This window comes from Podarcis cretensis (assembly GCF_951804945.1).
Source record: "Podarcis cretensis genome assembly, chromosome: 7".
Taxonomy (NCBI): Eukaryota; Metazoa; Chordata; class Lepidosauria; order Squamata; family Lacertidae; genus Podarcis; species Podarcis cretensis.
The window spans coordinates 8419041-8562374 of NC_137176.1; the positions used below are offsets into that span (position 1 = coordinate 8419041).

General features: G+C 45.7%; 3 protein-coding genes and 1 long non-coding RNA gene across 5 annotated transcripts; 1 reads left to right on the forward strand and 3 right to left on the reverse strand.

Moving 5' to 3' along the window:
• Nucleotides 1–20819: 20819 nt before the first annotated feature.
• ICE1 (interactor of little elongation complex ELL subunit 1) lies at nucleotides 20820–64458 on the reverse strand. Of its 2 annotated transcripts, XM_079983433.1 has the most exons (20): nucleotides 64295–64453; nucleotides 53698–53756; nucleotides 52836–52871; nucleotides 51256–51273; nucleotides 50805–50916; nucleotides 49484–49560; nucleotides 47252–47289; nucleotides 45274–45356; nucleotides 44210–44249; nucleotides 44052–44111; nucleotides 39563–39652; nucleotides 38929–38970; nucleotides 37978–38351; nucleotides 31537–36030; nucleotides 27670–27838; nucleotides 26320–26480; nucleotides 25476–25666; nucleotides 25073–25179; nucleotides 23336–23434; nucleotides 20820–22238 (listed from the first exon to the last, which is right to left on the reverse strand). In XM_079983433.1, the coding sequence occupies exons 1-20, from the start codon at nucleotides 64385–64387 to the stop codon at nucleotides 22042–22044; spliced, it is 6540 nt and encodes a 2179-aa protein (XP_079839559.1). In that variant the 5' UTR covers nucleotides 64388–64453; the 3' UTR covers nucleotides 20820–22041. The 2 variants fall into 2 exon arrangements, with proteins under 2 accessions (XP_079839559.1, XP_079839560.1); XM_079983434.1 differs by lacking the exons at nucleotides 20820–22238; nucleotides 23336–23434; nucleotides 25073–25179; nucleotides 25476–25666; nucleotides 26320–26480 and adding an exon at nucleotides 30816–30856 and having other exon boundaries at nucleotides 27714–27838; nucleotides 64295–64458.
• Nucleotides 64459–75621: 11163 nt separating this feature from the next.
• On the reverse strand, nucleotides 75622–119184 carry LOC307219959 (disintegrin and metalloproteinase domain-containing protein 2-like). The gene is made up of 21 exons (XM_079983544.1): nucleotides 119128–119184; nucleotides 113417–113496; nucleotides 111914–111975; nucleotides 109456–109534; nucleotides 106909–106985; nucleotides 104718–104907; nucleotides 103375–103440; nucleotides 101763–101834; nucleotides 99926–100092; nucleotides 96030–96111; nucleotides 95347–95486; nucleotides 93553–93751; nucleotides 91225–91314; nucleotides 90104–90302; nucleotides 88849–88957; nucleotides 86941–87124; nucleotides 84741–84821; nucleotides 81662–81779; nucleotides 79907–80066; nucleotides 78794–78838; nucleotides 75622–75723 (listed from the first exon to the last, which is right to left on the reverse strand). The coding sequence occupies exons 1-21, from the start codon at nucleotides 119180–119182 to the stop codon at nucleotides 75696–75698; spliced, it is 2283 nt and encodes a 760-aa protein (XP_079839670.1). The 5' UTR covers nucleotides 119183–119184; the 3' UTR covers nucleotides 75622–75695.
• A 2923-nt stretch (nucleotides 119185–122107) lies between these two features.
• LOC307220058 lies at nucleotides 122108–130209 on the reverse strand. Its single transcript, XR_013840666.1, has 3 exons — nucleotides 128748–130209; nucleotides 125754–125799; nucleotides 122108–122357 (listed from the first exon to the last, which is right to left on the reverse strand). It is a non-coding gene; the product is annotated as an uncharacterized lncRNA (long non-coding RNA).
• A 14-nt stretch (nucleotides 130210–130223) lies between these two features.
• LOC307220022 (dynein axonemal heavy chain 3-like) lies at nucleotides 130224–133953 on the forward strand. The gene is made up of 4 exons (XM_079983684.1): nucleotides 130224–130275; nucleotides 130534–131280; nucleotides 131857–133317; nucleotides 133504–133953. Exons 2-3 carry the CDS (start codon nucleotides 131124–131126, stop codon nucleotides 132489–132491), a joined length of 792 nt encoding a protein of 263 aa, XP_079839810.1. The 5' UTR covers nucleotides 130224–130275; nucleotides 130534–131123; the 3' UTR covers nucleotides 132492–133317; nucleotides 133504–133953.
• The last annotated feature ends 9381 nt before the right edge of the window (nucleotides 133954–143334 follow it).

Consider the following 143334-nt stretch of genomic DNA (forward strand, 5'->3'; position numbering starts at 1 on the left):
CGGGTTTGCGGCGTTCGGGAGACAAAACATTTGAGAACTAAGCTGTTCGAAAACTAAGGTACGACTGTACTGTAAATATAACTATTTTGCCTGTGATTATTTGACTGCTGTTGCTGGGGAGAACAAGTGCAAGACTATGAATGGGTAAGTAAATCATATTTTAAACTTACTTCTTGGTCTGTTGTCTGTTTCTTTGTTAAGCAGTCAGAAAAGGGGGAACCAGCTTGCTTTGCAGTTGGACATAAAAGAATGCTTCACAGCCTCATTCCTGTGCTTCCAGTTTTTCTGCTTAAGGGCGGTAAACAAATTTAATAAATAAAAATAAAATAATTAGGCCCACGGGCTGCAGAGGTCTTCCAACTGTAGCAGCAGCCTACCCAGCCCATTGTACCCCCACCAAGCATTTATGGTTTCAAAGCAACCACAGCTGCCCTTGTAGCATGCCTTCTGATGAAAATCTCAGCATGGTAATGAATGATCTCGTCCGCTTGTTCCTCATGTTGCAGGGCCAAATCCAGAATAGAAATCTGAGCACTCACGTCATTCAGTCATACTAGTAACACAAAAAATCTTCTACTGTGGTGAACCAGCATAAGGATTGTGAAGGGTGTTAGAAAAGGGTCCCTTCCCACTCTTAAATGCTTCCTGCCAGCTATTGATATAAGCAGCAAACAGGCATGTGTCAAGACACAGGAGGAGTCTTCTAGCAATCCCGTAGGATGCTTCATAAGACAATAAGGGCTAGAACAACTTGGGGCATCTTGGCTGGTCTCTGACACTCCCCTTCTGGATTTAGGCAGAACAACCAAGGGAACATGTGCATGGGGATAGTTTCTAAGCAAGCACCATATGCAACACTGAAGAAGAGAAGAAGAAGAGTTTGGATTTGATATCCCGCTTTATCACTACCCGAAGGAGTCTCAAAGCGGCTAACATTCTCCTTTCCCTTCCTCCCCCACAACAAACACTCTGTGAGGTCAGTGGGGCTGAGAGACTTCAGAGAAGTGTGACTGGCCCAAGGTCACCCAGCAGCTGCATGTGGAGGAGCAGAGACACGAACCCGGTTCCCCAGATTATGAGTCTACCGCTCCTAACCACTACACCACACTGGCTATCTGAGCATCGTTGCTGATCCCTGGACACCAACCTTCACTTCCAATTTCCCAGCTTTGTGGATCTCGAGCCAACATGAGATAATCTCAGCTCTGATCTCAAAATGGAGAGGTTAAAAAACAACCCAACAACTCAATAAATACACAGGAGCAGACAGACACTCCTGCAAAACAGAAAATAACTGAGACAGACTTCCAGGCTGTACCCATTTCAACCAACTACAGCTGAAAACTCTCATCTCAATTTTCATCTCAGAAAATATTGATCTTTCCTATTCTGATTAGTTCAGGACTGTTCTGGAACATGTCTTTCTTTGTGAAAGAAGCAAGCAGAGGGACGTGATGTTTTGGTTATTTCTGCTGGGAAGCTGAGCACAGCTGGTTCTGTTATCTTTCTGTCAAGGTCATGCTGACAATAATAGATCAGGAGGAGTCTGGGTCTCACACCTATTTACTTTCTCTTTCTATCTCCTTTGTTCTGGTGTTCTCTTCTGTATGCTTAGTAAAGGTAAAGGGACCCGTGACCATTAGGTCCAGTCGTGACCGACTCTGGGGTTGCGGTGCTCATCTCGCTTTATTGGCCGAGAGAGCGGGCGTCCAGCTTCCGGGTCATGTGGCCAGCATGACTAAGCCGCTTCTGGAGAACCAGAGCAGCACTCGGAAATGCCGTTTACCTTCCCGCCAGAGCGGTACCTATTTATCTACTTGCACTTTGACGTGCTTTCGAACTGCTAGGTTGGCAGGAGCAGGGACCGAGCAACGGGAGCTCACCCCGTCGCGGGGATTCGAACCGCCGACCTTCTGATCGGCAAGTCCTAGGCTCTGTGGTTTAACCCACAGCTCCACTCGTGTCCCTGGTCTGTATGCTTAGTTTAGTCTTATTATAAGTTCTTGTAAGTTTTATCGTAAGTGCTGCAACTGGATTTTTATGGACTGTGCCAATCCTGAATGTTCTGGATTCATGACCATTATGCTTATTTTGCCTTCAGTATCAGTAAAGCTCTGCTGGATGAAGTACAATTGCCTCCGGTCTTTTATTTTTTAAAGAAACCTCCACCACGTGTTTAAGTTTTTTCCTGCTCCCCCTTCCACGCACGACACAACCTGTCCAGTAGCAGACAGTTTGGTGTGGCTGAGTTTGCCTGACCTCCTTATTGCTAAGTCGCCAGGAGGGAGAGGGGCAAAGTGGGAGGGGGGCTCCGCCATCACAGCTGCATTGTGGTGATCTCACTCACCACCTCACCCCTCTCCCTCCTGGTAAACAGAAGCTACTCAGCCACCTGGAGGTCAGATAAGCACAGTCATTCCCCTGTGCCATTGGCTACTGTCCTTGCCTCCTTGAATTGCAGCCAACTTTCCCCTCGGCCTCTTTGCCCCCTTTCTTCAGCTGGAGGGGTGCCACCTCCTCCAAACCCCGATAGTTATCTTTTAGAGAGGTTCCTAAATGGGGAGGTTCCTGTTTCCTGCCAAGCAATTATCAGCCAGCCATACTGGACGATCAGCTCACAACCCATCTGACAAAAGAATAGTCTGCCAACAGTTGTAACTGATACACGGTGCTTTTCAAGGGAGTCAGTATAAGCACTCAGTTGATAACTACACACTTAATGACTTGCCGCTGAATAGGGCAGCCAATTCTGCACCTTCAGAAGTGTGAGCTCAAGTAGTGGAATGCGAAGGGAGAAAGGTCTGCTCAATGATTCCCCCCTCTGGCTGTTTTTCAGCTAAAAATTGCTTCCCTAGAAGCAATTTTCTCTCACTTTTCTCTCACTTGGAAAAACATGCACCCCTAGTAGTGGGGAGGGAAAGATTCATTCAACCGCGTGTTACATGTGAGGCTAGGAGAAATGTTGCAGTCCTGAAGTAATGAATATGCTAATTATTATTATTATTATTATTATTATTATTATTATTATTATTATTTATACCCTGCCCATCTGGCTGTGTTTCCCCCAGCCACTCTGGGTGGCTTCCAACTGAATATTAAAAACAATACAGCATCAGACATTAAAAACTTCCCTAAACAGGGCTGCCTTCAGTTGTATTTTAAAAGTAAAATAGTTGTTTATTGCATTGACATCTGCTGGGAGGGCGTTCCACAGGGCAGGTGCCACTACCGAGAAGGCCCTCCTTGTAACCTCATTTCATGCAATGAAGGAACCACCAGAAGGCCCTTGGCGCTGGACCTCAGCGTCCGGGCAGAACGATGGGGGTGGAGACGCTCCTTCAGATATACTGGACCAAGGCCGTTTAGGGCTTTAAAGGTCAGCACCAACACTTTGAATTGTGCTCGGAAATGTACTGAGAGCCAGGGAGCCAATGAATATCTTTAGGACCGGTGTTATATGGTCTCGGCGGCCACTCCCAGTCACCAGTCTAGCTGCCGCATTCTGGATTAATTGCAGTTTCCGAGTCACCTTCACTATGTGAACTAGTGCCAAGTATTTCTCACTCGGATATCCAGAGAACAATTACTCAAAGCCTGTTCATTATAAGCAGCCCAAGACATGGTCAGCCTATCTCAGTCGACCATATTCTCCCCCTGCCTCTTTGAAGGATGGAAACACAGGGTTAATTAAACCCTTTGCTTTCAAAACGCTTGTGATCAAAATTATGAGCGCTATGCTTTTCCTACTAGAGTCAATACTATGGAGCACTCCCAGGAAGCAAACTCTGCTGGAGCTTATTTGAATAGATGAAGAACATGAGAGTAACTAGTTGCAGAGAGTAGATTAGAAAGCTGCTGTTGCCATGGATATGCCAGGATTCTCTTTACAAATTCCTTGCAGCTAAGGAGCACTACATTATGCAGATACACCCAGGATCATGGGCTCTGTCCCTCCAGAGACCAGTTGCTGTGGAAGACGAGTGGGAAAAGGCTGCTGCGCTTAGGGCCAGAGTAAGACCTTCAAAGGCCCCGGAGCACTAAAAATATTACAGTGTCCCCTCCATAAAAACAATACTAAACTGTAAAACTTTTTTCAAAATGACACAAAATTTACATACATGTCTGCCATGTGCATCATATGACAGGATTTGATTTCCTTGTGTTATTTTGATCTATATTAGTAGTGTTGTAGGTTTGTGGGAGGCCCAGATTCTCCTAAATTCCTGGGTGCTGGACTCTCCCCTTAATTCCTGGATTTAGTAAAAGGTTTGATTAAACTTTGCCATGGAAACCCCCTGGCAGAGCTGGATGGATGGGCATTGTTGTTGTTGTTGTTTAGTCGTTTAGTCGTGTCCGACTCTTCGTGACCCCATGGACCAGAGCACGCCAGGCACTCCTGTCTTCCACTGCCTCCCGCAGTTTGGTCAAACTCATGCTGGTAGCTTCGAGAACACTGTCCCACCATCTCGTCCTCTGCCGTCCGCTTCTCCTTGTGCCCTCCATCTTTCCCAACATCAGGGTCTTTTCCAGGGAGTCTTCTCTTCTCATGAGGTGGCCAAAGTATTGGAGCCTCAGCTTCAGGATCTGTCCTTCCAGTGAGCACTCAGGGATGATTTCCTTCAGAATGGATAGGTTTGATCTTCTTGCAGTCCACGGGACTCTCAACAGTAGACAAAGGCTGGTGATGGCCCATCCAAGAAGCCATCAGGGATCAAAGGGGAGTTGTGCCCCTTCTTTGATGGGTGCTAGTGGACAGAGGTGAATGCAAGGTCTAGGGCTTCAGCTTTGAACGCCGTAGGCTTGTGGAGATCCTTGGAGTTGGTTGGCAGTGAGAAGGAGAAGAAGGGGCAGAAGTCCAAGTGATCTGGGGAGGACAAGCTGGAACAAAGAGACACAGAGCATGGCTTTTTGCTGTTCTTTTGAATCCAGTGCTGCCCTTAAGGGGGAAGCCAGACCCTCATAGGATGTGAATGCTCTGCAGTACCTCCATCTAGGTTCAGGTTGTGTTTATATGTGCAAATAAACCAGATATCATAAAGACACCACAGTCTCTTCCATGCCTCATTTCCAACAGGAAATACGTACCTGCAGCCTCTGGGAACTCCCACCTTTCAGAGACAGGGGTAGCCTAGGACTTGCCGATTGGAAGGTCGGCGGTTTGAATCCCCGCGACGGGGTGAGCTCCCGTTGCTTGGTCCCTGCTCCTGCCAACCTAGCAATTCGAAAGCACATCAAAGTGCAAGTAGATAAATAGGTATCGCTCCAACGGGAAGGTAAACGGCGTTTCCGTGCGCTGCTCTGGTTCGCCAGAAGTGGCTTAGTCATGCTGGCCACGTGACCTGGAAGCTGTACGCCGGCTCCCTTGGCCAATAAAGCAAGATGAGTGCCGCAGCCCCAGAGTCGGCCACGACTGGACCTAACAGTCAAGGGTCCCTTTACCTTTTACCCAAGTTTTTGGATTGGCTGGAGTCTCTCCTTAAGACAGCACCACTGGCAGAAGTTCACGTGATGAGATGAGATGAGAGCTGCAACCCCAGAGTCGTCTGCAACTGGACCTAGGTGGCTCAAGAGTTTGATAATGATGATGAAAAGGACATATCAGAAAGTCTGAGGGATAAAACATTTCTAAGAGACTGTAGTAAGAATGACCTGTGTGCTTGAAAGGTAATGAAGCAAGAAGATATTTGCTAATCTGTGGTTTAAATGGGGCAAGAGCACAACTTCCATCATCATGCATGGAATACTCTGGGAAATAGAGAACTGAGTGCAACTTGGATAGTTTGACTAATGCACAAAATATTTGTGCTTGGTGTAGCATACATTGTTATCATTAATTTCATTTCTACGCTACTTTATATTTTAAAGGGGAAAAAAATCTCAAAACTTTTTACAACATATTAAGACATCAAAACAATCCAGAATAAAGTCAAATAAAAATATGCATTCAAAGCAACGTAATTAACATGAAACTAAAATATTATCTTAAAGATTTTAAAATAAAACATTACAAAGGAGTCAACGCCGCAAAGTTAACAGAAAAAAACACATTAAACATTTCAAAACGAAACATTACTTAAGGAAGTCAAATCATGAAACGTATCTGCTGCTGTTGCTGCCAGTTCTGCCAATGGTGGTTCATGGCGGATGGCAGTTGTGGAAGCTCAGGCTCAGTGACCTGGGTCTGCGCTAAGAAACAGCCAAGATGGTCTCTGGCCTCTTCAGCAGACTCAACTTTTGTAGCTGGAATCGGTCAGGACCTTGCCTTCCCAGGCCAAGTGGGAAAAGACCTGCAAGCAGTGGCGTAGCGTGGGGGGTGCAGGGGGGCCGGCCGCACCGGGCGCAACATCTGGGGGGGGCGCGCTCGCAGCCTCCGGAGTTGCCGAAGAGCCTTGGGCGCAGGCTGTAGCAGAGCCCCATGTCTCGCGGAACCGACGAGCTGTGCGTGCGTCCGGGCTGAAGGCGTCCGGCAGGCAGCGGCTCTCAGCGCTCGCCATGGTCCCCGCGCATCAGGGCCACGGAGGGCGCGCCAGGCAGCCCCTCCTCACAGCCCCGCCGCCACCGCCGCTGCCGCCGCTGCAGCTGCTGGGCCATGTTGCATTTTCCTCGCCTCTCTGCCCTCCTCCTCCTCCGGGCAAGCGGCATCGTTTGGGCGGCAGCGCCAGCGGCAACTCGCCTCAGATCACCTGACACGGACCCGCCGCTGCTGCCGCCGTGGCTAGGTAAAGGTAAAGGTACCCCTGCCCGTACGGGCCAGTCTTGACAGACTCTGGGGTTGTGCGCCCATCTCACTTAAGAGGCCAGGGGCCAGCGCTGTCCGGAGACACTTCCGGGTCACGTGGCCAGCGTGACATCGCTGCTCTGGCGAGCCAGAGCCGCACACGGAAACGCCGTTTACCTTCCCGCTGGTAAGCGGTCCCTATTTATCTACTTGCACCCGGAGGTGCTTTCGAACTGCTAGGTTGGCAGGCGCTGGGACCGAGCAGCGGGAGCGCACCCCGCCGCAGGGATTCGAACCGCCGACCTTTCGATCGGCAAGCCCTAGGCGCTGAGGCTTTAACCCACAGCGCCACCTGCGTCCCGCCGTGGCTACCTTACCGTAAATACCCCAGCCCAGGCAGCAGCAAGAAGAAGCTGGCAGCGGCGGCAGGTTAGGGGTTAGGGGGCGCAAATTACTTGCCTTGCCCCGGGTTAGGGGGCGCAAATTACTTGCCTTGCCCCGGGTGCTGACAACCCACGCTACGCCGCTGCCTGCAAGGCAGGGAGCAGGTCTCCCAGGACTCATGGCCAGGCTTGCCATGTTGCCTTCCAAATCTATAGACTCCAACTCCCATCATTCCTTTTTTGTATAATTTTTATTTTATTTTAAAAAGTATAAACATACAACAACAAAAAGTTCCAAATCCAAATATCGAGATTACCCTGAATCTCCCGACTTTCCCCCATCCCTTCCACAGGTCCTAGAGATATTATTTACAACTGAATATCAATACTTATCCAAAATTTTAATCCTTCTATATTATCCATATTTTTCATTACTTTACAAGTGTGATTAAAATTCTGTTAATGTTTTAACCTGCTTACAGTAAATAAATTACAAATTTCCCCATTCCTTATTAAAGTTCTTGTCTTCTTGATTTCTGAGCTTCCCAGTTAATTTTGCCATTTCGGCATAGTCCATCAACTTGGTTTGCCAGTCTTCTCTGTTCGGGGTTATTTCTTCCTTCCATTTCTGGGCTAGTAGCATCCGTGTGGCTGTTGTCGCATACATAAACAATCTTTTCTGGTCCTTTGGTATCTTGGTACCTATAATTCTTAGTAAAAAAACCAAACTTTTGGTTTTTTAACAAAAGTTTTTTAAAACATTTTTTTCCATTTCATTATATATCATCTCCTAGAATTTTTTACTTTACACGTCCACCGCGTATGATAAAAGGTACCTTCTTTTTCTTTACATTTCCAGCAGATATTTGAACTGGTTCTGTACATTTTTGCTAATTTGACAGGTGTCAAATACCACCTATACACAATGTCAGATTTATGTATAAGCTAAACAAGCTATTGCTTAGGGCCCCACTCTCTTGGGGACCCCCAAAAAATTTAAAGGAAAAAACAACTGGATGTACATTTCCAAAATATAAGATAAAAAACAAATAAAATAAAACCTACATACAGCAACAGTGTTTTTGTTGTGTAGGCTCCTATGATGTAAGTCATGGGCCCCACCTGCTAGACTGCTCCCGAAAATATCACTGGTTCGCTCATTTATATATATAGGGTGCAAATGGCTTTAGATACCTTTTAGGTCCATAAATTACCATATAGCATACATTCAACACAAAAAACAGTGTCAATTTGTTGTTGACAAAGGACAGCTGATGGATCCAAAAGCTAACAGATTATGCGGAGTTAGATAGTTTATCAGAAAAAATAAAGAACAAACCAAAACAGGAATTTATCTCAAAATGGGAAGTCTTCAAAGTTTATTCGAAAAACAATTACTGTAGTTTAAACTCTGTTGCAGCATTTGAATAACTTTAGTTATTCAACTTTAGTTTAGTTAAATTTAAGATAAATCAATAATTAGTTAATTTGAGATAAAAATGTGTATTGGCAACAAATAATAGATAATTGAAATAAGGAATGGACGGGAGGTCAGGTCTATAAGGACCGCTTTTTGCTTTATTGATTTGTAATTAGTATTGTCTTTATCACTGTTTTGTTTGTATTTTTGTTTTGTTTTTTCCTTTTTGGGTGTATCAATAAAAAAGAAACAAAACTAAAACAAAGCAAAGGACAGCTGGACATATAAAGGGCCCCATGACCTTCAGTAGCTTAGGGCCTCATCAAACCTAAATCCGGCCCTGCCTATACATAATTTTCTAGACAGCATCTTAAAAAGCAGAGACATCACCTTGCCAACAAAGGTCCGTCTAGTTAAAGCTATGGTTTTCCCAGTAGTGATGTATGGAAGTGAGAGCTGGACCATAAAGAAGGCTGATCGCCGAAGAATTGATGCTTTTGAATTATGGTGCTGGACATGGACTGCAAGAAGATCAAACCTATCCATTCTGAAGGAAATCAGCCCTGAGTGCTCACTGGAAGGACAGATCCTGAAGCTGAGGCTCCAATACTTTGGCCACCTCATAAGAAGAGAAGACTCCCTGGAAAAGACCCTGATGTTGGGAAAGATGGAGGGCACAAGGAGAAGTGGACAACAGACGACGAGATGGTTGGACAGTGTTCTCGAAGCTACCAGCATGAGTTTGACCAAACTGCAGGAGGCAGTGGAAGACAGGAGTGCCTGGCATGCTCTGGTCCATGGGGTCATGAAGAGTCAGACACGACTAAATGACTAAACAACAACAACAACATACAGTGGTGCCCCGCAAGACGAATGCCTCGCAAGACGAAAAACCCGCTAGACGAAAGGGTTTTCCGTTTTTCGAGGCACTTCGCAAGACGAATTTCCCTATGGGCTTGCTTCGCAAGACGAAAACGTTTTCGTCTTGCGAGTCTTGCGAGTCTTGCGAGTTTTTTCCCTTCCCCCCCCTTTTCTAAGCCGCTAAGCCGCTAATAGCCGCTTAGCCACTAAGCCGCTAAGCTGCTAATAGGGATGCTTCGCAAGACGGAAAAACCGCTAGACGAAGAGACTCGTGGAACGGATTATTTTCGTCTTGCGAGGCACCACTGTACATAATTTTCATATAATTTTCTTTCAGTGAACAACAGTTCTGTTTTCCACAGCTCCCATCATTTGTGACCATTGACCATGCTGGGAGTTATCGTCTGCAACATCTGGAAAGCAACATTTTGGTTATGCCTGGACAGAGAATGCCAAGAAGGGTTGTGTCAGAAGCAAGCACAATAGCTGATCAGGCACTTTGTTCGTTCCACATGCGAAGGCTGCTGAGTGGGGCAGGAGGGGGGGAACCCAATGATGACACTCTTCAAATACCCAAAGGACAGTCAAAACAGCTTGCTCTCTTCTGCCCAGGTGACTCTTGGACTGGGTCTCAGGGGCTTGGGGTACAAGGGTACATGAGATGAACATGAGAAGTTCTTTAAGAGCATTTTTTGAACCGCTGCAGTTGCATATAAGACTACTTGTGGCCAAGGGATGGAAAGATCACGAGGCTCCAAAAATAACAGATTGGCAAATCAAATGACAGGAATTGGTGGAGACGGCTCAATTGACTAGCAAACTCAGAGGAAACTCAAAGCAAAAATTGGTGGGAAAATGGGATGGTTATAGAAGATACGTTCAAAAATACAATAATAGTTTTGACTCCGTGCTAGCATTTGAATGATAAAGGAACTAAAAGGAGGTGGACAACAATTAAGGATTTATTATGTTTTCAGAACATATTGGAAAATTTATATAGAAAGGTTTATTGTTTTGTGTACATTCGATTGTAAGATAAAATATATGCAAAGGGACTTGCCAGGAAGTCAAAGTTGAAGAAAAGATTTTGTAAGATAAAAGGGGAAAAATATTTACTTTCATTATTATCATTGTGTGTGTGTGTGTCTGTACATATGTGTGTTTTTGTATGGAATCTTTGGGAGGAAATAAGACGGTAAATAACAAATAACAAATTAAATATTGATGCATGTAGTTTTTATTTCTCAATTATATTTAGTGGTAGTATGGTTGCAATGTTTTTTGTAACATAAAATCGTTCAATAAAAGTGTTTTTTTTTTTTAAAGAGCATTTTTTGACAATCAAACCAGTTCCACAGGATGGGCAGGCACTTCCTCACTGGAGGTACCGTATTTTTCGCTCTATAAGACGCACCAGACCACAAGACGCACTTAGTTTTTGTAGGAGGAAAACAAGAAAAAAATATTCTGAATCTCAGAAGCCAGAACAGCAAGAGGGATCGCTGCGCAGTTAAAGCAGCAATCCCTCTTGCTGTTCTGGCTTCTGGGATAGCTGCGCAGCCTGCATTCGCTCCATAAGACGCACACACATTTCCCCTTACTTTTAAGGAGGGAAAAAGTGAGTCTTATAGAGCAAAAATTACGGTATTTAAGCAGAGGCTGGACTGCCAACTCTTGGGGATGCTCTGCCCCAGGAGGTCTTGCATTGAGCCCCAGGGGTTTAAGCTAAGCCCCTGGAGCTGTGCTGGGACTTGCCAGCGTCCAATAAGCCCAAGTTCTGTTTCGCTGGTGTTTTTTCATTTTTAAAAATCTTGTTGTTTGATGTGACATAAAAACGTCTTGCAAACCTGCCATGCATTTTACCTCGAGACTTGATTGATCTGATTCCCTTCCAATAAGCTCCAAAGGGGCAACGGCGACTTGGCGCTGTGCATTATTGTAATGAGCACTTTAAACTAAGCCTTCGCCATCTGCTGCGCTTCTCTGCAAAGAGAGTCTAATTTGCAGTTAAAAGAGGGAAAAGGGGAGAAACAAAGACGTCAACGTGCTCCTCCACAGCGGCATATTCTTCCTTGCATTTGTTGTATTATATCTAAAGTGTGAACAAAGAAAGAGTTGGGCGATTGCAAAAATAGTGTTTCACGCTCCTCACTTCACCAAGGTAGTAGAAAGTTTCAGGGACAGCTTTTGGGTGGTTAAATTCCTTTGTGAGGAGGAAATGCTGGAGAATTGTATATTTTCACATATACAAATTGAGCACTGGAGAACCACCTGTCTGGGAAGCAGCATCCAGTCTGAAAAGCTTGCAGGTGGTGTGAGATTTCTCTTATTCTGATTGTTACTGGCTGAATTGTATTTAATTAAGGTGGTTTCCGGGACGTGGTTGGCACTGTGGGTTAAACCACAGAGCCTAGGACTTGCCGATCAGAAGGTCGGCGGTTCGAATCCCCGAGACGGGGTGAGCTCCCGTTGCTCGGTCCCTGCTCCTGCCAACCTAGCAGTTCGAAAGCATGCCAGTGCAAGTAGATAAATAGGTACCACTCCGGTGGGAAGGTAAACGGCATTTCCGTGCGCTGCTGTGGTTCGCCAGAAGCGGCTTTGTCATGCTGGCCACATGACCCAGAAGCTGTACACCGGCTCTCTCGGCCAGTAAAGCGAGATGAGCGCCGCAACCCCAGAGTCGGTCATGACTGGACCTAATGGTCAGGGGTCCCTTTACCTTTACCTTTAAGGTGGTTTCCATGCAAGCTTTCCACCTCTAGAACTGACAAAAGGTGTTCCTTAGGCATTCAGACCTTCTGCAGCGAGGACCTGTTGATCTCCCCCCCAATCACATTCGTCTTCCCATCTTCATCACTTTCCATGTGCTGCAAAGGGAGCTTGGAGGTGCAAACACAAAGCCTATGATTTTCTGGTTGGAGGCAGGAGGATACTGATTAGAACTCAGGTCAACGGAAAATTGAGGTGATATCACAGCAAGATCATTGAATTCCAGTGCTTTCTAGCTAGAGATGGGGGAGAAGGTTGATTCCATTTGCATTTGTAATTGAACCTTCATAATTCACACCAATGGGGGACGCGGGTGGTGCTGTGGGTTAAACCACAGAGCCTAGGGCTTGCCGATCAGAAGGACGGCGGTTCGAATCCCCGTGACGGGGTGAGCTCCCGTTGCTCGGTCCCAGCTCCAGCCAACCTAGCAGTTCGAAAGCACGTCAAAGTGCAAGTAGATGAATAGGTACCGCTCCGGTGGGAAGGTAAATGGCATTTCCGTGCCCTGCTCTGGTTTGCCAGAAGCGGCTTAGTCATGCTGGCCACATGACCCGGAAGCTGTACGCCGGCTCCCTCAGCCAATAAAGAGAGATGAGCGCCGCAACCCCAGAGTCGGTTACGACTGGATCTAATGGTCAGGGGTCCCCTTTACCCTTTACCTTAATCGACACCAAACCAGTATATGAAATAAAACACAGTCATTCTTTGAAAATTGCACTTCTCTGAATTTTGCAATGCCAAATCCCTCCCTCCGGGGTGGAGGACAGAGTGTGTGTGGGTGCAGTGGGTGCAGTCCGCCCCAGGTGTCACCACTGAGGGGGGTGAAAAAATGCCAGGTGGCACTCAGCGCGGGGCCTGCAGCACGCCTGAGCCACATGTCTCTCCTGGGAGAGACGCCATGGCTCGGGCACGTGCAGGCTCCACGCTACCCAAACAGTCTGCCCACTGCCTCCCCACCAGCTGTAGGGTGGCTGAGTCGGAGGAGGCAGGCAGACTCTGGATAATAATAATAATAATAATAATAATAATAATAATAATAATAATTTATTATTTATACCCTGTCCATCTGGCTGAGCCTCCCCAGCCACTCTGGGCGGCTCCCAATCAAGTGTTAAAAACAGTACAGCGTTACATATTAAAAACTTCCCTGGAACAGGCCTGCCATAAGATGTCTTCTGAATGTCAGGTAGTTGTTTATCTCTTTGACATCTGGTGGGAGGGCGTTCCACAGAGCGGGCGCCACTACTGAGAAGGCCCTCTGCCTGGTTCCCTGTAACATGGCTTCTCGCAGCGAGGGAACCGCCAGAAGGCCCTTGGCGCTGGATCTCAGTGTCCGGGCTGAACGATGGGGGTGGAGACGCTCCTTCAGGTATACTGGACCGAGGCCATTTAGGGCTTTAAAGGTCAGTACCAACACTTTGAATCGTGGTCAGAAATGTACTGGGAGCCAATGCAGATCTCTCAGGACCGGTGTTATGTGGTCCCGGCGGCCACTCCCAGTCACCAGTCTAGCTGCCGCATTCTGGATTAATTGCAGTTTCCGGGTCACCTTCAAAGATAGCCCCACGTAGAGTGCATTGCAGAAGTCCAAGCAGGAGATAACCAGAGCATGCACCACTCTGGCGAGACAGTCTGCAGGGAGGTAGGGTCTTAGCCTGCATACCAGGTGGAGCTGGTAGACAGCTGCCCTGGATACAAAGTTAACCTGTGCCTCCATGGATAGCTGTGAGTCCAAAATAACTCCCAGGCTGCGCACCTGGTCCTTCAGGGGCACAGTCACCGCATTCAGGACCAGGGAATCCCCCACACCCACCCGCTCCGTGTCCCCCCAAAACAGTACTTCTGTCTTGTCAGGATTCAACCTCAATCTGAAGGCTCTGTGGTGTGCCCCACACTTATGGGTGGCTAGCTCTGCTCTCACCCCGCTGCTATGGGCAGCTCGCCCCGCCCCAGGGCACACTGCCCCAGGTGCCCAAGTGCCTTCCTCTGCTGCTGCCTCTCTCCTTCCCTTCCATCTCCTATATTCACTCTCCCTTAATGCCCATGTTCTTTTACACTGTTGACATGGTGCCATCTCTCCCCCCAATTGTAGATTAAGACCCTCGACCTTAATCCAGACCAGAAGGGGTTGCTGAGGCTCAGGAAACTAAATGGTTTGGGTAGAGGGAGCGGCTAGTTGTGGATGGGTTGTACTTCCGGCAGAGAATCAAGCTTGCAGTTTGGGGGTTCTTCTGTTTCCCAGCCACCTGCGTGAAAGCCTTGGTGCCTTTTACCAGCTTCAGATGGTATGCCATCTGCAAACCTACCCAGAGAAAGTGGACCTAGCCTTTGTCCTTCATGCCCTGGCTACTCAAGCCTACATTGTTGTAATGTGCTGTATATGCCTGAGCTGTACGAGGGGTAAGCTGTATGCCTGAGAACTTTCTAATTCCTGTATCCAGCTTGGATTTAATTCAAGAGGGGCTGGGGCAAACCAGTCAGATGGGCAGGGTACAGTAATACAAGACGAATGCCTCGCAAGACGAAAAACGCGCAAGACGAAAGAGTTTTCCGTCTTTTGAGTCGTTCCGCAAGACGAATTTCCCTATGGGCTTGCTTCGCAAGACAAAACATCTTGCGAGTTCTTGCGAGTTTGTTTCCTTTTTCTTAAAGCCACTAAGCTGTTAATAGCCGCTAAGCCGCTAAGCCGTTAATAGCCGCTAAGCCGCTAATAGCCGTGCTTCGCAAGACGAAAAAACCGCAAGATGAAGAGACTCGCGGAACGGATTAATTTCCTCTTGTGAGGCACCACTGTAATAAAAAAATTGTTGTCAAAAGGAAGTGGCTCTGTGCCAAACAGCACTTGGGTAGGCTTCCCTCTCTCAACTCGTTGGTAGTTAGCAAGACAAAGGCCAGAGCTGAGAATTGCATTATGTGAGCTAGAAGCTAGAAGCTGCAGGCTGGACAGCGGTGAGACAGAACCATGCCTGATTTCTGTGGGAATCCAAGGCTAAGAGGCAAGCAAGTACCTCTTGGGTGTTCATGCTTGCAGGGTCAGGTTGTAAAGGTAAAGGTAAAGGTACCCCTGCCCATACGGGCCAGTCTTGACAGACTCTGGGGTTGTGCGCCCATCTCACTTAAGAGGCCAGGGGCCAGCGCTGTCCGGAGACACTTCCGGGTCACGTGGCCAGCGTGACATCGCTGCTCTGGCCAGAGCCAGAGCCGCACACGGAAACACCGTTTACCTTCCCGCTGGTAAGCGGTCCCTATTTATCTACTTGCACCCGGAGGTGCTTTCGAACTGCTAGGTTGGCAGGCGCTGGGACCGAGCAGCGGGAGCGCACCCCGCCGCAGGGATTCGAACCGCCGACCTTTCGATCGGCAAGCCCTAGGCGCTGAGGCTTTAACCCACAGCGCCACCTGCGTCCCATTGGGTCAGGTTGTACATATGTGTAAATAAACCATACAGGTGAAACTCGAAAAAATTAGAATATCGTGAAAAAGTTCATTTATTTCAGTAATTCAACTTAAAAGGTGAAACTAATATATGAGGTAGACTCATGACATGCCAAGCGAGATATGCCAAGCCTTTATTTGTTATAATTGTGATGATCATGGCGTACCGCTGATGAAAACCCCAAATTGTATATACTAAAGAGATCACAGTCTCCGCTGTCCTGCAGGAAACACAATGTAAGAGCCCTGAACCCCCTAGAACCTTGCACTGCTTGGAGGTTAGGGTGATGTGCAACAGGAAGAAGGGTGGTATAGAAATGTAATAAATAAAAAAAACAAAAAAACCCTCAATAATATGAGGCTGCCTTTAAAGGAAACCCAGAAACTTGAGCTGCTGCAGAATACGGCTCGTCGTGTGTTCATTGAAGCCAGATGGCTGGTACATATCACATATCTGTACCAGTTGGGGTGGTTCATTTCCCAGTCCACATTCAAAGTGCTAATTTTGGTCTTTAAAGCCCTAACCGGTTTGGGGTCAGGCTGTGAACTATTGATCCTCTTGGGCTTGCTGATCAGACGGTTGGCGGTTCAAATCCCCACAAAGGGGTGAGCTCCCATTGCTCTGTCCCAATTCCTGCTAACCTAGCAGTTCGAAAGCACACCTGTGCAAGTAGATAAATAGGTACCGCTGTGGCGGGAAGGTAAACAGCGTTTCTGTGTGCTCTGGCTTCCGTCACGGTGTCCCATTGCACCAGAAGTGGTTTAGTCCTGCTGGCCACATGACCTGGGAAAGCTGTCTGTGGACAAACGCCGATTCCCTCAGCCTGAAAGCGAGATGAGCGCCACAACCCCATAGTCGCCTTTGACTGGACTTAACTGTCCAGGGATCCTTTACCTTTTGTTTACCTTTTTTACCTTTACTCATGCTTTAAAATCAGAGAAATTGGCAGACATCAGGGGGAGGACCTTCTCAGCAGTGGGTGGCCAAGAGATGGTCACTTTGCCCCTTCCATTGTAGTATTCAAGGGGGCTTTCTAAAAACCACTTGTTTCAAAAGGCTTTTAATTGATGGGCACACACATTGCTGTTTTATTTTATTGCTGTTACTTTGGAAATGGTACTATAGGGACCAAATTATATTTTAAGGCTTACGGCATATGTTATGATATTGACTGAAACAAAATCCCCATCTTCTACCAACCCTTAACACAGAATAAAAGGTAAAGGTACCCCTGCCCGTACGGGCCAGTCTTGACAGACTCTGGGGTTGTGCGCCCATCTCACTTAAGAGGCCAGGGGCCAGCGCTGTCTGGAGACACTTCCGGGTCACGTGGCCAGCGTGACATCGCTGCTCTGGCGAGCCAGAGCCGCATACGGAAACGCCGTTTACCTTCCCGCTGGTAAGCGGTCCCTATTTATCTACTTGCACCCGGAGGTGCTTTCGAACTGCTAGGTTGGCAGGCGCTGGGACCGAGCAGCGGGAGTGCACCCCGCCGCAGGGATTCGAACCGCCGACCTTTCGATCGGCAAGCCCTAGGCGCTGAGGCTTTAACCCACAGCGCCACCTGCGTCCCTTTAACACAGAATAAGTCCATGCAATTCATCCCTTGAGGTCTTGGGCAGTGTATTTCTTGATTAACGTGTGTGTTTATGAAATTCTAAATGCACTTTGATGTTGCTGTAAAAACAAAGTAGTATGTTAATCCTAAATTAGGCTTTCTGCATAAGCACTCAATAGCCAGTCAAGTGAATTTCACTACTCATGGAAACGATTGTTTTACCAAAGCGCCCTCTATTGGCAAGGGGTAGATACTGCAGAACCTGGTGTTTGTTTTGGCTCTACATGTTAGAAACCCGCTTTAAGGTTTAAGGCAGTCTCTTTTAACTATTCATGAAGGCACTAAGAGATGCCATCGGGGGATTGGGGGTGAGGCGCCATCGACAAATGACACCCAGTTCTCTCTGTTCCATATGAACCAGGAGAGGCAGGTCCGGTGTTGCCTGGAGGTGGCAATGCGCTGAATCTGGAAGACAGAGGTGCTGTGCCCTGTGGGATCTCAGAATAGGAAACTGGAGAAATGACCTGTTTTGGATGAGATTGAACTCTGCTTGAAAGAACAGGTATGTAACTTGAGGGCGTTCAAGAGATCCAGCTTTAGCTCTGGAGGCGCAAGTGGCTTCAGTGGACCTGAGCTCCTCTTTCTAGCTACAGCTGGTTTGTCAGCTATGACCATTGCTGGACAAAAAAATCCTGGCCCCAGCAACTCATGCTCTGGCTAACTTCCAGGCAGGACTGTTGCAATGTACCGGGTTTGTGTGGTGGCCCCAAAACCTGCATTGGTTACTAATTTGCTTTCAACCCTAATTCAAGGGACTTATATTGACAATGGAAACTACTTGGGTCCCAAATATATGGAGTGTCTCCATTTGTATCAACCTACCCAAGTTTTTGGATTGGCAGTGGTGCTGTGGGTTAAACCACAGAGCCTAGGACTTGCCGATCAGAAGGTTGGCTGTTTGAAACCCCACGACGGGGTGAGTTCCTGTTGCTCAGTCCCTGCTCCTGCCAACCTAGAAGTTCGAAAGCATGTCAAAGTGCAAGTAGATAAATAGGTACCACTCCGGCGGGAAGGTAAACGGCATTTCTGTGCGCTGCTCTGGTTCGCCAGAAGCGGCTTAGTCATGCTGGCCATATGACCTGGAAGCTGTACGCCGGCTCCCTCGGCCAGTAAAGCGAGATGAGCGCCGCAACCCCAGAGTCAGCCACGACTGGACCTAACAGTCAGGAGTCCCTTTATCTTTTACCCAAGTTTTTGGATTCTCTCTTTAAGACAGCACCACTGGCAGTAGTTCACGTGGCAGGAAACATGAGAGGGCCATCTCCGGTGCAGCCCCCCCAGGGTCATGGAATGCCCTCCCCTCCAAGGTGTATCTTCCACCAATACGATATGCTTTCTGTTGTCAAGCCAAGTAATACCGCTTTGCTCATCCTTTAGTGTGTGGAGTGGAAGTACTCAAGTTGTTCCTGCAGAATGCTGTTAAATTCTGTATTCATTGCAGGTGTTAACTACAGCGGTACCTCGGTTTTCAAACGCCTCCGTAGTGAAAGGTTTCGGAACTCAAATGCTGAAAACGCTGAATTAAATATCTTGGTTTTCGAATGCGCCTTGGAAGTTGAACAGGAAAGGCAGTTTCCGTTTCGACTTTTCCGAATTGAGGCTTCCATTTCGAGGCTTCCGCTATCAGTTTTGGAACCTGAAAAGGCTTCCAGAACGGATTACGTTCGAAAACCGAGGTACCACTGTATTGCCTTTACGTTTTATATTGTGTATTTTAATTTTATACCCATGTACATCCCTTGCCCTGGGACCATTTGGAGAAATGCGGTCTATAAATGTAATTAAGTAGTTAAGTGCTTTACAGAGCATGCTTCCTTCTTACTCACCACCTAATTTCCACGTCCGTACTGTCCAGCTTCACGATCAAGGCAAGAACTTACTGGGTAATATGTGATGCTGTTTCACGAACTTTAAGCAGGCATGGGAAATCCTTTATCATCTCTGACCCTTGTCAGTGTTGGTGGGGGTAACAGGAACACCTTTATAAAGCCCTTAACAGTTACTCTTTACATGGGGGGAGGGGAGGTCCCATTCACACCCATGGAAGCTTTTACAGTGGTGCCCCACAAGACGAATGCCTCGCAAGACGAAAAACCCGCTAGACGAAAGGGTTTTCCGTTTTGGAGGCGCTTCGCAAAACGAATTTCCTATGGGCTTGCTTCGCAAGACGAAAATGTCTTGCGAGTTCCTGCGGGTTTTTTCCCCTCCCCCCCTTTTTCTAAGCCGCTTATCTGCTTATCTGCTAAGCCGCTAATAGCACTAATCCGCTAAGCCGTCAATGGGCTTGCTTTGCAAGACGAAAAAACTGCTAGACGAAGAGAATCGCGGAACGGATTCTTTTCGTCTTGCGAGGCACCACTGTATTCAAATGCAAACAGCAGGTACAGGGTCTGCAATCCGGATCAGAAGCCCCTTGTAAACACAACTCGAGCCAGGGTCATGGTCTGCATCAGGACCTTCACAGCTGCAATTCATTTTTTACACATCTAGAACATTAAAAGTGCTTTATTTGGGTATACAGTGTTTATTATCTGCACTCCCCCTCCCCACCTGATATGTGGCAAGTGGGCACATCTCAGGAAATGCCCTTTGTGTAGTTGTTAAGTGCTTTTCAGCCTCCCCTTCACTAGCAGCTTTCTGGCACGCTTTTAAGAAGAAGAAGAGGAGTTTGGATTTGATATCCCGCCTTTCACTCCCTTTAAGGAGTCTCAAAGCAGCTAACATTCTCCTTTCCCTTCCTCCCCCACAACAAACACTCCGAGGTGAGTGGGGCTGAGAGACTTCAGAGAAGTGTGACTGGCCCAAGGTCACCCAGCAGCTGCATGTGAAGTGGAGATGCGAACCCGGTTCCCCAGATTACGAGACTTTTCCCAAAGCATTGGGCAGGATGATGAATTGTACCTCCCGATTTGATTTTAATCTGGGTCCTTGCATTTTATTTTGTTGCAATGTTTTACCATTTTTTTTTTTCACCAATTGGGATGCGGGTGGCGCTGTGGTCTAAACCACTGAGCCTCTTCGGCGTGTCGATCAGAACGTGGGTGTTGCTCTGTTCCAGCTCCTGCCAACAGTTTGAAAGCACCACCAGCACGAGTAGATAAATAGGTACAGCTGTGGCGGGAAGGTAAACGGTGTTTCCGTGTGCTCTGGTTTCCGTCATGGTGTCCTGTTATCTGTGGGGCCTGCCTGGTGTTTTTACATGAACAGAATGTGTGTTTTTATTTAAAATGCATCTCTGGGTTATTTGTGGGGCATAGGAATTCATTCATCCCCCCCTCCAAAAAAAAAATAGTCCAGCCCACCACATGGTCTGAGGGACGGTGGACCGGCCCACAGCTGAAAAAGGTCGCTGACCCCTGCTCTGGAGTGTCCTGCTACAAATGGAGCCAGTCCTTTTAACTTCCCTCCATCTGTTTCAGCATCCAGCCAAGCTGTTTCTATTTGCAAAAGTGTTTGCTAATTGCTGATATTTTAACATTGCTGTTAAAATCTGCATTGCAGTGGAGTTAGTGGCTTTAACTTCTAATGATTGATGGCTTGCTTTAAACATTTTAGCTGTTTTACAACTGGGTGAGTTTCAGATGCTCTGAGTAGTTAGAAAAGCAAAGAATGAGTCTTTTTAAAAATAAATTATTGATATCCTTATCACAATCAACCAACATTGAGGCAAAACTTAAAAACAATACATATTTTCAGCATGCATGGGAGTAGCAAATGAAGTTTGATCCCTGCAAAACAAACAATCTAAATAGTCACTTCAATTACATTTTGACAATTCTGCAAATATTCATCTGTTAAATGCACAAATAATATTTATTAGAAAAAATTATACAGACATGTAAAAAATAATCTGAAAACAAGTGAACCTACATTAGATGTTTATACAATTTCAAGGTTTTTAATTATTATTTTAAACTCCAGTTTCTATATATATGTAGTAAAATTCCCAAAGCGGAACAACATGAAATGTGAAACACATTATATGAATATACCATATATACACATTCTCACAGAGAAAGCATCTCATTTTTCTATATACTGTAGATATTGTGTACAGAACTCAAACCATGCTTCAGTTAAATTCATTAAAATTGAAAGGCCTACTAGCATGAATAAAGGACATGATTTGATCGAAAATCTTCTCTTTTCCTTTTGAGGCAAATTGACAAATTTAGGGAGTAGACAAATCAGTTTTGAAAGTGGCCAGAGAGTTACCACTTCTCATTATGTGAATTTATTTGTTTTGCTCCACTGTCATCTCTGGTCAAAAAGACGCACTTGATTTAGAAACAATACCTCAAATCTACAAAACCTGCTTACAGATGCAGGCTTCACTTCATGAGAAGGAATCCTTCTTTAAAAGTGCCTTAAGTTTTGCAGAGACTAGCGAACAAAGAAGCAAAACAAAGGGTTTTTTAAAAGTTCGTTTCATCCACATTTCCAGTGAACGTTGTTTGGAGAACATTTGGCGTAACTAAAAAGAGACTTTGTAGTCTCGGGAATTCACTTCCTGCAAGACCGTTTGCAAGAGAACACTTCTATTTGCATAGATGAACATTCCCCCCCTCCCTGCCCCGATTTAAAGAGCTAGTAAGACAATCTATTGTCTTCTTGTGGCATTTAAGGCAATGCTCAATAGCTTATTGTTTCTACTGTCACACAAAGTACTTCAGGCTACATTGAACAAAGATGTCCTCAAGACATCTCAACAAGAGTTTATGTTTTCTGCCAGCCTCCAAGGAGGGAGGTTCATGACTCTTCTGAAGGAGGTTATTTCAGATGGCATTGCCACATTTTCCTGTATGGTAAAAAAAAAAAAGCCGTCCTCCAGGAACTTTATGAGCAGCCTTCGCTTCTCCCAGCACACTTCAGTAGACTGCGGACTTCTGCTACGCCGCTCGTGACAGCAGGAGGAAGGCTCTTCGCATTGACTGCTTCCCAAGCTTGGATGGCCTCCAAGACTTTAGCTGGGTTGCTAGGACCCAACTCGCAAAGCGCATATGCTGCTGCCAACTGGACGCCCCAGGCCACATCTGCAAAGATGGGAAAGAGGACCATTAATAATAAAGGTAAAGGTAAAGGTACCCCTGCCCATACGGGCCAGTCTTGACAGACTCTGGGGTTGTGCGCCCATCTCACTTAAGAGGCCAGGGGCCAGCGCTGTCCGGAGACACTTCCGGGTCACGTGGCCAGCGTGACATCGCTGCTCTGGCCAGAGCCAGAGCCAGAGCCGCACACGGAAACGCCGTTTACCTTCCCGCTGGTAAGCGGTCCCTATTTATCTACTTGCACCCGGAGGTGCTTTCGAACTGCTAGGTTGGCAGGCGCTGGGACCGAGCAGCGGGAGCGCACCCCGCCGCAGGGATTCGAACCGCCGACCTTTCGATCGGCAAGTCCTAGGCGCTGAGGCTTTAACCCACAGTGCCACCTGCGTCCCTACCATTAATAATGCCCTTGACGAAAAGCCATTCAGGGTTGCGAAAGGAACACAGTCAACTCAGCGGAATATGGCACTTTCTTCTGGCATCCTGGTCTCTTAAGCATTTGCGTTTCCCAGGTCAAACTCGCTTTTCAATTTCTCCTCACACAGAAGCTGGGCTTCTGTGCCTCTAGAGAGATTATTATTTTTATATAGGAAGCAGTATAAAGGTAAAGGTAAAGGGACCCCTGACCATTAGGTCCAGTTGTGACCGACTCTGGGGTTGCGGCGCTCATCTCGCTTTACTGGCCGAGAGATCCGGCGTACAGCTTCTGGGTCATGTGGCCAGCATGACTAAGCCGCTTCTGGCGAACCAGAGCAGCACACGGAAACGCCGTTTACCTTCCCGCCGGAGCGGTACCTATTTATCTACTTGCACTTTGAGGTGCTTTTGAACTGCTAGGTTGGCAGGAGCAGGGACTGAGCAACGGGAGCTCACTCCATCGTGGGGATTCGAACCGCTGACCTTCTGATCGGCAAGTCCTAGGCTCTGTGGTTTAACCCACAGCGCCACCCGCGTCCCTAGGAAGCAGTATAGAAATGGTCTAAATAAGCAGAACGCCCACAAATGTTCCTGGGCGTCTCCTTAGCACAGGGCAATAGCTGTCAGATACTTCACCGCATTACAGTACAGGGCAGAATGGTTGTTACCTTTCTCTTTGGCATGCTGGAGAAAGACCCCAATAACGGAACTGATGTTTTCGACTGCAGAAAAAAATCCTTCTCTCAGTCCTATTTGGCCTAGACGACCTGTGAAGAAGCAACAGAAAGGGGTGATTGTTATGTAAAGTACTTCAGAGTGTGGGGGGCTGGGGGGCACTGATATAACTCCATGCGAAAAAGAATGAGGATGAAGCTAGGCTAGAAAATCTCTTCTGCCCCCCCCCCCCATCGGACATCTAGCTGCTGCATGGAGGAGCTTAAAGTGATCGCCTTTGTCCTGCTGAAGGAAGCGAAGATCTCCTGGCACTTTATAAGCAAGGAACTTGCATAATGTGAGGGAATGGACATATTATTTGGTTCTGATATGGCAGCAAGCGTGAGAGAGTCGTGCAGGGCACAGCTAAGAAGGCAGAAGAGAGACGAAGAAGGAAGAACAAAGACAGCCAAATCCATGTTTATTAATCAGTCCTTCTGCCCTCTGACTCCAAGAGGCATGTTGCCATTCAGCCAGAGATAAAATGGATACAGGATGCTGCAGAGATAATAATAATAATAATAATAATAATAATAATAATAATAATAATAATAATTTATTATTATTTATACCCTGCCCATCTGACTGGGTTTCCCCAGTCACTCTGGGCAGCTCCCAACAGAATGTTAAAAACACGATAAAACATCTAACATTAAAAACTTCCCTAAACAGGGCTGCCTTCAGATGTCTTCTAGAAGTCAGGTAGTTGTTTATTTCCTTGGCATCTGATGGGAGGGCGTTCCACAGGGCAGGCGCCACTACTGAGAAGACCCTCTGCCTGGTTCCCTGTAACCTCACTTCTCACAGAGAGGGAGCTGCCAGAAGGCCCTCGGCACTGGACCTCAGTGTCCGGACTGAGCGATGGGGGTGGAGACCCTCCTTCAGGTATACAGGACCGAGGCTGTTTAGGGCTTTAAAGGTCAGCACCAACACTTTGAATTGTGCTTGGAAACGTACTGGGAGCCAATGTAGGTCTTTCAGGACCGGTGTTATGTGGTCTCAGTGGCTACTCACAGTCACCAGTCTAGCTGCCGCATTTTGGATTAATTGTAGTGTACGGGTTAAGGTACTGTACTTTTTCATGTATAAGACGAGGGTTTTTTTTTTTTTTTTTTGCTAAAGCAATGTCCAAAATTGGGGCTCGTCTTATACACGGTTAGCGCATTGTTGGGATGGGGGATTGGTTGCTGCTGTAAGAATGATCTCGTCAGCGGTGATTGGTGACTGCGGCAAGGGCTGCTGCTAATAGGCTGTGTGTGTGATTGGGGTGGCTGCTGTTGGTGAGCGGAATAGGTTGTCTCGGCGACATTTGCGATAGCCACTGTTGGTCTGGCGGGTGAGTGAATTTTGGCCCCTGAAAAGCTCATCAACTCTGGGCAATCCTCCCCATTTTCTTAATTTTGAGTCCCCCAAGATAGGAGGCGTGTTATACACGGAAAAATACGGTATACAGTAGTCTTCTTTTTTGGGTGGGATGTGGGGAGAGATGCCAACAACCCTCTCCTATTAGTTCTCAAGAGACTGCAGCCAGAACGTAAAAGCCATCACCACCGCAAGTTACCGGCTCCTTTTATTCATGCACACAGATGTGGACTAAGTGGGGGGTATCAATGTCCTGAGCAGACAAATGGAAAGAGTATTCCAACAAGCCTGGTAGCCACAGAGAAAGCGCTGCAGGAGTGCATACTCACCAATCAGTCTGAGCACTGTTGCTACAATTATATCAGAAGGGGAAGAGACGTTGCCGTTGCCCTTTCTGTTCTTTATCCACTTATCCATGATAGGCCAGAGTTCTTTGCTGTGGAACGAAGCGGACAATGAGTACATATGTGCTGACTGCCTCCCTTTTTGCCTTTTGAGACTAGCTCGACCTGCCAGACCTACACCACATTCCTTTGGAATGAAAAACCTCCAAATGCTTTCGATTTGAGAAAACATATTAAGTTGCAGTAACAGCAGAACAACAAAGTTGGCTTAGCAACAGCCGCTCCCCGCAAGCGTATTGGAGGAAACAGCCTATGGTGAATGGATGAGCCAGGCTGCAGACCTTTATTTTAATTATTAAGTACAATAAACAACAAAGACTCGTAATACCTTATGATATGATCGTGGGTCCAGCGCCACTTTTGATGTGAGCACAACAGATCTACAGCAAACACATATTCCCATGTGCTCTCTTTCAGGTCTTCTCCAAATTGCTCACTAAGCTGAAATTCCATCTGTGGACACAACTGTATCGCCAAAAGCAGGCTAGAGACCATCATGCCAACATCTGCTGGTGCATTCTGGAAAAATGAATGAATGCTGATTTTGTTCTCAAACATTCTACCCACAAGACCTTATAGATTAGTGAGACCACTGGTTCCAAAATGGTAGTGCAGACGAACAACCAGTCCCAAAATGGAGCAGAATTGGGTATAATCAGCTGGCTATCACTGACATCACATTCCAACTGCTATCAAATCCATCTTTGCCTTTGGAAATTGCTAAATTCTTTGCCGCTGCATTCTCCTTGTGCCAAGGAGTTCCACGGCTCTGATTTCCTCTCATCCGCAGGCTCTAAGTGGAGAACATGTTGTCTTTTATATTTCCCCCTTCCTACTACCCCACATGCCTATAAAAGTATTTTTTCACCCCCCTCACAGTGAAAATGGCAATATTATAAGTAGTGGTTTTTCCCCCCAGTGGTTTTATTTGGCTCATATTTGGTTCAGCGGCATGTGAAACTGCCCCCCCATCCCAAAATCAAACCCACTTTCTTCAAAGTGATGCCCAGCTCTTCAGAAAGCAGTATTTGATTAACAGATAACACAAGAAAAATGCACACTGGCCCTTTCTTACGCCTCTGTGAAAAGTGAGGTTCTGCTCTTGTATAATCAACAACCAACTCTCTTCTGGCCAAATGCAAAAAAAAAGTGATCCTGTCAAATGCTCATACCTCTTCCCAATTCAGGTAAGTTCTCAGACATTTCAGCACCTCCCCTCTTGCACGCTGCCTGGCAACCAACTGGATAGCTTTGCTGATCACACCTTCCGAGGAAAAGATCTCATCCCACACGTTCGCAATAAACAAAGTTAGTATGGCCGATTTGGGGAAATCTGGCAGGGAGAAATTAAAATAAGAAAGGAAAACCCTTTAGGCTAGACAATAATCAATATGTGTATATATATTACAAGTTGAACTTGAAACAAAAATGTTGCAGGGGGTTCACTATATAAGCAGTGAGGAGCTAAAGCACTTACATTTCCCCCTTTTCATGTCCCTTTTCCAGTTTATGCTCAATACTCTCTCTCTCTCAATACCTCTCTCTCTCTCTCTCTCTCTCTCTCTCTCTCTCTCTCTCTCTCTCTCTCGGAGACCACTGAGCATGCTCAGTATATTAATCACGCCTCCATACCAGCTAAATGTGTCTCCTGCACATACTCACAAAATTATCTATTTTGATTTAAGGAGCTTAGGCTCTTCTCAAGCAGCCATACCCAAAAGGTAGCACCAAGGATTTAGGCTGCAGTCCTAACCCCTGGGTGGCAGTGGTGGGACTTGTTTCTTATTCTATTCTATTTATAAAAACAGATGTTAGATACAGCGGTACCTCGGGATGCGAACGGGATACGTTCCAGAGCCCCGTTCGCACCCTGAACAGAACGTAAGATGCATCTGCGTGTCCGCAGCCGTGAGCAGCGAAACCCGGAGGTAACGCGCTTTTTATTCTGAGGTGGGACGCAGGTGGCGCTGTGGGTAAAAGCCTCAGCGCCTAGGGCTTGCCGATCGAAAGGTCGGCAGTTCGAATCCCTGCGGCGGGGTGCGCTCCCGTTGCTCGGTCCCAGCGCCTGCCAACCTAGCAGTTCGAAAGCACCTCCGGGTGCAAGTAGATAAATAGGGACCGCATACTGGCGGGAAGGTAAACGGCGTTTCCGTGTGCTGCGCTGGCTCGCCAGATGCAGCTTTGTCACGCTGGCCACGTGACCCGGAAGTGTCTCCGGACAGCGCTGGCCCTCGGCCTCTTAAGTGAGATGGGCGCACAACCCTAGAGTCTGTCAAGACTGGCCCGTACGGGCAGGGGTACCTTTACCTTTTTACTATGACTGTACTTTTTACTATGACTGTACTGTGGGTTGTTTAATCAGCCAACAACCCTGGCAAACAGACCTTTGCCAAAACAGTGAGTATACATTGATTTATACCGTTTCCCATGAAACATCCAAAAGCGATTAACATATCTGCATTCAGCTGGAACACAATGCGTAAGATGCTTTCCACCGTAAAAAAGACAAAGACGGATCATACCTTCCTTAAGAAGACTGTAGCAAAACAGGCGTGCTTTTTCAAGGTCTCCTAGCTGCCGGCATATTCCAACATACACCCTGCAGAGGGCCTGAATGTGATTGTGGCCCAAGGTCATCTTCTGTTTCTTCAGTTTCTTCAGAATGGTCTGCAACGCCGTCTCGGCTAAGTGCTGTAACATGCAAAATGGTATTTTCCATTGAGGATATTTCAACATGCATAATATACCTTATTATCAGAAAATAATATACTTCTGTCCTTGAACAGAAATGCTGATGATCTTCAGAGCTAATTCTTTATCAGATACAGGCGATAAAATAGAGAAGAACAGATCTGTCCAAGCAAGGACAAGGACACACATGTTTTAAAACCACTGGAAAAGTGTACTCGTGGCAGTTTGCAGCTGAAACTGGTAAGCTGCAAAGGTTAAAAATACAGAAAACCAGCAACTAAACACCACAATAGTAGGAGTGAAGGACTAAATGCATGGCAGGTACAAGAAGTAACAGCATAGTGAATGTTCTTTTAATGAGCCATCTGAAACGTTACAGTGGTGCCTCGCAAGACGAAATTAATCCGTTCCGTGAGGCTCTTTGTATAGCGGTTTTTTCGTCTTGCGAAGCAAGCCCATTGACAGCTTAGCGGATTAGCGCTATTAGCGGTTTAGTGGCTTTTAGCGGATCAGCTGATAAGCGGCTTATCAGCGGATCAGCTGATAAGCGGCTTAGGGCTTAGGAAAAGGGGGGGAAAAGGGAAAAAACCCCGCAGGAACTTGCAAGACATTTTCGTCTTGCGAAGCAAGCCCATAGGGAAATTTGTTTTGCGAAGCGCCTCCAAAACAGAAAACCCTTTCATCTAGCGGGTTTTCCGTATTGCGAGGCGTTCGTCTTGCGGGGCACCACTGTATATGAAAGAAGACCAATTGGCCTCTCTGAGGCCATTCCACATGTAGGCCAATGTAGGTCAAGTTCTGATACAACCTCTGCCAGTGATGTGTGTAAAGGAATCTATGGGGAGGTGCCATAAGCAGAGCACAAGCAATGCATGCAGAAGATCCAATCCCTATCACCTCCAGTGAAAAAGGTTCTCTGCCAGATTCTGAGATAACTTCACATTTGTGCACAATTGTCGCATTGTCACCTTAAAAAGTTTGAAAGACCTGGGATCCATGCAGGGCATTTTTGAAGGCCTTAATTCATACCAATATAAGGTTGAAGATATGCTAGGGCCTAAGTTGGGAGCCGTTTACCTTCCCGTCGGAGCGGTACCTATTTATCTACTTGCACTTTGACGTGCTTTCGAACTGCTAGGTTGACAGGAACTGCTAGGTTTCCGTGCACTGCTCTGGTTCACCAGAAGCGGCTTAGTCATGCTGGCCACATGACCCGGAAGCTGTACGCCGGCTCCCTCGGCCAATAAAGCGAGATGAGCGCCACAACCCCAGAGTCGGCCACGACTGGACCTAATGGTCAGGGGTCCCTTTATCTTTACCTTTAAGTTGGGAGCCATTACAGCTGAACAGTGGCTGGGTGGGTATGTTCCTGGCTTCTTATCCCATCCAGACACCCGGACACAAATGAGAAACACTCTCAGAAATAAAAAATCCTGAAAACAGGTTGACAGCACAATTTTGCAGTGGACCTTGTGCTGAATCTTTCCCCTCAAATCTTCCCATGGTCTTTTTTTTTTTTGGGGGGGGGGGTAAAAGCACTTTTGGATGGAAAGACCTCAAGTTCCCTCATCCTGAATGATGTAATAACAGGGAATCTTACCATCTGGGGGAGCTTCCAGTGAGATTAATTTCAGGTCTGACCCTAAGCAACTGGGGAAGAAACACCAAATGAATACTGCTAGAAAATGCATTGCCAAACTTTGTTGTCGGTTAACTCTTCTTTGGCCTTGCATTTATGTACTGAAGCCTGGATCGGGGTTTTCTTTTCTTGACCTTTTTGGGGGTTAATATCAAATTTATTCTGTGTTTGTTAAACTGTTGACTTTTGAATTTACGGACATGCTCTGTATTCCGCATATTTGTATTTTGATGTCTTGAATGTTTGCTGCAAGCTGCTTTGGCTGCAGCTGATTGTGGAAAAGCAGCATATATATAAACACAAACAAACAAACAAACAAACAAACACAACAACAACAACAACAACAACAACAACAACAACAACAATTTATTATTTATACCCCGCCCATCTGGCTGAGTTTCCCCAGCCACTCTGGGCGGCTCCCAATCAGGTGTTAAAAACAATACAGCGTTAAATATTAAAAACTTCCCTGAAAACAAACAAACAAACAAACAAACAAACAAACAAACAAACAGGAACTTGGGAAGGTGATCACTCCAGAAGCATGCTGCCACTTAAAAACTGGCCGTCACGAACTGGCTCTTAGTCAGTGACGTGGAACCCAAAGCGCTCAACAACTCCACCAAATGAATAAACTATCAGACAAGTTGAAGTGTTTCAGAAATGTCTCCATACAATTTTAGAGCCCAAGCGTTCCATCTAAGGCAGGGATAGATTCACCTGAATCCAGGCTTACACAACATGTGACCCACAGCCCTCCTCTTTGTGCAGTTCAAGGCACCCATGTTCCTGGGAGTTTGGAGCAAGGAGGGTCACAAGATTTACAGATCTGATGACCGAGTTAAGATCGTTTCCCTACTCCCTCCACAAGTTCTGCCTTATGACAGACATCCAGATAGAACTTGGATGTGCGAACTGTTTGATGCATTTAGATCACAGTGCAATCTGCTTTCAGAAGCCTTTGTAAACCAAGACATAGGCTTAAAACTGTGAATCACAAAACTAAAGGACAGGACTCTCACTTGGGGGGTCTGTGGGTCACGTGGAGTGGGGCGAAAATACAGGGGTCTTAAACACACAGCACATTCTTTATTACCAGCCAAAGCCCATATTGCCCCTCGCAAGGACCCTCTCTGGTGCACATCTGATTTCGGGGGATGACTGCACCCCCATCACCCCAGCAGAAGATGTTCCTTTATTTTTATGGTGTTTAAGGGGGGGTAACAGTTCCTCTGCTCTGAATGCTAATGTCAAACTTAGCACTTCAGCCTGCAGATTCTCATATACAACAGGCTAAATAGAGACAACTGTGAGCAAAGTCCTTGTGCACTTGCTCACCTGTGGAAGAGACGAGCCGGGATGGGTTGCGGTGGCAGCAGCTAAGTTTGCAAGAAATGAGAGAGTGCAAAAAGTTTGAGAAACACTGGGGTAAACACAACATCAAAATCCCCATGGATATTAGCTGTAAGGGACCGAAAAACCACCGTTTGCTCAAAAGTGTATGTCTGTGTGTGCGGATGTGTGTTAAGCCATGCAAATCCAGCTTCATCCCTTTAACAAAAACCAAGATATGAGTCAACATCCCCAATCAGCCACAGCAAACTTAATTATACAGTGGTGCCTCGCAAGAAGAAATTAATTCGTTCCGTGAGTTGCTTCGTCTTGCGATATTTTCGTCTCGCGGAGCGCGGATTCCCCGGGTATTAACGGCTTTAAGAAAAAGGAAGCAAACCCGCAAGACGTTTTCGTCTTGCGAAGCAAGCCCATAGGGAAATTCGTCTTGCGAAGCAACTCAAGAAATGAAAAACCCTTTCGTCTTGCGCGTTTTTCGTCTAGCGAGGCATTCGTCTTGCGGGGCACCACTGTATGTCCACATATGAACTGCAAGAGGTGACATGATAGGTTGGCAGAAAGGTGGGTTCAAATGGTCTCTTCTACGGCTTCTACTGTCTTAACTACTATTCCAGAAGGTTCCACGCTCATTGTTTGGTTGTATAAGCTAAACCAGTTTACTGGTATTTTTTAAAAAAAAACAAGAAGAAGAAGAAGTGTAACTGACCTTCTTAGCAACGCCAAGTTCATAAACGGCTTCTTTCTCTTCATCTCTCATGGCTGGGAGCTTCGAGGTATTGCCCACCAAAACGTGGCTACGGATAACAGGTAACAGGTCAAAACAGGCTTTGGAAACTTTCTCCAATGCTACCATCACAATGTTGCTATCGGAGTCATCGCTTTTCTTCGCAGCCACAAGCAATTGTGAATCGGCTTCACCGGTTAAGTGAGTACCACCCTCGCTACTCAGATGGATAGTTTCTTCAGCAGGGCACCGTATGCCAGCACCTGGGACTCTACCTGAAGGCTCCTCCTTGCAGAAGTTTGATTTTGGCGACTTGCTATCTAGTCTTAGCCTTTTGGCATTCTTTGGCACAGTCACAGGTACTAAAGCCCTTTTCCCAGTGTAACACACATTGGAAGACAGTTGCTCTGGGTCAGGCTTGAAACTGCTCCCCGTTTTAACAAAAGCAGTGGACACAGAAGCAATTGCTTTAAAGCCACTGATCTGATGGACCGGCTGTGGGGCGTTTTTGCCATCTAGAGAAGCCGACCTACTCAGCTGAATGTTACCTTTCAGGATGCTGAGAGTTCTGGCTCGGGCAGATAGCTCTGGATACATGCTGTCCAAGATCTTCACCGAGTTTTCCTGGGGTACGGGTGTAGCAGTGCCGCCAACTGCCGATGGAGGAAGTCTGCCAGGCACGGGGAGGGCGTGCTTGGGAGTGGTGGCGCAAAACTGAAGAGGCGAAGACAGAGCCCTCTGACGCATCGGCGTGCCCGAGGGAGAAGGGGTGGTAAATGTAGCGGGAGACTTGCATTTGGGGATATCCGACAGCGGCGACCTTAGAGGAGGAACTGCAGCTTCCCGTAAAGGAGAAACCATTCCATCAAGTGGGGAAGGCAAAGAAGACTGGCTAGACGATGACGTCAGTGGGGAGAGGGGCCTAACCTTCCTTGGGGGAGTAGGTATCAGAGGTGGGAGCAAGGGAGGTAATGGAGGGCCCATCTCTTCCCTAATTTTTGTCAGGGTTTTTGGAGGAGAATACACTGTAGGCGTGGAAGTATCTGCGTTGGCAAAAATGGTCTCAGTGAGCAGTGCTTGCCGACTTTTCCTCTTCCCCTTGCAGCTAGGTATTCTCTGGAGAGGCCTAAGACCTACCTCTGCTGAAACATTTCTAGAGTCTGATGCTTCAAGCGCTTGTCCTGCTCCGTTATTTCCGTGAGATGCAAGAGCAGGGGGGGATTCCACTTTCTCAGACACTATTTTTTGTGGTTTAGAGCTGGAAGATTCAGAGGCAGGTGGTATGGAATGCCGGCTGGTTTGAGCAGCAAGAGTTTCCCCCTCGTTCTTTATATGGGTTTCCTTGTTGTGGGAGGCACTGGAGTCCTCATCAAGACAGACGGGTGTTAACTGGTTCTGCATCAGGCTGGAGCTGCATCCCAAACGGCTAAAGCTTCTTTCTTCCTCAGCACTTACTTTCCCTTTAAAGAAATCTAACTGGATTTCTGGGGTTTCTACACTAGTGCCACTGTATTCCGAGTGTGGTGCAACTATATCACTATTAAATTCTGGATCACTTGCAGAAGGCTTCCTGGAGAGAGATTTTCTGTCATGTCTCATCAATGAAACGACCGCTGAAATGTCTTGTCCTGCTTGCCTCTCGTCTGACTTCTCTGTTGTTGTAAGAGATTCAGATTTTAAGGAGGTATTTTCATCACTACACGTCCCTCTTGTTGCGTATGAATGTTCCCATATCCCTTCCGTCACTTCAGCAACATGGGAGCCAGTGTCATGTGCTGCAGCCGGCGTATATTTCGGGGATGCCTCTTCTGTTGCATGGGACAGCTCCTGCTCACCACCCACATCTGCTCTGGACGCTGCAAGCATTGGTTGTGGTTTTGTGCAATTCACCTTCCTTAATGGGAAAACCTCTTCCTCTGGTGAATCCAAGGGAGATGATTTCATAAGCATGATAGTACTTTCAGACACTGTCAGTTCATTCACCCCTTCAGATCTTGTGCCTCTGCTCGATATTGCATCAGTTTCTTTAGCTGTTGCTTCACTCAGATTATGTTCTAGCTCACACTTTCTTGAAGGAATCCCTGACGTCTTATCAAGAGGAACAATAAGCTTCTCATCACTTGGAACAGATTTGCTCACTACAAAAATGTCTACAGTATTAACACTGTTTAGGCTCGATGCCTCGGGGGTTTGTGCTTTAGTAAGCTCCCCACAACACATTATCTGGGATTCCCTGAGAGTTGGCTGTTCTCTGGCTTCTTCGATTTCCATTTCATGGAAACTGCAACAATCCAGGGACTTATTTTTGTCTACGTCAGAATCGAGAACATTTGCCTCTTTACTTGTCAAGTCTTCCCCAGAATCGTGATCCCTATGATCAGCATCTTCTTCTCTGCTTGGAGAGGAAGGGGTAATGTACCCTGGGACAGAGCTTTGGCCATTTCTGCTGAAGAGCTCATAACTGATTTCAGCGTTGGACACAGTGACATTGGAGGGCTCTGCAGTGGACTTCGAACCAACTGTTGTAGTGACAGAGGAAGTTTCAATAACTGCACTCTCTGATTCTAATTCATCTTGAACAGACTGAGCAAGACCTTCATTTGTGTTCTGTTCTAATTCCACCCCATTTGTTACAGAGCACTTGTAATTCGTTTCTGTCCCTTCCGCAGCATGCTTCATTTTATCAGATGAATTGCTTTTAGCATTATAGGTTGCCTTTTCTTGAGGTGGTGCATCATTTATTCCATGTTGCAAATCTTTAAAAATCAAACTGGGCTCCATATTTCTGTCACACAGAGTTGCAAGAGCAGATGTTTCTTCACTTCCTTCTTCTATGATAAACTGTGCAGTCCCAGTTTCTGTTATTTTCAGCCGTTCACTATCTTCCTTCTCAAGCCGTTCTGATGTCAAGCATAAATCTTCCGCAACAGCCTCAGTGTGCTGAAAGTTAATTGAAACGCTATGCGTTTTGGACTTACACTCAGGTTTAACGTCTGCATTTTCAACATACCCTGATTCTGAAGCACTTTGAGTGACATTCTCTGATTCAAAGAGTGTGTGTTTACTTTCAAGAGACCCCTCTGGACACCCTTCAATAATAAATGCTTCTGCTGCTAACATAGGACTGCTTTGATAATCTGGCTCCTCTTGTAGCGATTTAACGGAATCTTTTTGGTCAATGTATTGTTCTAGTTCTACACATTCTTTTTTTACATCCATTGATTTGGGTTTCGTTTTGCCTACAACGTTTTCATTTTCAACTTTCTGCTGGTCATCTTCTCCATGTTTAGTACGCACAGAAGGGAGAGTGCTGCTTTCACCTATAGGATACAATGAATTATTGCATCCATCACTTGCCACTGTAATATGGGAGTGGGGCCTCAAGGTATCAGCATTCCCTAGTTTATTCTCCCCATTTAATTCATATTGCTTGTCACATTCCTCTTCACTACTGTGATTTTCTTCTACGCATTGTGATTTGATGGCTGCATCGGAGACGTGAGAATCTTTTTCAAAGTCCTGTGTAAATGTTATCTCAGCATCTTGTTGCTGGAGCAGCACCCTAGAACATTCCATTTCAGAGAGGAAATTATGGTTAACGAAATTCATTTTCTCTTCCATTAATGCTTCATCACTGCTGCCTGAGCAGAGCCCTTCAGTTGCATTTTGTTTGTCTGTTGTTACAGGTTCAGTGTGTTCTTCACCAATGCATTTTGCTTTCTCAAAATTAAATTTAGATTGGATGTCACTGGGGCCAGGCCCCATTCCTCCTCGCACATCACCAGAAACATCCTTAAAAATTTCAGGAGCTACGAGCTCATTTTCAGTAGCTAAAATGGACCCTTTGGTTTGCTGCTGAGAGCCACCTTTGGGTGTTTGAAGCCAATCACCTTCCACTGTCTCAATGAGCTCTTCCTTCTCATCTTTCAAGAAGCTAGTAGGCTCTTTGTGCACATGGTCAATGCTACTTCCAACGTCTTCTTTCATGGGCATTGACTCAGCTGTTTTTTTTTGACCTTGTGAGTTAGCCGATGGAGACAATAAAGCAGGCATCATGAGTTTGTCTTTCGCTTTCATCATATTATCGAAGTTTTTGTTGACGTTTTCTGTACCGTGTGCTGCTGGCTCAGTGGCTGTGTGTGCCTCCAAAAAGTCAGAATTCTCCTGCAGATGCTTCTCACTTGTTGATATGGCACCTCTCTCATTAAGATATACTGATGTTTCTGTCACAGGGTCGTGACACAGTGCTGACTCTTCTTCCGTCAATTTGCTAAGTCTTTCAGGTGACTCCTGAGAATTGCCATTTGTATTGTTTGCGCTAAAAGAGACACATTTGCTCCGAGATTCTGCTGAAAGATTCTCGTAAGAAATTTCAGCTTTTGGTTCACTTTTTTCCAAAATATTTTCAAGCATTTGCACATCCTGGTTCATTTCATCTTCATCGCTGGAATCTGTTAAGTTTCCAAATAACGTATCCTTAAAGAAATAAATGAGAAGAATTAATATAGTACTCATAACAGTTCAAATGTTTTATGAACAGCCATTCAAGTTACAATGTTCATTACCTTTTTCCCTTTCAAAAAACTGGTACTGCTAAAGACACATCTAAACAGATATGCACTAAAAACATGACTGAGGTGTAGTAAACCTACTTCTGCGCTGTTCCACTTCAGATCAGAGCTGCAGATTTACATGATGGCATTCTCTTCAAAACCATAAAAACAAAACCATAAAGGTAAAGGTAAAGGGCCCCTTGACCATTAGGTCCAGTCGTGACCGACTCTGGGATTGTGGCGCTCATCTCGCTTTATTGGCCGAGGAAGCCGGCGTACAGCTTCCGGGTCATGTGGCCAGCATGACTAAGCCGCTTCTGGCAAACCAGAGCAGCGCATGAAAACACCGTTTACCTTCCCACCAGAGCGGTACCTATTTATCTACTTGCACTTTGACGTGCTTTCGAACTGCTAGATTGGCAGGAGCAGGGACCGAGCAACGGGAGCTCACCCCGTCACAGGGATTCGAATCACCAACCTTCTGACCGGCAAGTCCTAGGCTCTGTGGTTTAACCCACAGCGCTACCCGCGTTCCTTATAAACCAAACCATAGAGAGCTAGAAAACAGGAAGTAGTTCTTTCTGAGAAACAGTTTTCTATTGAGATTTTTTTGCACAGAGGTTTTACGACTTCAATGAGAACTAAGAACAAGATAAACTAAAGAGTATCTATCAGAAACAAAGAGAGAGAGTTCCTTTGTACAGGGCTTAGCTCACTTGCAAAGGTTCATCTTAATCCATAAAAACATGAGTCATTTCACTATTTAAAAAGCAATACTCAAAGTGACGCACAGTCAATAAAACCACAAAAATAGCAGCAGCCAGAAGCTGAAAATCCAGGTGTTCAGTATACAATGGTACCTCGGTTTACAAACTTAATCTGTTCCGGAAGTCCGTTCTTACACCAAAGCATTCTTAAACCAAGGTGTGCTTTCCCATAGCAGCGGGGGACTCAGTTTACAAATGGAACACACTCAACAGGAAGTGGAACATGTTCTGCTTCCAAGGCAAAGTTCACAAACCAGAACACCTGCTTCCGGGTTTGCAGCGTTCTATTTCCAAGTTGTTCATAAACTAAGCTGTTCTTAAACCAAGGTACCACTGTATTCTAAAACCAAACTGTTTTAACCTAGCAATGGAATTAGCAAGGATGACATCCTAACCGAGAAAGCTAACATTTTACACTTTAACAGTTCTTACTGAAGGAAGTCGGGGAAGGAGAAAAAACAACAGCTCCCTATGACAGAGCCGCTGCTCTCATGAATCACAACAGGAGCTGTCACCACATTTATTGTCTTAATTTATATCCCACTGTTTGACAATATGTTTAGGGAATTTAATATTTAATGCTGTATTGTTTTAAACACTCGATTGGGAGCCACCCAGAGTGGCTGGGGAACCTCAGCCAGATGGGCGGGGTATAAATAAATTATTATTATTATTATTATTATTATTATTATTATTATTATTATTATTTTCCATTAAACTGGATACAATGGTAACGATTCTTTTAGGTCCGGGCCTACTATACTCTGAAGGCAGGTGGGGGGCATTGTGGGTTTTTTTTGGATAGTTGAAAGTGGTATAACAGAGAAATCACTGCCCAGGTATATTACACATTTACTGATTTTATCCTGCTCTCAGGAGGGTGGGGGTAGTATTTTTTTGCTTTTTGGAGCACTATGAATACCTGCAAAGCCTGTTCAACTGAGAATGAGAATGAGCCAAGTGTACTACCCATGGATAGCACTGCCTCTTTCTGGCCACCTGGCTCCACCCACAAGTAGACTTGCTGTACTGTATTAAGTCAACATTCAATCAAGATTATGACATTACTAGGGCACACGATTTTAACCCATATTTTGACTTACTGGAGTAGCAGCAGGTGAAAACTGTATGGGAGACAGTAGAGGAGGAAGAGGCCTAACCCACTTCAAAATATCTCGCAGATTTTCACCAAGTTCGTCCTGTTCCGTGCTAAAAACATCCACGTTGCCCTCTCCCAAATCTGTCTCTGAAATGACTTCTAGAGATCTGTCTTCGTAAAAAGTGCCGCCACCATTGTAAGCGCCCGTGGTTTCCATGGCCTTGCTTTCTACTGGGCTACCATGCCCAGCAAGTCTGTCGCCCAGCTTTGTCTGCAACGGTGCCAAAGAAACGTGCGTCGTACAGGTTTCAGGTGAAGGACAACCAGAAGGCCTCTCTTCTCGAGGTTTCCTGAATTGTTGAGGATTCCGCGGCGTTTCTATGGGGCAGAAGATCATCTACAATGTAAACAAGGTTTCCATATTTCCTCCACTTTCTGAAGGTTTTAAAAAAAGTTTTCAAACCAATTTTAAAACAAATGGTTTATTATACAGGTTACTGAGTGCCCTACAGGTACACCACTGTGCCGTTGAAAGGTTTTTTTGCAACTCCACAGGCCCTCCAGAAAGTATCCCCTTAATTATTATTTTTTAATTTTAAAAATCCAGGTGTTAATTTTACTGACCACTCTCGGGGGCCCCCTGCTGTGTTTCTGGGGTGCCGTACAGTTTTTGTAACCTTCCCATGACCCTCACAAAATTTTTCCTTAAAAAGTGTAAGACATTCCTAGCGCAGTCTTGGAAGAAGGCATAGGAGGAATGGGGACACACCAAGGAAGATTTCCAGCAGCCTAGAGACAACTGCAAATGCCCTGCAGGTATATATGCATATATTTTGTTCTTGCATTTAAATTATGCAAATATTAAAAGCATAGTGCAAAGTCATTCTAAAAGTTAATTATTGGCATCCGTCTGTCGTGAGATTCAACGGCAGAGTGCCGTTCTAAAAGTACTCACTTTTTTTTCCACGTGCTCTTGAATGACCATGAAAATCTGTTGCTGCAGGTGAGAAAAGAGGCAATTTTTCTTTACTGTTCTTGAAAATTGCAACATACTTTTTCTCTCTCTAAGGACACTGACAAACTGTCCAGAGGAGGGCAACCAAAATGGTCAAAGGCCTGGAAACGATGCCTTATGAGGAACGGCTAAGGGAGCTGGGCATGTTTAGCCTGGAGAAGAGGAGGTTAAGGGGTGATATGATAGCCATGTTCAAATATATAAAAGGATGTCACATAGAGGAGGGAGAAAGGTTGTTTTCTGCTGCTCCAGAGAAGCGGACACGGAGCAATGGTTCCAAACTACAAGAAAGAAGATTCCACCTAAACATTAGGAAGAACTTCCTGACAGTAAGAGCTGTTCGACAGTGGAATTTGCTGCCAAGGAGGGTGGTGGAGTCTCCTTCTTTGGAGGTCTTTAAGCAGAGGCTTGACAACCATATGTCAGGAGTGCTCTGATGGTGTTTCCTGCTTGGCAGGGGGTTGGACTCGATGGCCCTTGTGGTCTCTTCCAACTCTATGATTCTATGATTCTATGATTCTAAGGAAAGCGACTACTTCCAATTATCTCTAGAGATACAGTACTTGGGTCTCACCTAAGATGTAGTCATTTTTGTTGATTTGACTTTTTCCTGTCGAGCTGTCAATACACACCCAGAGCTCCTGCAACAGCAGCTTAATTTTCTCTGTAAAATAACCAAAGAGGCATCCAAACTGTTATGGTACTTGCAGAGAAACATGGATTAATAGAATATATATCTGTATCTGTATCTGCACACACATGTCTTCACTAATACAGGGAATAAGAAGCAAATCCCAAACTGCTGAGGTTATGTCTGTTCCAGTGATGGCAAACCTCTAGCCTGCTAAAGGTAAAGGTAAAGGTACCCCTGCCCGTACGGGCCAGTCTTGCCAGACTCTAGGGTTGTGCGCTCATCTCATCTCTCTAGGGTTGTGCGCTCATCCCTTACCTTTCCTGCCCCGACTTGGCCACAGTGATCCATGCGACGGTCATCTCCAGGCTTGACTACTGTAATTCGCTCTACGCGGGGCTGCCCTTGAAGCTGTCCCAGAAACTCCAGCGGGTACAGAATGCTGCAGCGAGGCTCCTCACGGGGTCTCTGCCATGGGAGCATATTCACCCAGTGCTTTTCAAGCTGCACTGGCTCCCGGTGGAGTACAGGGTCAGATTTAAGGTGCTGTTTTTGACCTTTAAAGCCCTTCACGGCCTAGGACCCTCGTACCTACGGGACTGCCTCTCCTGGTATGCCCCACGGAGAGCCTCAAGGTCCATAAATAACAACACCCTAGTGGTCTCAGGCCCTAAGGAAGTTAGATTGGCTTCAACCAGAGCCAGGGCCTTTTCAACTCTGGCTCCGGTCTGTTGGAACGCTCTGTCTCATGAGACCAGGGCCCTGCAGGATCTGATTTCTTTCCGCAGGGCCTGTAAGACAGAGTTGTTCCGCCTGACCTTTGGCTTGGAGCCAATTTGATTCCCTCCCTCCCTCTTTCCCCCCCCTTTTTTTCTTTTCCTTCTCCTCCTGCGATGAGGCTACATTTTAATATTTTAATGTTCCATTATTTTAATGTTGTATTTTATTTTTGTTTTTAAGTTGTAATCATTCATCTTGTTTTTATTATTGTTTGTAAGCCGCTCTGAGCCCGGCCTTGGCTGGGGAGGGCGGGATATAAATAAAATATTATTATTATTATTATTATTATTATTATTATTATTATCTCACTCTATAGGCCGGGAGCCAGCGCTGTCCGCAGACACTTCCGGGTCACGTGGCCATTGTGACAAGCTGCGTCTGGCGAGCCAGCGCAGCACACGGAAACACCGTTTACCTTCCCGCTGGTAAGCGGTCCCTATTTACTTGCACCCGGGGGTGCTTTCGAACTGCTAGGTTGGCAAGCGCTGGGACCGAATGACGGAAGCGCATCCCGCCGCGGGGATTCGAACCGCCGACCATGCGACCGGCAAGTCCTAGGCGCTGAGGTTTTACCCACAGCGCTACCCGCATCCCCTCTAGCCTACTAGGCCTCCTCTATTGACTTGCCAAGGCTTCTCAGTAAAGTTGAAGGAAGCTTGCTATGTCAGGATCTGTTACCTAAAGACACCTGGAGGTGACAACTCCCAACAGAGCAGTTCTCTCTTTGCTGCTGGTTAGCTATTTCCTTGGAGAGTTGAGCAGGGGACGGAGGCCCACCACTCTGGTCCAATGTTCAGGAAACATATGAGCAGTGATATGAATGCAGCACTTTCTTGCAATCTGCCCTTGGAAAATGATTGAAGGGCTATACAAAAATACAGTGGTACTTCGGGTTACATACGCTTCAGGTTACAGACTCCGATAACCCAGAAATAGTACCTCAGGGTTAAGAACTTTGCTTCAGAATGAGAACAGAAATCGTGCTCTGGTGGCGCGGCGGCAGCGGGAGGCCCCATTAGCTAAAGGGGTGCTTCAGGTTAAGAAAAGTTTCAGGTTAAGAACGGACCTCTGGAACGAATTAAGTACTTAACCCGAGGTAGCACAATTTCTCAGCCCAATTTCTCGACAAATCGATGGATATTCAGCAGAAGTTCTGACTTGACACAATTTGTTACAATACAAGCTAACCAACATGTTCTTTTACCCTTCTTGGCAACTCCCTTGAGCCTGTGTCTCCTCAGAGGACTCAGCCTGTTGACGTGATAAGCAATAGCAAGAAATCCACCTGAATCTATTTAAATTGCATCATTTCCTTCTTGCCTCTGCTTGCCTCTTTGCTAAGTAAGCGGCGTTTTTTTAAAAAAATGGAATGAAATTAAGGAGCTCCGGTTGTATCCCTTTGTTGGTATTCTCAGCACTTTGGGGCATGATCACCATTTTATTTGCATATCACCTTTCCTTGAAAAGATTCATGCTCAAAGCGGCTTGCAAAAAAAAGGAATGCATCTCAAAATCAGCCGCTGCAAGAACAATTCCATAGCAATTTCATAGCAACATAATTGCAAATATAACATCAAACAAAAAAACCACACACCAATATTTCAGCATTATAAATATAAGAAGATTACACCTCCTGGCAACTGCAAAAATAACAAGGGAGACCGATAGCTTCGCCTATGATGTGGGAATGGGTTCCTGGTTGGTAAGGGTAAAGGGACCCCTGACCATTAGGTCCAGTCGTGACCGACTCTGGGGTTGCGGCGCTCATCTCGCTTTATTGGCCGAGGGAGCCGGCGTACAGCTTCTGGGTCATGTGGCCAGCAGGACTAAGCCGCTTCTGGCGAACCAGAGCAGCACACGGAAACGCCGTTTACCTTTCTGCTGGAGCGGTACCTATTTATCTACTTGCACTTTGACGTACTTTCGAACTGCTAGGTTGGCAGGAGCAGGGACCGAGCAACGGGAGCTCACCCCGCCACGGGGATTCGAACCGCCGACCTTCTGATCAGCAAGTCCTAGGCTCTGTGGTTTAACCCACAGCGCCACCCGCGTCCCACTCCTGGTTGGTACTTGCATGTAAAAGGAGAGGGATAGATTCAGGTCTTGTCACCTGGAACAGGAAAGAAAGCACTTCCAGGCGACCAGGTAGTGAAGCTTCTTTGAAAGCAAATGTGTCTTTCTCCCCAGCCCTTAACAAGTCATGAATGCACCCAACTGAACCTGGGTGGGCAGACGAGTCAGATTTTTGCCTGTTGATCTGAAAATGGCAACTGCACTTCAGACATGGCCTTCTAAACAAAAAAAGTTCTAGTGTCCTATGCAGCTTGCAGTGGGAAAGGAAGGGTTGAAGAAGGAGCCCAAACTCCCACGCAGCAGATGCCCAGCATATACAAAAGCACAAATGTTTTCAGCCCCAAATCACTAGCTTTGCCAGGAAGACCAGGGTTAAATTCTAAAACACCTCTCTACAGTCCACCCCAAATGCATCACAACTTTTCTTCTAAAATAACCCCATGAGCGCAACAGAACCCAACAGATTGTTCCCCACCCACGCAGATCAATTCCTTACAGTTCTGTTCAGTTCTGTTGTCTGCCATCTAATCCCCTAGGCTTCCACTCGCTCTACAGAACTGGGGAAATTGCAAATGTTGCCTTCTGCTTGGCTGTCCAATGGTCTCCACCCTCACTGAAACGTGCTGCTAATTTCAAGGGAGCTGTGGTGACAGGCCACGGCTGAGACACCCAGCATTAGCCAGCAATGAATCAGTCTCTCAGTGGTTCAATAATGTGTAGGGGGTTAGATGCTGGAAAGCAAGGTCTTGGGTATCATGTCTGACGACCTCGTCTTAGGCAATGATAAATAATTTGTCTCCATCCAACTGCAGTTCTAAGAAGCAAAGAATACTTACAGCAGAGTAACAAGTTCAAGCTGACATAAAAGCTATCGTAGGGCTAGGCAACCTAAGACCCGGGGGCCAGATGCGGCCCAATCGCCTTCTCAATCCGGCCCGTGGATGGTCCAGGAATCAGCGTGTTTTTACATGAGTAGAATGTGTCCTTTTATTTAAAATGCATCTTTGGGTTATTTGTGGGGCCTTTCTGGGGTTTTTACATGAGTAGAATGTGTGCTTTTAATTAAAATGCATCTTTGGGTTATTTGTGGGGCCTTTCTGGGGTTTTTACATGAGTAGAATGTGTGCTTTTAATTAAAATGCATCTCTGGGTTATTTGTGGGGCATAGGAATTTGTTCACCCCCCCGCCCCCCACAAAATATAGTCTGGCCCACCACATGGTCTGAGGGACGGTGGACTGGCCCACGGCTGAAAAAGGTTGCTGACCCCTGACCTATCGTCATGCAGCTTGTTACATGTGGATGACCACAAAGCAGAACCTTTGGGCTTGCTGGCTGAGGCGGCCATGCTCTCAAGCCCTTTTCTCAGCCAGATCTTGGGGCCTTGCACATGTCCCATGCAGTGGGCAATCTCTCCTATTCAGCTCCTTTAGGATACTTGCAAGAATCCAAGTAGGGCTGAAGGGTGAGGCCTTGTAGTATGAGGATGTGATGACTGTATAGATGACAACTCAAAGAACAGCAGCTATGAGCAATTGCAATCTTCTTATATTAGAGAGAAAATACTTATACATACCAACCTTTGTCTAGGTCTGCTACAGGACTTGCTCTGTCACTTTGGGTCTCAGCATTCTTCAGCACTGAGGGGAAATAAGACAGACACAGATATCAGATCAACAATTAAAACTGGAACCCTGCCACTGAAAATCCGTTACGGTAAAATAAAGTGAAACATCACCTTTCTTTTGCTTTGCATTCGGGAAGCCATCAGTCTTCTCCTGTCAACATCAAGGGAAGAAAACCAAACCACATTAACATCCTTAACTTGTAGTATTGTCAGTGGAAAGAGATTCGACTCTGGTTACTGTTTAAATTACCTCATGACCTCTCAAATGTATTATACAGTAGCACCTCGGGTTACAAACGCCTCGGGTTACAAACTCCGCTAATCCGGAAGTAGTACCTCGGGTTAAGAACTTTGCCCCAAGATGAGAAAGGAAATTGCGTGCCGGCGGCGCGAGGGGAGGCCCCATCACTGAAAGCGCACCTCAGGTTAAGAACAGTTTGGGGTTAAGAACGGACCCCGGGAACGAATTAAGTTCCTAACCTGAGATACCACTGTATAAGGATTGGGAGCCTCCAGATTTTGCTAGACTACAACTCCCATCGTCCCTTACACCTGGTCATGCTGGCTAGGGGTTGGAGTCCACCATCATCTGGAGGGTCACAGCTCCCTGGTTTCATAGGCTTGGTGGAAAATCAGAACTGTCCCTTGTTACTCTTGCCATCCCTCCCCTTCTGTGCTTATTGTTACCTCTTCATTCCCTCTGCCCAAATTTAGACTGTAAGGTCCAAGGTGGAGGGAGAAGGAAAGAGCTGTCTTTTATTTTAACCCCCCCCCCCAATTATCATGGCACATGGGTACCGTGTAACAGTAACGTTTTTACTTTGGACCTTAAAGCAGCAACAATTCTGCCCAGCAGCCTAAACCATTTCTGTGATCAGTTCTCCCCACATTGTCTAGTCTTCCACCAGTTTACCCACTGCAATGATGGGAAATAAGTCATCAACAGATAATAATAATAATAATATCTTTATTGTCAGTGGGAAAAGAACAGTGGGAAAAGTAGGCATGCCAAGTCCACATTTATGACACACACTCTGCATCTTGGGGGGGGGGAATCATTAGGAGGAGATACTTACTCTGTAACTTATAACAAAGCATGCAAAGAAACACAAATTTGTGTTTACTGCAAAAATGCAAAAAAACAAGCACCCCAAACCCCTGCTTAAGAAAGTTACCTGTGCTTTCTTCAATTCCTTCTCAAGAATTTTCTTCTCTGCTTTCAGCTGCTTGAATTCCTGGATGTGCTTTGCTGCAGCCTCTTCATTTAAAGGAAAAAAGCAATCAAAATGCATGAAAACCATTAAGCTCGACTTAGTGGCACAAAAGTCAGCCAACAAGGGCGAAATGCACCTGCATGGCGATGCCTTCCCTTTCAGATTTGTCAAACTCTAACAGTTTATTCAGGGGTTGCAGCATTCAGCTCTGCACTATCATGTATTTCATTAGGATTTCATCACACTGGATGAATGCCGCTTGGCTCGGTCAGAGACAGGTATTATCCTACCAACTGCACACAACAGCTCCACACCTTTTTCTCCAAGTGTGTAAATGCCCACATGCCTTAGAATTCTGCTTAATGAGCCCTAGGGAACTAGAATTTTATTCATACCAAACACCACTGACAACAAAACCTTTCCGTGTAATAAATATATATTTGCACCCTTCCATTTCAACAGGTCAAATTCTTAAATTGTGCTTTGTCAAGGTTTGCTATAAGAACCTAAAATGCATACAGATATCCTTAAATGGCAATAATCAAGTCTGAGTTCTTTGCATAATGTTATACTCGGATAAAAATTTATGCAGCAATCCAACTAGGTTTTTTGTAAGTGGATCAAGCTCTGCAAGTTATTCAGCTACCAGGGGTTTGGCAGAGGTGGTACACTGACATTTAATTTATAAACACTCAAGAGACAAATTTCTTAACAGTTATTCTACTTTCCTTTGGACATTAAACAAGTAGAGTAATACGTGACATGAAAATCAGGACAAAAACAAACAAGAAATAATTTTAAGGAGCTTTCATTCTTAATTTCAGGATCTTGTCACAGCTACTAACAACTGCCCAGAGCCAGGACAGGAGAGCACAATTGTCTTCCTGCTGTCATTTCTCATATATTTTCATGAGAAAATATAGTATAAACCTTTTATGATTTAAATAATGAAATTATTTTACAGCTTTCTAACAACAGACCACTCTAAATTCTAACAATTCATGACTTAAGGCAATCTTGGAATTTTTATACTTTGATTGACAGTTTCATTAAAACAGGGACTCAGCTACACAGCTGCAACTAAAATGTTTTAAGTGCAATATACAATGTGACACTAGATGGTGAGCCTTATGGAAAATTCAATGTATTTTTAAAAACGCTTTTAAAAAAGCATTTTCAGAATGGTTTTTATATGAGTGTACATTCCACCCAGATGTATAATTAACCTTTTACAAGCTAATTCATTCTCGCACTAACTAGCTCAATTTTATCTAAGGAATTGTTCTCTCTTTTATTCCCATGAAATAGAAGTACAGCATTTGACACTGCAATCCTGACATTAGTTGAATGGGGTAAAAGGTAAAGGCAACAGCGAAGAAAGCAAAAGGTGAATCAAACTCAGGTTTTTAAGGTAAACTGACTGGGGCAAAATTGTTGGTGTACCTCTCAACCCTACTTAAAATACACATAAACTATGCAACACTCTCTTTTCTTACAACAATGTACTAGATAAAGGTAAAGGTACCCCTGCCCGTACGGGCCAGTCTTGACAGACTCTGGAGTTGTGCGCCCATCTCACTTAAGAGGCCAGGGGCCAGCGCTGTCCGGAGACACTTCCGGGTCACGTGGCCAGCGTGACATCGCTGCTCTGGCGAGCCAGAGCCGCACACGGAAACGCCGTTTACCTTCCCGCTGGTAAGCGGTCCCTATTTATCTACTTGCACCCGGAGGTGCTTTCGAACTGCTAGGTTGGCAGGCGCTGGGACCGAGCAGCGGGAGCGCACCCCGCCGCAGGGATTCGAACCGCCGACCTTTCGATTGGCAAGTCCTAGGCGCTGAGGCTTTAACCCACAGCGCCACCTGCGTCCCACAACAATGTACTACTTTAAACCTAAAGGTTTTCTGTATCTGAAATGTGAATTTATTTGCAGTGAATTACCTTCAAGTTTCTTCACTTTAGTTTCCAGTTTCTTCTTCCTGACCATGTTTAAAAAAAAAACACACACCAAAAAATGAGGATAGTATTCTATTGATACAGATTTTTGGCTTTTTGTTCAATCTAATATACAGAACATAAAAGCTTCCTTGATAACACAGGTTTATTATGATTTGTGTAGCTCAGGCTTACACTTCCGATTGAGTTTTGAATCAGAAAGTGGACCCAACCCAGTTCTTTGTGATGCTAGGACCCCACAATCGTCACCACTGCTACACCGTCTGTCCATAAAATATATCATACATCAAGGGAGAGGAGCAGATAGAAAAGTCATGCCAAAGGAGAGACAGCATGCTGCCCAGCTGGGCAATGAATTTTGGTTACAGGCCACTCTGAACAGGTGGTAGATGGAGAGGCATATGTGAGATGGGCGCACTCCATTCACTGCAGCAAAGAACGCAGCACCTCCCAGAATGAGAAGTGGTCGGAAGTGCACTAATTCAGAGTGTGCCCCAGAGTTCTTTGCACTGCTGAATAGGGAAGTCAGCTAGGTCAGATGTAGCACATGCCTCCCCTTGCACACAATTTTTGGCCAGACTAATTGAATTGAAATACTTTAGTGACACTTGTACAACTTGTATACCGTGAGATTACATGAGCACCCCCCACTCAGCTCTCTTAGTCTTAATTCCCCTCTTTTACTGACGCACACCCACCAAACCCGAAAGTCAGTTGCCCTGTTGTTATATTTTCATTTAGCAGCCTAACAGCCCAAGGATAGAAGCTGTTCTTTACCCTGTTGGTGCGACTAATCATGCTTCTATATCTTCTGCCCGAGGGCAGGAGATCAAGAAAGTGCTGGCCAGGGTGTGAATCATCCCTGAGAATTTTCCTCACTCTCCTGAGGCAACCTTTTTCTGTTATTTTATCCAGTGGATTCACGGGACAGCCCATAATATCTTGTGCTGTATTCACCACCCTCTGTAGGCACTTCCTATCAGTTGATGTCAAACCAGCGTACCACACCGTGATGCAGTATGAAAGGATACTTTCTATTGTTGACCAGTAGAAGGAGATCATCAAATGTTGATTGACATCGTTCTTCCGCAATAATCTGAGGAGATGGAGTCTCTGTTGGGCTTTCTTAACCACCTGGGTTGTATTTATTTTCCAAGTAAGGTCTTCACTGAGATAAGCTTCTAGGAATTTAAAGGAAGAGACTCTCTCCACACAGCCCTCCACGATGTACAGCGGGGCTAGTTCTCCTCTCTTCCTCCGAAAGTCCAACACCATGTCCTTTGTCTTGCTGATATTAAGGTGCAAGTTGTTCCCTAGGCACCATGTAGCTATTTGGACACCTGCCGTCCAAATCTTGCAATGCACCCTACCTCAAGCCACCGTGCAACATATTCATGTTGTGCATTTCATGCAAGGATCAAAATCAACCTAGCCATTTTTGTCCGGAAGACTAGTAGAAGTTAAATGAATGTCCCCTCAGCCAGCAACCATTTCCAAGTAATCAACAGGCCTTAATTTGCCGCACCCTGTGAAGTCCACTTTATGGAATGTGGGTTCTGATAATCCCAGTCCCAAACAGTGAGAAGGGTAGGTAGGGAATGAATTCAGAACGGGTTGCTCGTCTCTCCTTTTGGACTGCTAGGCTCCCCCTCCCTGAAACACCACCTAATATGGTTTTGTGTTTCAGTACTGCCTACATGGCCCTAACAACTGATAAGATGTACAAGAAATAAGGTAAAGGGACCTCTGACCATTAGGTCCAGTCGTGGCCGACTCTGGGGTTGCGGCGCTCATCTCGCTTTATTGGCCGAGGGAGCCGGCGTACAGCTTCTGGGTCACGTGGCCAGCATGACTGAGCCGCTTCTGGCGAACCAGAGCAGCACACGGAAACACCGTTTACCTTCCCGCCGGAGCGGTACCTATTTATCTACTTGCACTTTGACGTGCTTTCGAACTGCTAGGTTGGCAGGAGCAGGGACCGAGCAACGGGAGCTCACCCCATCGCGGGGATTCGACCTTCTGATCGGCAAGTCCTAGGCTCTGTGGTTTAACCCACAGCGCCACCTGCATATGATTAATTCCTACACTGAGAAGGTTCTTAATTCCCACTCCTTCCACACAAACACGACTATAATCTGAACATAGAATTTTTTTTCATCTAACTCCAAAGGAGAAAAATAGTATAAATTCACCATTTGGTTCATTTATACGACTCACATCATGTCACTTTTGTTCATTTCATCTTTCACCCGAACATATTCCAGATGAGTTTCCTGGTATATCTTGAGTGAACTCTAGTTAAAGAAACAGATAGTGATTAAAATACAGACATGCAAATAAACAAATATTTTCTTATAGCTAATGAACTGATTCCTAATATCATAAAACAGCATCGCAAAAGTCAGAAGACATATACTGAATAAGGTTGCAGGAGAAGGGGTGTCCACAGCTGTGGAACCACCACTAAAAAGACTCTGGCCCTGATGCCTACTAGGGATGTACAATATTAGCTTTTCAATGTTGTGATGTTGAAAAGCGGAGGAGACGAGGAAAGAATGAGCTCCATTGGCCATGGGTCCGATACAGCTCCTTCCTCCGCACACTGGTGACAGAGGGAATCCCTCTGCTGGCGGCACTGGCATGCCAAGGGAACAACAAGAACAACAACAACAACAACAACAACAACAACAATAATAATAATAATTTATTGATACCCTGCCCATCTGGCTGGGCTTCCCCAGCCACTCTGGGCGGCTACACAGAAAATATTAAAATACTGTAATACATCAAACATTAAAAGCTTCCCTAAACAGGGCTGCCTTCAGATGTCTTCTAAAAGTCTGGTAGTTGTTGTTCTCTTTGACATCCATTGGCTCCAGTGCCTCATTCCTCCCTCGGTTTGAGGGCCAGAATATTTCAGAATAAAAAGATGTTCTCAAAAGCTTCCCTAAACAGGGCTGCCTTCAGATGTCTTCTAAAAGTCTGGTAGTTGTTGTTCTCTTTGACATCCATTGGCTCCAGTGCCTCATTCCTCCCTCGGTTTGAGGGCCAGAATATTTCAGAATAAAAAGATGTTCTCATGGGCCAAATGGGAGGCCTGGAGCAGCGGCGTAGCGTGGGTTGTCAGCACCCGGGGCAAGGCAAGTAATTTGCGCCCCTAACCCCTAACCTGCCGCCGCTGCCAGCTTCTTCTTGCTGCTGCCTGGGCTGCTGCCATGGGGCTCTGCTACAGCCTGCGCCCGAGGCTCTTCGGCGACTCCGGAGGCGGCGAGCGCCCCCCCCCAGATGTTGCGCCCGTTGTGGCCGGCCCCCCCTGCACCCCCCACGCTACGCCACTGGCCTGGAGGGGTTAATCAGTTAGTCCTGTGGGTCTGAAGCTCCCCTTCCCTGCACAAAGGGATTACAGAACAACCCTCCAGCTACCTTCTTAAGGTCACTCTTGGGCTCCTAGGTGCAAGCCCTCACTCAGGGACAGGCGACCCAGATGTCTCAAAGCAGGCCTCACCACTTTCTTTCTTTCTAAATATTTTCTAATTACCTTCTTCTCCTCCAGCTCTGCTTTCACAGATCCCAGCTCCTCCTGACACTTTTCTAGAGGCAATATTTTCTGCAGCATTTGCTCCACTTGGTGACGAAGTGTGTCATTTTCTCTGAAACGGGGCAATTAATATAACAGGAGTGGAAACGAAACCAGAGACTTGCATGCAATATCTTACTGTCTCCGTGGACACGAAGCCACAGTAGTCCCATGCCCTCCCACCATGGCCCAAGCCACACAGCAAACACAAACCAAAATGTCCTTATAATATCACATTAAACTCTCAAACCTATTTGCTTAAAAACTATTCCCAACACCTCACTCTTTTGTCTCAGGGAGCAGACAAAGTACAGAACCAATTATTAACACCCAGAGATTCATCCAGCGGTGATAACTCCCAAGCCCAAAGCAGTGGGCACAGCGTCAGAATTCAAGCAGAATGAGTTCTTACCTTACAGCAAATTGAAGCTGTGATATCTGGTTAAGGAAAACCTCAAATGCAGAGATTAGCTCGATGGCCACAGTTACAGATCAACAAAACCCACTGTGCCTCAGAGGCATTTCTTATGAGTCTGTTGATAGTCTGATAGCAATATTCATGTACAAAAAGGATGCATTTCATGTCTTGCCTCGAAGGAAGCACGAAGAAGATATTTTATTATTACTCTCAAGGGCCCAAGAACTTGAGAACTGTACAGAGCAGAACCTGACACGTCAATGGCTGGGTTTGCTTTAACCATGTATGTGAATGGTAGCTTGTCTTTGCATGCTTCATTTTTCCTACCATTGTCTGTCACATGCAAGATCTGAGCCTCTACAGCAGGCGTCAGCAAACTTTTTCAGCAGGGGGCCGGTCCACTGTCCCTCAGACCTTGTTGGGGGCCGGACTATATTTTGAATTTTTTTTAAAAAAAATGAACGAATTCCTAAGCCCCACAAATAACCCAGAGATGCATTTTAAATAAAAGCACACATTCTACTCATGTAAAAATACCAGGCAGGCCCCACAAATAACCCAGAGATGCATTTTAAATAAGAGGACACATTCTACTCATGTAAAAACACGATGATTCCTGGACAGTCTGTGGGCCAGATTGAGAAGGCGATTGGGCCGGATCCGGCCCCTGGGCCATAGTTTGCCTACCTATGCTCTACAGGTCTGGGGTCTACCTACAAACTACACCTCCAGCAGGAGAAACATTTTCTCTGATGATCTTCTGCTGACATGCAAAAAGCATTTTTATTCAGACAGACTTTTGATCTAATAAGCTGACTTGTTATGATTTGCAGGTTGCTCAATTGGATGTTGTTTTTATAAGTTTTACCTTCTTTTATGCTGTTCCCATTTTATCCTTTGTATTTTACTCTGTTAACTGCCTTCAGCAGTATTTGGGATACACATATTATACATACCTAACAAACAAAATGAAGTGTTGGTTATGATGAATATATTGAGCTTGCACACTCCGGATTTTCCCTTTCAATCTGTGCAGTTAGGAGCCTGGTTTTTCCCCAGCATGTATGCATTTTTCAATGAAAGCCCAACAAGACTTGTTCCTAAAGCACTTGCCCCCAAATATTAAAAAATTAACCTCAAAGCAGCAACCTTCAGGCTTTAGCATGACAGTGAAAGACGGGGTCAGAATACATTAGCGGCTTCAGTTACAGAAGCCTCTTTCACACAATGTTCACAAAAGCTGTTCCCGTTGCCAAGGAAATGGGATGCCTCCTTTCTGCCAAGGACACTGTGGCTGCTGTTCCCTACCTGTGTGCTGCTGCCTGATGCAACTCAGGGTAATCTGAGCCTTGGCAAATTACGCCACCAAGATTTCAAGTCACAAAGTTGCTACCTTTTCAACAACATCTGTAGGGTGTGCAGTTCAGCCACCCAGTACAGACATGCTCACTATGTATAATTAAGTTCTAACACTTAAACACACCCTACCACCACTTTTGATTTCCCACAACAGCGCTTTGCTCCAAGCAATATGCATTCAATTTATTTTCTAGGAAAAGAAACGCAAAAGGATATCGTTGCACTTTTGCTGGTATTCTGTCAGCAAGTGGCTGTAAGAGAGGGGGGGGGGAGAATTAAATGCAGGTCCATGCTGAACAAATAAATACATGAAATATTATTGTGCCTGGTGCATATTGAAAATGATCTCTGTGCTTTATAGATTAGTTAGCAAGGGCAGATAGGCTTTCTCACATTACTACAAAAAAAATCAGATTTATTTATTTTAAAAATGTAACACGTCCTTCCACTTCTCACACCAGTATAGATAATATGCTGCACATATGTTCGCACATGATGTAAAGCCAAACCATGCCTTAGTGTGTGTGGCTTATCAGTGAGGGCTACCTGGGAGTAAGATATGGTTTGGCTCTCAGTGTGTTATCCAAACCCAGGCTCATGGACTGGCTCACTCCAGACAAACCATGAGCTGTAACCAAGGTCTGCTCCTGGTTTACATCTTGTACTATGTTTGGGAGGATGCCACACTACGCCAAACCATGGCTTTGCTCTCAACAGCAGGAAGAGGGCAATTGTTGTCACCTTCTCTTCAGTAGCCTGTGTGCTTGTGCTAAATCATCTTTAGCTTAGCATTATGTGCTCCCTGAATCAATGTTTGCCTATTTACAGTCCTCCCCGCCCACCACAGCGCCTTTGTGGACTACAAGAACTCCTGTGGTCCTGTGCTGAAAAGTTAAGTCTGCTGCACTGCATCAGGGCCATACCGAATGCATTTTTGCAGAGCAGAGGATTTTACTCCCATTGGGTTTGAATAAAATTGAAAGCAGTCGAGCTGTGCACAAAAGTGGAAAAATGAAAACAGTTATGCGTACACAGGCGAAAAATACATTTGTACAAAAATGGTGACAACCTACTTACTCAGTATCAATGATCTTTTGCTTTAATGCAATTAGGGCAGCTACGTATTCATTTAAATTCTGAAAGAAAAAAATGTAGAAGCCAGTTAAGGAAATTCAGCTCCCACACTCCAATAATATATTCTAAGTTCGTACTACTCAAACTGGGCACACGTTTTGCAGACAGCAAAAAAGATAGGAAAACTGAAATCAATGCAATCACAGACAAGATGAAGCAGGTGGCAAATGAATATGTAAAAATCACTTTTAAAAAATCACTTTTAAAATAAAAAGGGAAAAGAACCCGTATAATCTTAGGTTAGTATATTTACAGTACCTAAATTTAAAAAAGAAGCAGTGGACAGAGCTCCATGCCCCAGGTGCCCAGAAATTAGGAATTTTAGGCATATCCTAAGCATTAGAATAAGGGATGCGAGTGGCGCTGTGGGTTAAACCACTGTGCCGCCTGGGCTTGCTGATCGAAAGGTCGGCGGTTCAAATCCCTGCAATGGGGTGTGGTCCTGTTGTTCGGTCCCTGCTCCTGCCAACCTAGCAGTTCGAAAACATGCAGTGCAAGTAGAAAAATAGGTACTGCTTCAGCGGGAAGGTAAACAGCGTTTCCGTGCGCTGCTCTGGTTTCGCTAGAAGCGGCTTAGTCATGCTGACCACATGACCGGGAAAGTTGTCTGCGGACAAACGCCGGCTCCCTTGGCCAGTAAAGTGAGATGAGCGCCGCAACCCCAGAGTCATTTGCGACTGGACTTAAGTGTCAGGGGTCCCTTTACCTTTACCTTTAAGCATTAGAATATACAAACTCAAGTTTAGCCTTTTCAGTGGTGGCTCTGCAATTGTGGAATGACCTTCCTTTCGAGGTTTGGCTTGCCCTCACTTTATATTCGTTTAGACAACAGGCAAAAGCTCATCTTTTTTGCCACACTTTTAGAGTTTGGTGGGAAGAGTTGTTCCCAAGTTTTGATGCTGGCAGTTATGTTATTGTGCCCCTTTCCTGGCCAATTCTCAACAGGTTTCCTAACATTTGGTGGGAAACTTGGAACCTGAGCATCTTAAAGAATTTAGTAAAATTAATTTAAATGGAATGTGGGAGGGGTGAGAGGGATTTGAAATCTATTTGTTCAGCAGCGTCATATAGTGCAGTTTAAAACTAATTTCAAAATGTCAGGGACAAGATGGATTAGAAGTTATAGGGCATTAGTATTAGACAATGAAGGCAACAAGCAATAACAACAGAGTTTTTAAAGCTATTTGTGACTATATGTCTCATATTCAGGCAGGCTTGTAGATCATTGTTTGCCGGCTTGGTTACAGCAAGTAAGAATCATCACCAGGTGACCAAGTAGGGAAGACTTTGTTCATTGGAAGATACTTTCTTTTCCTTTCAAATTGTCAATGTGTTACAAATGCTTGAAATAGGTATGTGTGAGCAGGCAAGTGAGCCCATAAACATTTCCTACTTGTACCGTATTTTTCGTCCCATAGGACACTCCATCCCATAGGACGCACCTACTTTTTTTTTGGGGGGGGGGAAATAAAGGGAAAAAAATTACCTTTATTTCCCCCCCAAAACCAGATCGGGGAACAGTGGGATGGCGGCGCTGCGCCTCCCCGCTGTCCCCCGAGCTTGTGGGGCTGGCCGATGTCTGTCCGCACCCACGCCTCTCGCTCTCCAGGCTTCAGCGAAAGCCTGCATTCGCCCCATAGGACGCACACACATTTCCCCTTCATTTTTGGAGGGGGAAAAAGTGCGTCCTATAGGGCGAAAAATACGGTATATATTATATCAAGCAGTTCCATCCAAATTTTATTGGGTTTGAATTATTCAATCGTCTTGATCCTTTTCTGTTTTTCTTCTCTCTATCTTCTGTGACAGGTTCCACCACATATTTCTTTTAAGGACTCGTGACCCTAAATCAGCATTTTCAGTGAGCTACCCACAATGACTTTGAAGTCTCTTACAACACAATCCTAACTATGTCTACTTACAAGTAAATACAACTGATTTCAATGGGGCTTACTCTCAGGTAAGTGGGATTACAACTACAGCCTTAGGTTGTGATCTTACTGCAACTTCTCCAGTGCTGAATCCCATTGAACTCAACTGGTCTTATTTCTGAATATACATATCAGATTATGATGGTGCTCACTTAATTTTATAGACTTCGGTTAGTTATCTTTTCCTTCCTTCCTCTGAAATCACACTTGCAACATACCACTATTATTATTGGTAGTAATCTTTTATTATTGCAATTTTTTAATAAATTAATTGGGGTTTATGGGTTGTTAGGGGAGGTGTAGCTAGGGGAGGACATGTTGTGTTCCTTCTGGGGTAGTTTGTCCACCTTTGGCCCCCCCACCCTGCACTCAGCTCTCACCTGTATCTCCTAGAAGCTGCCAGCATGGGACAGCAGCCACAATCCCAGGAAACGGCTTCAGCTGGCCAGCTAAACCAGGTGAGGGGAGCCAATGGGCCTCAAAACCTCTGTGAGTTAGGGACTTCCCCTGCATGCTCTGGCAAATTGTGTGGATGTGACCAATAGCAGGTCCAACAGTCAAGAAGGCGGTTTCTGCACATGCTGTAGAGGGAAGCGAGCGGTAGATGGGGCTCATCAACCTGGGAAGGTAGACCACTTAGGAGAAAGAAAACTCTGGTCCTAAACCTCTGCTGTCTTGTGGGATGACTTCAGGAGAAGGCTAAGGCGTAAACCCTCCACAAATCCAGAGTGGAGGCCCTAAGACAGATGGATGGTGTCATGTCTGCTACCTTCTGGAACATAGCTGTCAACGTTTCCCTTTTTTAAAGGGAAATTCCCTTATTGCTCGCAATGAAAAGGGATAAGTTGACAGTTATGTTCCAGCAACAGGGACCCAGGTGGCGCTGTGGGTTAAAGCCTCAGCGCCTAGGACTTGCCGATCGAAAGGTCGGCGGTTCGAATCCCTGCGGCGGGGTGCGCTCCCGCTGCTCGGTCCCAGCGCCTGCCAACCTAGCAGTTCGAAAGCACCTCCGGGTGCAAGTAGATAAATAGGGACCGCTTACCAGCGGGAAGGTAAACGGCGTTTCCGTGTGCGGCTCTGGCTCGCCAGAGCAGCGATGTCACGCTGGCCACGTGACCTGGAAGTGTCTCCGGACAGCGCTGGCCCCTGGCCTCTTAAGTGAGATGGGCGCACAACCCCAGAGTCTGTCAAGACTGGCCCGTATGGACAGGGGTACCTTTACCTTTACCTATGTTCCAGCAACTCCTGCACCTAAGCTGGTGCCAAATGTACTGTTCTGCGTTGGTTTGGACTCCATCAAAACAAGGGTTGTGTCATCTAGGCCCCCCAGGCCCCCCCTCCATACACACTGCCCAGGCTTGTGCTCTGCGGAGGTCAGTTTGGTGATGCAGTTTGACTTCACCCCTGGAGGAGCATCCATTGTCTCCTGAGACAGATGCCAACAACCATTTATTAGTTGCCTTTTAAATCACTGTCTCAAGGCAATTTGCACATAAGATAAGACAATTTACAAATTCCACGCCTGCTAAAAACATTCCTGTTTTAGACAAGGCTACCCAGATACTTAGAAAGTTGAGGTAATTTTAATCCGTTTTTGTTTTTCTTAACTTTTGTATCTTTTAAAGCATGGATATGAATTATTCTTGATTTTATTGTCTTATCTTTCTGTAAACTGCTTTGGTTTGTGTGTGCTTTTTTTTTTTACAATGAGGCAGCGTATAAATTTTATGAAATACAGTAAATAGTTAAAAACAAAAAACCCACAAATATACAGTGGTGCCTCGCAAGACGAAATTAATCCGTTCTGCGAGTCTCTTCGTCTTGCGGTTTTTTCGTCTTGCGAAGCACGCTATTAGCGGCTTAGCGGATTAGCGCTATTAGCGGTTTAGCGGCTAAGCGGCTTAGAAAAAGGGGGGGAAAGGGAAAAAACTCGCAAGAACTCGCAAGACGTTTCGTCTTGCGAAGCAAGCCCATAGGGAAATTCATCTTGCGAAGTACCTCAAAAGACGGAAAACTCTTTCGTCTTGTGAGTTTTTCGTCTTGCGAGGCATTCGTCTTGCGGGGCACCACTGTATTTAAAATGAGACTAAATCTTAGCAAGTGGACACTCACAAAGTTTGGGGAGCTCATTGAAACAAAAATCATATTCAGCTGCTTCTGAAAAGTGCAGATACTGGGTGCCTGTCTCAACAAGAATGCTTCTCCACAGAACAGGGGTAGCCCTGCTGTGAGTTACTGTGGAGAGGGTTTCTGAGATATTTGGGTCTTGAAGGAAAAGCTCCCCCGCAGACTGCAGCGTTCTACGGGTGTATAAGGCAGCCTCTCAAGTAACCTGGTATCAACTAAGGACTACAATAGATTTCCTAGAATGCCTCATAGCTTGCTTTATCCACAATTTGCCAGAACAATTCTGTAGCACCTGAATGTGGGTTTTTTAAAATAAATAAATACTCAGATCGCTCATATGAAAAACAGTTGAGAATGTGAAGACACATGCCTATATATTTCCCTCTGAGACAAGTGATCAGCTATGCCACCTATCAACTCATATTTTACAGTGAGGTATCAAATATGACGCGGGTGGTGCTGTGGGTTAACCACAGAGGCTAGGACTTGCCGATCAGAAGGTCAGCGGTTCGAATCCCCGCAATAGGGTGAGCTCCCGTTGCCCGGACCCGGCTCCTGCCAACCTAGCAGTTCAAAAGCACGTCAAAGTGCAAGTAGATAAATAGGTACCACTCTGGCGGGAAGGTAAACGGTGTTTCCGTGTGCTGCTTTGGTTTGCCAGAAGCGGCTTAGTCATGCTGGCCACATGACCCGGAAGCTGTACACCGGCTCCCTTGGCCACTAAAGCGAGATGAGCGCTGCAACCCCAGAGTCGGACATGACCGGACCTAATGGTCAGGGGTCCCTTTACCTTTACTTTATCAAATATGATAGATGCAAGAACCTCAAAGCCAAACTGCAGCTTTCTAGCATTTTGGATACAGCTTCTATTTGAGGTATGGACAGCTTGCCCTCTTCCTGCTATACAGTGGTGATTCCCAGAGTTGTCGCTGAAGACAGGCTTCCTATAAAATTTGCTATGGAAGAACAAAAAAAGCCAATGCAATTCTGAGCTGCATCAATAGGAGTATAGCATCTAGATCAAGGGAAGTAATAGTGCCACTGTATTCTGCTCTGGTCAGACCTCACCTGGAGTACTGTGTCCAGTTCTGGGTACCACAGTTCAAGAAGGACACTGACAAACTGGAACGTGTCCAGAGGAGGGCAACCAAAATGGTCAAAGGCCTGGAAACGATGCCTTATGAGGAATGGCTAAGGGAGCTGGGCATGTTTAGCCTGGAGAAGAGGAGGTTAAGGGGTGATATGATAGCCATCTTCAAATATATAAAAGGATGTCACATAGAGGAGGGAGAAAGGTTGTTTTCTGCTGCTCCAGAGAAGCGGACACGGAGCAATGGCTCCAAGCTACAAGAAAGAAGATTCCACCTAAACATTAGGAAGAACTTCCTGACAGTAAGAGCTGTTTGACAGTGGAATTTGCTGCCAAGGAGTGTGGTGGAGTCTCCTTCTTTGGAGGTCTTTAAGCAGAGGCTTGACAACCATATGTCAGGAGTGCTCTGATGGTGTTTCCTGCTTGGCAGGGGGTTGGACTCGATGGCCCTTGTGGTCTCTTCCAACTCTATGATTCTATGATTCTATGAACAAGTAGCATAAAGTCCTTGGGAAGAAGGGAATCCTGTGAAGGGTCAGCAAAACTTGGAGGAAAGGGTGATGTAACATACCTGGAAACACTGTACAGTTGTGATATTCTACAAACTACAATTAAGGGATGAAGGAAAAATAGGATGCAGTGGAGGTGAGCTGTACTACAAATTCCTATGCTAAACTGTACCTCAGAAGGCTTTCTCCTTCGGCTGACATATACATGCACAAACACAAATCTGTTCTTTCACCCATTCTCACTTTGCAGCAAGCAATGGAATTTCACGAATGGATTTCAAAGTCACAGCAATGGGAAGCAATGATCACATTAAAACCTTTATGTTCAGGAAGCTATGGCTCTTTCAGACAATGGTGCAATTAGGAAAATGGTATTGAGTTATGCTAGAATTTCAAAGATATATTACTTACTAGAATCGAATAGCATATAAAGTAATTATATATGAGTTTAGGGTAGCGGCCTTTGTCTATTGTTAGCAGAATATGCAAATGATCAGGCTGAAAGTGTTAACTAAGAAGCAAGTCCCAATGTGTTTAAAGGGGCTTACTCCAGGTACCGTATTTTTCACTCTATAGGATGCACTTTTTCCCCTTCAAAAATGAAGGGGAAATGTGTGTGCGTCCTATGGAGCGAAGATGCCATAGCCCCGCGACCCTCTCCTGGCTGGAGAGGTGACGCACAGCTATGGCAGGAGCCTCTATAGCCACACGTCACCTCTCCAGCCGGGAGAGCGCGCGCGGGGCTAAAGAAGCCATAGCCCCGCGACCCTCTCCCAGCTGGAGAGGTGACGCGCGACTATGGCAGCAGCCTCTCCACTGCGCCTTTCCGCTGCTCCCTGACCTGCTCTTTGGGGCTAGTGGTGGGCTTCCCCCGCCAGCCCCAGGCTGCCAAGGTAGCGGCCTGAACGGCACCTTGTTTTAGTGCGGGAAAACAAGAGGAGGGAAATTCTCCCCCTCTCTGCGCAGCGCCTCCTGCCGCTTCGCTGAAGGGGCGCTGGGCAGAGAGGGGGAGAATTTTTTTTTCTTGTTCTCCCCCCTCTAAAACACGGCAGAATCCGAGATCAAGGAGAAGAGCAGGTGGAAGAGGATTGGAAGAAGTTTAAAGCCTACCTACAAAAACATTGTAAATATATGAATGTTGAGGACATTGAAAATGAAACGAAGGGGTTCTAGTGATCAAGATAAATAAGAGTACAAGGGAGGGATAAAGGATGAAAATGAATAACGAATGAGCTTGCTGAATTAACTTTTTAAGTGGAATACAAGAAAGGGAGGTGGGTGGAAGTAAGGGAAATAAGGTCTTGAAGGTTACAAATTTGAAAGAGAGTTTTTTTATGCTAAATTTGCTTTTTTATGTGCTTTTTCCTTTTCCTTTTTCTTTTTTGTGATATCTGTTGTTTTTTGTTGGTTTGTTAATTCTTCTCTTTTGTAAAACTTAATAAAATATTATTAAAAAAATAAAAAAAAATAAAACAAGGTGCGTCCTATTGTCCGGTGCGTCCTATGGTGCGAAAAATACGGTAAGTGTATTTAGGACTGCAACCTTACTGTGTGTGTATTGAAAAGTTTGCTGTTACTTAATTTTATGAAGTATATGGTGTTCTGTACAATAAGGCTGAGATAATTAGTTTTTTTTTTGTTTACAACAGCATTAATAGTTTCCCCCCTCCCTTTTTTTTTGGGGGGGGGGCTTATTTTAGTCCTGTTTTCCCAGTAGCAAAAGCCAAAATAGGTTTCTTAGATTATAGGAGTTTACAGCTGTATTTCTCACTGCATACACATTAAAGCTATATTTATTTTCAGGGAATGACTAACAATATAAAAAATTACCAAGAAACCTACCCAATCCTCTAAGTTCAAATCACCAATAGGCCCTTTAAACAAAATAAGGGCAGATCACAAGCAAGTCAAAGTAGTCTTAACAAATGAATAAACACATATTCAAAAATGTTTACTGGGCTGCTTAGGACAGACCACAATGTAAACTTCATTATCTAACAGAAAATGTTATCGAAACCTGATAGACTGACTTAGCCACAGTCCACTTTAATTTAACTAATGTGCTTTCCCCTCACTAAAACAATTCAATTCAATTCAATTCACACAATCTTTTTATACATCATTCCTCAGTACGTTCTTCTAATAATAGACCACACAGCAAAATATGTGGAAAGTGACACTTGTTTTTGAAGTCCGTGAAACAGCGGGGAATTAGATTTGACGGGGGGAATTAAATACACGCCGAGGCGTCAATGTTGCTCCAGCTCCAAAGCTGCCTGGAAGTCTAGCATTTGCACAACACATGCAAGAGTATGTGAGCAGCTCCTAATCAGGCACGTCCAAAAGGAGCTCTTTACATGCCCCGAGGCACGTCCCAGGGCACTGAATATGGAACTCTTCACGTGGTCAAAGGCACTGAACAGGGAACTCTTCACATGCCCCAAGGCACTGAACAGGGAACACATGCCCCAAGGCACAGAACAGGGTACTATTCACATGCCCCAAGGCACTGAAAAGGGAACACATGCTCAAAGGCACAGAACAGGGAAATCTTCACATGCCCCAAGGCAATGAACAAGGAACTCTTCACATGCTCAAAGGCACTGAAGAAGGAACTCAACACATGCTCAAAGGCACTGAAGAAGGAACTCTTCACATGCCCCAAGGCACTGAACAGGGATCTCTTCACATGCTCAAAGGCACAGAACAAGGAACTCTTCACATGCTCAAAGGCACTGAACAGGGATCTCTTCACATGCTCAAAGGCACAGAACAAGGAACTCTTCACATGCTCAAAGGCACAGAACAGGGAACTCTTCACATGCTCAAAGGCACAGAACAAGGAACTCTTCACATGCTCAAAGGCACTGAACAGGGATCTCTTCACATGCTCAAAGGCACAGAACAAGGAACTCTTCACATGCTCAAAGGCACAGAACAGGGAACTCTTCACATGCTCAAAGGCACAGAACAAGGAACTCTTCACATGCTCAAAGGCACTGAACAGGGATCTCTTCACATGCTCAAAGGCACAGAACAAGGAACTCTTCACATGCTCAAAGGCACAGAACAGGGAACTCTTCACATGCCCCAAGGCACAGAACAGGGATCTCTTCACATGCCCCAAGGTACTGAACAGGGAACTCTTCACATGCTCAAAGGCACTGAACAGGGAACTCTTCACATGCCCCAAGGTACTGAACAGGGAACTCTTCACATGCTCAAAGGCACTGAACAGGGAACTCTTCACATGCTCAAAGGCACTGAACAGGGAACTCTTCACATGCTCAAAGGCACTGAACAGGGAACTCTTCACATGCTCAAAGGCACTGAACAAGGAACTCTTCACATGCCCCAAGGCACTGAACAAGGAACTCTTCACATGCTCAAAGGCACTGAACAAGGAACTCTTCACATGCTCAAAGGCACAGAACAGGGAACTCTTCACATGCTCAAAGGCACTGAACAAGGAACTCTTCACATGCCCCAAGGTACTGAACAGGGAACACATGCCCCAAGGCAATGAACAGGGAACTCTTCACATGCTCAAAGGCACAGAACAGGGAACTCTGCACATGCCCCAAGGCACTGAACAGGGAACTCTTCACATGCTCAAAGGCACAGAACAGGGAACTCTTCACATGCCCCAAGGCACTGAACAAGGAACTCTTCACATGCCCCAAGGCACTGAACAAGGAACTCTTCACATGCCCCAAGGCACTGAACAGGGAACTCTTCACATGCCCCAAGGCACTGAACAGGGAACACATGCTCAAAGGCACTGAACAAGGAACTCTTCACATGCCCCAGGGCACTGAACAGGGAACTCTTCACGTGGTCAAAGACACTGAACAGGGAACACATGCCCCAGGACACTGAACAAGGAACTCTTCACATGCCCCAAGGCACTGAAAAGGGAACACATGCTCAAAGGCACTGAACAGGGAACTCTTCACATGCTCAAAGGCACAGAACAGGGAACTCTTCACATGCTCAAAGGCACTGAACAAGGAACTCTTCACATGCCCCAAGGTACTGAACAGGGAACACATGCCCCAAGGCAATGAACAGGGAACTCTTCACATGCTCAAAGGCACAGAACAGGGAACTCTGCACATGCCCCAAGGCACTGAACAGGGAACTCTTCACATGCTCAAAGGCACAGAACAGGGAACTCTTCACATGCCCCAAGGCACTGAACAAGGAACTCTTCACATGCCCCAAGGCACTGAACAAGGAACTCTTCACATGCCCCAAGGCACTGAACAGGGAACTCTTCACATGCCCCAAGGCACTGAACAGGGAACACATGCTCAAAGGCACTGAACAAGGAACTCTTCACATGCCCCAGGGCACTGAACAGGGAACTCTTCACGTGGTCAAAGACACTGAACAGGGAACACATGCCCCAGGACACTGAACAAGGAACTCTTCACATGCCCCAAGGCACTGAAAAGGGAACACATGCTCAAAGGCACTGAACAGGGAACTCTTCACATGCTCAAAGGCACAGAACAGGGAACTCCTCACATGCCCCAAGGCACTGAACAGGGAACTCTTCACATGCTCAAAGGCACTGAACAGGGAACTCTTCACATGCTCAAAGGCACAGAACAGGGAACTCTTCACATGCCCTAAGGCACTGAACAGGGAACTCTTCACATGCTCAAAGGCACAGAACAGGGAAGTCTTCACATGCCCCGAGGCACGTTTCAGGGCACTGAATATGGAACTCTTCACATGCTCAAAGGCACAGTACAGGGAACTCTTCACATGCCCCAAGGCACTGAAAAGGGAACTCTTCACATGCCCCGAGGCACGTTTCAGGGCACTGGACTGCATTCCGAAGCCTGCTGCCACAAGCCCCCGGCTTGGCTCCCTACCTGCTGGAGGGCCCCGCAGTTGGCGCAGGCCGTGGCCGCCTCCGCCGCGATCCCCGCTGCGGCCGCGGCGGGCGGGGTCTCCCCGGGCATCATGGTTGCCGCCTTCGCCCATCCGTCGCCGGTCACCGACCAGCCTCGGGCGGCAGAGGCAGCGGCACCAGGGACGGAATCCGGAGGAAGGTCCTCTCCGGGCGCCCCGCGACGCGACGCACAGCGGGAAAGGCCCCCACCACCCGCCTCCTGGTGGAATAGCTGTCCATGGCGCTGCCTAACAAAAACGAGATATATAAAAATATATATAAAAAATATTTTTAGGCTTTTCCAGGCATAGAACGACAGTGGTTCTCTCAGTCTCTCTTTTTGAACGGACTCTGCCCTTAAATGCTCCGCTGTGAAGGGGTTTCCGTCCTCGGACCAGGCACTAGGAAAGGGCAGGCGGGAAACCATGGCGACGACTTCCCTCGTTGCCAAGGAGCCGGCAAGGCAGCGGCCTACGAATCCCAACATGCAGCGCGCGACTCTCGCTTTTTTTTTTTTTGACAGGGGGGGGGGGCAAAGTTTAGTGACGGAATCGCAGGCAGCCCAAAAAGGAAAAGAAAGGAGAGTGGGCGGTGCGCGTGACGTCACATTCTTTAAAAAAATATTATTTTGTAAAAAAATATTTTTAAGTGCAGGCAAAAAGCACAAGCCAATGCACTGTATTTTTGGTTTTTATGGAAGCCGCCCAGAGTGGCAGGGAAGGCCCAGCCAGATGGGCGGGATATAAATAATAAATTATTATTATTATTATTATTATTATTATTATTATTATTATTATTATTATTACTAGGGGCGGGCTTGGACCTGGGATACCAGGGTTCAAATCCTTACCCAGCCATTAGGTCAGGCAGTCCTATGAAGCCAAGTGACGCGTTCTGTTGTTGTTTAAACAAAATAAAAAAATTCCTTCCAGTAGCCCCTTAAAGACTAACTAAGTTAGTTCTTGGTATGAGCTTTCGTGTGCATGCACACTTCTTCAGATACACAGTGCTGCATAGTTTCCTTGCATATTCAGTGGGATACGTGGATTGTAGAGGGTTCTTAATTCTAAGACCCTTGGGTATAATGTCCAGGTTCTTGCATTTAGTAAGAAAGAAGATATCAGTCTGTACCTGTGCAAGTTTCTTGGTGAGGTTGATGGACTTCCATTTCATGCAGCTCAATGTGGTGCCATCCATAGTTCCAGTTACAGATAGGTAGCCGTGTTGGTCTGCCATAGTCCAAACAAAACAAAAAAAATCCTTCCAGTAGCACCTTAAAGGCCAACTAAGTTAGTTCTTGGTATGAGCTTTCGTGTGCATGCACACTTCTTCAGATACACAGATGTTGTTGTTTAGTCATTTAATCGTGTCCGACTCTTCGTGACCCCCTGGACCAGAGCACGCCAGGCACTCCTGTCTTCCACTGCCTCCCACAGTTTGGTCAGACTCATGCTGGTAGCTTCGAGAACACTGTCCAACCATCTCAGTCTTACCTTACTACAATAGGCATTATATAGGTAAAGGTAAAGGTACCCCTGCCCGTACGGGCCAGTCTTGACAGACTCTGGGGTTGTGCGCCCATCTCACTTAAGAGGCCAGGGGCCAGCGCTGTCCGGAGACACTTCCAGGTCACGTGGCCAGCGTGACATCGCTGCTCTAGCGAGCCAGAGCCGCACACGGAAACGCCGTTTACCTTCCCGCTGGTAAGCGGTCCCTATTTATCTACTTGCACCCGGAGGTGCTTTCGAACTGCTAGGTTGGCAGGCGCTGGGACCGAGCAGCGGGAGCGCACCCCGCCGCAGGGATTCGAACCGCCGACCTTTCGATTGGCAAGTCCTAGGCGCTGAGGCTTTAACCCACAGCGCCACCTGCGTCCCTAGGCATTATATAGCTATATCTAAAATTTCATGCATGTCAGTTAATACATTGACCCTCCTCCACCAAATTGAAATTTCAGCCTTCGTGACATAGGAAAAGGGCCAAGTAAACAGCCATTTTCATCACTTTATGACCAATTCAGCTTTATTTTATGGTATTATTTCTTGCATCTATTCACCATTTACTAGATAAAATGGTCATAAAAAGGATACAAGTACAGAAGTTTAAAACAAATATCAAAAAGAAAAATATACTAGAAGTGTTCATTCTGCAATGCTATTTGTTGTTGTTGTTTAGTCGTTTAGTCGTGTCCGACTCTTCGTGACTCCCTGGACCAGAGCACGCCAGGCACTCCTGTCTTCCACTGCCTCCCGCATGCTGGTAGCTTCGAGAACACCGTCCAACCATCTCAGTCTTACCTTACTACAATAGGCATTATATAGCTATATCTAAAATTTCATGCATGTCAGTTAATATATTGACCCTCCTCCACCGAATTGAAATTTCAGCCTTCGTGACATAGGAAAAGGGCCAAGTAAACAGCCATTTTCATCACTTTATGACCAATTCAGCTTTATTTTATGGTATTATTTCTTGCATCTATTCACCATTTACTAGATAAAATGGTCATAAAAAGGATACAAGTACAGAAGTTTAAAACAAATATCAAAAAGAAAAATATACTAGAAGTGTTCATTCTGCAATACTATTTATTGTTGTTGTTTAGTCGTTTAGTTGTGTCCAACTCTTCGTGACCCCCTGGACCAGAGCACACCAGGCACTCCTGTCTTCCACTGCCTCCCGAAGTTTGGTCAAACTCATGCCGGTAGCTTCGAGAACACTGTTCAACCATCCCGTCCTCTGTCATCCCCTTCTCCTTGTGTCCTCAATCTTTCCCAGCATCAGGGTCTTTTCCAGGGAGTCTTCTCTTCTCATGAGGTGGCCAAAGTCTGGGAGCCTGAGCTTCAGGATCTGTCCTTCCAGTGAGCACTCAGGGCTGATTTCCTTCAGAATGGATAGGTTTGATCTTCTTGCAGTCCATGGGACTCTCAAGAGTCTCCTCCAGCGCCATAATTCAAAAGCATCAATTCTTCGGCGATCAGCCTTCTTTATGGTCCAGCTCTCACTTCCATACATCACTACTGGGAAAACCATAGCTTTTACTATACGGACCTTTGTTGGCAAGGTGATGTCTCTACTTCTCAAGATGCTGTCTAGGCCTGTCATTGCCCTTCTCCCAAGAAGCAGGCGTCTTTTAATTTCGTGACTGCTGTCACCCTCTGCAGTGATCATGGAACCCAAGAAAGTAAAATCTCTCACTGCCTCCATTTCTTCCCCTTCTATTTGCCAGGAGGTGATGGGACCAGCGGCCATGATCTTTTTTTTTTTTATGTTGAGCTTCAGACCATATTTTGCACTCTCCTCTTTCACCCTCATTAAAAGGTTCTTTAATTCCTCCTCACTTTCTGCCATCAAGGTTGTGTCATCTGAATATCTGAGGTTGTTGATATTTCTTCCGGCAATCTTAATTCCGGTTTGGGATTCATCCAGTCTAGCCTTTCATATGATGAATTCTGCATATAAGTTAAATAAGCAGGGAGACAATATCCAGCCATGTCGTACTCCTTTCCCAATTTTGAACCAATCAGTTGTTCCATATCCAGTTCTAACTGTAGCTTCTTGTCCCACATAGAGATTTCTCAGGAGACAGATGAGGTGATCAGGCCCTCCCATTTCTTTAAGAACTTGCCATAGTTTGCTGTAGTCGACACAGTCAAAGGCTTTTGCATAGTCAATGAAGCAGAAGTAGATGTCTTTCTGGAACTCTCTAGCTTTCTCCATAACCCAGCACATGTTTGCAATTGGTCTCTGGTTCCTCTGCCTCTTCTAAATCCAGCTTGCACTTCTGGGAGTTCTCAGTCCACATACTGCTTGAGCCTTCCTTGTAGAATTTTAATCATAACCTTGCCAGCGTGTGAAATGAGTGCAATTGTGCAGTAGTTGGAGCATTCTTTGGCACTGCCCTTCTTTGGGACTGGGATGTAGTCTGATCTTCTCCAATCCTCTGGCTATTGCTGAGTTTTCCAAACTTGCTGGCATACTGAGTGTAGCACCTTAACAGCATCATCTTTTAAAATTTTAAATAGTTCAGCTGGAATACCATCATTTCCACTGGCCTTGTTATTAGCAGTGCTTTCTAAGGCCCATTTGACTTCACTCTCCAGGATGTCTGGCTCAAGGTCAGCAACCACACTTCCTGGGGTGTACGAGCCATCCATATCTTTCTGGTATAATTCATCTGTGTATTCTTGTCACCTCTTCTTGATGTCTTTGCTTCTGTTAGGTCCTTACCACTTTTGTCCTTTATTATGGTAAGCTTTGTACGAAATGTTCCTTTCATATCTCCAATTTTCTAGAACAGATCTCTGGTTCTTCCCATTCTGTTGTTTTCCTCTATTTCTTTGCATTGCTCGTTTAAGAAGGCCTTCTTGTCTCTCCTTGCTATTTTTTGGAAATCTGTGTTAAATTTCCTGCATCTTTCACTATCTCCCTCGCATTTTACTTGCCTTCTCTCCCCCGCTATTTGTAAGGCCTCGTTGGACAGCCACTTTGCCTTCTTGCATTTCCTTTTCATTGGGATGGTTTTCGTTGCTGCCTCCTTTATAATGTTGCGAGCCTCCATCCATAGTTCTTCAGGCAGAACTCTATTAGCCTTTGCCCTGCTTCGTTTTGATCTCCAAGGCCAAACTTGCCAGTTGTTCCTTTTATCTCTTGATTCCCTACTTTAGCATTCCAATCCCCTATAATGAGAAGAACATCCTTCTTTGTGTCACTTCTATAAGGTGTTGTAAGTCTTCAAAGAATTGGTCAATTTCAGTTTCTTCAGCACCAGTAGTTGGTGCATAAACTTGGATTACTGTGATGTTAAAAGGTCTGCCTTGGATTCGTATCGAGATCATTCTATCACTTTTGAGATTGCATCCCAGTACAGCTTTTGCCACTCTTTTGTTGACTATGAGGGCCACTCCATTTCTTTTATGGGATTCTTGCCCACAGGAGTAGATATGATGGTCATCCGAACTGAATTCCCATTCCCATTCCCGTCCATTTTAGTTCACTGATGCCCAGGATGTCAATATTTATTCTTGCCATCTCATTTTTGACCACATCCAACTTACCCAGGTTGACTCAACTTTCTGAGCGTCTCTGAGCAGGAGTGCTTTGTGCAGGCGCCTGCTTGATCTCAAGAGGCAGGGAGTTCCCAAGGGCAGGTGCTGCCACACAAAACGATCAGGAGTTGAGCAATAAGTGGAGCAGGTATTGTAGTTAAACGGGTCCCTATCTGAAGATAGTATGTGGAAGTTCAGTGTTCAAAGTATTCCATATATATTCTCAGCCATCCTTAAAACAGCACAGAAAATCAGTCCACTATTAACATTATAACACTATCTGAAGAAGTGTGCATGCACACGAAAGCTCATACCAAGAACAAACTTTGTTGGTTTCTAAGGTGCTACTGGACAATTTTATTATTATATATATTTCTACTCCGTCAGATCAAGCTACCTACCTGAATCTGGGTCCCTATTTGTTAAGGGCTTTACTTTGATCTTGGCCAGTGCCGATCTCTGAGCGCAGGCACTCCATGCTTACCAGGCCTGTCAGCAATTACGCTGCATAATTCTGCCCTAACTGCAGCTTCCAGCTCAGTCCTGAGGGAAGCCCCACACAGAACACATAGGTATCCTAACAGAGATGGGTACAGCAGATGGTTAAGGCAGATGTGGGTATCCAGTGTCAGATTACTATCTAGGAAGAGGTGTCAACCTCAGTGTGGAGGAAATGTCCTATAAAATCTGTCTCTGCCTTGAAACATAGGAACCTAGGAAGCTGCCTTAACCGAGTCAAACCATCTAGCTTAGTATTGTCCACACTGACTGGCAGCTTTCAACAAAAGATTAAAAATACATTAAAACATCAGTCATTAAAAACTTCCCTAAACAGGGCTGACTTCAGATGTCTTCTAAACGTCAGAGGGTAGTTTATTATTTTGACATCTGGTGGGAGAGCATTCAGATATACTGGACCGGGGCTGTTTAGGGCTTTCAAGGTCAGCACCAACACTTTTAATTGTGCTCAGAAACGTACTGGGAGCCAATGTAGGTCTTTTAGGACCAATATTATGTGGTCTTGGCAGCCACGCTCATTCACCAGTCTAGGTGCTGTATTCTGGATTAGTTGTAGTTTCCAGCTCACTCTCAAAGGTAGCCCCACGTAGAGCACGTTGCAGAAGTTCAAGGAGGAAATAACTAGAGCGTGCACCAGTCTGGCAAGACAGTCCGCTGGCAGGTAGGGTCTCAGCCTGCGTACCAGATGGAGCTGGTATACAGCTGCCCTAGACACAGAATTGACCTGCACCTACATAGACAGCAGTGAGTCCAAAATTACTCCCAGGCTGCGCACCTGCTCCTTCAGGGGCACAGTTGCTCCATTCAGGAACAGAGAGTCTCCACACCCGCCCGCCCCCTGCCCCCCAGAAACAGTACTTCTGTCTTGTCGGGATTCAACAAAGGTGGTTCTGTTAAATTGCAAACCACCTGAAAGAGTCTCCTTCTGCTATTTTCTGCAGATGCAATAGAGGCGGTGAAGAAAGTCCTCTTTGCCGTTGCCACTTGGTAGGCTCGATGTTGAGCTCTAACCCGTGTCCGGTCCGATTCAAAATGAGGTTTCTGCCACTGGTGCTCCCGCTGTCTCAGCAACTGTTTCATCGCCTTCAGCTCCGGGCTTCATGCAATCTGCCCCAAGCCAGGTGGAAAGAGGCCAGGCACGGCCCTTCGGGCTCTTCTCAGGCAGTCCTGCTGAGATAAAGAGGCTCAGCCAATCCCTGCCATAGCTTTTCTGCCATCATCAAATACATTTCAATAGAGACTGTTCATTTCATTTCATAAAAATAATGTTTCAACATACTCTTCTGATTGATTGTTTTCTTTTGAATTGTCCAGAGCACACAGACTTACATTATTACAATAAAAAAGAAGACGTACATAATTCACCTGCAGCAACAGTAAGTGACCCCCTAGTCTTAACCCTTTGGCTTCTGGGTGTGGGATGTAAAGGTGTAGCCAGGTGCGACATTCCGACAGAGGACTGACGGCCTCCATGTTCTAACCAGTTGCTGTGACAACCAGTTTGTTGGTTGCTGGTAGTTTTGAAAGATATCTGCTCAGTTGCAGTCACCTCAGGACCAACTTCCCTCTGGTATAGTTTATTTGCTTGTTATGTAACCTCAGCCTGCCTTCAGGTCCAGTTCTGTAAACCTGAATGAATCTGAGAGTAAAAAAGCGTTATATTGACATGAATCAGATTCATGTGTGTATTCTTTAAGAGGGATTCAAGGGGATTTTTAACCAGGAAGGCATCTTTATTAGTAGAACTCAGATGAGCCAGCAACAAGCTGATCGCTGCATAAACTTATAAAGGGGATTCTTTAACTCTGCTAAAGTAAACCTTCCCACAATGGGGAGGCTGTAGCTCAGTGGCAGAGCATGGGCTGTGCATGGCGAAGGTCCCAAGTTCAGTCTCCAGTGTCTCTAGGCAGAGACCCCGTCTGAAACCCTGGAGAATCATGGCTTGTCTTAGCGTGAAACATGGCCCAGGCCACTTACTAATCTGCTCCTGATTTTGATTTCAGGCGTCCATAATGGCTAGCTCCAGAAGGTGATCAGATTGGGCCTTTTCTAGTCCACTACTACCTCAACAGGGCCACTGGTCTTATTTTGCTCAGAACTGTCCAGCAGGTCAGAGGAAGTGAGAATACTCAGTTTACGCACCATGCCTGCTCTAGACAAAAGCGCCCCACAAAAGATTTATTTGTTTATTTCTTAGGAAGCATATTACCCAAACTCTTCAGAAGCAAGCTCCTGGAATGGGTTACAAGGGATCAAAGAAGCCCAGTATTAGTATTAGTAGTAGTAGTGGTCGTAGTAAAACAATAAAAAATGACAACACATACATAACAATGGAACTTCCCAAGAAACCAGCATGGTGGAAAAAATTCCAGGAATGATTAAAAATGGATGAATCTAATAGGCACTGAAAGGGAAAGAGAGATGACATGCTAGAAGCCTCCTTGGAGAGGGAAACTGATAAGGCTGCAGGCGCCATGAGGCGGTAAGGGGTACTGAGAGGAAGGCCTTTAGCTTAGATTATTGCAGACAAACGCCGGCTCTCTCGGCCTGAAGCAAGATGAGCGACACATCCCATAGGTGCCATCCAGGGGTCCTTTAATTTTACCTAGACGGCAGCAACATGAGAATGGCTGGGGTGGGTCCCTGCTAATGGAATGCTCACCCAGGAAGGCTCACTTGGCACCTTTGTTACATATCTCTGGGGACCAGGCAAGAACATATTCCTCTTCTCCCAGGCCTTGGGCTGATTAAACAATCTATGGCCTTTTATATGGTGGGTGGTGACATGAATGAATGGAAGATGGTTAGAAGCACAGTTCTGGGGGAACTGAAACTGTGCGGCAGGAGGGGGAGGGTTAAAAACTTCATGTAAGCCTAGTTGATAGAGAATTTCAATTGTGTAAATGCTGCATCAATTGCTTTTTTCTAATTTTAAAAAATAACTTTAGGGCGAATGCTTCTATCAAGGATACATGCAAGGGTTCCCAAACTCTGTTGCAATACTCAGCACCTGTCATGGGCTCAGGTAAGAGATTTCAACAGCCTAAGTCAATTATCTGTCAAGCCTAGCAGCAACCTGTCTCTGGCATAATCCAGACACCAGATGTTTCACATAAGTACATGCACTATATGTCCTGTCTCCCCCATCCTTGTGTTTCACACTCCTGACTTTCTTCAGCCGAAGTTTGTAGCAGCCCAATATATTTGCCCTTCTCTAAGCAGAGAAGAAGGAAAGAAGGAAGGAAAGAAAGAAGCCAGAGGAAGGAAGCAAGGAAGGCTGGATGGAAGGAAGAATAGAAGGAAGGAAAGGATAGATGGAAGGAAGGAAGGAAAGAAAGAAAGAAAGAAAGAAAGAAAGAAAGAAAGAAAGAAAGAAAGACGGAAGGCGTTGGAAGCCAGAGAGAAGAAGGAAAGAAGGAAGGAGTTGCTTGCCAGGGAGAAGAAGGAAGGAAGGAAGGAAGGAAGGAAGGAAGGAAGGAAGGAAGGAAGGAAGGAAGGAACTGGAAGCCAGAGAGAGGAAGGAGGGGAGGAAGGAAGGAATTGGAAGGCAAAGAGAGGAAGGAAGGAAGGAAGGAAGGAAGGAAGGAATAGGAAGCTAGAGAGAGGAAGGAAGGAATTGGAAGCCAGAGAGAGGAAGGGAAGGAAGGAAAGAAGGAATTGGAATTGGAATAGGGTGCGGGGCCGCCTCCGTGGGTGAAGGGCTGGCTGGGCAGGACATAGACCTTTTGGCGGAGAGGCGTGGCGAAGGGCCAGATTGCAGGCTGCTTTGGAAGAGAAGCAGCAAAGCACTGGGGCTGGTAGCGCAGGAGAGACCTCAAAAGCCAGGTGGATGGGGCACAAAAGGGGCTCGGTTTTCGCAAATGTGCCACTAGAACTAGATGAGCCTTGTAGTCCCTTCCAACTCTGTAATTCTGATTGTATGTATGTGCATGGGAAATGAGGGGCAGATGGAGCTCAGAAACCTGGGAGGGTATGTAGTAGCAGTAGTAGTAGTAATTTATTATTTATACCCCTCCCATCTGGCTGGGTTTCCCCAGCCACTCAGGGTGGCTTCCAATAAAATATTAAAAATACATTGAAACATCAGTCATTAAAAACTTCCCTAAACAGGGCTGCCTTCAGATGTCTTGTAAATGTCAGATGGTTGTTTATTTCTTTGACATCTGCTGGGAGAGCGTTCCACAGGGTGGGCAGCACTACCAAGAAGGCCCTCTGCCTCGTTCCCTGTATGTAGAAGGAAAGCTGATCTGAAATCTCTCCTGCCTTGCAAGGCATCATCAGGGAGCCCTACACAAATCCAGAGTGCAGTCTCTAAAACGGTTGGATGGCACCTTGTACACCTCCATCTGGCAACTCCTGCAGCCAAGCTGGCGCTTTCCTTTAGATCTCATCAGTGAGGCCAAGGGAGGGACCCTGACACCTGGGCTTGTGCCTTGGGGTGGTCACTTTGGTGCGGCCAGCGCAGCTGTTTGACTTGTAGTTCCCACAGACATCAGGCTGGTGGCTCTGGATAATGGGAGGCCTGACTAGATGAAACCCGGAATGGGGAACCTCAGGCTCCAGGTCACATGCGGCTTTCTAGATCTAAGAGTCTTCCCAGGCCACATCCCACACCAGCCCTGCTTTGCCACCCTTTGTGTGTGTTTGCGCCAGGCTTCAATGTGTCCTCAAACCCAAATTACCAGAACAGGTACCAGAAAAGAGGAGCTGCCCTCAGTAAATTAGGTTGGCGGGGACATAAGATTTGTGCTGCCATTCTGCTCCTCCCCCCCCCCAGATCACCTGTCTTAGCAGTAGCGTGCAAGGCGACAAAGTTTCATTCACAAACAAAAATCCATGTGAAGCTGGAAGAAGGGAATAAAGTACTGTGGTTCCTCGATTTAAGAACAGTTCTGTTTACAAATGATTCGGTTTACGGACTCCGCAAAACTGGAAGTAGTGTCCCGGTTTGCGAACTTTACCTCGGTCTAAGAACAGAATCAGAACGGTGGAAGGGCACTGGCGGCAGGAGGCCTCATTAGGGAAAGTGCACCTCAGTTTAAGAATGGTTTCGGTTTAAGAAAGGACTTCTGGAATAGATTGAGTTCGTAAACCGAGGTACCACTGTAATGGTTTCATTTCTGTTTTCCACACAGCTGGTAAGCCTAAGAGCTGGTTGGGGGGGCAACTTTAGCTGTAAAGAATGCTTGGATGTGTGCCTAAGAATACAAACTTTGCTTTTAGGTAGAGCTTTGATGGGTAAGTGGCAGGACTTGCAGTCTCAGCATGCACCTGCTGATGCCAACCCATAATGAAGCCCCTGCATGCTGTATCCAAATGCAAAGAAGAACCTGGAGAACTGAAATATACTCAGCGTCGCAAAGTGATTTCATGCTCTTTATTCAGCTCATAGTGGTTAGGAGGAATGAATGAAAGTCCCCTCAAAGTATCTGCTTTATATACATTATTTACACAATGGGCGGCACATGATTGGCTAATTCCGGAATTCTACTGTAAGCCAATCAGGTTGTGGATTCACTTCTATCTGGAGCATGATTGGGTGGTTCCTGCCAACCAATCATACTGCTGCATTGTTCTAGGACCAATCAGACTGCTGCATTCTGAATCCTATTGTTCTAGGACCAATCAGACTGCTGCCTTTTGGATCCTATTGTTCTAGGACCAATCAGACTGCTGCAGTTTGGATCCTATTCGACTCAGTACATAACACCAGAACCATTCACAGAATACTTTTCACCTGTACTGTATAAGCAAGCAGTAATTTATTAGGCAGCTACAAGTCATATAAACAGCAGGAGCCCGGCCCAGGTCTGGTCACGTTGTGTCTTCTCGGTTGCTCAAGCTACTCACATGCCAGGGGCAGCAGGAGGGAGGGAGGAGAGAGGAGAGAAGACATGATGGAGAAATACAATAAGGAGAATCCGCAAAATGAGGCAAAAAAAATAAATGGTGCATCTGCATTTCCTTAGCACCACCCAGAAAGATGGAGAAGAGATTGGGAAAACCATCTTCTCCCATAGAAGCCTCTCCACTCCCTGCATAGTCTTTGAAATTTCTGTACCAGGGCTGGCCCAAGACACTTTGGCCCCTAAGGCAAACCACAAACTGGCACCTCCTGCCTGTCAGGGAGGAAGGACTGAGTGAAGATCTACATCACGAACTGGGGGGAATAAAGCTGTGCATTGGGAACAAGAGTCGGAGGAGACCTGTTCACCGAGAGGCCGCTGTAGAGGTGGCATGGGGGGTGGGCTGCCAAAGAAAACACAGATCTGGCCTCCAAGGAGTGCTGTCACTGCCACCACAGCAGCAGGAGGAGGTGATGCGTACTTTGGAGGCCAGATCTGCTGCCCCTATGAATCCTGCTGCTTGTGGCAGTCGCTTTACCTTGCCTCTTGGGTGGACTGGCCCTGCTTTGTACCTTTCCTATGAGAGGCAAGATCTAGTGTGGGGTGTGGCCTGGGATGTGTGGCCTGAAAGTGCTGCTGCTGTTATGAAACAGTTTCCCAAGCAATACCTGTCACTGCTTTGTTCAGCCTTCACCAATGTGGTGCCCACCAGATGTTTCAGACCACAACTCCCTTCAGCCCTGGCATCAAATGGCCATGCTGGCTGAGGCCAACAGGAGCTGCACTCCAAAGCATCTGGAGGGCACCAGGCTGGTGAAGACTGGCAGAGTTTTAGTTGTGCCATTTAACATTTTTTAATTGATGAAACCATGTGAATTGAGAAAACAGTATCTAAACAATTAGAACGGATACTATCATATATTTTAAACAGACCGAATACAGTTAAAATTCAGTATTGATGAATAATAACATAAGAATGTATAATGCTGTAAACAAAAAATTCAAAAGAAAATAAGAAAAAGCAAACATCGCTGTCATTAATAGGACAGTATTTAATGAGTCTTTTGTTTGTAGTTGTAGTATTTATATATTTATGATCTATAATTTAAGGAGACTCATAGTCATATATTCCCATAGAATAGCAAAAGTCAAGAACATTTTTTTTTAATTCTTTGGAATCCTGCCTGACAGTCCCCTCCAGGAGACAAGCAAAATTCCTCCTTGTTTAGAAAGGCTTGGGGTTGTGCGATTGATTCCTGCAAGCGGTATGATCCATCCCAACTCATGTTCCATGTCAACCACAACCTCTTTGGGGTTGTGTTATAGCAAAAGTGTTCCTAACATCAAGCTGGTGCCCTAATATAAAAATTGCCCAAATAATCTGCTGTCTATAGTTCCATTTTCCAAGGTACTGATGGACTCCTCTTGGTGTTGATGATGAGGGTCTCAGGGGAAATCAATGCCCCATGAGCTGTGTCATCCATTTGTGTTGCTTTGGCTGACTGATTCAGGAAATGCTCTGGGCTGGAATCAATGTTGGCAGCCTTCTAAAAGTTCCCTTTCTTTTACCCCTGACATCACTGTTGGATTTCCCCCCAGTTAGGTACCAGTTTTGTATACCAGTTAGGTATACAAAAGCTGAGTAAGGATATTTCCACCTCAACCTTGATGTGGCACAAACTCTCATCTTCTGCATCACAATCCGTCACTCAGTGCCAGTGATCAACAGGAGGCTGATGGCTGTTGTGGGGTGTCTGTGACTCTGCCTGTTGCATCTTCAACTCTTGGCCTTGGATAACTTTGGGAGGGCCCTGAACCTTAGTCTCGGCTCAGGACGACTGTGAGTGCTCTTTGAAGGCCCCCTAAGCCCAGAGCTATATGGGTGTTGTGTTGTGGGGGGTTCTCCTTCCTCCCCTTTGGTGTTGTGCTAAAAGAACAACAGCTGTGAGTTCAAGCAGTCTGGCTTGTAGTGGTGCCTGGAGACAAGCAGTAGAGGGTGACTGCTGGCTGTGCCACTGAATCTGTGCCATTGGGGGACACTGTGATGCACACTGTGTGTCAGATGATGCAGTGGTGCAGGGGGCAGCTTGTGGGCATCGTTGCTGATGGAGTCCAGGATTGGTAGGCTTTGATGGTTTTCCAGGAATGCTGTGTCTATTGTGACTATTAAGCTGACTTCTAATTTTTGAGCTCGTTTGGAGGTTCTAGCAGGGGAGCGCAGCTATTGTATACCCTTGACCGAAGAATGATACACTCCTTCTACAGTGGTGCCCCGCAAGACGCATGCCTCGCAAGACGAAAAACCCGCTAGACGAAAGGGTTTTCCGTTTTGGAGGCACTTCGCAAAACGAATTTCCCTATGGGCTTGCTTCGCAAGACGAAATGTCTTGCGAGTTTTTCCGACTTTTTTTTCCTCCCCCCCCCTTTTTCTAAGCCGCTAAGCCGCTTATCTGCTTATCCGCTAAGCTGATAAGCCGCTAAAAGCCACTAAGCCGCTAATAGCGCTAATCCGCTAAGCCGTCAATGGGCTTGCTTCGCAAGACGAAAAATCCGCTAGGCGAAGAGAATCGCGGAACGGATTCTTTTCGTCTTGCGAGGCACCACTGTATCTGGGATGGTCGTCCTCTTCCACTGAGCGCACAGCTTCGGGAGGGATGCACATGGAGCGGTGAGGGAGGAAGGGGACACCCGCCTAGCCAGCCAGATCAGCCGCATCAACCCTGACGATCAATGGGGTGACAGATGTCGCAGCCAGATCGCCCTCACATCCCAAGCTGACTTCTAATTTTTGGACTGGTGTAGAGTGAGACTGAATAGTTTGTTTTCAGGTCTTATTTTACTGTGTGTTCCCTTGAGGCTCCTTGGAAGGAAAGGTAACATGCAGATTTTGCAGAGAAACCCAGTCCTTCTTTAATTGGTGGGAAAAACTAGACAATTTAATCCATGTTTCACTATCTCAAAGGGAGAAAATAAATTAGGGAGTGATCCTTTTCTAGACTGCAGCCAGCTCTGGAAGGAAAATTAGTTTCTTTTTAATCAGTATACTTTAAGTTAGTTGAAGCTTACCTTGTTTTGTCTGACATGCTATATTCATCGGATCTAGTATAAGAACTGAAATGTAATGAGAATTAAGATTACTGGTACTTAACCTCAATTATATACAGATAAACATACCTTGGCTTTGTCATGGAGCTAGCTTTACTATACAGTCTGAAAATTAATTATTATTATATGTACTGGGGTGGGCAACCTATTGCCCTTCAGAGGTTGCTGGACTACACGTCCCATTTTTTCTGACCACTAGCCATAATGGGTTATTGCAGTACAACAACACCTGGAGGGTCACAGGTTTCCTGTCCTTGCTTTTCTTTCTTTTGTTGTTGAACATCATCTGCCTCCAGTATGGCCAACCACATCTGGAGGGATACATTTGGGAATGAAAATAAATTCCCCGTCCGGAATATTGGGTCCAGCAAGCTTCCCAGTTCAGCTCCGTATCCCTGGAAGCTCTGAGCTGGCCTAGCAGAATAATGCAGCGGTCCTGAGTCCATGTGAGAAAGGGATAAATCAAGTCCAAAAGACAGATCGGTTCTTATCTCTAGAAGCGTTTATTTACAAGCCATAAATCAGTCTCTCCATCGGAGTTTTCCTGCATTCTCCGTGCTTCCAAAAGCACACAGACACAGCCTGTCTGTTTAGCTGTGTCTCTCAGCGTCTCTCGGTAGAACTGAAAGTAACTCTCACAGACAAAGCCTGTGACATACGGCCCTGCTTCCGGCCCCTCCCAGATGCAGGGCACCACGGAGTTTTAACCCTGTCTGTTCCAAACTCCACAATACAGCCCCCAACCCCCGATATATACTAACAGCAAACTCCTATCTGTGTTATTATGTAGCTGAAATGGCACCTCTGACACATCAGCAGGCTCAGACAAACCCCAAGGTTTGCAGAAACACCACAAAAATATTAGGGAAAATCCCTAAGCAAGGGACCTCCCCAACCCCCTCCCCCACAGCCCAATGCAAAAGTGGATGAGAGGGGAAAGGGCATGTGGAGGTGGCCATGGCTGAATAAGACTGCATTCTGTTGCAGGTCCTACTTGTCCAAATTGTTGGTGGACCAGAAGATTTCAGGTGTGTACAGGGCAGGCCCTGATAAACTGTGGCCAAAGTGACTTACTCAGAATCTCCTAGGGACCCGCTGTCCTCTATGAAATAGTTGCTGATTCGTGCCCATTTGACAATCAGGATGGCTGACCCAACCACAATGGGCAGAAAGAGAAATATGCTCAGGAGCACCCACGTCCGCATGTTGTCTTCTATGGCTCTTTCTGTAATATCTAGATGGAAACAAATTTCACAGTAAAGACTGAACCAGGAGAGCTGCCGCATTAGACATTTTTAGTGTGGCACCGCCCGATGCTCCAATTTTTTAGAATTTTTTAAAGCTTAGGAAGCAAACTCTTTCCACGTTGCTAAAACAGCAACAACCAGAAAGGTTTTTTTTTTTTTAATTTAGCATTATTGTGGTATAAAAAGGTAATATTGTAGTAACACAGTTTTACAGCACTATTCCTCTTTTTCATTAAAAATAAATAGAGAGCTGGGAAAATGTTAAATTAAAAGACCATTTAAAAATATGTATAAAATGGGGTTATAAAATGGCATCCTTCACAAAGGTCACAGTGAAACTGCAGACAGAAGTTATGTCAAATCCACAGGTGTCAGCAGAACATGGCAGGTTATACACAAAGAAAAATGCCCTACTACTAATGATAGTAGTAATAATAATCAGTTGCAGTTCTGCTTGCAGCTTACAGAAGAAAAGCAGTAACTGGGTAGCACTAGGAATGTGTTAGCCTCTTTCTCTGCAGTGTTCTCTCTCTCTTCTGTGTCTAAGTGTACACCTCCTGTTCCTTTCACTGGGCAAGAGTGTCTCCTGGTAAAGTGTCTCCTGTGCTCCAGGGTTTTTTACTCTGGCACCAATAAGTTTTGTTCTGGCCCAATTAATTGTACATCAGCAAGTACACCCACATTGACTTTGTACTAGCCCACAGGGATTCAGCTGGCCCATCAGAATCCACAAGTCCATCACAGCCTGGTTTAGAGACATAAAACATTTGCTTTTCACTTTTGCTCTTTGAAAGAGAACTAGAAATACAGGGATGGAGAGAGGGGTTATGTCTATACTGAAAACATATACCAATTTTATACTAGCTTAACTGCCACGCTTCCCCCATTTCCTGGGAATTGCAGTTTAGTTCAGGTACCAAGAATTCTAAAACATTTCACTCACTGACTCTCATAAACACACAGCCTACAATCCTAAAGTTCCTTTGGAAGAAGGAATGATTATTAAGCTAATGTGCTGTCATTTTTTTTATCTTTCTGCCTTGAGAAAGACAGAAAATTCAAGGGAAGAATAAAGAGGGGAATGAATGGGTTAAAACAAAAATCAAACGCAGTCCCATGGTTTCAGGCTGAGGTGAAAGGTGGGTCCTAATTCTAAACTACAGTGGTGCCCCGCAATACGAACGCCTCGCAAGACGGAAAACCCGCTAGACGAAAGGGTTTTCCGTTTTGAAGGTGGTTCACAAAACGAATTTCCCTATGGGCTTGCTTCGCAAGACGAAAATGTCTTGCGAGTTCCTGCGGGGTTTTTTTCCTTCCCCCCCCCCTTTTCCTAAGCCGCTAAGCCGCTTATCAGCTGATTCGCTGATAAGCCGCTTAACAGCTGATCGCTAAAAGCTGCTAAACCGCTAATAGCGCTAATCCGCTAAGCTGTGAATGGGCTTGCTTCGCAAGACGAAAAAACCGTTATACGAAGGGCCTAACGGAACGGATTAATTTCGTCTTGCAAGGCACCACTGTACTAAGTTTGGAAACTACTGCAGCAGAGCTGTTTGTCAGGATGGAGGGGCTTGCTTTTACTAACCAGAAGCCAGCATGCGAAGCCCACTGTCAACGCTTCCTCCGAGGGGGCCTCCTTTTTCCTTGCAATTTGGAGGTGCCCATCCTGGATCACAGTGGCAGTTTCTTTTGTTGTTGCAAATCTGAAGGGGGGGGGAGGAATAGCAAACATTTACTCCTTGCTTACGTGCTTTATCTTAAACAGAAAAATATGCTTTAAGAAAACTTTATTCTTATTATTTCCTGAGTAGTGCTTCAGTTCTAGTCTAAAATAAAATTAAGTGTAAAGTAGTAGTACTAATTGAGGGACGCAGGTGGCGCTGTGGGTTAAAGCCTCAGCGCCTAGGACTTGCCGATCGAAAGGTCGGCGGTTCGAATCCCTGCGGCGGGGTGCGCTCCCGCTGCTCGGTCCCAGCGCCTGCCAACCTAGCAGTTCGAAAGCACCTCCGGGTGCAAGTAGATAAATAGGGACCACTTACCAGCGGGAAGGTAAATGGCGTTTCCGTGTGCGGCTCTGGCTCTGGCTCTGGCCAGAGCAGCGATGTCACGCTGGCCACGTGACCCGGAAGTGTCTCCGGACAGCGCTGGCCCCTGGCCTCTTAAGTGAGATGGGCGCACAACCCCAGAGTCTGTCAAGACTGGCCCGTACGGGCAGGGGTACCTTTACCTTTACCTTTTAGTAGTACTAATTATTATTATTATTATTATTATTATTATTATTATTTCATTATTTGTACTCCACCCATTTGACTGGTTTGCCCCAGCAACGCTGAGCTGCTTCAAGCATATACAAAAACATATTAAAACATTAAACATTAAAATTTCTCCTATACAGGGCTGCCTTCAGATGTCTTCTAAAGGTTGAATAGTTACTTAACTTCTTGAAATCTGATGGGAGGGCGTTCCACAGAGAGGGCACCACTGCTGAGAAGGCCCTCTGCCTGGTTCCCTGTAACCTCACTTCTCGCAGGAACCACCAGAAGGCCCTTGGAGCTGGACCTTCAAAGGTAGCCCCACATAGAGTGTGCTGCAGTAGTCCAATCGAGAGATAACAAGACATGTGTGCAGGGAGGTAGGGTCTCAGCCAGCATACCAGATTGAGCAGGTAGACAGCTGCCCTGAAAATAGAATTAACCTGCACCTCCATGGACAGCTGTGACTCCCAGGCTGAGCACCTGGTCCTTCAAGGGCAGTTACCCCATTCAGGGCTGTTCTCCAGGACCAGTACTTCTGTTTTGTTGGGATTCAACCTCAATCTGTTAGCTGCCTTCCATCCTCCAGCCGCTTCCAGACACTCACACAGGACATTCACTGGTTCTGATTTAAATGGAAGGGATCCAAATGTTCCCCACCCTCTAGACATGCCTGGAGTTGTTGAGCAACCACCTGCTCAATTACCTTGCCCAAGAATGGAAGAGCTGAGACTAGATAATAATTGGCCATAATGGCTGGGTCCAGAGGGAATCAGCTGAGAGGCCATCAACATGGGAACAAGACACCTCCCACCACTCTTTGGAAGTCATTTGGATCCATTAAGTGACCATTCGAATCAGTCCCACCTCCCTGCAGAGGGGAAGGGTCACAAAGAAGTCTAGTTGCATCAGGAAGTGATTTGACCATGGCACTTCTTTTGTTGTTCTGGAACTTAATGTCAGATCACCCACATCCACAGTGGTAAATGCAAAATCTAAGGCATGTCCATGGTTATTAGTAGGGTCAGAGTTATTCAGGGACAGCTCCATGAAGGCCATGCTTTCCATGAAGTCCCAAGCAGTCCCGTGTAAGTTCATGTCAGCATGGATGTTCAAATCTCCTAGGGCCACCAGCCTAGGTGTCTCCAGCAGAACATCTGCCATGACCTGAAGCACCTCAGGCAGGGAATTCTTGGTTCAGTGGGGAGGTCGGTACCCCAATAGGAATCCTGCCCAACTTCTAGAACATGCATTCAGGAAACTGAGTCTCTTTAATAGGATGCCCGGTGAAAACTAATGACTTCCTAAAAATTGCTGCAATAACCACCACTCCGCCACCCACATACCCTGGGTTGCAGTGCTTAAGAGAAACCTGGTAGACAAGCAGAAGCAATAAGAGCCCCATCTGCCATGTCCCACCAAGTCTCTGCTGTTATGTATGCCAGATCCATTTCTCTATCCACGACCAAGTCATGTTTTAGAATGTGTTAACAGATGCCTTGATCTCACAATTAGCAGCGGAAAGCATGCATTTAGGTCAGGGGTGGTGGCTAATGTTTTTCAGGCCATGGGCTACATTCACGACTGGTCAGCCCTCTACAAACCCAACAGTGGTTGTGGCAACAGCGATCATGCAAATTCTGAAGTTACCACACATAAAGTACACATGCTTAGTACACATGCAGACCAGAGACACACATGCAGGCAAGTAGCTCTATTCCCCGCCCCCCCCCCCCGCAAACATACATGAAATCATAGAATCACACCTGCGGAAGATGGGGGGGGGGGTTTCCCTTCCCACCAGCGTGCTGGGAGGAGAGAAAATTCTCCCAGACCAGCATTCTATAAGGATTAAGAAACGCTGTCTCTCTTCCCAGCTCAGCACTGTGATGCAAAGGCTTTCTCTTGCACCACCACTGATGGTATGTTGGAGCTCAGAAAGCAGGAAGGGGCACAGTGTGTCATCTAGTTTTCTTATCTGTATGGCTGCCCTCAGAAACTGTCAAGAACCCTGAGTGTCTGCGGCTGGATATCTTCACATGAAGGAGAATGGAGTCGAAGAATCCTAAAGCGGTAAGAGCTGGCTGTACCACTTCAAGCTATGGATTGGAGATTTTTTAAAAGAAAAGTTCCCATATTAATTCCTTCCAAGTAGAAAATTAACACAGCAGTTAGAAGGATAACCTGAACTCTTCTTGCTGCGCTAGTTTTCTACCCACAAAGTGGTTTTAGTAAAAAATGAAACTCCCCAGCTGTAGTCTTAAGTCCACTCCACCACCTCAATCTCTTGCATATGTACAGCCAACTTCAGGCACACAAGAAAACACCAAATAGTTTCTGAGGGAAAACACTACCACCTCCTTTTTATAGCAGAAACACTAACATGGAAAATATAACATTCGTTTTACTTACTCCATGCCCCAAACACGTTTTTGTAGGATCACAATCATATTTCAGGACGTCATACTTTTCACATACTTGTTTGAGACAAACCTTAAAAATAAATAAATCAATAGCATTTTTCAGTTTTTAGAAGAGTTGCCGCCTTGCAAAAGACCTTTTGCATTCACCATCTATGAGTGTTTCCAGACAGGTGTTTATTGCGAGATCTGTATGCAAGATTTTTCCATTGTATGCACAACGTCATCTGCATCGAAGTGCTAGTCTGTATTTTCCCCTCCTCCATTAATCCAGATCTACCCTTTTTACAGGAAAACCGCATTATCATGGGAGGTTGGGGGGTAGGGGACAAGATTAACCATAATGCCCCGCTTTCATCCCATCCTCTTGTCCATCACCTCCTTGTCTCCTGCACCTCCATGAAAGTCAGAGGGCACAGCTGCCAGAGTAGTGATTGCTACTAAATGGAAATCTCAGGACACACCAACAAAGGAAGAGTGGATTTGTAAATTAAGTGAGTGTATAGAATTGGCAAAATTAACTTCAATTATAAGATATCAATCAAATCAAAAGTTAAGAATGGAGTGGAAGTATTTTGAAGATTATATGTCAAAATATTGTTCTAAAAATGACATGTTAATAGGCTTAGAATAAAAAATGTAAGCAATAACAAAACAAATAAAGAAAGAAGGAAAAAATCAGAATTTAACAAAAATAATTTATTACAGAATGCAATGGGAAAAAGGTAGAAAGAAATATAAAGATGTCGAATTGCTGTGGAGGAAAGTAGAGGGTGGGAGGTGGGTCTTATAATTAAGTGTATAATTATGCAGCTGTTGCAATTTAGATATTATATTTTATGTGAGGGAATCATTGGGAATTTTGGTTATTATGTATATATGTTAAGTTTCAATAAAGATCTTTGTTTTGGTTTTTTTAAAAAAAAGAAAGTCAGAGGGCAGCTAATGAATCCTACAGGCAGATTAAGGAGTGAGTGGCAAGTGGCTGCTAAGGTAAAGGTAAAGGGACCCCTGACCATTAGGTCCAGTCGTGGCCGACTCTGGGGTTGCGGCGCTCATCTCGCTTTGTTGGCCAAGGGAGCCGGCGTACAGCTTCCGGGTCATGTGGCCAGCATGACTAAGCCGCTTCTGGTGAACCAGAGCAGCGCACGGAAACGCCGTTTACCTTCCCGCTGGAGTGGTACCTATTTATCTACTTGCACTTTGACTGGCTTTCGAACTGCTAGGTTGGCAGGAGCAGGGACCGAGCAACGGGAGCTCACCCCGTTGCGGGGATTTGAACCGCCGACCTTCTGATTGGCAAGTCCTAGGCTCTGCGGTTTAACCCACAGCGCCACTTGTGTCCCAAGTGGCTGCTAGGGGGAGTACAAGCTGGGGGGGGGTGATAGTGGTCATGTCTCTGGCCGCTGCAATGAGCAGCTATTTTCTCACTTGCTTCCCCTTTGCAATCAGCAGTAGTAGCAACTCTCGCTTGGTCTCAGTCTGGTGCAAGAGGAAAAGGAAGAGGAAGAACACCATGGCAGGAGGAGCATTCCTAATGGGCATATGGGGAGCCCCCAGGAACACTGTATCATCCCCAACTGAAAGGAACCCAAACATGTAAATACCTGAAGGCCAGGGACAAAGAACCCCTTTCAGGCCAAAGACCGCCCCCCCCCCCCCGACTAGTCTTCCAAGGGCCATATGCTAAAGTGGATGGAACAAGAGGGGTGACAGAAGCCGTCCATGAAAGTCTGTGGCTGTGCTGTGTGGGTTCACATGCGCACCCCTCTCTCCCTCTTCCACCCAGGCAAGCAAGAGGCGTCAGCACTGCTCAGGGACTTGCTGCAGCCGAGCAAAAGCAGTCCAGGAGGGCACAGGGCATGGCCAACGAGAGGTGAGATCTATAGAGGGGGCATGGCCTGAGGAGACAGGAAAGTCTGCAGGGCTGCATTAAGCCCCCTGGCCTTGAGGTCACCCCCCCCCCCCCCCCGCTTTAGGCATTTTATGAACAAACAACATCTAACTGCATTTGCTGATTTCCATCTCTGGTTCTCCCATCACTCCCAGCCCATCATACCTGTCTCCTCATAGTGGAAATTTAGATTTTAAGTTCTTCAAGCATGAGACCAGTGGCCTTCCTTTTGCTTGTGCTGCTCTTTAGGACACCATACGCACTGGTGACAACATTTAAGTCAGATTGTATCCCTTACCTTTTCAGTTCCACATTTTGTACCCTCTTTTACCAGCATTGGGTCCGGAAAGCCCTCTGGTTGTTGAAGGTCCAGGGATATACAAAGGGTATCTTGGAACGGAATGTACAGAACTGGAACGTCCATGTCAACATAAGGATTTCTGGTTGGATAGAGGCAAATTAACTTTCCACATTTGATATCCCTGTCAAAGGCATTTGGAGAAAAGAACAGGATCACACATTTGCAAAGAGTTGGGGATTATGTATTGGAAATATCTGGTTTTTTTCACCTCCAAAATATCAGATTTGACAACGGAAGTATGTTTTTGAACATGTTACCTAAAAATGCATGCTTTTCATTACACAGATGACAAGTGGGAGGAGCTGTTATTCCTCAACCTTTGAAACACCTGGCATCAAAGATTACTGCCCAACAGTTTGTGCCCAACGGATATATTTTGGTATATCTTAATTTGTTGTTGTTGTATGGTTTTGCTGTATTGATTTTCTTATGTGAACCACCTTATAATCATTTTGGTGAAAGGCAATCTACAATTAATTAATTAATTAATTAATTAATTAATTAATTAATCCTTCTCCTCAATCCATATTTCTTTTGTGTTGTGTCCTCTATTTTTTAAATTAGTTTTTATTAAAGATTTTACTGTGTATCAAACAAACAGACAAAAAAGTACAGTGCCTCTACTTTCAATTCATAGAGTTTTTTTTCACAGTTTGTTAACATTGGTACTAGACACATATGCAATTGGGGGAAAAGAGAGAGGAAAGGGGAGAGAGATATTGATCTTTTGTTCTGTTGTGTAGTATTCGTGCAGGGTTTTTATGTCAGCATCGTGTAGGTGATGGCATTGTGAGAGATTTGAGGGTCCAACGCTTGGTTGGTTGTGTTCAGTTAGCTGCAGTGTGGTTTGCTTGTTTGTTTGTTTGTTTGTTTGTTTGTGTGTGGGTGTGGGTGGGTGTGGTACCTATTTATCTACTTGCACTGGCATGCTTTCGAACTGCTAGGTTGGCAGAAGCTAGGACAGAGCAACAGGCGCTCACCCCATGATGCGGATTCGAACCGTCAACCTTCTGATCAGCAAACCCAAGAGCCTCAGTGATTTAGACCACAGTGCCACCCACGTCCCTTGTTACAGCACCAGGGACAGAGCCTGGTGTGCAACTTGCTCCAACAAGGCTTGGAAAAGAGGCGGATTTTGGGCAGCGCAACTGGTTCCCCCACCAGGGCACAGGAGTCAAAGGTGCACCTTCCCAAAGTAAGCACTGGAAGGAGGCGTGGGGGCTCTGACAGGATCCTAGAGTCCTTCTGCTTCCTTCCCAAAGCCTAGTTAGCACTTGCCCAGCTTTAGGAAGGAGGTGCAAGGCCTTGTGCCTCCTTCCCAAAGCTCGGTGCCTCCCTTCCCTGGATGTTGGAAGCAGCTTTGAATGGAGTGGGGAAGACGTCAGATTTGGGCCTCACACAGGGCACCATATTACTAAGATCTGCCCCTGCTTGGTCGTGAACTGAGGGCTTGTAAACCTCCATGACCTCCCATCTGGTATGCTTCTTGCACCATTGGACTGACAGTGTGGGAGACACGGTGTTACTTGGTCTTGGGGGAAAAGATGGCCATGACAATCCTGGCTCCAGCACCATTGGCCTTGATGTTGTAGGATGTGGTTCAGCAGACACCTGACTGCCAACCACAGTTTAGTGGGACTGACCACCAGCGTCAGGGTCAGAAACCCAGTGCCGTCCCTCAGCTAGTGACACAGGAGCCTCCAGCTGGGTGTCCTAGTCCCTGTGGAAGGGTCATGACAGCCCACTGGCTACCTTGATACTATATCAACAGTAAAAACATGCACCGTACAATAGAAGATGCCCTAGCCGCCAGCCCACAGTTTCTTCTGTTTCCTAATCACATACCGCAAAGAACAAGTCTTAAATCCGTTTCTTATGTCAACCCCACAGTGTCCAAATCTATCTGTTTCACCATTAATTTCTTCATAACATGCTTGCGGAGCACTTTTTGACTCTATAAATATTAAAAGGATTTTGATTAGAAGGACTAAAATGAAACATTTAATAGTTTTCTTTTGGCAATGCTCTTAACAGATATTTTCATATGTGTAAAAACATATCAGTCTGATGCATAAAGTCTGATATATTGGATTTGCCTCTGCAAATAATAAATTTGATAGCCTTGAAGGTGCTGCAAGACTCGTTGTTTTCACTGAAGCAGAATTATTTAGTTATTTAAAATATTTTCTTCATGTAGCACATAGTTAAACAATGGAGATCACTGCAACATGTAGTGAAGGCCACCAACTTAGATGGATTTAGAAGGGGATTAGCAAAATTATGAATGGTGGGTCTATAAATAGCTACTAGCTATGACGGATCTATATACAGTATAACCTCCTGTAGAAAGAGGCAGAAGGAGCAGGAGAGCTACTTGTAGGCTTCCTATAGGCATCTCGTTGGCTACCGTGAGAACAATCCTGACCAGATAGGCCTTTGGTCTGATTCAGCAGGATTCCTCATAAAGGCATTTGATGAAGGGCTTCACCAAAACAACCTAACTGAACAGGTTGGCACGGTAACTGACAACAGTTTGGCTTGTGCCTAAGTGTAGTTAGGTAGCTAGTAGAGTGATTTTAAAGTTGGCATAAAATGCATAAACCTGGTCATACCAGTCAGAATTCTGGTGGCCATCTTCTGCACTAAGGAAGAAGAAGCATGCCTTAGCAACCAGCCATATTGGGGACTAGTTGCAAACGTGGAAGGCAGCACAACTAATGTCATGGGCTTCCCCCTCCAGCCAGCTCAGCTGAAAGGGCAGGAGATCCCCCAAAACAGGGCGTGGGGGGAGGAATGGGGAGATGATTTCATCTGCCAAGCAAAAATGCTTGCATTGTTGATGGAACAATCTAGATAGTGTGACGCTGAATTCTGCTCAAAGAGTCCAAGAGAAACCCAGGACTCATTGGATGGGCAAACTGGTATAAAAGCTGAGGAAAGCTCATGGTATAGGTGTGAGTGGGCATGCACACACAATTTGGTTACAGAAGGAAGCTGTTTGTTTGCTTGCTTGCTTGCTTGCTTGCTTGCTTGTTGTTTTTAAGGGTAAATATTTCATTTTGTTTTTAAAAGAAGCAAAAAAGCAAATTGTCTCACTTACTTTCACCAAAAAGATCCTGACACTGTAGATCAGCCGACTGACAGGATCCACCATAACAGTAGCCAGAATTAGAGGCACAGCTATAGCCATTCTGGGCATAAACATTGCTTGGGCAGTATGCCGAACTGCCATTGCAGTACTCAGGGAAATCGCAGACACTATCTACAGCTGCTCTACAGATTGTGTTTCTTGGCTTGAACTAGGTGAAAAGGAAAAGGAAGAAGGAAAGTATCAATAGCATTTTTCATGGAGGACTACAGCTAGGGTTGAGGAGGATTCCCGCCACAGTGGTACCTAGTTATCTACTTGCACTGGTGTGCTTTCGAACTGCTAGCTTGGTAGGAGCTAGGACAGAGCAATGGGAGCAACAAGGCTCTGATGAAGAATCCCATGGGAAACAGACTGTGGGACTAACTTACTGATCCATTATTATTATTATTATTATTATTAGTAGTAGTAGTAGTACCATTTTATTATATATTTATTTATATCCTGCCTCTTCCCTAGAGATTAGTGAAGCCCTGCCTTGGGCCGAGCAGAAAAGGTACAAGAGTCTCTTCTGCCAGAAGGCTAGATGAGTTGCCGCTGAAGGTATAATTCTGAGTGCAGTGTGCCTAGTGGCCATGTGCACTGCTTTGCAATCAATAAAACCGTGTCTCCTTTTTGTGATTTGGATTTCTCCTACATGGCCTGCAGAACTCTGGTAAACCTTCACACTCACCTGTGTCAGTGCTTACAGTGTTGCTGAGATCCGGAGATTCTTTCCTTACCCTTGAACAACACCAGCATTTAATGCTGATATGGAAATCCTCAAAAGTGGCATTCCATCTTTAAAGGAAATTCTTCCTTGATCTGATTGCAGTTCAGTGTTAATTAGCATCTTACACCAGGCTGCAAATGGTTGTAACCAACTAAGTTCTACTCGCAGTGGACCCACTGAAATTAATCAAGCTAAACTTGCCATGTCCATTAACTTTGATGGGCCAGCATTGTGTAGAATGAGCATTGGTTGCAACACAGAGGTTACGGAGATAAAATTCAGAGGAAGTTGTAGTGTTGATTCAAACAAACCGAGGTGAATGTGTGGCCAAGGCAGTGAAGAGTGTACCTTAGCATCTTACCTGACAATTTTCACAGCACAATTCGTTGCTGCACACTGCTCCACGGATAAATGTACATGAGCTAGTACAACATTTACTGTACTTACATTCCTGAAAACAAAAATCATACAGCTTTTTGTTTGGGGTCAGTAAAGAGTTTAGACAGTGAAAAAAAATATGAAAGTAAAAGCTGAAACTCCAAAGCTTTTTTTGTAAGCCGCTTTGAGGGTTGTTGTTTTATAATCAAGCAGTGTATAAATTTTATTAAATAAATAAAAGTAAAGGTTTATACATGGAATCTGCCCAAATCTTTTCTGCTACATTATGCTTTTTAACACAGAGGAATTTCAAAAGACAGGAAAAGACAAGAGGGAAAGGCTGACTTCAAATTTTGTCTTTAAGCAGAGGCTTGACAACCATATGTCAGGAGTGCTCTGATGGTGTTTCCTGCTTGGCAGGGGGTTGGACTCGATGGCCCTTGTGGTCTCTTCCAACTCTATGATTCTATTCTATGAAATTTTACTCAAATAAACCTGATTATAATACTATTTTTAATATACAAAGCAGTTCCCATGAGGCATCCTGAAGGTAAATTTATTTCCTAGACAGATATATATCGGTTCCTAAACTAACCTGGCTCTAAGCCAATGAGCTTTTTGTACTGTTGTTTGGATATAGGGTTAGTTTTTAAATTCCTGACAGTAAACTGGTCTTCACATATATGGTCTCCTGTTGGCTTTGGTTGGCTTTTCAAATACCATATTTTTTGCTCTATAAGATGCACCAGACCACAAGACGCACCTAGTTTTTGGAGGAGGAAAACAAGAAAAACAATATTCTGAATCTCAGAAGCCAGAACAGCAAGAGGGATCGCTGCGCAGTGAAAGCAGCAATCCCTCTTGCTGTTCTGGCTTCTGGGATAGCTGCACAGCCTGCATTCGCTCCATAAGACGCACACACATTTCCCCTTACTTTTTAGGAGGGAAAAAGTAAGTCTTATAGAGCAAAAAATACGGTAACTGCTACATAGTTTTTCATTTGATAACCATGTTGTTGATGTTTATAAATTTCAAAAGCTGTGCTAGAAGAGAATGCGACAAGTATTTTTCCAATTTAAACACATCAGAAGCAGGCAGAAACAACCAGAAGGGCCGTAGCTTAAGGTTACCAGATGTCCTCGTTTCCCAGGGACAGTCCCCGGATTTACAAATTAGTCCCCTGACAAAATCCTATCATTCCTACTGAAGTTATTAATAATAATAATTTTTTAAAATTTATATCCCGCCCTCCCCAGCCGAAGCCGGGCTCAGGGCGGCTAACAACAATAAAATAATACAACATTCTAAAAACATTTCATTATAAAATTAATTCAGAATCAAATTACTGGCAACCGTTGGGCTAGAGTTCTATGAGGGTTACCAAAGGAGAGGGAGTTAGGCTGTGCCTTGGCCAAAGGCCTGGTGGAACAGCTCTGTCTTGCAGGCCCTGCGGAAACATGTCAAGTCCCGCAGGGCCCTAGTCTCTTGTGACAGAGCGTTCCACCAGATCGGAGCCACAGCCGAGAAAGCCCTGGCTCTGGCTGAGGCCAGCCTAACTTCTCTGTGGCCTGGGACCTCCAAGATGTTTTTGTTTGAAGTTGAAAAGTGTCCCCAGATTCATTGGGGGGAAAAATCTGGTAACCTTACGGTAGCTCAGTACTAGAACATCGGCTTTGAATGCAGAAGTTCCCAGGTTCAGTCCCCATCATCTCCAGGTAGGACTGGGAGAGAATACTGCCTGAAACCTTGGAGAGCAACTTGGTTAAAGGCAGCTGCCAGTTTTCCAAAAGGGGAGTTTGCAGCAGCCCTGGAGGCTTCCCAGAGCAAAAGTGGAAGGCAGGCAGAGGTAAAGGTAAAGGGACCCCTGACCATTAGGTCCACTCGTGACCGACTCTGGGGTTGTGCGCTCATCTCGCTTTACAGGCCGAGGGAGCTGGCATTTGTCTGCAGACAGCTAAGCTGCTTCTGGCGAACCAGAGCAGCGCACGGAAACGCCATTTACCTTCCCGCCGGAGTGGTACCTATTTATCTACTTGCACTTTGACGTGCTTTCGAACTGCTAGGTTGGCAGGAGCAGGGACCGAGCAACAGGAGCTCACCCCATCGCGGGGATTCGAACCGCCAACCTTCTGATCAGCAAGTCCTAGGCTCTGTGGTTTAACCCACAGCGCCACCTGCGTCAGGCAGAGGTAGGTGGGAGTTATTCTAAATGTCTGCTTCTCTATTTTAAATAATCAACCCAAGACCCCTGGAACAGGGCAGGACACACATTCAAATGAACAAATCTGGAAAACATTTAGGAGGTACTGACCTCTTCAGAGCCGCAGTCACACTTCTCTCCAGCTTCCAGAACTCCATTCCCACAAAGCGCTCTGCTTCTGGCACTTCGCTTCTTATAAAACAATTTTAAATTAGGTCGATTAGAGAGACAGTGGGCTCCCCTGAATTTAATGAAATATTGGAAGTCTTCAATGCTGCAGCTGCTAAAAGCTTTAATTCCACTTGAAAGTCTGAAACATAGTAAGATGAATCTGATATTATTATATAGCAAGCACACATACAGACTCAACACATTTTTAATAAAAAAAATAAAAACAAGAGCCCCTTCCTTTTTATGCATGCTGCATGGAGGGCTGCTGAGTGCAGCAGGAGGCCAGGCCAGTCTCTGAAACCTGGAAGGTGACCTGAGCAACATTTTTTTTCACCCAAAAAAAAAAAAAAAACCCCTTGAACATTTTAATAGAGTTTTCAAGAAGTTTTGTTACAGTCTGCATAGATGCAGACACGGCTCCGAGGCATCATACTGAATCACTATAAAACAATAAAAGGTAGGATCCAGTTTTTTAAAATGAGTATTTATTTTGTCCTACTTTCAGCTGGTTAACATCCACACCATAGAGTTAAAGTACATGACTTCTCCCAATTAATATTGGGAATTGTAGTATATCCCTCACAGAGCTACACTTCACAACCACAAAGTATAGTTTCCATGATTCTTGGAGAGAAGCCATGTATTTTAAATGTAAATTGTGGGGGTTTTACAATTATTGAAAAAATGCAAAAGACCTGAAAGAACTTGCTGTCTAGAGACAAAAGGAGAAATGAGTGCACACAGCATGATCCCTCTTTAAAACCACCTCCAATTATCTTGAGGGGAGAAATAGCATAGGTCTCCAGTATTAAGGGACGCGAGTGGCACTGGACTTGCTGATCAGAAGGTCGGCGGTTCGAATCCCCACGACGGGGTGAGCTCCCGTTGCTCGGTCCCTGCTCCTGCCAACCTAGCAGTTCAAAAGGACGTCAAAGTGCAAGTAGATCAATAGGTACCGCTCTGGCGGGAAGGTAAACGGCGTTTCTGTGCGTTGCTCTGGTTCACCAGAAGCGGCTTAGTCATGCTGGCCACATGACCCGGAAGCTGTACGCCGGCTCCCTCGGCCAATAAAGTGAGATGAGCGCCACAACCCCAGAGTTGGTCATGACTGGACCTAATGATCAGGGGTCCCTTTACCTTTTACCAGTATTAAACTAGCTTTGCACTTTCTACTTACTGGATTTTTTCCAGTTACATTTGGTACAAAATGATAACAGCAGATACCAAATCTATCAATAGCAGTGGAAGATTTTTGGCTCTTCAAAGTTTGCTAATGAACAAGCCTTATTTATACACAGGTATAGCAGAACTTTACCCCTTATGGCAGGAGTGGGGAACATCAGACCCACAGGCATAATTAGGCTTTCCTGGCATCTGAATTTGTCTCAGAATTTGAGGGGAAGTTTTTAGTGTGTGGTGTTGTATTGTGCTTTTACTGTTTTTTGTTGGGAGCCGCCCAGAGTGACTGGGGCAACCCAGTCAGATGGGCAGCACATAAATGAATGTTGTTGTTGTTGACAAACCACAGGAGATAAGCCTGTGCCTGTTCTTTGATGGTAAACTGCAGAAGAGTAGCCACCATTTCTGTTATCTCCAATCTCAGTACAGTGTTGAGATAGGAGATGAGCTCCACTGCTGCCTTCCACTATCAAAAGTGCAAGCAGAGGCTTATGTCCAGTCCTAACACTGTAGGACTACCTATGAGCTGTTCAGTGCAATAGTCATAGTACTTACACTGCTTCCGTGTTCATTATGCAGACGAAGCCTTCTGGGCACTTGCACTCTTTGCCGTTGTCATATTCCATCCCCAGGTTAAGGCCCAGCAATTGGGCCAGAATGACGGAGAATGGCTCTTTGCTCATGGACTTCTGATACTAGAAGGAAGAGGGAAAACTGGAATCAGGAACCAGATTATTCCACTCCATTATGGGTGACTAAATGCAAAGAAATCTCTTAGGACCGTATTTTAGGAGCTTCTCAGTACAGTGGTCCCTCGGGTTACAGACGCTTCAGGTTACAGACTCCGCTAACCCAGAAATAGTACCTCGGGTTAAGAACTTTGCTTCAGGATGAGAACAGAAATTGTGTGGCAGTGGCATGGCAGCAGCAGGAGGCCCCATTAGCTAAAGTGGTACCTCAGGTTAAGAACAGTTTCAGGTTAAGAACGGACCTCCAGAACGAATTAAGTTCTTATCCCAAGGTACCACTGTATTTAAGTTCATTTTGTAGAACCTAAGATCGTATTGTGCTTTGCTCTAAAGACAGGGAAGTTGAATAGGCATCCCTGTTCATACCCTAAGGGTGTGTCTGCAGAGCATGTTCAATCTGAAGGGTCACAGGTTACCCACCCCTGCAATACCTAAATCCGAGACAGGCAACATACACACTTTAGCCAAGAAAGCTCAGCAATACTGTACCAGAGCAACTCCTGCATCAAAATTCCGGAGGCACAGCTTCCCCATAAATCCTGCTCCTATATAATTAGGTTTCTCCCTGTAACTAAAACACAAAAGGAGATGGTGGAGTAGCTAAAGGGATTGTGTCTTCAAAAGAAATGGCAAAATCTTCACATAATCAAGAGGCTGTGGAGAACATTACATACACAGTGGCTTTCCCAGGTCTTGTTACCACAGCTGGTCCATTCCACCATCATTTGCCCACAATCCCAGGTGAGCAATCTGCTATTTAGCTCTAACATCTGCTGGAATTTTTCAGTAGAAGGGAAACTTTTCCGGGCAGGGGCCCCTGAGCTGTGCTTCTATGCTTTCCCATGCAAGAGAAGGACACCATTTTCTTGTGCAGTTTCTGTCTTGCATCTATGACAGGTGCTTTGCCAACTTGGTGCTGTCCAGTTGTTTGGGATTACAACTCTCATCAGCCACAGCCAACAGATTGCTGGATATGACAGAAACTGCAATCCAAAACATCTAGAGGGCACCAGGTTGGCAAAGTCTCTGTCTCTCACATACCCTTTGGTTGGAGTTTTGTCTTAGATGTCTTAAATTGGCTTTTCCTTGGATCCATCGATAATGTGAACATAACATCCTACAGCTGTCCAAAGATGCAGTTGATTTCTCTTCCTTATGCTGCCCCACATCAAGAGCATTTAACGTGGCACAACTATTATTTGATATGTAGACATTTTTCATCACATCTTCATCCAAGGAACTCAGGCAACTCTGTGACATAATGCTTTGTGAGGAAGGGCACGAAATAAATACTGTGCTGGATTCAACTACCGTATTTTTCGCTCTATAAGACGCATGTTTTCCCCTCCAAAAATTAAGGAGAAATGTGTGTGCATCTTATGGAGCGAATGCAGGCTCCTTGGCTTCAGCGATAGCGACGCGAAGCCTCCGAAGCGCGGTGGGAGCGCTCCCACCACGCTCCTTGGCTTCGCGTTGCTTTCGCTGAAGCCTGGAGAGTGAGAGGAGTCAGTGCGCACCGACCCCTCTCGCTCTCCAGGCTTAAAAGATAGCCACCTGAAGCCTCCGGAGCGCGACGGGAGCTCCTGCCGTGCTCCAGAGGCTTCAGGCGGCTATCTGGAGAGCGAGAGGGGTTGGTGCGCACCGACCCTCTCACTCTCCAGATAGCCTCGGGTTCCTTTCGCCTTCGGGTTGCCTTCTGCTGAAGCCTGGAGAGTGAGAGGGGTTGGTGCGCACTGACCCTGCTCTCTCTCTCCGGGCTTCAAAGATAGCCGCCTGAAGCCTCCGGAGTGCAGCGGGAGCTCCTGCTGCGTTTTGGAGGCTTCGGGTTCCTTTCGCTGAAGGGTAGGTGCCCCTTCAGCTAAGGCACAGCACCCCTTCAGCTAAGCGGGAGGAGAAATGGAAGGGGCTCCATTTCTCCTGCCACTTTGCTGAAGGGGCGCTGCGCAGAAAGGGGGAGATTTTTTTTTTCTTGTTCTCCCCCTCTAAAACAAGGTGCGTCCTATGGTCGGGTGCGTCCTATAGAGCGAAAAATACAGTAACTGGTCCAAACTTGTGCAAAGACTTGAACTAGCACAATGGGAGTTTCTCCCCTCTCCCCCATGCCCTCTAATTGACTGGGGGCAGGGTCCTGAGTACTCCAAGAACAGCATGGGGGGGGGGGGAGATGGTTCCATGAGGCAAGCAGAAATGCTTGCACTGACATAACATTTGTAACAACGCAATGCTGCATTTATTCTTTGATAAACAAATACAGAATGATGGACCCAGATCATTCAGTGAGTTTCATGGCTGAAGAGGAATCTGGAAACAGGTCTCTCTGGTTTAACTCTGGGGTGCTATCTACAACACAGTGACTGATCATAGGCACTTTTTATTTTACCTTTACCTACGGAAAGGTCGGTTCACTTTCTATGGCCAGCTGCTGGCGCTCTTGCGATGCTATATTTTTCAAATAACTGCACAAAAAGGCTGAAAATCCTTTGATCCTAATAGCGCAATCCCAAACCCAGCAGTAGATCCCATTAAGCTCAACAGGGCATGCTCCTAGGAAAGTGGGCAGGATTTCCACTAACTGGTCTGAGGGCTGACATTAATACACAGTTTCCTTTGTAAGACAGGCGTTAGCCACATGAAGCAGGGAATGGGGCAGCAACAAGGCATGGTGACATGACAGCCCTTGTAGGAAATTAGTACAGTGAAAAGGTTACCCCCAGCATCAGCCATCAGGGCAGCCACCTGCTTTTCCCATCTGAAGCCCATTAGAGAGCCAATACATCATAACACTCCCAGATGCTTTTGCAGCCCCCTTTTCAACATGTAGCCTGGCTGCTGGATCAGGCCAAAGGCCCATCTAGTGCAACATCCTGTTCTTAGTGGCTAAGCAGGGTCTCAACGCAAGAGCACTCTTCTCACTTGTGAGTCCCACCAAATGTATTCAGAGGCATTCTACCACTGACAGTGGAGGGAGAACATACTGTATTTTTTGCTCTATAAGACTCACTTTTTCCCTCCTAAAAAGTAAGGGGAAATGTGTGTGCATCTTATGGAGCGAATGCAGGCTGCGCAGCTATCCCAGAAGCCAGAACAGCAAGAGGGATTGCTGCTTTCGCTGCACAGCGATCCCTCTTGCGCTTCTGGCTTCTGAGATTCAGAATATATTTTTTTCTTGTTTTCCTCCTCCAAAAACTAGGTGCGTCTTGTGGTCTGGTGCATCTTATAGAACGAAAAATATGACAGTTATCATTTTCTAGCTGCTTCAGTTGTTAAACGAAAGGAAACATGTAGAGTCATCCCTCAGACCACCACGTAAGTATTTTTTTTAAAAAAACGACTACATTTGGGATGATTTTTCAGTGGGAGGGGGGTATTCTGCACATGGAATGTGCAAACAACACATGTAAAATGTGAGCACATGCAAAACGGCTATATGAAGTGGACTAAAACTGATCTGTCTGTCCCTAGTTTGCACAGCACTGCATTTTAATGGAAGGCTACATTATTTATATTTGCTGCCTACTCTAAGGAAGAAATACCGTGGGGCCTCGCAAGACGAAATTAATCCGTTCCGCGAGTCTCTTCGTCTAGCGGTTTTCTCGTCTTGCGAAGCAAGCCAAGCCCATTGACGGTTTAGCGGATTAGCGTTATTAGTGGCTTTTAGCGGCTTAGCGGCTTAGCGGATCAGCTGATAAGCGGCTTAGCGGCTTAGCGGCTTAGGAAAAGGGGGGGGGAAAGGAAAAAAAATCTGCAGGAACTCGCAAGACATTTTCGTCTTGCGAAGCAAGCCCATAGGGAAATTCGTTTTGCGAAGCGCCTCCAAAATGGAAAACCCTTTCGTCTAGCGGGTTTTCCGTCTTGCGAGGCATTCGTCTTGCGGGGCACCACTGTATTGTTGAAGGGCACAATGTTCTATAATAAATATTTCAGTAAAGGGTGGAAGCTATGGCTCAGGGGTGAAATGCCTGCTTTCCACACAGAAGGTTCCAGGCTCCTTGCCAGAAAGACGCCTCTCTGAAATGTTAGAGAACAACAACACTGACTCGGGCCCCACACTGTGGGTGCCCAGCAGGCCCCACATCATAGCATCGTAGTGCAGGGCGTGAGCTCCAGCAGAGAGGCGAATGTACCCCTCCCACCCAAACTCCACACTTTCTTCCACCCTCCGCCCAAACTCCGCACTCTCTCTTGCATGGAGCAAGGTGTCCACGCACCTGCCCCTGCATTTTGTGGGTGCCCAGCCCCTATATGTGGAATCTTGTGGGTGCATGGGCACCCAGAGCCCCAGGGAGATAGTGCCTATGTTAGTGAGTCACTATCTCTCAGTGTAGATGAGTATGCATGCTATAGCAATATTAGAGTGCTCTATATGATAAAATATATCTCCTTACACTAACAAAAGTGCCAGATCATGAGGCCGTAGAACAAGATATGAATTTTTCCAGCGTAAAAATTTCCGTAGTAACACATCGGGCTCTCCTGATGTTGAGATTTTATTATGGTCCGTCCAGAACTCCAAAGAAGATAGAACAATTGTAATGTTAAGGCTAGAAAACATCTGGAAAGATGGAAAGATGGAAAGAATGCAAGCTCAAATAAAGGCAGAGAAAAATACATGTTCAGCGGTTCCAACTTAACTTTTGACGAATTCATCATAAAGATTTGGGTGATTGTAAGAGCCTGGTCCTAATTTGTGCCAGGGCTCACCAGTTTGCCATCACACGTGCAAGAAGCCAGGGGCTCAGGGCTGGTGTGCCCATGAGGCAAATGAGGGGGTGGCCTCAGGGAGGCAGCCTCCAGACAGCTGGGGGGGGGCACACCACAGTGCACACATTGCGACACACACACTGTCCGGGTGCATGTCGATGGTGGGCAGCAAATGGCGACTGCTGTGACAAATAGAATCAGTCACCCACATCCTGGCATCAGATAATTCAATCTAATCTTATTAATCTGTAGGTTGTTAGTAGGGAGGGGGTGGGGCGGATAAGATGGAGATAGTAGCCAGGTTTCGGCAACATGAAATGAGGATTCATGAATGTTATACTACACGTAACATAAGTGTTAGATGCAGGTTTCTGATGAGTGATTTTTTTTTGTACTTAACCCTACTGGAATCTTGTACATACGCCTATTATTATTATTTCTACCCTGCCCATTTGGCTGGGTTTCCCCAGCCACACAGGGTGGCTTTCAACAGAACATTAATAACAGAATAAAACTTCAAACATTAAAAACTTCCCTAAACAGGGCTGCCTTCAGATGTCTTCTAAAAGTCAGATACTTTATTTCCTTGGCATCTGATGGGAGGGCATTCCACAGGGTGGGTGCCACTACTGAGAAGGCCCTCTACTTGGTTTCCTGTAACCTCACTTCTTGCAGTGAGGGAACCACCAGAAGGCCCTCGGCACTGGACCTCAGGGTCCGGGCTGAACGATGGGGGTGGAGACGCTCCTTCAGGTATACTGGGCCAAAGCCATTTAGGGCTTTCAAGGTCAGCACCAACACTTTGAATTGTGCTCAGAAACGTACTGGGAGCCAATGTAGGTCTGGCTATGACAGATGTGAGCTGTGATCTAATAATTGCTGGAAGACATCATGTTGAGCACCTCTGTTTGTTTAAACCATGTTAAGCTATGGTTTAACATTATGTCCTAAAAGGGTCAGACATGCCAAACTTGTCTTCTGTTGTAGGGTCAGTACCACTGAAACCATGCATGTTATTTAAGTTAGTCACAACTAAGTGGTGTCTCGATTTAAATGGAATGTAATCTATACTAATTTAGCTGGATCAAGACCTAATTGTCTAACATAACAGAACATAATGATCAGTGTTGGCCATTTATTTATTTGCATACATTATTTATATGCTCCCTTTCCAAGATGAACATTTAATGTAACATTGTAATGTTGAAATAAGATTAAGGTTACCATGTCTTTTTCAATGAATCCGGGGACACTTTTCAACTAAACAGATGGAATTTGTCAAGGGACTCATTTGTAAATCCGGGGACTGTCCCCAGGAAACGGGGACATCTGGTAACCTTAAATAAGATCACAAGCCATGACCTCATGAGTGTGCATGTACACCTGTCATCCAATGCTATGCAATTACTTTGCCAGAGCAGATGCTTGCAAGACAAGGCTGTTAAAGAGTGATAGCCAAGTGAAAACATCCAAGTGGTTCTTGTTAGTACGAAAGAAAAACAAAACATGGCAGTCACTTACACTGTTGACAAAACCAATAAGCTGTGCTATGCTGTCGGTTACAATTTCTTTCCTTCCACCCAAAAAGTTGTACTGGAGAGAAAAACAGTTGCATGCATCATAGCAAAAATAAACAATAAAATAGACAATAGTTATGGTAGACTGCCAGTGTTGGCAACAGAACACTGGGTCATATGCAACTTGGTCTGAGAGCTGAACCAAACGTTGGGCCACCATATATGGAAAAGAGATGTGAAGTGCTTTGAATGCACTTAGAGCTCGCCTTTCAGGGCATGTGTAGGATAGCAGTGAATCAAACAATCTTAGCAGGGTGAGATGCTCTTCAGGGTCCTCAACAACCTCCCGTCACGCTTAAATTGCCGTCTACTGCTAATATATCTCATTTTATACTCAGTAGTAGCCCTGCAAACCAGATTAGACTGAGAGAAAATGGCTAGGCCAAGTTGACCCTATATGCCAAATCTCACCATCTAAGACCAACACTCTATCCACTACACCAGTGGTTTCCAACCCGTGTGCCATGGCACCCTGGGGTGCCTAAAAGATGGCCAGGGGTGCCGAAGGCAACACTGGCCTCTGTCCCTCTTTCCTTCCCTCCTCCTCTGATGCCTCTTGTGTCTCTGCCTCCCAAAGGAGGAGGTGGTTGCTACAGCAACCCTGGCTACAAGCTCCACAGGCGAATGGTGCCTCTGAGGCTGGCCAGGGGATGCTGGTTGCCAGGAGCTGAGGTGGCCTCGGAGTAAGCAAGCAAGTGGGTGAGGGAGTCCAGCCAGCCAGTCCACCAGCCCTTACTGTTGAGAGTGGACGAATAAGTAGGAAGCCAGGCAGGCAGGTGCCATGATGGCCTTTCTTGTGCTTGCTGTGTGCAATGCCTTCCTGGGAGCTGAGTGCTCAGTGCCAAAGGGAGCCTTTCCGCCCTGCAGGCCTGGCGCCACCCACAGCAGTCTCCCAAGGTGAGTAAGGAGCTGGGCTCACGTTCACCTTTGGCCAATGTCCATTGGGCCACTAAGGCTGGGGGCATCCTCTTCCCAGGGCCTCTTTGGGGTGGTTTAGAGACCAGGGGGCAGTGGCGGCAGCTGCCTGGAGGGCTCCCAAGAAGAGGAGGCTGAGGGAATACTCCACAAGGGAGGGTGTTTGAAAAGGGGTGAGAGGCTGCAGGCAAGGGGTGACATAACTTGGCTTCTGAGGCTTGGAGTGTGTTTCCCCACAGGGCAGCCGCAGAAAGAATGTACCGTATTTTTTGCTCTATAAGACTCACTTTTTCCCTCCTAAAAAGTAAGGGGAAATGTGTGTGTGTCTTATGGAGAAAATGCAGGCTGCGCAGCTGTCACAGAAGTCAGAACAGCAAGAGGGATTGCTGCTTTCACTGCGCAGCGATCCCTCTTGCTGTTCTGGCTTCTGAGATTCAGAATATCTTTTTTCTTATTTTCCTCCTCCAAAAACTAGGTGCGTCTTGTGGTCTGGTGCATCTTATAGAGCAAAAAATACGGTAGTTGGTCAAGGGAGCATGGACTCAAAAAGGTTGAAAACCTCTGCACAACACCATGCTGGTTCAATGAATTGCCCTTGTTAGCATTCCAAGAAGATGTGTTTCTCGTGGTCAGTAACTTACCAAACCCTTATCCAAAACGATATATAGTTCTATGTATCTGTGTACTTTAGTGACATCTGACAGTGGCTGAGGAAAGACAAAATAAATCACATTTAGTAATAATTTTTATATTTTGGTCCCTGGAGTTTTTTATACAAAATGGGTTAATGTTAGCAGCAGAATTACTAGAACCAAGCCTGCATCAAGCTGCTCCACTGAAAAAAAATCACTTTAAAAGCTGTGCTTTTGCCCAGTTCACCTAACAGTGGTTCTCACGTTCCCAATTTATTCATCTACAGAAAATCTCTCCAGAATAGGCACCAATGCACTCAAGTCCCATTGCTGTTTAAGGGTTTCAGCAGAGGAGTGTGGATAATGTTTAAAAAATCCAAAGCCGCATTCGGAAAATATGCACAGCTTTGCCCAGAAAGGTGTTTTGATACGGTTTAGCGTTAGGGTTTGATGCCTGGAGGCAAGCAGGTATTGGTCAAGACATGACGATGAGAGTCAAGTAAGAGGGCCATCAAGTCAACCTGATGGTATTATTATTTCTTACATTTATTCACCATTTACTAGATAAAATGTCTTAAGGCGTCATAAAAAGGATACAAGTACGGATGTTTAAAACAAATATCAAAAAGAAAAATAAACTAGAAGTGTTCATTCTGCAATACTATAGAAAGGATAAATTCTATGCCACACTACTAAGAGATGAACACCACAACCGGCTATACAATATGACCCCAATTAGGGATCAAATGTTTGGGTGAACAGGAACATTTCCCCCTGGCACCTAAAAGTTTAAAATGATGGTGCCATGTGCACCTCCCTGAAGACAGCATTCCACAACTGGGGAGTCACCTGTGAAAAGTCCCATTTTCAGGTTGCCACCACCTGCACTAGCCTCAGAGAAGGGCCTCGGGTGAGAAACACAGGCAGGTGCTCAGGATGGCCCCACTCTGCTCCGTTGGGGATGGAATCATTCTGGCGGCATCAGCACTGAGGACTGGGCTGGCATCCCTCCGCCCAGTGTGCGTGCACCCTCTCCCCACCTGGCACATGCACACACGCACCCCGGATGCCAGCAACCGATGCTATGCCACTGCCTTTTTCTTTTTAAAAAATTATTCCCTGTATCCTGTGTACAGGTACATCACAGACATCCAGTGCAGGTAAGTTATGGAATGAGCATACAAAGGAAAATACACCTTTCCCCACCCTAGTAGCTATTATCTATTTATTGCATTGCATCTGTATTGTAAGCCTACTAACCCAGGTTCTTAGGGAAGACTCCAAATAAAACATGAATATTGATGGTAATCACTCCTAAAGGCCAGTTTAAGAAGAAACCTCTTAGCACTTACCGCATTATCTGAGAGCAACTTATAAGGCATGCCCTCGCTCCCCAGTTGTCTTTCTGTAGATGGCAAATCTTCTCTCCTAAGTAGACTCTGGAGGTTTTTGTTGTTTATTTGATAAATCAGGTGCTCAAAATTAGCCGAGTCTTTCAAATGCTCAACTCCATAGCTGACATTCTCAAACTGCAACAGCCCTCTGGAAAAAATAGAAAGTACTACCCAAGGTTCAAGGAGACTATAGGAAAAGTGAGCTTAAAGGTAAAGGGACCCCTGACCGTTAGGTCCAGTCGCGGACGACTCAGGGGTTGTGGCGCTCATCTTGCTTTATTGGCCAAGGGAGCTGGCGTACAGCTTCTGGGTCATGTGGCCAGCATGATTAAGCCGCTTCTGGCAAACCAGATCAGTGCACGGAAACGCCATTTACATTCCCGCCGGAGTGGTGCCTATTTATCTACTTGCACTTTGACGCAATTAGCTGCTTCTGTGCAGCGTCATTTTGAGCGTCTGCGCATGTGCGAGTGGTGAAACCCGGAAGTAATGCACTCCATTACTTCCGGGTCGCCACGGAGCGCAGCCCAAAAATGCTCAACCTGAAGCTACTTCAACCCGAGGTATGAATGTATAGAGAAGGAAACGGCTGGTGTAAGGGCTGCCGATTAATCCCTGGAGTCTGCTAGCCCTGTGTTTGGGCGCACAGTATCTTAGGGTGCTGGCCATCTCCTCCAGATACCTCATTCAGGGACAGGGGTATTTAGCTGTCTACTGGAATGCTTAAGCAGGGCCTCCACTTACGCTCATAGAATCATAGAATCATAGAGTTGGAAGAGACCACAAGGGCCATCGAGTCCAACCCCCTGCCAAGCAGGAAACACCATCAGAGCACTCCTGACATATGGTTGTCAAGCCTCTGCTTAAAGACCTCCAAAGAAGGAGACTCCACCACACTCCTTGGCAGCAAATTCCACTGTCGAACAGCTCTTACTGTCAGGAAGTTCTTCCTAATGTTTAAGTGGAATCTTTTTTCTTGTAGTTTGGAACCATTGCTCCATGTCCGCTTCTCTGGAGCAGCAGAAAACAACCTTTCTCCCTCCTCTGTGTGACATCCTTTTATATATTTGAACATGGCTATCATATCACCCCTTAACCTCCTCTACTCCAGGCTAAACATGCCCAGCTCCCTTAGCCGTTCCTCATAAGGCATCGTTTCCAGGCCTTTGACCATTTTGGTTGCCCTCCTCTGGACACGTTCCAGTTTGTCAGTGTCCTTCTTGAACTGTGGTGCCCAGAACTGGACACAGTACTCCAGGTGAGGTCTGACCAGAGCAGAATACAGTGGCACTATTACTTCCCTTGATCTAGATGCTATACTCCTATTGATGCAGCCCAGAATTGCATTGGCTTTTTTAGCTGCCGCGTCACACTGTTGGCTCAAGTCAAGTTTGTGGTCAACCAAGACTCCTAGATCCTTTTCACATGTACTGCTCTCAAGCCAGGTGTCACCCATCTTGTATTTGTGCCTCTCATTATTATTTTTTTGCCCAAGTGCAATACTTTACATTTCTCCCTGTTAAAATTCATCTTGTTTGTTTTGGCGCAGTTCTCTAATCTGTCAAGGTCATTTTGAAGTGTGATCCTGTCCTCTGGGGTGTTAGCCACCCCTCCCAGTTTGGTGTCATCTGCAAATTTGATCAGGATGCCCTTGAGTCCATCATCCAAGTCGTTGATAAAGATGTTGAATAAGACCGGGCCCAAGACAGAACCCTGTGGCACCCCACTAGTCACTCTTCTCCAGGATGAAGAGGAACCATTGATGAGCACCCTTTGGGTTCGGTCAGCCAGCCAGTTACAAATCCACAGAGTGGTAGCATAGTCAAGTCCGCTCAACCTGCATGTTTGTAAATAAGCTCAAATATTACAAAACACAAGTAAGTCTCCAATGATTTCCTTCCAAAGGAAACCAAACCTGGGTAGGCACTACACCTGGGCACTTTCCACTGCTCAGAGAAGAGCAAATATATTGGGCTGCTGCAAACTTCCACTGAAGAAAGTCAGGAGTGTGAAACACAAGGATGGGGATGGGAGAGACAGGACATATAGTGCATGTACTTCTGTGAAACATCTGGTGCCTGGATTATGCCAGAGACAGGTTGCTGCTAGGCTTGACAGATAATTGACTTAGGCTGTTGAAATCTCTTACCTGAGCCCATGACAGGTGCTGAGTATTGCAACAGAGTTTGGGAACCCTTGTATGTATCCTTGATAGAAGCATTCGCCCTAAAGTTATTTTTTTAAATTAGAAAAAAGCAATTGATGCAGCATTCACACAATTGAAATTCTCTATCAACTAGGCTTACATGCAGTTTTTAACCCTCCCCCTCCTGCCGCACAGTTTCAATTCCCCCAGAATTGTGCTTATAACCATCTTCTATCCATTCAAGTCGATGTGCTAATGATAGCTTGTCTTAGAAAGAGAGAGCCTAGCCACAGTTATTTGTGCTGTTCATGGGAATTACTATTATCTATCAAATGTGTGCACTCCATCTGAGGATCACAGGGCAGTTTTCAATGTAAAAATACAAAAATAGATTATTGTAGTAACAAGCAAAAACAATAACTACCACCCACCGTTTAAAAGGCCATAGATTGTTTAATCAGCCGAAGGCCTGGGAGAAGAGGAATATGTTTTTGCCTGGCCCCCAGAGATATGTAATAAATGTGCCAGGTGAGCCTTCCTGGGTGAGCATTCCATTAGCAGGGAGCCACCCCAGACATTCTCATATTGCAGCCCTCTAGGTAAAGGTAAAGGACCCCTGGAGGTGAACTATGGGATGTGGCGCTCATCTTGCTTCAGGCTGAGGGAGCCGGCGTTTGTCTGCAGACAACTTTCTGGGTTAGGTGGCCAGCATGACTAAACCGCTACTGGCACAACAGAAACACCGTGATGGAAGCCAGAGCGCACTGAAACTCCATTTAGTTTCCTGCCACGGTGGTACCTATGTATCTACTCGCACTGGTGTGCTTTCGAAATGCTAAGTTGGCAGAAGCTGGGTTAGAGCAGGGGGAGCTCATCCCGTTGCGGGGATTCGAACCACCAGCCTTCCGATTGGCAAGCCCAAGAGGCTCAGTGGTTTAGACTACAGCACCACTTGTGTCTCTTACTTTACCTTACTTGCTGAATTCTGCACCAGCTGAAGATTCCAAACCATATTCAGAGGCAACCCCACATATAATGGGGTTTGCAATAATCTAAGCTAAAGGTTACCAGAGCATAGTTTGCAGAAGTTAGGCTATGCCTGTCCAGATGGGGCGCAGCTGGGCACTCAATGCAACTGAGACCACTTGAGCCTTAAGTGGAAGCAATGGATGCAGAAGCGCAACGAAGCTGTGTACCAACTCCTTCAGAGACCTTTCTGTGAGTCCCTGGGCTATTTGAGGCAAGGTGTGGGAGATAACTGGGGTGTGTGGGGTGTTCTGCTACGAAACCCCTCCTTTGGAAATTGCTCACCAGAGAAGCTCCCCATCACCACCTTACAAATGCCATATGCATATTTTTACTTTTACTTGCCCCCAGGCTTTTTGCAAAGTTTAGACTGAAGGGTTTATCTGATCTCAAAATGCCCTTTCCCCACCATCTTCTTCTGTGGTGAAGTTAAATCTTTATTGTTACACGCCACCCCAATCTCCATGAGCAGTGTGATATTGCAGGGGTTGCAGGCACACTGTAACCCAGGGTCTGGGTTTCCTTTTGGGAATGAGGCACAGTGGAGAATGGGGTGTCTTTATGATACAGTGGTGCCCCGCAAGACGAATGCCTCGCAAGACGGAAAACCCACTAGACGAAAGGGTTTTCCGTTTTGGAGGCGCTTCGCAAAACGAATTTCCCTATGTCTTGCGAGTTCCTGCGGGTTTTTTCCCCTCCCCCCCTTTTTCTAAGCCGCTAAGCCGCTTATCAGCTGATCCGCTAAGCCGCTAAGCCGCTAAAAGCCGCTAAGCCGCTAATAGCGCTAAGCCGCTAAGCCGTCAATGGGCATGCTTCGCAAGACGAAAAAACCGCTAGACGAAGAGACTCGCGGAACGGATTAATTTCGTCTTGCGAGGCACCACTGTATATGGTTTATTTACACATACATACAACCTGATTCTAGATGGGTGGGAATCCCAGCATTACACCCCAAGAGGATCTCTTGTGTCTCAGATTTTAAAGAGACCTCAGCCATATCTGCATATCTCTGCATATCTCCCTTCTGCTTGCCACCCTTCTGCTTGGAGAGGATTTTCCTCGCACTCACTTCATGCTCTGGCATCTCCCCACCCCCTGCCCCGCTCCCCGCCGCCTTCAAGTTTGCAAAACCAACACTTCCTTTCTATTTGCTTACTTCAGGCCCAAGGTAATTCTGAAATTTCTACTGCCCAACTCTGGCATTGTCTTTGCTAACTATAGCCCCTTTGCAGCTGACACAGCCTCTGCTTTGCAGTCTTTGTTTCTTAATGACTTATCTGCCAGGGAATTCTCCATCGGGGGAAAACAGGGTTAGCCTGTATTTTACACTGCTTATTTGGGGGGTGGGGCAGAATCTTGCATGCAGGAATTTAGGAGAGTCATGGTACCCCACACACTCATAACAATATTGTATTGCCTCAAAATTCTGTACACAGCTTTGGGAGGTGATGCATCTGACAAGTGGTGTACAAACACTTAAAATCAATCAATAAATGTCTGAAATGACATCCAAAGAACCTTTACCTGAATATGTGGGGAACTGGGATTAACAAAGCCTCCTCGGTTGTACGTATAAACCCAAAAGTCATTGGGCAAAAATGTTCTGTGAAGAAAACAACAAAATGATATTTACGTTGGCACTGCAAAAAGAATCACTGACTTCCCTCTGGGAAAAGTCTCACAGGGTTGGGTTGAAGAGGAAACTAGTGAAGATCCCCTAGAACGCTGCACTTTGTCTTTGTCAGCTAGCAAGCTGAGGAACAGAAACAGGGGATGCTTCTGAAATATGCTGGCAGTGCTAAGTGGAGAGGTACGGCATTCATAAATACTAGTAGCAAACTGCCTATCACAATGATGGAGGCCGAGCTCTTTACTGCAGTGCTTCCCATAAGTGAGGCCCAGATCACCTTGGAAGGTTGTGGGCTCTCTCTCATTGGGGGTTTCTAAGCAGAGGGTGAATTGCCCTCTGTCGTGGATGCTGTAGCTGAGATCCCTGCATTGCAAGCAGTTGCACTAGATGACCCAAGGGTCCCATCCAACTCAACAATTCCATGATTCTATGATTACACAGTGTCAGGGAATGGAGGGAAGGTTGTTCTCACCACAATGCTCTCTCCCTTTGCAGTGGTTTGCTTTTCCTCCCACTGAATTGAATGGTAACCATTAATTTCCATAGAGGAAATCCAAGGGTTGTTCTCAAGAGACACCATAGGGGGTGTTGAACTAAATATTTTATTTACTTTTGGTGTCCTTGGCAATTAATAAGCAATGTAGCCTGAGTGTTATTTCTTTATTGCTATTATTATATTTGTTTTATATGAAACTAATAAAACATGTATTATTATTTTTAAGGAAAAAGAATAAATTAAATTAGTTGGTGTCCACATAGTCTTCTCCTGACTTCTGTTTCCAGGTCACACTAAAGCATAACAGCATCTTGGAATTGTGGAATGACATTTTGGAAGCTGGTGTTTAAAGACAGAAATAGGAATAACAATATAAATCATAATCCAGGCTGGCTCCAGAATTGGGGGGGGGGGCAGAATCTCACATGAACTTTAGGCCTTCCTCTCAGTACCCCTTACCGCCTCATGGCGCCTGCAGCCTTATCAGTTTCCCTCTCCAAGGAGGCTTCTAGCATGTCATCTCTCTTTTCCTTTCAGTGCCTATTAGATTCATCCATTTTTGATCATTCCTGGAATTTTTTCCACCATGCTGGTTTCTTGGGAAGTTCCATTGTTATGTATGTGTTGTCATTTTTTATTGTTTTACTACGACCACTACTACTACTAATACTAATACTGGGCTTCTTTGATCCCTTGTAACCCATTCCAGGAGCTTGCTTCTGAAGAGTTTGGGTAATATGCTTCCTAAGAAATAAACAAATAAATATTTTGTGGGGCGCTTTTGTCTAGAGCAGGCATGGTGCGTAAACTGAGTATTCTCACTTCCTCTGACCTGCTGGACAGTTCTGAGCAAAATAAGACCAGTGGCCCTGTTGAGGTAGTAGTGGACTAGAAAAGGCCCAATCTGATCACCTTCTGGAGCTAGCCATTATGGACGCCTGAAATCAAAATCAGGAGCAGATTAGTAAGTGGCCTGGGCCATGTTTCACGCTAAGACAAGCCATGATTCTCCAGGGTTTCAGACGGGGTCTCTGCCTAGAGACACTGGAGACTGAACTTGGGACCTTCGCCATGCACAGCCCATGCTCTGCCACTGAGCTACAGCCTCCCCATTGTGGGAAGGTTTACTTTAGCAGAGTTAAAGAATCCCCTTTATAAGTTTATGCAGCGATCAGCTTGTTGCTGGCTCATCTGAGTTCTACTAATAAAGATCCCTTCCTGGTTAAAAATAACACTATTTTACTCTCAGATTCATTCAGGTTTACAGAACTGGACCTGAAGGCAGGCTGAGGTTACATAGGTAAAGGTAAAGGTACCCCTGCCCGTACGGGCCAGTCTTGACAGACTCTGGGGTTGTGCGCCCATCTCACTCAAGAGGCCAGGGGCCAGCGCTGTCCGGAGACACTTCCGGGTCACGTGGCCAGCGTGACATCGCTGCTCTGGCGAGCCAGAGCCGCACACGGAAACGCCGTTTACCTTCCCGCTGGTAAGCGGTCCCTATTTATCTACTTGCACCCGGAGGTGCTTTCGAACTGCTAGGTTGGCAGGCGCTAGGACCGAGCAGCGGGAGCGCACCCCGCCGCAGGGATTCGAACCGCCGACCTTTCGATCGGCAAGCCCTAGGCGCTGAGGCTTTAACCCACAGCGCCAAATAAACTATACCAGAGGGAAGTTGGTCCTGAGGAGACTGCAACTGAGCAGATATCTTTCAAAACTACCAGCAACCGACGAACTGGTTGTCACAGCAACTGGTTAGAACATGGAGGCCGTCAGTCCTCTGTCGGAATGTCGCACCTGGCTGCACCTTTACATCCCACAAGCAGAAGCCAAAGGGTTAAGACTAGGGGGTCACTTACTGTTGCTGCAGGTGAATTATGTACGTCTTCTTTTTTATTGTAATAATGTAAGTCTGTGTGCTCTGGACAAAACAAAACAAAACAATCAATCAGAAGAGTATGTTGAAACAGTATTTTTATGAAATGAAATGAACAGTCTCTATTGAAATGTATTTGATGATGGCAGAAAAGCTATGGCAGGGATTGGCTGAGCCTCTTTATCTCAGCAGGACTGCCTGAGAAGAGCCCGAAGGGCCGTGCCTTGCCTCTTTCCACCTGGCTTGGGGCCGGGCTCTTAAGGATTGATGCTGTTGCTGCTGCCCAGCAATTGGCTGAGCCAGGGCTGTCGACTGTCTGGTTCGAAGTGCCCTCTCTGATTGCATGAAGCCCAGACAGCCCCGTGATTCTCCCCGGAGCTGAGGGCGATGAAACAATCACTGAGACAGCTACAGCGCTGGTGGCAGAAACCTCATTTTGAATCAGACCAGACACGGGTTAGAGCTCAACGTTGAGCCTACCAAGTGGCGATGGTGAAGAGGACTTCCTTCACCGCCTCTATTGCATCTGCAGAAAATAGCAGAAGGAGACTCTTTCAGGTGGTTCATAATTTAACAGAACCACCTTTGTCATCAGGCCCTGATAAAGACCCCAAGATCTCCTGAAACGATTTTGCAAAGGCTTTTTTGCAGATAAAGTCGCTCAGATTTGGAAGAGGTAGACTACACCATGGGAGCAAGGCCAGGGAGGGAGAGTGCTAGAGTCCTGTCTAGTCGAGTTGCTGAACAACTCCAGGCACGCCTGGAGGATGTGGACCATTTGGATCCCTTCCAATCGGGATTCAGGCCTCATCATGCAACTGAAACCATCTTGGTTATGCTGGTTGGTGATCTCTGGTGGGCTATGGACAAAGGTGAAAGCTGTTTCCTAGTTCTGCTGGATCTCTCAGCAGATACCATCAACCATAACATCCTTCTGGACCATCTAGAGGAGCTGGGAGCTAGGGGCATTGCTATACAGTGGTTCCGCTCCTTCCTCCTGGGCCATGTCCAGAAAGTGGTTTTGGGGGATGAGTGTTCAGACCCCTGGGCTCTCACTTGTGGGGTGTCTCAGGGTTCCCTGCTCTCTCCCCCATGCTTTTTAACATCTACATGAAGCCGCTGGGAGAGATCATCAGGGGGTTTGGGCTGAGTGTTCACCAGTATGCAGATCATACCCAGCTCTATATCTCTTTCAAATCGGAACCAGTGAAGGTGGTGAAGGTCCTGTGTGAGTGTCTGGAGGTGGTTGGAGCCAAAGATTCTTATGCACAACTGTAGAGTGCACACATGAGGATCTCTGCTCATTCACTCACCTGGAGGACCCCAGGTGTGGAACATGTCCCCTGTTTGTGCGTTTCCCAGAGGTATCTAGTTGACTCCCATGGGAAGCAAGCTTGGGAATCACTGTGCAAAATATCATCCACTGAGTAGATGTTCACTCCATAGCATAAACTTTTGAATAAGTATATTTCTTAATTCCAAATACCTCATCTTCTCCTAGACCATCTTCAGTCATGTTGGATGGAATTTTCTTTGGAATTGTGATATCCAAAAAGGTTTGACAATCTGGAGAAGAAGAAAAATGCCAAGAAGTTAATCACCATTTAATGTCTATAAGGCGCAAATGTCACAGCACTGTAAGACACCTAAGAATAACATCCAATCACATTCAGTTGCACATTCTGAATTCGCTGAGAAATGGCTGAATCCCACATGGAAACAGTGAGTCTGGAAACACCCTTAATGATATGTGGCAGGTTACACCCACAACAAACTAGTCTGGAGAGGTCCTTAGAGTATATTGCAGCCTGCTTGGGAGCAGGGGCCTGTCTCTCTAGAAATTCTATATACATTTATGTCATATAAATTAGGATTGCTAACTGAATAGAGACGTAGGAAAGACAAACCCTTGTGCCTTTATCAGTACCATTCTTCTTTTTTCTATTTTTCCCCATTTATTAAATTCTTACAACATATAATGACATTGTACACAAGTAATAAAATATCCCACCCTAACCCAGAAGGCAATACATCCAAAATAATATCCAAATAACACAATAAGTTCTTATCCCAGACTACCATTTGTATAGAAAGCAATAAACAGTTCATTAACCAAAAACTTTTTTTAAAAAATGATATTTATTAAAGTTTCCAATTAATACAAAAAATAAACATACACAAAAAAAGAAATAATAAAAACACAAAAATACAAAAACAAAAAAAGAACAGTTAAAACAAATGTAGTTTCCATTACTCATTTCCATTAACTTATTTCCCAGACCTCCTCTCACCTCCCCCTTTTGTATTCCCGTTCAAATTCTTAATTCAGCAAATCCTTATTATAACTTGTTATAACTTATCGTAACTTATTGCTCAACCTCTACATTACAGCTGGTAACCACTTAATTTTTATCCAACATCACACTAATGTCCATTAATTTTATAATGCCTCTGCAGATAGTCTTTGAATTTCTTCCAATCTTCCTTCACTGTCTCTTTTCCCTGGTCTTGGATTCTGCCAGTCATTTCTGCCAGTCCCATATAGTCTATCTCCTTCATCTGCCATTCTTCCAGAGTGGGTAGATCTTGCGTCTTCCAGTACTTCGCAATGAGTATTCTTGCTGCTGTTGTTGCATACATAAAAAAAGTTCTATCTTTCTTTAACACCAATTGGCCGACCATGCCCAGAAGAAAGGCCTCTGGTTTCTTAAGGAAGGTATATTTATATACCTTTTTCAGTTCATTATAGATCATTTCCCAGAAGGCCTTAATCTTTGGGCATGTCCACCAAAGGTGAGAAAATGTACCTTCAGTTTCTTTACATTTCCAACATTTATTATCAGGCAAGTGATAAATTTTTGCAAGCTTGACTGGGGTTATGTACCACCTGTATATCATTTTCATAATATTCTCTCTTAAGGCATTACATGTCGTAAATTTCATACCTGTGGTCCATAACTGTTCCCAGTCAGCCAACATAATGTTATGTCCAACATCCTGTGCCCATTTAATCATAGCAGATTTAACCGTTTCATCTTGAGTATTCCATTTCAACAGCAAGTTATACAAGTTATCTAACAATTCTATTTCCAGTTTTGATTTTTCCATCTGGAAGCCAATTTTCCTGTCCAGTTTAAAAGCCTCCATTATCTGATGGTAATGAAGCCAGTCTCGCATTTTATCTTTTAATTTCTCAAAACTCTGCAATTTCAATTTATCACCTTCTTGTTCCAAGATTCATTAACCAAAAACTTTTAGACCGCTTTCATTTCTAGCCATATGCATAACAAAGCTATACCAACCTGTTTCAAGAGAATTTATGTTTCAAACCTTATGCCAATTTTATTCGTGTCGATTTCCCCACAAGTGCTATTTGCCATATTTTATTGTACTAATTTGTCAGAGATGCACCCTACAACTTCTTCTAGTATCCCATTATGAGCCACTATTAAAAGAGAACTTAGAGGTTTGAGCCGTACATTAACAACATCGCCCATGAGAAGACTTGAGGAGCATCAGCTCTGGACATTTTGAGATCTATTTTGACAAATACTTTCCTCCCAGAACTTTCCCACCTCAAATATGTGTTGATATGAGCCTAACTCCCCACAACAGTTTGGTGAGCAGGAGTAATGAAAATGGGGGGATTGTACTGGTGTGAGATACCATTTTTGCACTATTTTAAGTGCTACTTTGCCAACAAAGGTCCGTATAGTTAAAGCTATGGTTTTCCCAGTAGCAATGTATGGAAGTGAGAGCTGGACCATAAAGAAGGCTGATTGCCGAAGAATTGATGCTTTTGAATTATGGTGCTGGAGGAGATCAAACATCCATTCTGAAGGAAATCAGCCCTGAGTGCTCACTGGAAGGACAGATCCTGAAGCTGAGGCTCCAATACTTTGGCCACCTCATGAGAAGAGAAGACTCCCTGGAAAAGACCCTGATGTTGGGGAAGATGGAGGGCACAAGGAGAAGGGGACGACAGAGGACGAGATGGTTGGACAGTGTTCTCGAAGCTACCAGCATGAGTTTGACCAAACTGTGGGAGGCAGTGGAAGACAGGAGCAGTGGCGTAGTGTGGGGGGTGCAGGGGGGGCCAGCCGCACCGGGCGCAACATTTGGGGGGGGGCGCGCTCGCACTCACAGCTCTCTGCCCCTACCTGGATCACTCACTCTCTCTCACTGCAGTGCTGGCTGTGCGAATTGATCCGAGCTTCCGGGTCGCCACCCACTGTGGAGGGGGAGGGTGCCAGGTGTGCGTTGCGGTGCGGAGCGGAGAGAGAGTGAGGGAGGGAGGGACTATCTGGGGGAGGGACAGTGCAGCGGCCACCCAGCGCAGCGCTGAGCGCGGGAGAGAACTACACCCGACCAGCCCAGGCAGCAGCAAGAAGAAGCTGGCAGCGGCGGCAGGTTAGGGGTTAGGGGCGCAAATTACTTGCCTTGCCCCGAGTTAGGGGGCACAAATTACTTGCCTTGCCCCAGGTGCTGACAACCCACGCTACGCCACTGGACAGGAGTGCCTGGCGTGCTCTGGTCCACGGGGTCACGAAGAGTCGGACACGACTAAACAACAACAACAAGTGCTACTTTTCCCTTAAGGGAGAAGGGCCCTGGGCCAGGGGTAGGTTCAATCCCTGACATTTTCAGGTAGGATTGGGAGAGATTATTGCCTGAAATCCGGAAGAGCTGCTGCCAGTCAGTGTGGACAATACTGAGCTACATGGACCAATGGTTTGACTCGGTTAAGGCAGCTTCCTAGGTTCCTATGTTTCAAGGCAGAGACAGATTTTAAAGGACATTTCCTCCACACTGAGGTTGACCCCTCTTCCTAGACAACTAGATCAGTGTTTCCCAACCGGTGTTCCGCGGCACACTAGTGTGCCGCGAGACGTTGCCTGGTGTGCCGTGGGAGGGAGGCGGGCGAGTCGGGCGGCGAGAGGCCTTAGGCGCCCTGCAGAAAGGCGTCCTCTTTGTGGGTGGGTTCTCCCCCCTCCCTTAGCGCATCGTATTTAGTTGGGGATTCTGGAGAGGGGGGCGGGGGCGCGCTGGCCCCGAGCGGAACAGACGCGCCGTCGTCCCCACCTCCCTCTCCTCAGTAGCTCCGAGCCGACTGACTGAGGGTGGGACGCGGCCAGCGGCGTCCTCTCTCTCTCTCTCTCCGCCTCCCAGCACCGCTTTTCCTGAGGCGGGCGTGCGCCTAAGGCTGAATGGGAGCAGCCTGGAGGCTTGGCGGCCTCTCAGCGGCTCATGACGGGCGTCCCCGAGGCGGGAGGTGCTGAGCAGGGGCTCTGCGAGAGGGCGCGAGGGATGCGTGGTGGTGCCTGCGCGCGCGTGACTTAAGAGGGCGACCTGCTGCCTCTCCTCTCTCTCCCCTCCCTCCCCTCATGGGCACGGAGTCCCCGGCACAGCTTGGCGCTACTACAGCTACAGCTGCTGCTGCTCCTGCTTGGATGAAGGCGGCTGCTTCTTCCTAACGCCCAGCCTCTGAGGGACCGCAGTCTCCCGCCCTCTTTTTTTTGGCGGGATGCTGAGGTAAAGGATCCCCTCGCGTGCGCGCGGGCATCTCTTTGGGCAGGGCGCGTGTGGAGGCTTAAGGTGGGGAGTGTGGAGGGGTTGCCGCTTGCGAGGGGAGGGTTCATATTGTATTGGGCTGCGGTGTGGGCGACACGGCTCTCCAATGGCCAGCCCGCGGAGGAACATTGAGTTGGAGCATTTCGAGGAGAGGGACAAAAGGCGCACTGAATAAAGTATTTTATAATTTTTCATATTTCTGTTTACTTACTATTTCATAATAAAGTAATTATAAAATACTTTCTTTGTGTTTATTTGATTCCTATTAAAGAGAGTTACTTTATATATAGTCAATATAGGCACAGAGTTAATTTTTTAAACATTTTCTAATGGTGGTGTGCCTCGAGATTTTTTTCATGAAACAAGTATGCCTTTGCCCAAAAAAGGTTGGGAAACACTGAACTAGATATCCACGTCTGCCTTAAACAATCTGCTGTACCCAATCTCTATTAGGATGCCTATGTGTTCTGTGTTCTGTGTGGGGCTTCCCTCGGGACTGAGTAGAAATATATATAAAAAATAATAAAATTGTCCAGTAGCATCTTAAAGGTAAAGGTAAAGGTACCCCTGCCCGTACGGGCCAGTCTTGACAGACTCTGGGGTTGTGCGCCCATCTCACTTAAGAGGCCAGGGGCCAGCGCTGTCCGGAGACACTTCCGGGTCACGTGGCCAGCGTGACATCGCTGCTCTGGCGAGCCAGAGCCGCACACGGAAACGCCGTTTACCTTCCCGCTGGTAAGCGGTCCCTATTTATCTACTTGCACCCGGAGGTGCTTTCGAACTGCTAGGTTGGCAGGTGCTGGGACCAAGCAGCGGGAGCGCACCCCGCCGCAGGGATTCGAACCGCCGACCTTTCAATCGGCAAGTCCTAGGCGCTGAGGCTTTAACCCACAGCGCCACCTGCGTCCCCTAGTAGCATCTTAGAGACCAACAAAGTTTGTTCTTGGTATGAGCTTTTGTGTGCATGCACACTTCTTCAGATAGGGACCCGTTTACCTGCAAAACCTGCCCCACTTGTGCCCAGGGGGCCGTTATCACGGGTGGAGTTGGTGCCAGGTATTGTTCAGCGCCTGATCGTTTGTTTCATTTGGCAGCACCTGCCCTTGGGAACTCCCTGCCTCTTGAGATCAAGCAGGCGTCTGCCAAAAGCGTTCCTGCTCAGAGACGCTTAGAAAGTTGAGGCAACCCGTTTTAGTATATTAACTTTTGTATGTTTTAAAGCAGTGTTTCCCAACCTTGGGTCTCCAGCTGTTTTTGCACTACAACTCCCATCATCCCTAGCTAGCAAGACCAGTGGTCAGGAATGATGGGAAATGTAGTCCAAAAGGAGCTGGAGACCCAGGGTGTGATTTATTCTCAGTGTTATTATCTTTTTGTAAACCGCCTTGAGGGTTTTTTCTAAACAATCAGGCAGCGTGTTCATTTTGTGATAGACAGCTCACAGGTGCTCAGGCCTTTCTCAACCTGGGCTCCCCCAGGTGTTTCTGGACTACAACTCCCATCATGCCCTGGCTAGCAGGCCCAGAGGACAGGGATGATGGAAGTTGGAGTCCAACAGCGCCTGGAGGCTTGTCCAGTCCGGGTCCCTAACGGGGCATGCGCGTGAGGGAGCCCGCCCTCACTCACCGAGGCCGGCGACCAAGAGGAGCAGCGCCGCCGCCGCCGCCGCTACCAGTTTCATGGCGACGCTTCGCTCTGCGCCTGCGCGCCCGCCCGCTCTCTCTAACGGTCCCGCCTGGAACCGAGGCCCGCGCGGCGGTTGCCGAGCTTCGCGCGCGCGCCAAGGCCGCCCTCCTTTGCCGCGGGGGCGGCGTGTTCCTTCGCTAGGAGGGCCAGGGGTCCTCCGGGTCAGAGGGCGAAAGGACGGGGCCCGGCTGGACCTCGACATTCCTTCCCCGCGCTCGCTCGCTCATTCACACGTGCGCGCGCGCACACGTGTCTTTTCTGCCGACCCCAACCTGCAAAAAAAGACACTAGGTGACCACCCGACACGCGTCTCGAGTTCCGTGGGGTTGACTCCCGTGCCCATAAAGGGCAGCTAAATAGTGGTATTTCTGTATTTTATTGTTGTGAACCACCCCAAGAACGTTTCTCACTGCACCTCCTGTAAATATTCTGAATAAAACCAACTCGGAGCAGCAACCAAGCTGAGGGAAACGTCACGAACACAAAGCAGATAGACAAACAGACACATATTCCCATTTAGACCAGACAGGTATCTGAAGAAGTGTGCATGCACACGAAAGCTCATACCTAGAACTTAGTTGGTCTTTAAGGTGCTACTGGAAGGAATTTTTTTATTTTGTTTTATCCCCATCCTTGTGTTTCACACTCCTTTTTTTATTTTATTTTTTAAATAAAATTTTTATTAATTTCCAAATTTTTAACATAAGCAAAAACAACATAAAAACAAACACAAAAAAATCATATTTTCTTAACCTTATTTCCATAACCCTCTTTTCCCGGACTTCCCCATACCTTTCCCTTTTTGCATCCTTAATTTTAAACCATTATTCAGCAACCCTTCTTAACCAATTAAATGAAAATTCATTCTCTTTTTCAATTCCACCCTAAAATTAAACACAATTTTCCGCTGCAATTCTACATCTTCTTTTCCCTCAGCATTTTAGCACTCCTCAATTTTATAATAGTTCTTAAGATACATCTTGAATTTCTTCCAATCTTCTTCCACAGTCTCTTTCTCTTGGTCGCGGATTCTGCCGGTCATTTCTGCCAATACCATTATTCAATTTTTCTAAAGATTCATTTATTTTCAGTAATGCCTGCGTCACTGACTCCATGAATGTGTGTTTCACACTCCTGACTTTCTTCAGTGGAAGTTTGCAGCAGCCCAATATATTTGCTCTTCTCTGAGCAGTGGAAAGTTCCCAGGTGTGGTGCCTACCCAGGTTTGGTTTCCTTTGGAAGGAAATCACTGGAGACTCAATTTGTGTTTTGTAATATTTGAGTTTATTTACAAACATGCATGTTGAGCGTAAGTGGATGCTTAAGCATTCCAGTAGACAGCTAAATACCCCTGTCCCTGAATGAGGTATCTGGAGGAGATGGCCAGCACCCTAAGATACTGTGCGCCCAAACACAGGGCTAGCAGACTCCAGGGATTAATCAGCAGCCCTTTTCCTTCTCTATAATGTCTTCCTGGAATAATTTAGGGTTTATCCACACTCATCTGTCCTCCACTCTTTCCTGGCACAGCCCATAATTTAAAGCTCTGTGTCTGAGCACCTCTTTCTAACTCTGGAGCAGGCTTCCTCAACCTTGGCCCTCCAGATGTTTTTGGCCTACAACACCCATGATTCCTAGCTAGCAGGACCAGTGGGATGGGAATTGTAGTCTCAAAACATCTGGGGGGGGGGCAAGTTTGAGGAAGCCTGCTCTGGAGCATTCCCTGTAAAACACACTCTTAAAAGCTCAACTGGAGCAAATGTCAATCAGTGGAAAACCCAAATGGATGTTTCCACTGATTCAGCTTTAATAAGCGTTTTTCCCCCAGCAAACTGCCGCCCTCCTTTGCCGTGGGGGTGGCGTGTTCCTTGGCTAGGAAGGCCAGGGATCCTCCGGGTCAGAGGGCGAAGGGAGGGAGCCCGGCTGGACTTCGACATTCCTTCCCCGCGCTCGCTCGCTCATTCACACGTGCGCACGCACACACGTGTCTTTTCTGCCAACCCCAACCTGCAAAAAAAGACACTAGGTGACCACCAGACACGCGTCTCGAGTTCCGTGGGGTTGACTCCTGTGCCCATAAAGGGCAGCTAAATAGTGTCATTTCTGTATTTTATTGTTGTGAACCACCCCAAGAACTTTTGTCATTGCACGTCGTGTCAATATTCTGAATAAAACCGACTCGGAGCAGCACCCCAACTGAGGGAAGCATCATGCACACAAAGCAGATAGACAGACAGATATTCCCATACTCTACTCGCCCTTCTTGCTGTTTTCTTTAAACCAGGCAGCACTGCAAAGCCTTTCACATACTCCTCAGTAACGAAGCACACTCCCACATCCCCAATTTAAAACAAAGGTTTACTCAGCACATTTGACTTCAGCTCCCCTTATGTGCAAATGGCAGCATCGCTGAGAAATACACCAATAAAGTGTTTTGAGCACACAAGAAATGTGTACATGTTACTGAGTCAATTGTGTGGAAGAGCCAACCTTTCCCATCCACCAGCAAATTTGTAGCTGGTTTCCAGACCTGAACAGTAAAAACTGATTGGTAAGTTTTAGCAGTACTGTACAGTATACAGTTTAGCAAATATCAGGGAGACCACAATAGTTCCAAGTATGTTATTATTGCAACTGCAGACATATATATGCAAACATTGTTAAAGACTTCTTTTTTGGCAAGAATTATGAAGAAATTTACCAAACAAGCATATGCTGAATATTTGCCACCATGTGGGAATTATTCTTAGCATAATTTAATAAAAGTGTTTCATTCCCTGAAGCTATTGTAGCTGACGTGTTTTTGTAACGGTCCTTGCACATAATGAAATTCTATTGTTCTCGCCATGCAACAATCTTCATCTGCTCTTCTTTTTAAATAGATTATCATGTCCATTCTGTGGCTGCGTGGTCTTTTCCTGGTTGGCCCCACCAACTCTTGATTCCGGGTGTAGGTTGGATTTAGCTTAGGCGCTGGAGGCCTGGAAGAGGGCTGACATATGACAGAGTGGAGCCCAGGATTACTGGATCTGCCCCAAGACACAGGTCTACATGGATGACTGTGCCTTCTGTCAAATAACAATCTTCATCTGCTCTTCTTTTTTAATAGATGACCGTGTCCTCTCTGTGGGTGCAGGGTCTATTCCTATTTGCCATAGTGTGCACCAATGCTGAGGGAAGAAAGAAATGTGACCTTTATTACCGAGAAATTCTGATGGGAATGGATGATAACCATCAACGCCATGTCCCAAAAGCATAAAGCTGATGAAGAATAACGTATTTCCAGAAAGAGGTCTGTTTAAACACATATACTCATGCAAATTTAAATAAGTGGCTTTGCTTATGCACCAGGAAGCAGCATATCTCCAGTATGGGCATTGAATGGTTTTGTAATAGCTCCCAGAGCTTAAGAAAGGAACTGATCATCCTGAACACCAGGGATGGGGAACTCCAGCTCCCATAAGCCCCAAGCAGTATGACCTGAGATTATTTAATTTATACCCCACCCTTCAGCCTGAAGAATCCCAGGGTTTTATGCAACAATTCATAAAATGGTGCTTGTTGATACAAAGGTAATAAAAGCAACAATATACATAAAATAGTAGTAGTAACAACAACAACAACAACAACAACAACAATAATAATATAATGATGAGAGTTCATATTCAACAATATCTGGAAGGTCATAGGAACTCTATGATTAGCCTTAAGAGTAACTGAAAGAAAACTGAAACTGCCATAACCTTCCATCCCTGCCTCTGACTGCAATTTTCCTACCTAGGAATTTGTTTTCACAGGAAATCCATTCCTGGTCTTCCCTATGGTTTTTACTTTTTCTTTATTTTTGCACTGGTGAAAGTGATGTGTGGAATGGGGAGTTGCTGCTATTGTTACATGACTGGGAGACAGAAATTATTGGTGGGCTACTGTTGTAGCTGCCCTTCTGTGCCAAAATCATGATTTGGCAGCATTTGGGTTGCTTCTGTTTGGTTAGAAGGCATACATAGAAACATATCCAAATTTTGCAATCTGAAATAATAGGCAAAGTCAACCTTGCTGCCTTGTACGGAGCTTTCTTGATGGACTGTGTACAACATTTACTTCCATAAGCTAGCCATTGGACAATGGACCATGTGGACAAAGTATATGATGAAGGAGGAGCAAACAATCCCTGATGGAGTAAAGGGAAACCATTTGCATCGATTGCCTCATAATTGCTCAGGCTGACCTTATCTGACTGGCCAGACCACCATCAAGGGTCAGAGCAGCTGAGCAGCTGCCCGGGACCTACATTGCAAGCTGTACTCAAAAATAACCATGTTAGGGGCCTACTCTGAGTAGAACTAAGTTGGATAGAACCATTTATTACGTTGTTCCACATTATTGATTTCAGTGCAAAGGAAACACAATGCAAATTGGCAGTGAGCAGGACTACCATCAATGAAATCAACAATAGCAGTGAATACTGAATATACGGTAGTTACTGAATTGATTTCTGTTTCAGACATGGTCCCTCCTCCATCAGTGCCCAGCACATCAATTGAAAAACAAACTCCATAGGTTCTGGGACATCACAACTCATTTCTCCCTCAGTTTGAGAACCAGAGCGCAATGGCACCTTCACTTGTGGTATATGACAGGTGTAACCTGACCACAAGATATTGCTGGGTGAAGGTGCTATCATGCTCTGGCCCTGAGACTGGGGATGTATCGATACATCGCCCAGGCCTAGTGGGAGGTTCCCTGTGCTATTTTCATTCTGAAAAACATTCATCCCCCTCCCCCACAGCTTTTGATAACAAATAAAAGTTCGATATAGAAAAGGCTCTATTCCCTTCTCTAAAGAACATACAAAGAGCCCTCCGGGACCAGGCCAATGGCCCATCTTGCCCAACATCCTGGCTACCCTCATGCCTCTGGGAAGCCTTCAAGTAGAATCTGAGCTCTACTCTGCTTCTGGTTTTGGTGTTCAGAAGCATTACTGCCCCTGACCATTGAGGCTAATAGCCTCATTCTCATCCTCTCCCTTTTTTGGTTGATTGTGTTGATGGGACGAGGGAGTTAGTTTTTGTCTTTGGAATATAAATGCATCAATATTCCCCCTATATGACTTAAATGTGCCTGCCAAGGAGCTGTATGGAGCCCATCCTCCTATAGAACTCCTTAGGCAATGGAGTGATCACTGCCCCTGGTACGGCAAGAAAATCCTGTAGGGCCTCGGGGCCTACTCTGGGAGCAGTGACTCAGAGTCCAGCTCGGACAGCGAAGGGACCATCAACTCCACCAGGAAGATCATCTCCTCCGTGTCTCCCCAGTCCCTTAGAAGCATGACAAATGCTTGTCATTTCTCTGTTTCCATCCCAACCATCTCCTAGACTCGCAACTTCTGTTCTCCTGTCTCTTTTATTTCCAAGAGAATACCAAAATAATGTACTGAATCTGTGCGTGTCTCTCTTCATATCCCCTGTCCTTCTCTCCGCTCTAAGGCTTGTGTTCAGTTTGGGAGGGAGTACAGATTGGGGGAGTCACACATCTTCAATATCCAGAAAACCCAGAAAAGCACCCATTGTACCAACAGCAACAAAAGACTTGAGGCTTCTGAGGTTTACAGATGAGGACAGGAAATTCCTTGTATTTTTTAAAAGATTCCATGAATGAATAGATTGTTTGCTGGGGGTGTTCCAAGTTGGTTTTTACAAAGAAGTGTTTTTAGGGTGTAGCTGTCTGGCAGGTGTGGACATATGGGTTGGCTCTCTATCTCTCTTTAGAATTGGTTTTGTTGTGGGGAGAGTGCAAAATCGAGCAGATGGTAATGTGGATTGTCATGACACTGTAATGACGTTTTAGTGTTGCCTCTGATTAAAGAACTCCTCAATGCAAGAAAAGAAAAAGAAAAAAAGGACACCTCAAGGCTCGCTCTTATTGAGGTTCTGCTCCTTTTTAGCAATGGGGCCTCCAGGAGGTGGAAGGAATGATATTACAGGTATGGTGTCAGATTAAATGCAGTAGGACAGCCTTTCTCAACCTTGGGTCCCCAATACTGTTGGACTACAACTCCCATCATCCCTAAGTGACTAGTGGTCAGGGAGGCTGGGAGTTGGAGACATACAACCTCTGACGTGATGTGACCTTGCCACACCTTTACCAGCAGTTTCAACTATCTGCCTGGGGTCACCAGAAGGAATGGCAAAGCTGCACTGAGACTTACTGTCTTCCTTTGTGTCTTACAGGGCGTTTCACAAGTTACCTGTCCATTATTTCCATCCGTGCCATTGCTGATGAAATTTTGGATTTGAGATTTGAGGCCACTTTTCTGGGGTAAATGGGCCGTGAGGAATGTGCTTCTCTTCAAGAAAGCACATGTTGTGGTATTTATATGCGCAGAAGCTGCTCCAGGATTTTAAACATAGCACATTACTTTAGTTAGTATACTAAAGCATACAGTGATTTTTTCTTTAAAAATGTTTGGGGTAATCTCATTTTGACTCAAGAAATCACCATTTTATAGTTCAAATCAGGGAAAATAAATATAGTAAATGGACAAAAGTGCAAAGAACATGCATTACCTGAGGCTAGATTCCAACTCCTACTTCACACATTAAACGCTCGCTTCTGTCTGAGTAGCAATGGTAGTGATGATTCACCGTGATAGAGAAGAAAATAAAATGTTTAGTTTCTTCTCCCGTTAGATTCACAAAATGTTCAGGGCTACACATACCCCTGCGTACCCCCCCCCCCCGAAAAAAGCACTGAAAACACACACACAAGATAACCTGGCAGATTTCTGAGATTTTACAGACTTATTCTGAGGCACATAGCAGTATAAAGCAAACTCACAGTAAAACTCCCTCTCTGCACTTGATAACAGACCTAACTGAAAAAGAACATCCTAGGATTCCAGACTACATTAACTCTTTCCCTAACACATTTCCCCCAACCACATCTAGTCACTATCTTCGACTGCCACTGCTCTTGCTATAGAATCCTGTACTGTTGTGTGTTTGTTATCTGAAGGGACAGTTGATTTAGGATCAGGAGGTTGATAAAAAACTGGTATTAACTGACGCTAAAGAAAGAGGTGGATTTGCCCTGCCAGACCTTAAACTGTATTATGAATCAGCTGCTTTTTGCTGGCTGAGAGAATGGCTGCTTCTTGAAAACACTGACGTGTTGGATCTAGAAGGCTTCAATAATGCATTTGGCTGGCATGCATATTTGTGGTACGATAAGGTAAAAGCACATAAAGCGTTTTAAAATCACATTGTTAGAAAAGCATTGTTTAATGTATGGATAAGATATAAGGATTTGTTAGAAAACAAAACCCCAAGATGGTTGTCACCAATGGAAGCGAAGGCACAGAAAAAACTCAGTATGGAGGCCAAATGGCCGAAATATTGGGAAATTTTGGAACAAGATGGAGACAGAATAAAATTGCAGAGTTTTGAAAAATTGAAAAATATAGTGCGAGATTGGCTCCATTATTACCAAATAATGGAGGCATACAATTTGGACAAAAAAGCTGGTTTCCAGGTGGAAAAATCAAAATTGGAAACAGAATTGTTAGATTCAAAAATCAAGAATTTGTCAAGAATGTATAACTTGCTGTTGAAATGGAATACTCGGGTTGAAATGGTGAAATTAGCTATGATTAAATGGGCACAAGATGTGGGACATAACATAATGATGGCTGACTGGGAACAGTTATGGACCACAGGTATGAAATTTACGGCATGTAATGCCCTAAGAGAAAATTTAATGAAAATGATTTATAGGTGGTACATGACACCAGTCAAGCTTGCAAAAATTTACCATTTGCCCGACAATAAATGTTGGAAATGTAATGAGACTGAAGGTACATTCTTTCACCTTTGGTGCCCAAGGATTAAGATATTCTGAGAGATGATTTATAACGAAATGAAAAAGGTATTTAAATATAACTTTCTGAAGAAACCAGAGGCCTTTCTCCTGGGCATGGTCGGCCAATTGGTGCCAAAGAAGGATAGAACTTTTTTAATGTATGCAACAACAGCAGCAAGGATACTCATTGCGAAGTATTGGAAGACACAAGATGTACCCACCCGGGAAGAATGGCAGATGAAGTTGATGGACTATATGGAATTGGCGGGAATGACTGGCAGAATCCGAGACCAGGGAGAAGAGTCGGTGGAAGAAGACTGGAAAAAGTTTAAAGATTATTTACAGAAATACTGTAAAATTAATAAATGTTAGAAAAATGTTAGAATGAAGTTATATGGCTTTATTAGAAATGTTATAAGGAATTAAATATAAACAGATTAATAGAGTATTAAAGGAAAAAGTAAGGTTAGAATGTGTTAAGAAAATTATAGGATAGAAAACAGAGGAAGTTGGAAAGGAATTGCTGAAACAATTAACAGAAGTGGAATACAAAAAGGGAGGTGTGAGGAGGTCGTTGAAATAAGTGAATGAAAGATAAGATATTGAAATTGTTTGATGTGTTTTAAATTGTTTTTGTTTTGTTTTGTTAGTTTAATGTGTTTGTGTTAGGTAGTGTTTTTGTATTGTATTGAAAAAACAAAATAAAAAAATTCCTTCCAGTAGCACCTTAAAGACCAACTAAGTTAAGGTGCTACTGGAAGGAATTTTTTTATTTTGTTTTGACTATGGCAGACCAACACGGCTACCTATCTGTAACTATTGTATTGTTCATTTTTTTCCTTTTTTTCTTTTTTGTTGTTTGTAGTGTTTAAATTGTTGGAAAACTAATATATATATATATATATATATATATATATATATATATATATATATAAAAAACAGCCTCCATGGTTAGCAAAATAGGAAGCTGTCGCTGTCACTGGTCCATCTAAGTTAGCCCTGTCTTCAATGACTAGCAACAGCTGTCCAGGTTTTCAGGTGTTGGAGAAGCCAGGGACCAATGTGTAAAGCCATGTGCTTTGCCATTGAATTATGAATGGAGATGGGGGAGAAATAATGAGCAGCATCCATTTCAACCGTTTAACCTTTTATCTTCAATTTGAAACTCTGTTTCTCCTTCTTCTGTTGTCAGATGCCATAGGATATTTGTTGTTGACAATCTAATATGTTGTCATTTTAATATTTTCCTTTTCTGTAAAGGTAAAGGGGCCCCTGACCATTAGGTCTAGTCGTGGACGACTCTGGGGTTGCGGCGCTCATCTCGCTTTATTGGCCGAGGGAGCTGGCGTACAGCTTCCGGGTCATGTGGCCAGCATGACTAAGCCACTTCTGGCGAACCAGAGCAGCGCACGGAAACGCCATTTACCTTCCCGCCAGAGCGGTACCTATTTATCTACTTGCACTTTGACGTGCTTTCGAACTGCTAGGTTGGCAGGAGCAGGGACCAAGCAACGGGAGCTCACCCCGTCACGGGGATTCGAACCGCCAACCTTATGATCAGCAAGTCCTATATTGAGCTTATCTGGTGCACAGAGGGCTTTTCACTTGATTTAGTGAAACATGTGTTTCATGCAAAGTCTTTTGTTTGCAACTTTACTGTCATTCAGTTATGGAATGCTGGTGGGCATAGTTGGGAGTGCCACCAAGCTGGGAGCCTTCTGGAATTACGACAAACTCCTGACGGTCAACACCACAGAGGACTGGAGAGAGGAAATCAAGAAGGTCATGCTGCAGTCAGAGGGGGCCAACAAAAACACTGTGTTCTTTTTATGCGGTAACCGAATAAAAGACGAGTCCTTTGTAGAGGACATTAACATGCTGTTGAACACGGGGGACGTGCCTAACATATTTGCAGCAGATGAGAGGGCCGACATGCAAGAAGTGGATACAATGACAAATTGCTATCCTGTGGACCTTCAAAAGCTTGATTTTGGAGTTTCACAAGCAAGTGTGGACTGGAACAGGTAGATTATATGGAAACTTGTAACTGTTTTCATTATCTGCAGTATCCATTGCAAGCTCAGTCTTATTAACTTATTAATTGTTCAAAGACAATGGCTGTGTACACACTATATGTTGAAAGCACGACTTCTTCCAAAGAATCCTAGGAACTGTATCTTTCAGAGCTACAATTCCCAGCACCCTTAACAAATTACAGTTCCTGATTAGTTAGAAAGCAAAATCACTGACCAATTCTGGTACCCAATTGCACACTAAAATGCTGGTGCATTTTTGTCATCATTTTCCCTCCCGTATCTGAAATTGATTAGGCAATGTGGTGAACTGAAGATTGGAACAGTAAGGAATTAATATCTTGATTATGCCCTCAACCTTGATTGTCCTCTTTAGGTTGCAGAGATGCCAAAGGAGCTGACAGCTCTTCACCCAGAATTGACTCAGACCTCCGCAGAAAGGGAGAAAGGGATGATCCAAATAGAAAAGGAAACCATTGAGGTTTCTGATGCCGAGAAGGAACTTATGGCTGCGATGAGAAGGAGGTCAATGAAGCTGCAGCAATTGCTCAGGGTATTCAGGTCATTGTGCTGTGCAGCCTGGCACTCCCTCCCCATCAGAGCTCATGTTTCCAACAGTGCAGCGTTATAAATGAGAAATCCAAACTAAGAGAGGTGTAAAGAGCTATCATCTATGTGCTGTTTCTGCCCTATCTGTGGTTTCCCTGGAGGAATGTATGCAATGCTGGTTCTTCTCAGAGTAGGCTCGTTGCAATTAAGAAACCCAAGTTAGTTCTGTCCTTTGATTTCAGTGAATCTGCTCTGAGTAGGACTACCATTGACTCTAGTCCTAAGGTTGCACCTCAAGTGTGGGAATGTTTAAGGGCCACATCTCCTCCCAGGCAACCTTCTGAGGGCCACATGCTAGTGGTGGGCAGGGCCAGAGACAGAAGTGGAAGGGGCGACAAATGCCCATTTTACCTTTTGTACAGCTGGCTGGTTTCTTCATATCCACACCCCATCCAGACAAGCAAGGGACATTGCCAGAGTTCATGGACACAGTCCAGTCAGACAAAAACAATTGGGGGACAAAGTGAGGGGGTGTTGCCATAGGAGAGTTCTGAGGGCCAGAGAGAGAGGAAGAGAGGGTTCTTCATCCTATGCCAACTATGCCAACTTACCTGAGAGTAAGCCCCATTGAACTCAGTAAGACTTAAAGGTAAAGGGACCCCTGACCATTAGGTCCAGTCATGGCCGACTCTGGGGTTGCGGTGCTCATCTCGCTTTACTGGCCGAGGAAGCCAGCGTACAGCTTCTGGGTCATGTGGCCAGCATGACTAAGCCGCTTCTGGCGAACCAGAGCAGTGCACGGAAACACCGTTTACCTTCCCGCTGGAGCGGTACCTATTTATCTACTTGCACTTTGACGTGCTTTTGAACTGCTAGGTTGGCAGGAGCAGGGACCGAGCAACGGGAGCTGAATAAATATGCACAGGGCTGCACTGTCAGCACAGGATGTGCCCTTCCATGGTTGGTTTCTAACTAAAGAGCAGCGACATAAGAGGGGATGGTCACACTGGGAACATGATGTTGCTGAGAGGGAATTCAACCACTCCCCCCCCCCCGAGATCTGATTTGCCTCCCTAGGACTGCTATTTACCCCAGAGAAGGGAGAAACTATTTCTTCCAAACACACATATGCTAAAAGTAACATTGGGCTAAAACTGCTCCGCTTTTGTGGGGTCACAAGGGAGTGAGTGTGATACAGTTAGAGTGTTAGACCGGGGCAACCAGGGTTCAAATCCCCACTGAGTTCTAAAGCTCTTTGGGTGACCATGTGCCCGTTGCGCCAGGGAGTGCATTTGACAGGTGGGGACCAGCCACCGAGAGGGCCCTCAATCAATTCCAGTCAAGGCACAACCAGTGGCTGCAGCTGCAGTAAGAAAGGAAAGGGTTCCTCTTGCAAAGTTCTTGTTCCACTGGACTGTGCGGTAGCATCCTGACCATGTTCTGCGAATATATTTGATGTGATTACAGGAGGAGTGCAAGGGGAACCTACCGGAGCCAATGCCAGTCCTGGAAGCTGCCCTTTCGGCTCTCGATAACCTGAGCCTGACAAACACCTCCCTTGTCAAATCCATGCAGAATCCACCAGAACCTGTCAAGCTGGTCATGAAGCACTTGAGAGAAAAGACAGAAAGAAAGCCTGATCCAAGTGGAAGCTGTAAAAACCAAACACAACCAAAAATCATTTATGGGGGGCGGGGCGGTTGTCATGTGCTGATATTGAGCATTGTCATCATCTCACTTTATATTATATATTAAGATATTCAACCAGTAGACTTTAGTCCATATGGGCAAGTGGGGCACTGCCCCTCCAAGCTACGCCTGTCCTTAGACAGCCCCAGCCTGCACCTGTTCCTCCTTAGCCCCAGTGTTGCTGTTATAAAACTCATCAGGAAGGAGGGAGAGGAGAAATCTAGAATTAGTTGACTCTGCCTATCATTGGCTCTACCTCCCCACCACTGTTGACTCTCCCACAGTTTGCCCTAAAAGTCCAATGGGCATCAGCCTCCCCTGCATTCAATGCAATAAAATGGACCATAGATACAATTGTTATGGGAAGTGAGTCATTATACTGTATTATCTTATCCATTTGCTTTGGCTTAAGAATCACCTGGCTGCTCAAAAAACTATTTCGGGGTAAAAGGAGGGAGGTTGAAAATCTTCCAGATTTTTTTAATGAGATATTCTTATTTTGAAAATATTTTAATATGTATGTGTTTATGTGAAATTTCAGGTAGTTCCAAAAAGGCTCTAGGGGATCTGAAATTCCACAAAGGCTTGAAGACTTATGACAAAGATAATATCCCACCAGCTTTAACTAAGAGAATTAGAGAGAAGTTCATCAACCATTCGGACTTTCAGACAGCTGTCATAAATAATGTATCATTCACCTGCGAAGGTTCGTGCAATGGAGTGAGAGCCATGGACGTGCACGACCGTGTCACAAAGGAGGCGCCCCCAAAACATGAAGAACTCAGGGAAGATGAAGGTTTGTTCACTGCAGAAATGCAGAAGCTCAATACGAAGCGAGCAGAACTCAAGAAAGTGATGGACTGCCTCCAGGACCTGAAGGATGAACTTGAAGAACTTAATAACCAGAAGAAAGAACTTGAAAACAGCATTGACGAATGCTCTCAGAAGCTAGTCAGGGCTGAAAAGCTGAACATTGGCTTGGGAAGCAAGAAGGATAGTTGGACGGAAGCAACACACTTGCCAGGACTTCGGCACCCTGACCTCACTGGGGATGTCTTGTTATCTTCAGGGACGGTGGTAAAGGAATCCTTTACTGTTGATTACCATACAGAATTTCAGAAGAAATGGCTGGTTTTGTGCAAGGAGGAGAAAGTCCCATGGTCTACTGTGGTGTAGTGGTTAAGAGCGGTAGACTCGTAATCTGGTGAACCAGGTTCGCGTCCCCGCTCCTCCACATGCAGCTGCTGGGCAACCTTGGGCTAGTCACACTTCTCTGAAGTCTCTCAGCCCCACTCACCTCACAGAGTGTTTGTTGTGGGGGAGGAAGGGAAAGGAGAATGTTAGCCGCTTTGAGACTCCTTCGGGTAGTGATAAAGCGGGATATCAAATCCAAACTCCTCCTCCTCCTCCTCCTCCTCTTCTTCTTCTTCTTCTTCTTCTTCTTCTTCCTCTTCTGATTTCAGCCTGAGTAGCAATTTAGCGGAACCAGTCAAGAACTGTGCCTGGCAGATTGCTGGGTTGCTAATTGATTCATTTTCGATTGACAATGGCATCATTGTTTCCATCTCAAGACGAAGAGCTTTAATGATTGATCCTCAAGGACAAGCCAACAAGTGGGTCAAAAATATGGAAAAGGGCAATAAGCTTTCCATTATCAAGTTGTCCGACACCAACTCTATTAAGGACTTTGGAGTCCAATGTTGTGGAATACAAAATGATTTATGAGTCTGCCAAACTTCATGAAGAAGAGTTTTCCATTGAATGGAATCTGTTCACAGGTCTTGACCGCATGGTCATCTTCTGATGCCTGAGACCAGAGAAAATCATTCCAGCCACCCAACTGCTCATTGCGGTCAACATGGGGAAGATACATATCAAACCCCCAACATTTGATCTTGTTGGAAGTTGCTATGGTTCCAACTGCTACTCAGTTGTCATAGTTTCACAGAACTATGCCAGGAAATACGGCATCACAATAGATCACACTGGACTTGAATTTCAGGTAAGTAAAACCATTTCATTCCATGTTTAAGAGCTGCTGTGTACTATGCAAAAATAATACTTGGTAACCTACAGGAGACATTCCTTGCCATGGCTAGCAACTAGCACTGGATAGAACCTTCCTTCCGCAAGACCTAGGCCATGTTTTAATACACCATCTCTTCTCTCCTTCCCCCACCCAATTTAGGGGATGATACAGGAGCACAGTATGACTCAACTGCCTGAAGATGGAGCCTATGTGAAAGGGCTTTATCTGGAAGGGCCCTGTTGGGACAGGGAGACCATGCGGATTGGAGAGCCTTTTCCCCAAACCCTCTATGACTCCCTGCCCATCATTTGGCTGAAACCTGGCGAGGGTACCAAAATTCTACACAAGGGAATTTACCTGTGTGCCATATTCGAAACCAGTGCTGGTAGAGGCATGCTGTCCACCAATGGCCAGTCCACCAATTACATCCTCTACATTGAGCTGATTTGTCTCAGAAACACTGGATCAATCAGGGCATAGTTGCGCTTTACCAGCTCGTCAACTAAATGGTTGATAACACATGCCTGCGCTTTCACATGTAAAAGCGCGGCTACAACCATCACCCCTTTAAAAACAAAGAAGCCTTAAGGTTGGGGCTACAACCATCGCCCCTTTGAAAATAAAGAAACCTTGACTTCCGGGCTGGCACCTCCGGCAATGGCGGAGCTCCTCCAATCGGGAGGAACTTGCTCCGTGGAAAACAGGGTCTGACCGCCACGGCGAAGGTGGAGACCCATTGAAATCACAAGTGGGAGAAGCTTGTGAACCTGGGATTCGGCTGGCACATTTTGCGCCTCCCCTACTTGCGGGGAAACCCTGTTTTGGGGATCCGGAGCGACTTGGGGTGAGTGGTGTGGTGCTTTGAATCGACTGCTTCTTTCATGGAGTGAAGCCGCATTGCTGTTGCCAGAGAGCGCTGACTTTTTCCTGTGGACAATTGGATTTTAAACAACTACCCGTGAGTAGAACGGAAAATTGGATCTTTAAATACCTTAATTTGGCGCTGAAGCGGGAAGGTCATAAACAGGAAGTCCGCCTTCCACTTTTGTAAATAGACTGAAGCAAAGACGTTACAAGCTAAAGTCTTTGAAAGTTTTTGACAAAGGATTAAATTTCCATCGGTTAAAAATACAAAACCCCCCTTGGAAGCAGGAGAAGAGGGGGGAAATTTTGAACCTAGTGAGCCTGCAGGAGAGAGGGAAAAATCAAATTACCACTGCTCTGAACCTGGAAACGGGCTGCCAGATGACGTTTGGGGAAAGTTCATTGACAGAACGGATTTGACAGCTAGCTAAAATAAGAGTAAGATACTGTTTCCATTGTCCTCTTCTGTATTTAAAATGGAGGAAAAGTAACTGAAAATCGAAACTATCTTTATTGCTTGAGTTGTGCTTGAAAGAACTGATAGAAGTGGAGACTGTTTCCCTCTAGAGGGAGCTTTTGAAACTGTTACAGGAGTGTAACTGGGAGATCTCCAGCTGCAAGATAAGGATTCTGAGAACCAGAGATTGACCTTGGACCATTCAAAAATGTTGACAGGAGAAGCCATTGTGACTGTATTATGTAAGATAAGCTATTCGCTGGAACAGCTTCATAAAAAGACGGATGACATGACTTTTAAAATTGATAATTTGGAACAGAAAGTGACTAATTTGAGACAAAAAGCGAGCACCAACACAGAAATAATTCAGGACCTGGCACAGGAACCTACTTTGGCAGAACAAATGGTGGAGGCAAAGGAGAAAGCTGTTGTTTTTGAACCTAAAGTAACACAAGCGGGATCCTTAGTTTTACAGAAGCAAATTGAGGACTATAAATTGAGGCCTTTTATGATTGAATCTAGAAAAAGTCAGATTTTGAGGATTGGATCCTGGCTTGGACTGAAGAAGGAAAGTTGGAAAGATCCCTTTATCCAGGGATTAACTGACTTCGGGGACTTGGATTTGGAGGAGATTGAAGTTTTGGGGGCCTTTGGATTTGGAGGAATCTTGAAATACATCTTGAAACACTTTATGGACCCTAGCTTCAACTATGGAAATTTGGCTGAACTGTCCAGAAGGAATAAAAGTATTGTTAGGTTGGAGTTTTCCCGAGATTTGCTCTCTAGCATTAAAGAATATGAAGATCTGCAGAAGGGACCTGGAAAAGAGTTAAGAGCCTCGGACATAAGATCTCCAGGTTGATGAACTACATGGAATCGACGGAAAGGACTGGCAGAATCCGAAACCAGGGAGAGGAGTTGGTGGAAGAAGATTGGAAAATTTAAAGTTCATATATAGAAATATTGTAAAATTAATGAGTGATAGAAAAATGGTGGAATGATATTTTATGGATTTAGCAGAAATGTTATAAGGAGTTAAGCATATATAAGTATTTTAGTTTTAATGGAAAATAAGGTTAAAAAAATATGTTATTTATAATACGATAGAGAATAGAGAAAGATGGAAAGGATTTGCTGAAATAATTAGTAGAAGTGGGATACAAAAAGGAAGGTGAGAGGAGGTCGAGGAAACAAGGGAATGAAAGAAAGAGTATCGAAAAGGGGGGATGTATGTTTTTAAATTGTTTTTGTTTTGTTTTATTTAGGGAGTGGGTTTTGTTTAGTTTAGCTTAATGTGTTTAGTTTAATGGGTTTAGGTTGTGTTTTGTATTGGTTATATATTGTATTGTATTGTCCTTTTTTCTTTTGTTTTTTCTCTTTTGTCTTCTTTCCTTTTAAAAGTAATAAATATTATTTAAAAAAAATGAAAATAAAGAAACCTTAAGGCTTGAGCAACTCGTTTGATTGCACATTCATTCTGATTTGTTTCCAGGGAGGTTAGACAGCAGTTGCATCTAAACTATACATTTATGTATGCATGTATGGTCAAGGTCATGGGTTCAAGCCCCTGCAATGCAGAATGTTGAACTCAAGTCCCTTCTAGCTCTATGTGACTTCATAATACACTCATTCTTGTGTAAGGTCTTCCTTGCCCTCTCCCTTCTGCCCCAGATGTGCCTCTCCTTGTGGTTTTAGGCCCCATCTGCACCAAACATTTAAAGCAATATCAAACCTATTTACACAGTCATAAGTCCCTCTCTATAATCCTGGGAACTGTAGTTTATTAAGGGTGCTGAGAGATTAGTTCCTCTTCCTTGGGAACTGGAGCTTGCAGCTCTGTGAGGGGAACACAGCTATTAGATTTGGGGCATATATTGACTGATCATGAAGTTTATTTAAGCCTGCCACCTTCATTTTTATTATTTTATTATTGATTATTTTTTTGCTTTATGTTGCTGTTTGATTAGTCAGGATTCACACACAAACATTTTTTGTTTATTTTGCATGGGACAGCCAGTCACAGCAGCATAGAAAGCAGTAGGATAGATAAGGAACAACTTCAAAGGGGAAAGCTATTATTGTAGTCAGTTGGACAGGAAGAAATGACTGAATTGGATGTAGAAGAAAGAAGAGGATGAGTCACAGATGACAGACGCATGGGCTGCATGTCTGAATAATCGTATCTTGAGCCGCAAGGAAAACGTTCTGAAGGATGGAAAGACACATGGCAGAGTACCGTATTTTTCGCTCCATAGGGGCACACCGGACCATAGGGTGCACCTAGTTTTTAGGGGGGGAAATAAAGGGGAAAAAAGGTGCGCACCGACCCCTCTTGCTCTCCAGGCTTCAGCAAAAGCCTGCATTCGCTCCATAGGACGCACATACATTTCCCCTTCATTTTTGGAGGGGAAAAAGTGCATCCTATAGAGCGAAAAATACGGTATCTGCTTCCAGGGAAATTGTCTTGTGCCGAGGTTGAAAAACTTGGAATGAGGCCTGCTTGGTTTGCGAATTCTATAGGAATTGCCTTTGACCAGATTAGAATGTAACTTCCTAACCCACTGTTACCTACATTGATAGGCAGCAGCTCTCCAAATGGAGGCTTCTCTCTTATCACCTGTAGATTGACCCTGGAGACCTTCTGCAGGCAAAGCTATGGTGAGCGATGGTGTTCCCCAAATACCAGAGGACATATGGACTTGCCTAAAAACAAAGGCTGATGGACTTTATGGATAAGGCAATCAATGGATGCTAGCTGTCAGGGAACTGCCATCGGAGCCAAGGGTGGCGCTGAGGTTCCCAAATGATGATGCTGGAGAGGGAACCAGCAGAGGGAGAGAGGACGCTTCCGCTGGGGAAGGAGATAGAGGTGACACCAGGGAGAAAGGGGAGTCCGAGGGAGCTGCGGAGAGAAGGCTCCAGGACTCTGCCAGTGAAACCAGCGGGGAGAGCACAGGACCTCCTCCGGGGACGCCCACTCTGCGCAGACAGCTTTCGTGCAGAGAAGAGAGACGACGATTGGGTGTGAAAGAACTCTTATGTTGGAAGAAATTCAGGAAACGCCCACTGACGGATTCTTCCAGTGATTGAGACAGTCACGGTGTACTGACTGTCCAGCCTGGGGGGAAAGTTTTGTCCAAACTACACAGCTCGGAGCAGTTTGCGCTTTACGCACAAGCAACCCCATACCCCCTTATACTAGCCATGATGCCTGCATTCTGTTCCACACTGCCAGAGGCAGTCTGCCACTCTGATGGGATTCACAAGTGGGGAGGATGCTGTGCCAATAGCCGATTGTGCACAGATGAACTATGGAAGACGCTGCGTTGTCAACCATTCAGTTTCATTGGCTGATTCCTTGGCTATAGCATTATGAGAGGGAAAGAAATGTTTGCGTGTCGAGGTCCTCAAATAAATTCACACTTCACACAGAATTTTTGTTTAATATTTTTGGCACAATTTTGGCCAAATGTGAGTGGCTGCTTAGGCATTGGTTGTGACTATCTGTCCCCGCCTAGGGACAGAACTGACACCCACAAGCCTGTGAAGTCAGTATGGGAAAACATTTTTTGGGGGAGAATAGAGCTGGGTGCCAGATCCTTACCTCTCCCTAGATGCTCCCAGGGGCTCTTGCGTGGCCCTAGCCCTTTGACAGGGGTTCGGACAAGAGCATGGTGAGCCACTGGATTCCTTTAACGGAATTCCCTTGCAGCAGCAGCATTGGAGGGGCAGGCACTGCCAATCCTTACTCCTCCACCAACCAATTCATAAAACCAATGCCTAACCGCAACCTTACAAGTTGTGACGATTTGCTATGCAGTAGGCCAAAACCAAATGGCACCAGCCAATCTGCCAAATGGACAAAATTCCTACCAGGCCCCAGCCCCAAAAACAGACGACCCCATGACAGGCATAGCAAGGTCAGACACACAAGCCCTAAAATTAGGGAGGGTGGGCGGGTGATCTGATGCACGCAACAGAAAGAGGAAGCTCAACGCTGTGCGCAGGAAATATATAACTTATAATTGAATATACAATCAATAATTGGCAACATCAAAATCTCCCCAACAACCAGAGGAGCCCAATCACAATGGTGGACATCCAAACTAACCTGCCCAGCAACAGAGAGGTGCCTTGTTAACCCCACTGCAACACGTGCTCTCCATGAAGGAGAACCCGCTTTGCCCATGTCCATTTTCTCCTCGTGATGCATAATTGTATTCCCTTCTATTATGTCCTCACTTTTTTGCTAAGCTAAAAAGTTCCAAATGCTGTAACCTTTACTCATGGGGAAATAAATCAACAAAGGAGACAGCGCACTTAAGTGTGGGGGTGAGAGGCACAAAACATGCAGTGTGGGGAAACCAGTCTTGACCCCCCCCCCCCAAGGAGAGGGGAAACCTTGCAGCTTCTTCTTTTAGGAATGAGCTTTCTGCTGGGCTATACCTTCCAGCCTTCTCCCGTGGCAGCTTTAATTACCGTATTTTTCGCTCCATAAGGTGCACCTGATGATAAGGCGCACCTAGTTTCTAGAAAAAAAATATTTAAGGGAAAAAAATTATTTAAAGGGAACGCTGAGCAGAGTCTGTATGCATCCCAGGCTCTGCTCAGCGCTCCCTTTCACAAGCCGCGTGGAGTGTGTGTGTGGCTCTTGGGGCCCCCAAGAGCCACACACACACTCCACGCGGCTCTGTAAAGGGAGCGCGGCTATCCCTGGCTTTTGCAGGAGGTGGGGAAAGGGACAGAGCCACGGATAGCCGTGTGAAGCCTCCGCAGGGCAGCGGGATGAAGGCTCGCTGCTGCCCTGCGGAGGCTTTGTGGGCTACCCCAGAGCTGCTCAGGAGCTTATCGGGGCTGGCGGGGGAAGCCCGGGCTTCCCCCACCAGCCCCGACAAGCTCTGGGAGTATTCCCCACCTCCCACAAAAGCCGCGCGCTCTTTAAAGGGGCTTCATGGCTTCTACTGGCTTTTCTAGTAGGTGGGGGAATTCTCCCACCTCCTGCAGAAGCCCACAGAAGCCGCACACTCTTTAAAGGGTGTGTGGCTCCTGTGGGCTTTTCTACGAGGTGGGAGAAGAGACTGATGCGGCCAGTCAGTCCCTTCTCCCTCCTGGGGAAAAGCCCGCAAGAGCCGTACACAAGCTTGGGGGCTTTTCCCGCCTGCCTCCCCCCTGCATTCGCTCCATAAGATGCACACACATTTCCCCTTGGGGGAAAAGTGCGTCCTATGGAGCGAAAAATACGGTTTTCTGCTCATGCAGGGTATTTTCTCAAAGAAGCGCAAAATGCTTTGAAAACATTGCTACAACCTCCTTAGGGTCATCTAGTTCAACCTGCTGCTAGTGCAGGAATCTCAGCTAAAGCATTCATGACATATAGCCATCCAACAAGAGACTTGATATTTATGCAAAGCCTTGTGCAGTATTCGTTTTTTCCCATCTGAAAATGAACTTCTCAGATTAGTGACATATACAGAAACACAAAAAAATAAAATAAAAAGCAATTCCTGGTGTTTTGTCATCTCTATGAGTTTATTTACTGATCACAGGTGGATGCACGTGGTTCAAACTCTCCCAATAGATAGGGATATTCACTGCTCCCAAATCAGTTTTCTAGGGAATTATGGTAACTTATCAGTGCCCCCCAATGGGACGCGGGTGGCACTGTGGGTTAAACCACTGAGCCTAGGACTTGCCGATCAGAAGGTCGGCGGTTCGAATCCCCGCGACGGGGTGAGCTCCTGTTGTCCGGTCCCAGCTCCTGCCAACCTAGCAGTTCAAAAGCACGTCAAAGTGCAAGTAGATAAATTGGTACCGCTCTGGTGGGAAGGTAAAGGCGTTTCCATGCGCTGCTCTGGTTTGCCAGAAGCAGCTTAGTCATGCTGGCCACATGACCTGGAAGCTGTACCCTGGCTTCCTCGGTCAATAAAGCGAGATGAGCGTCGCAACCCCAGAGTCAGCAACGACTAGAAAACTCAGCTCTCATCTGACTCCAAATTGTAATGTTGTCTGATAGTTTCCACATTGCACGTAGACCTAGTCTGCCTCCTCCCACCATCCAAAATGCGGGGAAATTCTCTGCCTGTTTCCTTGCTATTTTGGAAGTTTGTCTGACAAATTCGTTTCCACGGCAACACATTTCCTTAGTGTACTGAGCAAAATACCATACTTGTCCAACCAGTCTGAACACCTTAGCAGCCCTCATCGCTTACAGTAAGAATCACAGGGTTGAAAGGAACTCTAGAATCCATCTAGCTCAACATCTGCTCATAACAATACTTTGGACAGTTCCCCACACTTTACCGTATATGTGAATATTATTATTTTTGTGGAGGTCTTTTTTTGCCTCTTCAGACCAGTTTTCCCCTCACTGTTAAACATATACGGTGGTACCTCAGGTTAAGTACTTAATTCGTTCTGGAGGTCTGTTCTTAACCTGAAACTGTTCTTAACCTGAAGCACCACTTTAGCCAATGGGGCCTCCTGCTGCCACCGCGCCGCTGCTGCACGATTTCTGTTCTCATCCTGAAGCAAAGTTCTTAACCTGAAGCACTATTTCTGGGTTAGCGGAGTCTGTAACCTGAAGCGTTTGTAACCTGAAGCGTCTGTAACCCAAGGTACCACTGTAGACTGTGGGTGGTATATGTGTCACACACAAGCAACTTCAAGTCAACATTCATTCCATGCAAATGTGCAATGGTCCCCGAAGGCACTTTTAGTAAGAAAAAACAGGTTGAGAAAGGTAGTAATTTTGAACAGAGAACCATTGGGCCACAGGAGGCTTTTGCCCCTTGCCCGCCCACTATTTTTCTACTCCAGGTTACCTCTACTTCTCCACCACAGGGTTTAAGAGGCGTGCTTGCATATACGTGCTTGTGTATATGCATCTGGGATCTGCATTTTATATGTTTTCTACGGGGAATGTGTGAGCACAGCAACAAGTTTACCTTGGAAAGTATGGAGCTGCCTTTACAAAAGTTTGCACACTTGTGATGTTTTTGCTTTACAAGTGCTTCCGATATAACTGAACAGCATTCAGCACTTACCTCTGGTGGCGGACAGAAGGGCAAAGTCTCCAACAACGCCAATGAAATATGAGCAGGCTGTTGATTTATTTCCATAAGACACATTTTGTGGAAGGGTCGGTGTTGCAAGGTGTATGTCAGAAACAACATGCATATCCGCTGCACACGTGATCTCAACGCAAAACTCCGAGAGGCCTGGAACCCATTTTGTGGAGTCAGTATGTGCATCCATAAAAAATATGTGTATGGTATACCTTTAACCCTTCTGCCTAATAAAGAAATTGTCACACCAGGAAGTAGAAAAAGATGGGCTTATTACACGGAAATGAAGGAGACAGATTGTATGGATGCAGTTTTAGACAGCAAGGCTACATATATTTGCAGACAGCAAGGCACATACGCACCTTGATTCTGAAGAGTAAAAGCAGAGATAGGGATTTGTATGGGGGTCAGAGATGAGTTGGGCTATGGTCTGAAGCTCAACATCAAAAAAACTAAGATCATGGCCACTGGTCCCATCACCTGCTGGCAAATAGAAGGGGAAGAAATGGAGGCAGTGAGAGATTTTACTTTCTTGGGCTCCATGATCACTGCAGATGGTGACAGCAGTCACGAAATTAAAAGACGCCTGCTTCTTGGGAGAAAAGCAATGACAAACCTAGACAGCATCTTAAAAAGCAGAGACATCACCTTGCCAACAAAGGTCCATATAGTTAAAGCTATGGTTTTCCCAGTAGGGATGTATGGAAGTGAGAGCTGGACCATAAAGAAGGCTGATCACCAAAGAATTGATGCTTTTGAATTATGGTGCTGGAGGAGACTCTTGAGAGTCCCATGGACTGCAAGAAGATCCAACCTCTCCATTCGGAAGGAAATCAGCCCTGAGTGCTCACTGGAAGGACAGCTCCTGAAGCTGAGGCTCCAATACTTTGGCCACCTCATGAGAAGAGAAGACTCCCTGGAAAAGACCCTAATATTGGGAAAGATGGAGAGCACAAGGAGAAGGGGACGACAGAGGACGAGATGGTGGGACAGTGTTCTCAAAGCTACCAGCATGAGTTTGACCAAACTGTGGGAGGCAATGGAAGACAGAAGTGCCTGGTGTGCTCTGGTCCATGGGGTCACGAAGAGTCGGACACAACTAAATGACTAAACAACAACAAGGCGATTTATCAATGTATAATCTAAAACTGGTTTCAAGTCCATATCATGATATCAGTTTCATAGTTTTTGACCTGGCCTGGCAATATATTGCAAATCGTGATGTGCGTGCGCATCTGCTATGCCAAAATCACAATGGGGGGGGGGGGGACAGTGATGCCAGCCCATGCTTCTACATATCTCCACCCTTATTTCAGACATCATGATATTGCGATGTTGATATATCATGATGCTGAAAACCACAGCTGTTTAGGGAACTGTTAGGGAAGCTTTTAATGTTTAACAGACTACTGTATTTAAATATTTTGTTGGAAGCCATCCAGAGTGGCTGGGCAATAAATTATTATTATTATTATTATTATTATTATTATTATTATTATTAATCATCATCATCATCATCATCATCATCATCATCACCACCCAGCCCTATTCACAATAGGTACATTTTATATTGCAACTGCACTGATGCCACGATCCATGGAAATA

Bases quoted from the DNA above. Each gene is read 5' to 3' on its own strand.
- ICE1 (XM_079983433.1), bottom strand. From the start codon at position 64,387: ATGATGCCCGGGGAGACCCCGCCCGCCGCGGCCGCAGCGGGGATCGCG. The intron at 52,872-53,697 runs GTAAGTAGGTTG...CCTCTCTTACAG, and splicing joins CAAAAGATCATTGATACTGA to CCACTTGCTGACAGAATACC. The intron at 38,352-38,928 runs GTGAGTACTTTT...TCTGCCCCATAG, and splicing joins AAGAGCACGTGGAAAAAAAA to AAACGCCGCGGAATCCTCAA.
- LOC307219959 (XM_079983544.1), bottom strand. From the start codon at position 119,182: ATGAAACTGGTAGCGGCGGCGGCGGCGGCGCTGCTCCTCTTGGTCGCC. The intron at 104,908-106,908 runs GTAAGAGATTTC...TATTTTTTCCAG, and splicing joins AGCACCTGTCATGGGCTCAG to AGGGCTGTTGCAGTTTGAGA. The intron at 91,315-93,552 runs GTCAGTACCTCC...TTTTGTTTTCAG, and splicing joins GTGACTGCGGCTCTGAAGAG to GAATGTAAGTACAGTAAATG.
- LOC307220022 (XM_079983684.1), top strand. From the start codon at position 131,124: ATGCCAGTCCTGGAAGCTGCCCTTTCGGCTCTCGATAACCTGAGCCTG. The intron at 131,281-131,856 runs GTAAAAACCAAA...GTGAAATTTCAG, and splicing joins GCCTGATCCAAGTGGAAGCT to GTAGTTCCAAAAAGGCTCTA.